The sequence below is a fragment of the Bos taurus genome, chromosome 29 (assembly GCF_002263795.3).
Source record: "Bos taurus isolate L1 Dominette 01449 registration number 42190680 breed Hereford chromosome 29, ARS-UCD2.0, whole genome shotgun sequence".
NCBI classification, from domain to species: domain Eukaryota; kingdom Metazoa; phylum Chordata; class Mammalia; order Artiodactyla; family Bovidae; genus Bos; species Bos taurus.
This window is the reverse complement of record NC_037356.1, coordinates 25,767,246-25,872,211: the sequence shown is the minus strand read 5'-3', so window position 1 is coordinate 25,872,211 and position 104,966 is coordinate 25,767,246. Positions and strand designations below refer to the sequence as shown.

At 41.8% G+C, this 104,966-nt stretch overlaps 1 protein-coding gene across 4 annotated transcripts; it reads left to right on the top strand.

The window, feature by feature from the left end:
- Positions 1–47,086: 47,086 nt before the first annotated feature.
- Positions 47,087–98,163, top strand: ZDHHC13 (zinc finger DHHC-type palmitoyltransferase 13). 4 transcript variants are annotated; one of them, XM_059882895.1, is made up of 18 exons: positions 47,118–47,170; positions 53,330–53,397; positions 61,698–61,843; positions 64,050–64,172; positions 66,381–66,458; positions 67,628–67,772; positions 69,177–69,241; positions 70,597–70,759; positions 71,158–71,283; positions 74,564–74,697; positions 78,006–78,108; positions 83,517–83,639; positions 84,703–84,765; positions 85,473–85,566; positions 87,325–87,408; positions 91,856–92,013; positions 95,172–95,269; positions 97,548–98,161. In XM_059882895.1, exons 2-18 carry the CDS (start codon positions 53,344–53,346, stop codon positions 97,684–97,686), a joined length of 1,896 nt encoding a protein of 631 aa, XP_059738878.1. In that variant the 5' UTR covers positions 47,118–47,170; positions 53,330–53,343; the 3' UTR covers positions 97,687–98,161. The 4 variants fall into 4 exon arrangements, with proteins under 4 accessions (NP_001193070.1, XP_059738878.1, XP_059738880.1 ...); NM_001206141.2 differs by lacking the exon at positions 53,330–53,397 and having other exon boundaries at positions 47,087–47,170; positions 78,006–78,106; positions 83,515–83,639; positions 97,548–98,163; XM_059882897.1 differs by lacking the exon at positions 53,330–53,397 and having other exon boundaries at positions 61,703–61,843.
- Positions 98,164–104,966: the final 6,803 nt, after the last annotated feature.

Sequence of the window (104,966 nt, the reverse complement as noted above, 5' to 3'; positions counted from 1 at the left end):
CTTAGCATAGTGTTCAGCACATGCTAGGTGCTCATTAAATGCAGATTGAAGATACCAATATAAAGCAAGGACCGTCGGTCAAACCCTGGCACTGCCAGGCTCATTCTTGGAGCATGTCTTCCAGCAGCATTGACTGAACACATGCTCCATGCCAGGCACTTCTGTGTGCATTGCTCACTGGCTCCTTTAACACCTCTGTGAAGCAGGCATTGTTATTCCCATTTTATGCATCAGGAAACTGAGGCTTACTTGCCAGCTACTGTCTTTCATATGTGTCAGAGCTAAGATTTGTACTCAGCTCTCTCTGACTCATTCCACGACTCTTCTGTGCAATAGAAAGTGATCAGTATACAGAGACGAGAAAAGGTGATTTATTGATTAGGAGTAGGGTGACAGGAATCCCCTAATCGGGGTATACAGGGACTGGACCTCCTGCGCTGTGGCTCTTGCACTCGGTGTGCAACTTTGAGGTGGTCACCTTGCCACCCTGGGCCTCCCCGTCTTCATCTGCATACCAAAGGGGTGGGACAGATCATCTCAAAGATACTTTCCAGCTCTGGATGGCTACGATGTGCCTCAGATTTCAGAAAAATTCTAGTCTATGATCCTAGAATGGAGGAAGCATAACAATGGCCCCTGAAATCTCAGATCAGTTTAGCCTTGTGAACCCGTGTATTTCTGCATGAATTCAGAATCTGCCCGAGGAAAACTGTCTAATTATCCCACAGGGACTAGGCCAGCTGGTAATTACCCCTATTATTTTTAATTGTATTTTAGAAGGTGCCTTTCATCCAAGATCTCAAAGGGTTTCTCAAACATTCATTAGTGGAGCCCCACCCTCTTCTCTGTGGATATGAAAGGCAGAGACAGATTTTAATGTCAGAAAGAAGAGGTGGAGGAGAAAGAAGCAGACTGGGATCCCAGGATTAATTTCACCTCTGAGTTCAAAGGAGACAAGAGCAGAAATTTGCCAGAGAAAGTCCCACCTTCAGAAGTTCAAGAGATACTCAGTGAAGAGCAGATGGATCAGGAAATATTCCTTATTTTTAAAAAATCAGTTCCTGTGTGCCTAGAAGAGATCATTCCATTTGGCTCTGTTCAGTTTGGCTGCTTCATTTCAGTGTAGACTTGTCCACCAGTTGTCCTTTGAGCTGGTCTCCAGCAGTCAGGCCTGTGCTGATGTGAAAGATAGAAGGGAAGCATGGGTTTCTGAGTGTGTCCACTGCAGACAAGGGCACGTTGGAGTAAGCAGTAGGCACAGGAACCTCCCAGGAAAGTTCCGATGGATGCTTTAAACAAATGGCTAAGGCCAAAGCCAAGATGCCCCAGCATGTGGCCAGTGGCTGCTCCAACACCTCTTGGGCAGCAGGTGAGGGAGAAAGGAGTTTGGGTCCATATGCTGAGTCCAGGGACCTGATTGACAAATGATGGATGACCATTGTGAGTAGCGCATAGTGAGGCCACTCTGTCCGTTTCTTCCCCACTCCCCTGTCCCATAACCGAGCCACTCCTGTGCTTGTACCAAGTTTATCCCCATCCCATTGACTGGATAGAAGGGAACACGAGGGAGCATGAAAAACTATCCCAGGGTTGGGGGAGGGGCCAATGGGCTTTCCTGCTGGTGTGAGAGCTCCTGGAGGACAGACTGCCCGGACTGCAGTTCACCACCTTCCCCAGTACTTGTTCTGTGCACCGAGTGGCGGGTGGTCAGACCATATCTGTTGACCACAGGCATAGATCATGAAGCTGCCACTCTGTTTCTGGCCTTGCAAGATGGTCCGATACAAAACAGAGAAGGAGCCTTCCTCTCCTTGTCTTGGAAATGGTTGGATCCAAGGGACAGCCGGGGTCACATGGTTCCAGTGACTTCAGAATGAAAGATGTAAATCACCGATAAGCTAGGGCTGAAGGTGCATGTGATGTGGTGACCAAGGGCCCAGGGTGAGGTGTGTGGGAAGCAGCGCCCGCAGTGTGAAGTGACAAAGAGGAGGGCTGTCCTGCCTGCTGGGAGCTTGTGCATCCTTTAGCAAGAAGCCTGGGACCTGTGGGGTAAGGCTGCCAATACTTCTGCTGATGGGGGCTCCCAGGCCCCGAGACTGGTCCACTGGATACAGTGCAGCTTGGAAGGATGCAGAGATGGGGGAAAGGATGAGGCCTGGCCTTGCCTAAGGGAACCGGTAGTTCTTTTTTGGAGATTAGACTTACACACAGAGAAATTCAGAGAATAATGCAGTGCCAGGGTCCAGCCCCAGCTGATCCAGGGTATTCAAAGGAGAGATGGCATCGGCGACCTATTTATTTAAATATTCATCAAAGATATAAAGAGTAATAGAATGAGGATAGCTCAGTGAAGAAATTCAGTGGAGAAAAGCAGCTGAAATAAGGATAGCTCAGTGAGGAAATTCAGTGGAGAAAAGAGGCTGAAATAAGGATAGCTCAGTAGGAAAATTCAGTGAAGAAAAGAGGCTGAATAATTCAGCCAGAAGGTAAGAGAAAGAATGACATGGGGAGACCAAGTTTCGATGAACAAGGCCCGCACTTTATTTTCCAAAGTAGTTTTTATACCTTAAGTTATGTATAGAGGATAATGGGGGAAGGGGTAGAGTCATGCAGTAAGCCAGGCTTTCTTCCTGCAAACTTATCATATGCAAAAGTTTAGGTGATTTACATCATCTTCTGGCCTGGAGGCCTGTTAACATTTTAAGAAACTTATTTTTCTCTAAAGGTGATTATTCTAAAGTCAGGCGCCAGCCTCCAAAAAGCATTGGATAGAGTTGCATTCCTATAGGGCAAAGGTGAGGTGGGCTCAATCAAGAAAAGAATTAACTCAAGGGTCCAAGGTTACAAACATTGAGGCTACTACTTACATTTCTATAAACCCATTATATCAATCAATACACTGCCAAGGACACAGTAGGTAAGGGGTATGGAGACTTAGCAGCAAACATTGGCCCAATAAGTGAAAAACCCTTCACCAATACAATTTCTAATCAATCTTTTAACTACTCAAAGGACTCTGTGTTTAGACAGTTTAAAACATCTCCCGCCTCTCACAGTTGGGAGGCTCTGAACAATCACATGCGGCTGGAAAAACCTATTCAGGCAGGCTAGAGGATTTCCAAAGGAGTTTGTAGGTTGAAACACTGTCATACCCAGGAATTATTAACTGGAGCTGTAAGCTAACTCTTTTTTCAGAGAGAGGTAGTGGGAGACATAAAGTCAGAGGTGTAGGTGAAAGCACAAAGCAGAAAGTAGGCAGACTCTGGTTTGGGGGGTAGATGCTCGAGAATTTCCAGGGGGACTCCTGAGGCTCGATCCCACCTTTGCGTATGCTGAGCCTCCTTCCTCATGACCTTTGCCACAGGCGGAGTTCCTCACGCTGGCTCCCGGCAGTGATAGAATTCCAGTTGAGCTATTCCAGATCCTGAAAAATGATGCTGTGGAAAGTGCTGCACTCAATATGCAATATGCCGGCTCCCGGCAATGCAGGTTCGTCACTGACTAAATTGCGAGTTTCCTGTGTGGGAAGAAAGGGTCTTACTCAGGACAGTCTTTCCTGTTGGGCCAGACAAAGGTCTAGGTACTCTTTCTGCTCCAGATACACCTAATGATTGGGTGTCACGTCGGATGGCAGGAATGTTATGTGGCCGAGGTCAGAAACAGGGAGGAGTCTGGAGGCCAGGATGCTGGGAAAAGCTTCAAGAGGGAGGAGGAGCCGTGGTGGTTACTATTAAGTGACCAGTGAAAAGAATTACTGCCCCCCGCACCACCTTGTTAGAGGGCTAAGTCTGTGGTGGGGGTGATGGGGAGAAAAATGAGAGGTTCTAAGAGGCAGAGGCACTGCCTTAGAGCTCCCCAAAAGTGAAGTCACTCAGTCATGTCTGACCCTTTGCGACCCCATGGACTGTAGCCTACCAGGCTCCTCCATCCATGGGATTCTCCAGGCGAGAGTACTGGAGTGGGTTGCCATTCCCTTCTCCAGGGGATCTTCCTGACCCAGGGATCGAACCCCAGTCTCCCGCATTGTAGGCAGACGCCTTACCGTCTGAGCCACCAGGGAAGTCACAGAGCTCCCAGTGAGAGGGCATTTGCAGACATGCCTGCTGGGGATCTGTTCCCTTTCTCCCTGTTCTCACTCTGTCCGTGGGGATTCTCTGGGGCTGACATCGCCTCTAGACTTTGTGGGTGGCCCAGAATCCAGACTCAGTGCTGGACCCTCCTGGCCAGAGGATCTGTCCAGGGATGGCATCTGACACCTGCTGAGCCAGTGAGAATCCCCTCAAGGACTTCTTCTAGAAGTCCTGGGGATAAGGCCCTCTCCTCGTTGGAGTTGCCAAGCTAGAAGAATGTAAGTCTGGAGCTGCTGGGTGGTGAGCCTGGTCACTGGATGTTGAAAGATGAAGCTAACACAGAAGAAACCAGGGATTCAAGATAAAGAGGGACTTTTTGCAAACTCTTGATAAGTTTTCAGATACAGAAATCAATGTACTTCTCTCTCTCTCTCTCAAGCTGTTAGATTTAAGTTTCTGTCACTTGTAAGAGAGAAAATCCTACCTCATATGCCCAGCTGATCAGTGAACCAGATCCTGGGTCTCCTGATCCATCCATCCATTCACACACGTACATTTAATAAGTAGGGCAGTTGCTCAATGCATGTTTTTGGATGAATTAACAAATGACTAATTTGTCATGATGTGTTTGATGACAGAGATACATCCAGCTCCCTTTAATCCTGGTGGAGATTTGTCAGCAAAGGGAAAACCTAGTTCTGAACTCAGAACTTGGAAATCAGTCAGGAATTCAGTCCTCCAGGGCAGTACTGACTTTCATCAGTATCTTCAGCAACACAGCTGGCCATGATCTTTCCTTTGCTAAACATGATTCGGTTGTGCTGGTGCCACAGCCCATGTGGGAGGGCCCAGGATGTTACTGACAAGCATGTGGATTTTCCTGTTGGAGCTGATGCCAGTACCATGAGCTCTGCGGTGACACGAGTGTGAATTTCCAGGGAGGACTTATTTGCTTTGCCTCATAGGACCTGTTTTGCTTGTTGTACATGATGATCACACCAAGGGCAGGATGGCCCAAGAACCTCAGAGATGGTGCCAACTCTCTCAGGATAACTCTGTTAAAAAAAACTCGAGTCAGACGATATAGAAGTAAACTGGTCACAGATCTCAAAACTCCTGTTTCTCCAAGGAAAACTATAACTTGCAGAGAAGAAGGGAAGTGGTCAAGGGCACTAAGAGGATAAGGAGAGACTAGATCTGGACTCCAGACTCCCAGTCTGCTGCTTTTCCTACTACACCACTTTCCTTCCTTGGGCCACAGCCCCAAGCAAGTCCCTGCTTTGATCAGTCTCCTGTTCTCCCTGTCCTCATCCCCCTAGGAAGGACTTCTGGAAAAATCACCTGAAGGGGAACCAAAACTAGGCCAGCCGGATGCTCCCCTGGGTTCCCTGGATGACCTCCTGGAAGGGTTTTCCCTCCCTAGACATCCTGGAGTCCTGTTCTCCTGGGCCACAGCAGGGCTCAGGATTCATCATTAGTTTTGCCAGACCCATTCCCCAAACACTCACCACTTTAATCATCTCCGTCTTTGGTTCAAGAGCCCTTGGCCCCTCCCTACCTGGAGGAGAGTCTAGCCTGATAGACTACCTTTAGAGCATTTTCTCTTGATGTTCACGTGCAGAGAGTCTCTGCTGTGACCACAGAGTCTTCTTTTCCTTCCCTGGGTCCACCTTCAGTACTCTGGAGTTCCGCATCTTTCTTTGCCCTCCTAATGCACAGCCTTACTCTTCTCACCGACAGACATTCCCCTACCCTTTGAGGTCTAGCTGTAGCCCTGACTCTTCCGTGAAGGCCCACCTCTGGCCACCCAGTCTATATCCTCTCTTCCAATAAGGCTACATGGGTTCTAAAGATGGAGCCAGAGTCACACCTCTATTTTCCACACCAAGCCACACACCCATCTTGGGCCAGTGAACAGCCCCTGGTGCCTGATTCTCACCAGAGGAGAAAAGGCAGGTCATCCATTTGCTGGTGAAGCTGGGTCACGTGCTCCCAGACACAGCTTGTTTGCGATTGGAGATGAGTCAGCGAGGGCCTCATCAAACCTGTTTCCCCAGCTGAGGCTCTGGCCCAGGCTTGTCTCCATTGCCCAGGGCACCCCAGATGCCACTGGGGGATGTTCCCTCAAATGTTCAGGGAAGAGAGACAGCTTTCTGGCAAGACAGAAGAGTATGGGCATGCTTGGAGTAGACTGTCAGGCTCCCGAAGGGGTTGCTACTGTCTTCTGGCTGATCAGACACTCTCCAGAGTTCAGGCATTGTGTGACTAAAGGTGGGAGGGGGCTTCTCTGGTGGTCCAGAGGTTAAGACTCTGAGCTCCCTCTGCAGAGTTCAATCCCTGGTTGGGGAAACTAAGATCCCACATGCTGCAAAGCAGAGCCAAAATATTTTCTTAAAAATTAAGTTAAAGGTGGGAGGTGGAGGGACTACCTGAAAGAAGAACCCATGCCAAGAGAGAAGTTGTTGTAGGAACTAGGGATGAGTAAATTGAAGAAAAAGCTTGAGAGAATGTGACCTGTGTCTTTAAAATGGTCAAAGGGCTACAGAGATCAGCAGAGGTGGACCCATCCAGTGTGGTCCCTCAGGACCGAAGTTGGACCGGGGCAGGGAAGTTACAGGGGAGCAGGGTTCTGCTCAGGCAATACTATCAATCATGGAAAGATCACAATGGGGAAGGAATAAGCAGGCTCCTCCTCAGCAGGAGTGTCCAAGCAAAGGCTCCAACCTCAGCTGACCCCTCAACTCACCTCTGTTTCTCTGTACAACTTCTCTCTCCATTTCTCAAAGCAATCTTTCAAACTTCATCTGCTCTCCTTGAGGGTGGGATGAATGGAGAGTAGCATGGTATATGTAAAATAGATAGCCAGTGGGAATTTTCTGTATGACACAGGGTGCTCAACCCAGTGCCCTGTGACAATCTAGAGGGATAGGATGGGGTGGGAGGGAGAGGGAGGGCCAAGAGGGAGGGGACATATGTATACCTATGGCTGATTCGTGTTGATGTATGGTGGAAACCAACACAGTATTGTAAAGCAGTTATCCTCCAATTAAATTAATGAAAACAAACAAACAAATGAACATCTCATCTTCTATCCTGAAGCCTCAGCACCCACTCTTGTGTAAATCTATCAGCCCATCTCCACTTCCCCCATTCTGGTTCCAACAGCTCTTGCAACAGTCTCGTAACTAGTGCCCCAGCCAGCTGCCTAGGTTCCCACCAACCTGCCTCCATGCTGCCAGAGTGAGATTTCTTAAAATACAGATGCAAACCTCTAGGCTCCTACCCAGAACCCTGCGGGGGATTCCTGGTGTCCTTATGAAATGGCTGAAATGTCGAGGTCCCTCTTGGTCTGATCTTGGTAGCCTCATCCCTCATTTTTTCCCTTAAGAACCAGAAGTTTGGGATGGTTAGATCCCTGCCCCACCACACTCACTCCCACCTCTGGGCCTTTGCACATGCTGTTCTTCCTCACCTGGAAGCATTTTCTTTCTTATTACTGTTCCTGCCTCACCCTCTCCACGCCACCTGGCTCTCTGCAACTCATCTACTAGGGCCTCAGGTTCAGTGTCACGTCTTCCAGGAAGCACTGCTTGCCTTCCGAAGTCTGGAAGTCTTAGATGTGCCTGCCATGTATTCCCTCAGCATCCTATTGGATCCTCAGCTTTTGGCACATGGTAATGCATGTGTGAGCACACGTGTGTGTGTGTGTGTGTGTGTGTGTGTGTGTACTCCACCCCCTCCCCCAGCAGAGGGCAGACACCATGTCTGTTTTTGTCTGTTTTGGATCAGAGACCAAGTTCCTACTCAGAATATATTGGTTGAATGAAAGAGTGTCCTTCTTTGCAAAGAGGCTGTAGAAGGGATTCTTGCTTTGGGCCCTTTCCACCTCTGGGACCATCTTTCCATAAAACACACCCTCTCCTACACTTAAGTGGTATGTTACCATATCAACAGAAATTTTCAACATTCAATTCCTGTTTCAAACAGAAATTCACTCTAGGTGATGGTGCAAGGGGCAACAGGAGACTCCTCAGAGATCCAACATGACCAGTATTGGGTTGCATAATATAATTGCAGAAGGAAGTCTCAGTGGTGAAGTATTTGTTTCCATAGCTTCAAGCTCATTCTTGGTAACCAGGAGAGGGTGATTAATTTTCTGGAGGGACTGTTTAGACAGCCTATCCCCCTGGATAGTATCTTACTTTTGTGGTGCTGTTATGTCACTTGGCAGAAACAAACAAACGGTACATTGATAGCCAACAAAATGCACCTTGATCTACACCTCACACCTTATACAAAAATAAACTAAAGATAGACCATGGAGCTAAGTGTAAAATGTAAAACCATAAAATGTTTAGAGGAAAACATAGGAGAAAAGCTTTGTGATCTAAAATTAGGAGAAGAATTCTTAGACATGGCACCAAAAGCACAACCTATGAAAGGAGAGACTAAACTATTTAGACTTCATTAAAACTGAAAACTTTTGCTCTGTGGGCGACTCAGTGAAAAAGATAAAATGATAAGTACCAGTTGGGAGAAGACATTTGCAAACTACTTGACAAAAGGCTTGTTTTCAAAATGAAGAACTCTATACTTAACAGTAAGACAAATAATGCAATGAGAAAATAGCGAAGAACCTGGACACTTTGCTAAAGGAGATACGCAGATGACAAATAAACACATGGAAAGTTGTTCGCCATTACTAGCTGTTAGGGTATCACAATGAGATACCACTACACACCTATTAGAATGGCTAAGACAAAAAATACTGATGAAACAAATGCTGGCAAGGAAGCAGAGAGTTGAAACTAGGTCTTACATCTGCTTTTGGTGGGCATGTGAAATGGTAACAGCCATTCTGGAAATCTGCCTAGGAATTTCTTAAAGCATTAAACATATACTTGCTGTGTGACCCATGAGTCACAATCTTGGGCACTTATTTCAGAGAAATGAAAACATGCTCACATAAAAATGATCATGGCACATGCTCATGTAAAGTGTCCTAGGTGCAAAAGTTCAGAGAAGCTTTATTTGTAGTAGCTCCAAACTGGGAAACAACTCAACTGTCCTTCAGTATGTGAAGGTCAAACAGACTGTAGTACATCCATCTCATGGAACACTACCCAGCAAGGAAAAGGAGTGAATTATTGATAAATGCAACAGCTGAGATGTATCATGAGGCTATTACGCTGAGTGAAAAAATGGCAGTCTTGAAAGCTTAAATACTGTATTATTTCATTTATAAAACATTCTCAAATTGACAAAGGGGAGATGGAGAAGAGAGAAGTGCTTGTGGGGGCTTGGGAAGGGGAGGGGGGTTTGATTATACAATGGCAGGACTATACAGCTGCCATTTGTGGTTCTGGGCAGTTCTGTCTTGATGTGGCAGTGATTATACAGATTAATACATATACAAGTTTTATAAAAAGAGTGAGTGCATGCAGACACTGGTCAGACTGTTGTGCGGATCAATCAGTAATGCACTGTAGGCGTGTAAAATGTCACAGCTGCAGGTGGCTAGATGACTGGTACATGGAACATTTCTGCATTATTTTTGCATCTCTCTGTGGCTCTGAATTATTTCAAAATTAGAAGTTAAAAAGTGGACTGGGAAAAAGGAGGCAAAGGAGCCTCTAACTTGTGCTAGGTGCCCTTTTGAAGGAGGTCACCATTATCTTTATTATCTCCACCATAGTTTGGCCTCAGACCAAGCAACAGGGAGGGAACACAGCCCTGCCCCTTAGAACAAAACCCGGTTTCCCCCTCAGTCAGTCTCTCCCATCAGGAAGCTTCCATAAGCCCCTTATCCTTATCCACCAGAAGGCAGACAGAATGAAAACCACAATCACAGAAAAGTAACCAAACTGATCACATGAGCCTTGTCTAGCTCACTGAAACTATGAGCCATGCTGTGTAGGGCCACCCAAGACGGACAGGTCATGGCAGAGAGTTCTGAAAAAACGTGGTCCACTGGAGAAGGGAATGGCAATCCACTTCAGTATTCTTGCCTTGAGGACCCCATGAACAGTATGAAAAGGCCAAAAGGTATAACACTCAAAGATGAACTCCCACAACATGCTCCTGGAGAAGAGTGGAGAACTAACTGCAGAAAGAATGAAGAGGTGGAGCCAAAGCAAAAACAACACCCAGTTGTGGATGTGACTGGTGATGGAAGTAAAGTCTGATGCTGTAAGAAGCAATATTGCATAGGAATGTTAGGTCCGTGAATCAAGGTAAATTGGAAGTGGGCAAACAGGAGATGGCATCAACATTTTAGGAATCAGCGAACAAAAATGGACTGGAGTGGGTGAATTTAACTCAGATGACCATAGTATCTACTACTGTGGGCAAGAATCCCTTAGAAGACATGGAGTAGCCATTGTAGTCAACAAAAGAGTCCAAAATTCAGTGCTTGGATGCAATCTCAAAAACGACAGAATGATCTCTGCTCGTTTCCAAGGCAAACCATTCAATATCACAGTAGTCCAAGTCTATGCCCCAACCAGTAATGCTGAAGAAGCTGAAGTTGAATGGTTCTATGAAGATCTTTTAGGACTAACACCCAAAAAAGATGTCCTCTTCACTATAGGGGACTGGAATGCAAAAGTAGGAAGTCAAGAGCTACCTGAAGTAACAGGCAAATTTGGCCTTGGAGTACAAAATGAAGCAGGTCAAAGGCAAACAGAATTTTGCCAAGAGAATGCACTGGTCATAGCTAACATCCTCTTCCGGCAACACAAGAGAGGACTCTACACATGGACATCACCAGATGGTCAATACCAAAATCAGATTATATTCTTTGCAGCCAAAGGTGGAGAAGCTCTATACAATGAGCAAAAACAAGACCAGGAGCTGACCGTGGCTCCGATCATGAACTCTTTATTGCCAAATTCAGACTTAAATTAAAGAAAGTAGGGAAAACCACTAGCCCATTCAGGTATGACCTAAATCAAATCCCTTATGATTATACAGAGGAAGTGACAAATAGATTCAAGGGATTAGATCTGATAGGGTGCCTGAAGAACTATGGACAAAGGTTCATGACATTGGATAGGAGGCAGTAATAAAGACCATCCCCAAGAAAAAGAAATGCAAAAAGGCAAAATGGTTGTCTGAGGAGGACTTACAAATATCTGAGAAAAGAAGAGAAGTTAAAGGCAGAGGAGAAAAGGTAAGATACACCTATCTGAATGCAGAGTTCCAAAGAATAGCATGGAGAGATAAGAAAGCCTTCCTCAGTGATCAATGCAAAGAAATAGAGGAAAACAATAGAATGGGAAAGACTAGAGATCTCTTGAAGAAAATTAGAGATATCAGGGGAACATTTCATGCAAAGATGAGCACAATAAAGGACAGAAGTGGTACGGACCTAACAGAAGTAGAAGATATTAAGAAGAGGTGGCAAGAATACACAAAAGATAGCAAAAATCAATAAAGCCAAAAGCTGGTTCTTTGAGAAGATAAATAAAATTGACAAACCATTAGCCAGACTAATCAAGAAACAAAGGGAGAAAAATTAAATCAACAAAATTAGAAATGAAAATGGAGAGATCACAACAGACAACAGAGAAATATAAAGGATCATAAGAGACTACTATCAGCAACTATATGGCAATAAAATGGACAACTTGGAAGAAATGAACAAATTCTTAGAAAAGTACAACTTTCCAAAATTGAACCAGGAAGAAATAGAAAATCTTAACAGACTCATCACAAGCACGGAAATTGAAACTGTAATCAGAAATCTTCCAGCAAACAAAAGCCCAGGTCCAGACGGCTTCACAGCTGAATTCTACCAAAAATTTAGAGAAGAGCTAACACCTATCCTACTCAAATTCTTCCAGAAAATTGCAGAGGAAGGTAAACTTGCAAACTCATTCTATAAGGCCACCATCACCCTAATACCAAAACCTGACAAAGATGCCACAAAAAAAGAAAACTACAGGGCAATATCACTGATGAACATAGATGCAAAAATCCTTAACAAAATTCTAGCAAACAGAATCCAACAACATATTAAAAAAACCATACACCATGACCAAGTGGGCTTTATCCCAGGGATGCAGGTCAATATCTGCAAATCAATCAACATAATACACTGCATTAACAAATGGAAAAATAAAAACCACATGATTATCTCAATAGATGCAGAGAAAGCCTTTGACAAAATTCAACATCCATTTATGATAAGAACTCTCCAGAAAGCAGGAATAGAAGGAACATACCTCAACATAATAAAAGCTATATATGACAAACCCACAGCAAACATTATCCTCAATGGTGAAAAATTGAAAGCATTTCCCCTAAAGTCAGGAACAAGACAAGGGTGCCCACTCTCACCACTACTATTCAACATAGTTTTGGAAGTTTTGGCCACAGCGATCAGAGCAGAAAAAGAAATAAAAAGAATCCAGATTGGAAAAGAAGTAAAACTCTCACTGTTTGCGGATCCATGATCCTCTACATAGAAAACCCTAAAGACTCCACCAGAAAATTACTAGAGCTAATCAATGAATATAGTAAAGTTGAAGGATATAAAATCAACACACAGAAATCCCTTGCATTCCTAACCACTAACAATGAGAAAACAGAAAGAGAAATTAAGGAAACAATTTAATTCACCATTGCAACGAAAAGAATAAAATACTTAGGAATATATCTACCTAAAGAAACAAAAGACCTATATATAGAAAACTATAAAACACTGGTGAAAGAAATCAAAGAGGATGCAAATAGATGGAGAAATATACTGTGTTCATGGATCGGAAGAATCAATATAGTGAAAATGAGTATATTACCCAAAGCAATCTATAGATTCAATGCAATCCCTCTCAAGCTACCAATGGTATTTTTCACAGAACTAGAACAAATAATTTCACAATTTGTATGGAAATACAAAAAACCTCAAGTAGCCAAAGCAATCTTGAGAAAGAAGAATGGAACTGGAGGAATCAACCTGCCTGACTTCAGGCTCTACTACAAAGCCACAGTTATCAAGACAGTATGGTACTGGCACAAAGACAGAAATACAGATCAGTGGAACAAAATAGAAAGCCCAGAGATAAATACATGCACCTATGGACACCTTATCTTCGACAAAGGAGGCAAGAATATACAATGGAGAAAGGACAACCTTTTTAGTAAGTGGCACTGGGAAAACTGGTCAACCACTTGTAAAAGAATGAAACTAGAACACTTTCTAACACCACACACAAAAATAAACTCAAAATGGATTAAAGATCTAAACGTAAGACCAGAAACTATAAAACTCCTAGAGGAAAACATAGGCAAAACACTCTCCGACATAAGTCAAGGTGGGATCCTCTATGACTCACCTCCCAGAATATTGGAAATAAAAGCAAAAATAGACAAATGCGGCCTAATTAAAATTAAGAGCATTTGCACAACAAAGGAAACTATAAGCAAGGTGAAAAAACAGCCTTCAGAATGGGAGAAAATAATAGCAAATGAAGCAACTGACAAAGAATTAATCTCAAAAATATACAAGCAACTCCTGCAGCTCAATTCCAGAAAAATAAATGACCAATCCAAAAATGGGCCAAAGAAATAAGAAGACATTTCTCCAAAGAAGACATACAGATGGCTAACAAACACATGAAAAGATGCTCAACATCACTCATTATCAGAGAAATGCAAATCAAAACCACAATGAGGTACCATTTCACACCAGTCAGATGGCTGCTATCCAAAAGTCTACAAGCAATAAATGCTGGAGAGGGTGTGGAGAAAAGGGAACCCTCTTACACTGTTGGTGGGAATGCAAACTAGTACAGCCACTATGGAGAACAATGTGGAGATTCCTCAAAAAACTGGAAATAAAACTGCCATATGACCCAGCAATCCCACTGGTGGGCATACACACCAAGGAAACCAGAATTGGAAGAGACATGTGTACCCCAATGTTCATTGCAGCACTGTTTATAATAGCCAGGACATGGAAGCAACCTAGATGTTCATCATCAGATGAATGGATAAGAAAGCCGTGGTACTTGTACACGATGGAATATTACTCAGCAATTACAAAGAATACATTTGAATCAATTCTAATGAGGTGGATGAAACTGGAGCCTCTTATACAGAGTGAAGTAAGCCAGAAAGAAAAACAGCAATAGTGTATACTAACGCATATATATGGAATTTAGAAAGATGGTAACAATAACCCTATATGCAAGACAGCAGAAAAGACACAGATGTATAGAACAGTCTTTTGGACTCTGTGCGAGAGGGCGAGGGTGGGATGGTTTGGGAGATCAGCATTGAAACATGTATATTATCATATGTGAAATGAATTGTCCGTCCAAGTTTGATGCATGATACAGGGTGCTTGGGGCTGGTGCACTGGGATCACCCAGAGGGATGGGATGGGGAAGAAGGTGAAAGGGGGGTTCAGGATGGGGAATACATGTACACCCGTGGCACATTCATGTCAATGTATGGCAAAACCAAGGGAAAAAAAAAAAAAAAGAATACACAGAAGAACTAGACAAAAAAGATCTTCAGGACCCAGATAATCATGATGGAGTGATCACTCACCTAGGATGAGTGATCACTTCCAGGATGATCAGACTTCCTGGAATTCGAAGTCAAGTGGGCCTTAGAAAACATCATTATGAACAAGGCTAGTGGAGGTGATGGAATTCCAGTTGAGCTATTTCAAATACTAAAAGATGATTCTGTAAAAGTGCTGCACTCAATATGCCAGCAAAGGTGGAAAACTCAGCAATGGCAACAGGACTGGAAAAGGTCAGTTTTCATTCCAATTCCAAAGAAAGTCAATGCCAAAGAATTCTCAAACTACTGCACAATTGCACTCATCTCACACGCTAGTAAAGGAATGCTCAAAATTCTCCAAGCCAGGCTTCAACAGTACACGAACCGTGAACTTCCAGATGTTCAAGCTGGTTTTAGAAAAGGCAGAGGAACCAGAGATCAAATTGCCAATGTCTGCTGGATCATCGAAAAAGCAAGAGCATTCCAGAAAAACATCTACTTTTGCTTTATTGACGATGCCAAAGCCTTTGACTGTGTGGATCACAAACTGTGGAAAATTCTGAAAGAGATGGGAATACCAGATCACCTGATCTGCCTCCTGAGAAATCTGTATGCAGGTCAAGAAGCAACAGTTAGAACTGGACATGGAACAACAAATCCATGTTTGCATTTCCACCAACAGTGTAAGAGGGTTCCCTTTTCTCCACACCCTCTCCAGCATTTATTGCTTGTAGACTTTTGGATAGCAGCCATTCTGACTGGTGTGAAATGGTACCTCATTGTGGTTTTGATTTGCATTTCTCTGATAATGAGTGATGTTGAGCATCTTTTCATGTGTTTGTTAGCCATCTGTATGTCTTCTTTGGAGAAATGTCTGTTTATTTCTTTGGCCCATTTTTGGATTGGTCACTTATTTTTCTGGAAAGGAGTACATCAAGGCTATATATTGTCATCACCCTGCTTATTTAACTTATATGCAGAATACATCATGCAAAATGCCAGGCTGAATAAAGCACAAGCTGGAATGAAGATTGCCCGGAGAAATATCAATAACTTCAGATATTCAGATGACACCACCCTATGGCAGAAAGCAAAGAACTAAAGAGCCTCTTGATGAAAGTGAAAGAGGAGAGTGAAAAAGCTGACTTAAAACTCAACGTTCAGAAAACTAAGATCGTAGCATCTGGTCCCATCACTTCATGGCAAATAGACAGGGAAACAGAGGAAACAGTGCCAGATTTTATTTTTTGGGGGCTCCAAAACCACTGCAGATAGTGACTGAAGCCATGAAATTAAAAGACACTTGCTCCTTGGAAGAAAAGCTATGACCAACCTAGACAGCATATTAAAAAGCAGAGACATTACTTTGTCAACAAAGGTCCATCTAGTCAAAGCTATGGTTTTTCCAGTAGTCATGTATGGATGTGAGAGTTGTCAGCTAAAGAAAGCTTAGCACCAAAGAATTGATGCTATTGAACTGTGGTGTTGGAGAAGACTTGTGAGTCTCTGGGACTGCAAGGAGATCAAACTAGTCAATCCTAAAGGAAATCAGTCCTGAATATTCATTGAAAGGACTGATGCTGAATCTGAGACTCCAATACTTTGCCCACCTGATGTGAAGAGCTGACTCATTGGAAAAGACCTTTATGCTGAGAAAGATTGAAGGTTAGGGGAGAAGGGGATGACAGAGGATGAGATGGTTGGACGGCATCACTGACGCGATGGACATGAATTTGAGTAGGCTCCAGTAGTTGGTGATGGACAGGGAAGCCTGGCGTGCTGCAGCCCATGGGGCCACAAAGAGTCAGACACAGCTTAGCGACTGAACTGAAGTGCCCTTAATTTGTCCATTCATTCAATATATTTATTGGATGCCTTCTGTATACCACACACTATGCCTGAAAATTAAAGTAAACTGCCTTTCTGATAATTACATTCTAGCTGAGAAAGATTAAATAAGTTGCCCAAGGTCACAAAATGGTAATAGATGGAATTGGATTCAAAGCCAAGGCTGCCTCTATAATTTTTTAAGTACCATGTGGCCATAATATACTTGTGCTATTGGTTTTGTCACTTAAAAAAAAAAAAAAAAACTATCTGCAAAGCAATTATATTGGGAGGTGATTTTTCATCAAATCTTTAGAGGGTTTTTTTTCTTTTACTCTACTAGAGGATTTACTACAGGGTTTCTTTATTTAAAAGACATTAAGTTTTTGGGAAATTAATCAATGTGTCATCCTTTTTTTAATTATGGACTCAAAAAACTCAGAGAAGAAAGGAAATGAAAAAAGGAAACTTTCTTCTCTCAGTGAGTTCACTTGGGTGTCCAGTTATTTTCTGGGATTCCCTGACCCGGATGGTTATGGGAGGATTGGCCTCTCCATTTCAGCTCCAAGATGGTATTGTGAAGCCCCTGTACCCACTTCTGCCCACTCCTCTGGAGGCAGCAGGATTTCCAAAGGGGCAGTAGGGCTGTGGGGCTGCCTGGGGACTAAGTACAAAGCACCATGCCTTTGGAGCCGTGTGAAGGCCCAAGGCATGTCTGGGGTGGCATGGGGGCCACCAGCAGAGCTGCCTCCTTAAAATGGATCACACATATGCTGGCCTGGCCAACAGCATCTGCGGGCTCCCTGAGGATCTGTATCTCTCCTCTGAGTTCCTGGATCACGGAAGATCCAAATTTATGTATCACAGCCGATGGGGAGCAGCCCTCAGAATGATCAAGATTGTATCTCCTGGCCTTGCCAACCAGGCAGATGGAAGCCAAGCAGGATTTGTGTCAATTTAGAAAAATGTAAAAAGTCTTCTTCCATTTGAGTCTTGTGGTTTACACTGACTTTATGTGTGTAAATATATGAGTGAGACAGAGAGAGAGAAAGGAAGGAATGTAGCCCTCATGCATTTAATCCAGCACTTGCTGTACATGTCACCTTGCTGGGACATATCAATTATGTAAAATGAGGGAACTATTGATTGGATTTAGCACAAGTGCCCTCCTTGTGCTAAATGCTAAAATCCATACCCTCTATTTTGAATCTGTTTTCTAATATCTGTGTTTGAGAACTTGTAGATGGTGAAGCCAGCATGTGCTTCAGGTCTGGCTGACCCCAAATCCCATCACTAAGCATTAGAGTGAAGTTAATTCTCGGGGCTCTAATCCCACACTGAGAGATGCCTGCCCTTGCTCCTGCTGGCAGACTGGAAGGGAAGATAGACTCTTCCTCAACCCTGCTCCATCGCACATGCCTGGGCTCCAGCCTGACTCTGTTCCTTAAGCCCAGGTGCCCTGTACCAGTCCCAGCTAGACTGAGTACAGTGGCTCCCATTTGCTTTCCTTCCTTTTTTCTTTTAAAGAAAGTCTTTGTTTTTATTTTACTTATTTATTTACCCTGGAGGCGGGCACAGCAATACCCATGCCCTGAGAAATCCCTTGGACAGAGGCTGCACTGGGTCTCCAGTGCTGCACACAGGCTTTTCTCCAGTTGCAGCAAGAGGCAGCTACTCTCTAGCTGTGGTGTGCACGCTTCTCTTTGGGGTGGCATCTCTTGTTGCGGAGCAGGGACCCTCGAGTTTAGGCTCAATAGTCGTGGTGCATGAACTTAGTTGCCCTCCAATGTGTGAAATCTTCCCAGACCAGGGATCGAAACTGTGATAAGGGATTCTTATCCACTGGACCACCAGGAAGTCCCCTATGCTTTCATACATGATCGCCACCCTTGACAATCATTTCATAAAGAGCCCTAAGTCTTTCTTTGCCCTTTGAACTGATGTTAAACTCCATCTCCCCAGAACATCCTGGCACAATTAATAATGCTATTGCCAAAGGCAGGACGTCAACACTGTCAGATTTGCCTTTTCTCTGACCAACTGTCCCAGCCTTTCTAGCACTGAAATAGAGTGTATTGTGGAAAGATGTTGGAATAAGAACAGATTTTTGTTTCCATTTCTTTATGCAGGACTTTGAACCACTTTATTATAATTTTAGAATTGTTATTGCAGTTGGAAGTTGGTTTTCAACAAATAGTCTGTAAGTCAAGAATGAATAATTATTTTACAGTTTCTATGAAAACAAGGTATTTATTTAAAAAATAAAGATTGTGGTTTTTTTGTTTTTTTTTTGTTTTTTTTTTAATGCAAGGATGTTACCCATCTTCATGCAAGTCTGTATCTGCTGGTGTGTGACCTTTAGCAACTTGCTGTAACCTATATGAATGAGAGTAACCCAAGGTGCTCAGCACTGCTTCCCTCTATTTGCATCCTGATCTGGCTTATTCATGGAGCCCTCAACTTGCATCATCTGGGAAGGTCCACTTCTCCTCCTGAGACCTGCCTGCCTGAGCCTTGAACCCCCTTCCCCTGATAATTAAGTGTGTTGAGATGTCTGAGTGCTGATGTCAACCTGACACTCAGGATGGGGCGAAACCAAGGTGGTAAACTCGTTAACACCATTAGGATTTACAACAAAATAACTCAAACAGTTCCAGTCATCAGGGGAGACAGAAAGGGTCTCCTGGGCCACCTGCCAGCATCAGCATGTTGTTTCCTTCATCCTGAAGTTTCTCTTTCCGTTTTCCTTTCCCAAGATGGTGATAGCTTTGTGGTATTTCCTGATTATAATACAATAAACATTCTTATTTTTAGAAGTGTAGAAAGGTACAAAGAAGAGATAAAAATCAACCATAATTTCACTATTGGAGGAGGAAATGGCAACCCACTCCAGTATTCTTGCCTGGAAAATTCCATGGACAGAGGAGCCTGGTGAGCTACAGTCCATAGTGTTGCAAAGTGTTTGACATGACTGAGCACACATGCACTCACTCTATCTTTCCTGATATTATCACTATATCCTTCCTTTTTCTAGACCTCTGTAGCAGAAGGCATTTTATCTGATAGTATTGGGACTGTGCTTAGTGAATTAAGGAAAAAAAGAGTTGAAATAAGAAATGATAACAATAACAGGGAGAACAAGATGGCAGAGAGTTGGTGGACGTGGAGTACATCTCTCTCCATGGATACATCAGGAATACACCTTCAGACACAGAAGTGCATGCAGAACACCAGCCGAGAGCAGAACAGAGTACCTGGCCAGCAGAAAAGAATATATAGACCCAGGCAAAACTCGGTAGGAGGAAGGAAATAGGCGGAAAAATAGGAGTGTTAGTAAGACTGGATCTGCCCTTGGCAGGTGGGGGAACTGAAGCAGGGGTCCGATCCCCACATTGGGGCAATTGTCCGAGTCAGAGGAGAAACATTTAAGGCTGAGAGTGAAACAGCTGATCTGTAGCAGCCTAAATGGAAAGAGAATCAGACAGTCCTTGCTGCAGCCATACATACCCTGGACAGGGATGCAAGTCCCGTGTAAGGTGCAGTGGCTGGGAGCTGGAGTTTAGGGATTGTGGAGCAATCCCAGGGCGAGGGCTGCTGTTGACTGTGGAGAGATGGATCGAGGTTGTGTGAGGGAGGAGATTGTCATGAGAAATGCCTGTGGAGGAAAGCAGGGCAGCCATGGAAGCAAGGCGATACTGATGAGTCATGCATAGGGGGTGGAGCCATCACCATAGCCTCTCTCCCTCTACATGCCAACACTGGCAGCTGAACAATAGAGAGGCTGGCCCATCAAATATCTGATGCACTTAATTAAAGAACAGGACCCCACCCAGGGTGCCCCTTTAAGTGCCAAATGCACTGATTTACAGAGTAGAACCCCAGGCATGGGGGCCCCTCTATGTGCCTGACCCACCGAGCAACAGAGAAGGACCCTAGGCAAGGGAGCTCTCTAAGTGCCCGAATGGGTGAAGCTACAGAGAAAGACTGGCCAAAATAGCTTTCTGATTGCCAGCTACAAGAGGGTCGGAAAAAGACTCTGATACGGCCATAACTCTTGCAGCGGAAGCAGTCCACGGACACTTGGCACCACCGGGGTCCCTGCAACCCAAGCAGCTGCGCCATCTTCATGCTCAACTCTCACTGGGGCAGAGCTGCCGCAGGCAATAAAGTCTTGCATCTATGTGTGCAGGGTCGCTTTGGTAGTGTCCAACTCTGTGATCCTGTAGACTGTGGCCAGAAATGGTATGGACCTAACAGAAGCAGAAGATATTAAAAAGAGGTGGCAAGAATACACAGAACTATACAAAAAAGATCTTCACGACCCAGATAATCATGATGGAGTGATCACTCACCTAGAGCCAGACATCCTGGAATATGAAGTCAAATGGGCCTTAGGAAGCATCACTATGAAGAAAGCTGCTGGAAGTGATGGAATTCCAGTTGAGCTATTTCAAATCCTGAAAGATGATGCTATGAAAGTGTTGCACTCAATGTGCCAGCAAATTTGGAAAACTCAGCAGTGGCCACAGGACTGGAAAAGGTCAGTTTTCATATCCAGTCCCAAAGAAAGGCAATGCCAAAGACTGCTCAAACTACCACACAGTGGCACTCATCTCTCATGCTAGTAAAGGAATGCTCAAAATTCTCCATGCCAGGTTTCAACAGTATGTGAACCGTGAACTTCCAGATGTTCAAGTTGGATTTTAAAAGGCAGAGGAATCAGAGGTCAAATTGTCAACATCTGCTGGATCATACAAAAAGCAAGCGAGTTCCAGAAAAACATCTACTTCTGCTTTATTGATTACTCCAAATCCTTTGACTGTGTGGGTCACAGCAAACTGTGGAAAATTCTTCAAGTGATGGGAATACCAGACCACCTGACCTTCCTCTTGAGAAATCTGTATGCAGGTCAGAAAGCAACAGTTAGAACTGGACATGGAACAACAGACTGGTTCCAAATCACTTGCATTTCTATATACTAACAATGAAAAATCAGAAAAAGAAATTAAGGAATCAATCCCATTCACCATTGCGACAATAAGAATTAAATATCTAGGGATAAACTTACCTAAGGAGACAAAAGAACTGTACTGCCAGGGTCCAGCCCCAGTGGATCCAGGGAATTCGAAGCAGGGACGGCATCAGCGAGGATAAGAAAACAATTTCTTAATTAAATATTAATTAGAGATATAAAGAGTAATAGAATAAGGATAGCTCAGTAGGAAAATTCAGTGGAGAAAAGAGGCTGAATAACTTGGTTTGCGTGGAAAGCTAATAAAATTCCAAAATAAGGAATTTGCATCACCACGTAGGCCGCAGGTGTCCTCCCATTCTCCTGAAGGAGAGGAGACACTAAGGCCTCCCTGGTCAGATCTTAGAAGCCCAGGCAAAATTAGTAGGCTTGACGAGCCTCCCCGCCCCAGATGGGAATTCAGCCAGAAGGTGAGAGAAAGAATGACATGGGGAGACCAAGTTTTGGTGAACAAAGCCCACACTTTATTTTCCAAAGTAGTTTTTATACCTTAAGTTGTGCATAGGGGATAATGGGGGAAGGGGTAGAGTCAGCAGTAAGCCAGGCTTTCTTCCTGCAAACTTATCATATGCAAAAGTTTAGGTGATTTACATCATCTTCTGGCCCGGAGGCCTATTAACATTTTAAGACCCTTTCTTCAGAAAACTTATTTTTCTCTAAAGGTGATTAGTCAGGCGCCACCCTCCAAAAGCATTAGATAAAGTTGCATTCCTATAGGGCAAAGGTGTGGTGGGCTATAACAAGAAAAAGAATTAACTCAAGGGTCCAAGATTACAAACATTAAAGCTACTACTTACATTCCTATATACCAATTATATTTATCAATACACTGCCAGGGACACAGTAGGTAAGAGATATGGAAACTTAGCAGCAAACATTGGCCCAACAAGTGAAAAACCCTTCACCAATACAATTTCTAATCAATCTTTTAACTGCTCAAAGGAATCTGTATTTAGACAGTTTAGAACATCTCATGCCTCTCATGGTTGGGAGGCTCTGAACAATCACATGTGGCCTGAAGAACCTATTCAGGCAGGCTAGAGGACTTCCAAAGGAGTTTGTAGGTTGAAACACTCTTGTCACGCCCAGGAACTTTATTAACTAGAGCTGTAAGTTAATTCTTTTTTCAGAGAGAGGTGGTGGGGGACAGCCCCCTGTAAAGTCAGAGGTGTAGGTGAGAGCACAAAGCAGTAAAGTAGGCAGACTCTGGTTTTGGGGGTAGGTGCTCTAGAATTTCCAGGGGGACTCCTGAGGCTCGATCCTGCCTTTGCATATGCCGAGTCTCCTTCCTCATGACCTTTGCCACGGGCGGAGTTCCTCACGCTGGCTCCCGGCACTGTACACAAAAGATTATATGACACTGATAAAAGAAATCAAAGATGACATAAACAGATGGAGAGATATTCCATGTTCCTGGGTAGGAAGAATAAATATTGTGAAAATGACTATAATACCAAATGCAATCTACAGATTCAGTGTGATCTCTATCAAAGTACCAATAGCATTTTTCACAGAACTAGAACAAAAAATTTCACAAGTCATATGGAAACACAAAAGGCCCTGAATAGCCAAAGAAGTCTTGAGAAAGAAGAATGGAGCTGGAGGAATTAACCTTCCTGACTTCAGATTATACTACAAAGCTATAGTCATCAAGACAGTATGGCAATGGCACAAAAACAGAAATATGGACCAATGGAACAAGATAGAAAGCCCAGAAATATACCCATGCACCTATGGGTACCTTATTTTTGACAAAGGAGGCAAGAATATACCATGGAGCAAAGACAGCCTCTTTAGTAAATGGTGCTGGGGAAACTGGACAGCAATGTGTAAAATAATGAAATTAGAACTCTTCCTAACACCATACACAAAGACAAACTCAAAATGGTAAAGACCAAAATGTAAGACCAGAAACTATAAAACTCTTAGAGGGAAAACCTAGGCAGAACACTCAGTGACATAAATCAAAGCAAGATCCTCTATGACCCACCTCCTAGAGTAACGGAAATAAAAACAAAAGTAAACAAGTGGGACCTGATTAAACTTAAAAGCTTTTGGACAGCAAAGGAATCTGTAAGCAAGCTGAAAAGATAACCTTCAGAATGGGAGAAAATAATAACAAATGAAAAAACAAAAACGGACAAAGAATTAAGTTCCAAAACATACAAGCAGTTCATACAACTCAATACCAGAAAAACAAACAACCCAATCAGAAAGTGTGGAAAAGACCTAAACAGACGTTGCTCCAAAGAAGACATACAGATGGCTAACAAACACACGAATAGATGCTCAACATCGCTTATTATTAGAGAAATGGAAATCAAAACCACAATGAGATATCACCTCACACCAGACAGAATGGCCATCATCAAAAAGTCTACAAACAATAAATGCTGGAAAGGGTGTGGAGAAAAGGGAACATTCTTGCACTGTTGGTAGGAATGTAAATTGATACAGCTACTCTGGAAGACGGTATGGAGATTCCTTAAAGAACTAGGAATAAAACCACCATATGACCCAGCAATCCCACTCCTAGGCATATACTCTGAAGAAACCAAAATTTAAAAAGACACATGTATCCCATTGTTTGTTGTAGCACTATTTACAGTAGCTAGAACATGGAAGCAACCTAGATGACCATGGACAGATAAATGGATAAAGAAGCTGTGGTACATATACACAATGGAATATTCCTCCGCCATAAAAAGGAACCCATTTGAGTCAGTTCTGATGAGGTGGATGGACCTAGAACCTATTACACAGAGTGTAGTGAGTCAGAAAGAGATAAATATCATATTCTAATGCACATACACAGAATCTAGAAAAATGGCACTGAAGAATTCATTTACAGGGCAGCAGTGGAGAAACATAGAGAATAGACTTATGGACATGGGGAGAGGGGAGGAGGGGTGAGATGTATGGAAAGAGTAACATGGAAACTTACATTGCCATATGTAAAATAGATAGCCAACGGGAATTTGCTGTATGGCTCAGGAAACTCAAGCAGGGGCTCTGTATCAACCTAGAGGAGTGGAATGGGAGGGAGATGGGAGGGAGGTTCAAAAGGGAGGGGATATATGTATGCCTATGGCTGATTCATGCTGAGGTTTGACAGAAAACAACACAATTCTATAAAGCAGTTATCCTTCAATAAAAAAATTTAAAAAATAACAATAACAAATGATGTATATTCTTTAACTTTTCTATTTCACTTAAAATACATCAATGTTTTAGTATAGCTTTTTATGTTACTGTTACTCTGCTAAAGGGAGTTCACCTTTGCCTTTCTTATATAGACACCAAAATATTTTACTTCCTAATTCTTGTTTTGGCTTCTTTGAAGAAGAAAGAAAACTTAAAAAAGTATTTGGAAGCATTCTGAGAGCAGACTCTTGAACCTTGACCATTATCCCTCTCCCCTAACCCATTATAGCTACCTCACTACAATAACACTTGTGTTCTTCAAAACTCTCAACTTAATTTTTAAAATACATTTCTCTGTGTTCACTCATTTTTCCCACTTATGTAACATTTAACTATTAATAGACTAACAAGTAAATTGGAATAAAGAGGCTAGAGAACTATAAAACTGACTCCTGCTGAACACATGAGCTGTCTGGTAGGAACACAAGTGGGTGGGCACAAAGGCACACAGCCTTCCATCCAGAACCTTCAGTGGGCCTGAGCACCAGTCCTGGACGTTTTCCAGGTAGAAGGGGTGTATTGACTCAACTGATGAGTCAGCTAGATGGTTGGATATCAATTAGGAGAGTTGACACTGTCAGGAAATACACATAAACACACAATACACATTAATATAATATGTTTAAAAAATTTGAAATAATACTGTCCATATGGCCCTTTTTTGTTGTTTTGTTTTTTGGTTCACCATGTTGTTTATTTAGATGGTAATAAATATAGTCTGACATTATCACTTTGGGTGATTGCATAGTACTCCATTGTATGAATATGCATCTTTACCTAATCCCTTACTAAGACCTTTTAGACTTTTTCTTTTTCCTTTTCTTTTGCACTTGTTTGTATTTTTATACACTCATTTGATTATTCCCCCAGGATAAATTTCCAGGAATGAAACTGCTGTATCAAAGCATATCCATATTATTAAGATTTTGATACATGTTGCTACCAACACTCCAGAAAATGTATACCAACGTACATACCTCCAGTAATATCACCCCCAGGTTTTCCTCTTGGCCCCATCGCTGCTCCCCTCTTCACCCAGCCTCTCAGTGAGCAATGAGGACTCTCAGGAAGAAAGGTTTGACAGATGTGAGATGGGGCTTCCCCAAAGAGATGCCCAGTGGGCTGAACAGTGGTACCAAAGTGGTGAATCCATCAGAGACAGAAAATGCTCAAGGAGGGGAGGAAGTGGTGTGTGGGACTACCGCTTCCTTTCATGGAATCTCAGGACAGCATCGTGTAGCAGAGAGCACCAAGGACAAGACCCCACCCCCACCCCGCCCCAAGGACCTGGTCCTGATGGATACCTCTGTCACTTACAGGTTGTGAGACCTTTAGGCAAGTCATTTAACCTCTCTGAGCCTCAGTTTCTTCATCTGTACAATAGCATTGTCCTTGATTAGAGCATTTATCTCAGTCTGCCTTGCCTTACATATGGCTGGACAGGATGCAGTCTCACTCTCACCAGGGAATTGCTGCCTTAGTGCAAGGAAGGAGATGATCTTGGACTTCCGTACTTACAACCTGGGTTTTATTTAGCTTCTAAGAACAAGTCCTTGCTTGCTACCATGGTGAGGGTCTTCGCCTTGAACTTGATAACCACATTGCCCATATTCTTGATTCCTGTGAAGCTGGGTCCAGAAACAGCTGGAGACTGAAATGGGGGTGAGGGGAACAGGAAGAGGGATACAAAGGACAGTTTCATCCTGTGTGTTGATGATTACCATTAGGTTTATTTCAACACAACCTGCCTAATCTTGAACCTCAGACTGCAAGATCACCCTTCCTGAACCTGCCTGCTCTTGGACTCCCCATCTGGTCTCATCTGTCTCTGTCCTGCCTAACGCACCTCATTGGACAATCCCATTTCTTTCAACTAAAGAAGTTCCTTTAAAATAACAACTCCCACTGATGTGTTGTGAGCACATATTAGATGTCAGGTACTGTGCTAACAATTGTACATGTATTATCCCTACTTATAGTCCCAGAAGGTAGGCATTCCCATTTTACAGGTGAAAAAACCATCTCAGCAAATTTAGCAGCTTTACCACAATCACACAGCTAGACTGTGAATGAGCTGAGATCTAAACCCATTCATATGGTAACCAAGCCTGTGTTAGTCATTGCCAACAACCAGGAGAGGCGGGGAGGACAGTGTTCCACTCTCTTCCCATTTTATAGGGGAGCAAGTTGAGTCTCAGAGCATGTCAGAATCACACAGCTGGTCTCTAGCAGAGCCAAGCCTAAAGCCAGATCCCAGTAAAGGCACCCTGGATGGAGCTGTTACTCAGAGAGGTCACTGAAATATTGAGGGATGGTCTTCTGGTTCCTAAAGTAGGAGAAAACAGGAGATACTTCGAAATCTTGCAGAGGGTTTTAAAATATTCACTTAAAGGCTTTTTGGCAGAACCTAAGAAGCATCTGTGGAGACAAGGATGAGTTGTTCCTGTCCCTGTCTACAGGAACCTTGAAATGCAAATACAGCATGACAGAGTTGCAGATGGAGTTGGCAAGGAGCACTTCCTGTTGTATCAGGGAAGACTTCCTAGAGGGATGCATTTTCATTAGTCCTTGAAGTGTTGATATAATTGGAACAGAGTCGGTGGTGTCCGCATACCTGGGGAGCATATAGTCCTGACTTCAGACTGACACATACCAGATGGCTCTTGTGAGCCAAGCAAACAGTAGAGCAAACTTTATATGCTTTGTGATGTTATTTTTAAAGTTATCCTTACTAATGGGTAGGCTGTGTTTGCTTGTTATGTTGCTGGATGAAATAAAGAGAAGAATGATCTATGTTGCAGACCTATGCTCATTACCCTGAGCTTAAGTTTCACTGTCTCCTCGCTTTAGGAGCCATCTGCATAGCTTTTTAGGCAGAGGTCTCTTGAACAGTCTTCCCATGAGTTCCTGTTGAGAATATATCTTCTTTAGTCACCTGCGTTAAGTGTTCATTAGTGCTTTCCCATCCATTATGTCATTTAATCCTCACACTGTCCTCAGGAGGAAGACGTGCAGAAAGTATTTCCATTTCACAGACGAGGAAATTGAGGACTCAACATAGGGGTGACAAGTAGGCTTCAATTCACATTGACTTCCTGGACTGCTGTATTGAGGGTTCTGAGGGGAGATCTAGGGGTTCACTGAAAACTAATGCTGTGATCAGTTAGTGATAGCTTACAGTGAATGGTGTCAGATTCCTGATCTCTGAAGAAGAAGATTTAACTTCGGGACCAGGGACCAGGCTTGATCACTCAAGAGCTTTTGTATAGCAGAGTTTTATTAAAGTATAAAAAGGGACAGAGAAAGCTTCTGACAGAGAGTGCCCCCCTAGTGTTAGCAAGGGAGTTATATACTCTTTTAATTAGTTATTACAATAAATCAAAAGAATGTCTCAAGGTTGTAAAGATCTTACTAGACCCACTCCCATAATTTACATTTTAAGGTAACAGGATTAGCCAGAAGGTTTTCAGGAAGGAGAAACTGTCCTTAAGCAGGATACATTGTTGTTATATAATCCTTAGTACAGAGTTTAAACTGTGTCGTTTGTTGTGTAATCATTAGTTCTAGGCTTAAAGGAGAAAACATTTTATGAGACTAAGACTAAGGAATGTAGAGAAAAAAAAAAGGTGTTTGTCCTTTGCTCCTCCTTGAGAATTCCAGACCCCTATTTCCTCCTTGAGAGCCCCAAACCCCTTTCTCCTCTTCTGGGACCCCGGACTTCTTATCAACTTGCCTAGGAATTGACTCTCTTATTAGCAACGTCTGCCCTGGACACAGATAAGGAGACAGGCACCTATGCTGATGAGTAAAAGGTCTTAGATTTCATAATTCCCAACTGGGGGTTTTTCCCACCACATGTTCATCATAGAGGGCTTGTGGGAGGAGGTTCAGGTATATAGATACAAGTAGGAAATGGTACGGAGTAAATGCTCAATGTGGTAGACTAAAAATGGTCTTCCAAAAGATATCCATGTCCTAATCCCTGGAATCTGTGTTACCTTATCTAGCAAAAAAAAAAAAAAGTGTGTGCTGGGGTTCCTTTGTGGATATGATTAAGGATCTTGAGGTAGGGAGAGTATTCTGGATTATCCAAGTGTGCCCTAAATGCAATCATGTGTATATTCATAAGAGGGGGTCAGAAAGAGATTTCACAGAAGAGAAGGCGTAGATAAGGCAAAGAGAGTTTTAGATGTTTCCACAAGCCAGGGATTGCTGATGAGAAGTTGGAAGTGACAAAGAATGGATTCTTCCTTAGGGCCTTTAGAGGATGTGCAGCCCTGACAACACCTTGATTCGGGCCCAGTGGTGCTGACTTCAGATTTCTGGCCTCCAGAACTGTGAGAGAATGTATTTCTGTTTTTTAAAGCCACCAATTTTGTGGCATATTGTTACAGCAGCCACAGAAAATGGATATACTCAGTTATATATTTTTATTGAGGTATAGTTGATATGGGAGAAGGCAATGGCACCCCACTCCAGTACTGTTCCCCGGAAAATCCCGGGGTTGGAGGAGCCTGGTAGGCTGCAGTCCATGGGGTCGCTAAGAGTCGGACAAGACTGAGCGACTTCACTTTCACTTTCCACTTTCATGCATTGGAGAAGGAAATGGCAACCCACTCCAGTGTTCTTGCCTGGAGAATCCCATGGACGGAGAAGCCTGGTGGGCTGCAGTCCATGGGGTCGCACAGAGTCGGACATGACTGAAGTGACTTAGCAGCAGCAGCAGCAGCAGCAGTTGATATGCAATACTATGTTTCAGGTATGCAACAGTGAGTTACCATTTTTAAAGGTTATACTCTGTTTATAATCATAATAAAACATTGGCTATATTACCTGTGATGGGTAATATACCCTTGCAACTTACAAACATAGGCGTTTGTACCTCTTAATTCCCTACCCCTCTCCTGCTCCTCCCCTACTCTCTCCCGTCTGGTGACCGCTGGTTTATTCTCTATATCTGTAAGTCTGTTTCTTTTTTGTTATATTCACTAGTTTTAGTTTTCAGATTCCACATATAAGTGATATCGTACCATATTTGTCTTTGACTTATTTCACTAAGCATAACACCCTCCAGGTCTATCTATGATGTTGCAATGGTAAAATTTCATTCTTTTTTTTTTTTTTTTACAGCTGAGTAATATTCCATTGTGTGTGTGTGTACCCTACATTTTCTTTATCTACTAATCCACTCATGAGCACTTAGGTTCCTCCATATTTTGCCTTTTGTAAATAATGCTGCTATGAACTTTGTATACTCAAAGCAGTATAATTTTCCCACTCTGCAATTTTCCTGAGCTCTGGAAAATAAAGTGCACATATATTGTGCAGCAAATAATATATATTTCCATAAAAATCTCATTGTCAATAGAAGAGACCTCCACTATGAGTAGATATGTTTAAAGCAGAATCTCATGTCTATAAAGATCATGCTTAGATGTTTACTGTGTAAGGATATTTACTCTACATGGGTACTAATTAAAAATTAACCAGTCTGCTCCATTTTCTACCAGAACAATTATTTGTCTGATGTTTTCTGCAGTTTATCTTCAATAACCCATGGTTTGGATGATAGCTTTGTGAACAAGTGTGAGCCTTTCATTCTAAGGAAAAGGTTTGCCTCTGTATTTTAAGGGTGTTTTTTTATTGTTTTGAAGGTGTTAGGGATTTTCCTCCTTCAGGAAGAGCCTGGTAAAGAAGCAAAAATTCGGCCTGCCATGAAATTAGCACACAGGCAGGCTGAATGTCCAAGGTCAGCAAACTGGAGGCAATAAATCATGTTATCTCAGCACATAGCCCATGGAGCCTAAATTAGAAAAAAACATCCATTATGAGAAATGAAATTCTTAATAATGAAATCCTATTCATGAATGGATGTATGTTGGGGAGGCTATGAAATGTGACTTGGAAGAGATTTGGAATGTTAATATCTGAGAATTCAGAAGATGACTGTCATAGATAATTGCAATGCAAATAATGAATTGTGAGTCACACACCACTTTTTTTTTTTTTTTAATATTCTACTCATGTCACACTCAGGAGAAAACATCTGCTACAGGAAGGTGCAGAAGACATGGAGTATCAGGAAAATCACTGTCAAAAGAGCCTCAGTGAAGATTTCCCCCAGGCTGGACATCCTGGATGGGTTCTGGGTGCTTCACTGGGCTGATGGTATTTAATCCCATCTCCTTTCAGAGGAGCCTGAGGCACTGAGTCCTTGTGCAGTAAAACCCTTGCTCCTTGTCCTCTGCCCTTTCTTAGTGACCACACTCTTCCTGGGACACACCGCTGCCTTGTCAAAGCCCAGCATGGGCCTCATCTTCAGCCTCCCTTAGGCACGTGCTGAATTAAGTTAATCTATAACTGGTATTTATTGAGTGGAATTAGGAAACGGGCTGCTTTTCCCTTGGCTGGGTAAGAAAAAAGCTGTGTTTAGCATGTGTTGATCTGGTTTCTTAGGCCCTACCTGAGTTACCCCAGGGAAACCAGTTTCAAGTTGCCTTGGGACCAGATCAGACTGGACTGAGCAGGATTTCAGCAGCCTTTTAGTTAAGCCAAATCTTCTCTGGCCTAGAATAACCTCAAATCACTGTTGTCTTTATTTACAGAAAGCCTGGAGGAGTCCCACATGAGCTAATGTATCACATCACACACTTTCATTACTATCCAGCACCACTGAACTCTATCCTAAATAAGTGCAGTATTTAATCCCATAAACAAACCAGGTGGGTTTCCTGTTTTTGCGTCTGGGTAATTTATTTTAGTAGCTGCAAAGTCCTGGAAAAAAAAAAAAGATTCCTTTCTCAGTATGGCTCTGAGAAGCCCCGTGGAGGTATAGCTGGTAAAATCCCTGCCTGCCAGCACAGGTAGTGCTTCTGGTCAAGAGCCCGCCTGCCAAAGAAGGAGACGTGAGAGACACGGGTTCGATCCCTGGGTCAGGAAGATCCCCTGCAGGAGGGCATGGCAACCCACTCCAGTATTCTTGTCTGGAGAATCCCATGGACAGAGGAGCCTGACGGGCTACAGTCCATGCAGTGGCACAGAGTCAGGCATGACTCAAGTGACTTTAGCATACGCAGGCAGACTAAAACCTACAGAGCTTCCATGTCTCATCAGAGGCAATTCAGCTAGTAATTGGCCGAGTAAAGACTTGAAAGCTGTACCTCTTGACTCTTCACTCAGCTCCTCACACTGTCCCACATGTCCCCTTCAAGGCCGCCCAGCATCAGGGCTGGTGGAGGAGGAAGCTGAAACAGGGAGAGATGGGGCTCTTGCCTCAGACCCTCTGTGGGGCTGATCACAGCTGGAGGCCTGGCCTCTAGTGCCCTGGATTCAGTCACAGGTCTTGATTCTCTCTGAATGTGCCCCACCCTGGGGGTATCCCAGTCCTGTGGGCAGTTCCTGGTTGGTTATGTGCAGCTTCCTTGGCCTGAGATAGCTGTCAGGGCCCGTGCCACGGGCTTCACCACTGTTCACAGCAAAGGCGACCTGGATGCTGTGCTCCTAAACCCGTCCTGAGGGAGGCAGGGCACCTGTGGAACGTGGACACGAGTCCTGTGACTAGCTGAAATTAGGAACCGTGATGGCCCGGGTTAACCTCCGAAGTATCGCCTTTTCTCCTCGGTTCCTCCTCAAACTTGTCAGCCCAGGCCTTAGGCTGGGGCTCCTGACAAGTCTTTCCTCCCTCACTTGCATGGAAGCATCAAGCGGAATTACGCGCCCGCGTGTTATATGTTCTGTGCTGGCTCCGGGGTTGTAGTAGTGAACAGAAAGGACACGGCCCCTTTGCTCAGAGAGTCACAAACTGGAGGCACGGGCAGTTACAATTCAGTGAGGGAAGCGCCGAGCTGTAAAGCTGTGGGGTGTGGGCAAGGACAGTCCCTTCAGCCTCGGGGTCGGGGGGTGGGGGTGCTGGGAGACTTTGCAGGACTCATTCCCATCTTGCTCCTCCCATCCCCCCACCTCCTCGCTCACTGAAATCCCCTGAGTGCCTGTTATTTAAGAGATGTTGTCCCGGGTGTTATGGGGAGTTGGCTCCAGATTTCTGTGACCCTCGGTTCTGGACTACTTTTTAAAACAAGTAAATCTTATCTTCTCCCATTTCCTGATGCATTTGTTTCCTCACCATCCAGGAACCCAGTTCCCTTCACTGCCTCCAGGTTGTCCAAAGTCCCTTATCATTCCACCTACCTGGCCTCTCGCTCCAAGAAGTTCCCCAGATCTCAGCATTTCCTCCAGCTCATGTCTGCCTGTTCGCAAACCCAAACTGCTGTTTTCTCAGACAGAGGCACGTGGATTAGATGAATTCTCTTTATTTTCCCTCTGTTGTGGGTTGAATGTGTCCCCCTATAAGGTATGTTGAAGTCTGAACTCCTGGCACCTATGAATGTGACCTTATTTGGAAATGCGGTCTTTGTAGATACAATCAAGTTAAGATGACCTCATACAAAATCAGGGTAAAACCTAATTCAGTGTCTTTATAAGAAGAGGAATGTTTGGACACTCAGAGAGACACAGGGAGAGGATACCATGAAGAGGCTGAGATTGATGTGTTCACAAACCAAGGAATAAGAATTGCCAGCAACCACCAAAAGCTAGGAGGAGGCAAGGAAGAATCCTCCTAGAATGCTCAGGGAGAGCATGGCCCTGCGTACACCTTGATTTAGGACTTCCTCAAAGTCCTAAATTAGGACCAGTCCTGATTTAAGACTTGCCTTTAGAATGAAATTAGACAGAGGATGAGATGGTTGGATGGCATCACCGACTCAATGGACATAAATTTAAGCAAACTCCTGGAGATGGTGAAGGGCAGGGAAGTCTGGCGTGCTGCAATCCCTGGTGTCGCAGAGAGTCAATGACCAAGCAACTGAACAGCAACAACTAGAATTAAGTCACCCAGTTTAGTGTTTTGTTGTGGCAGCCCTAGGAAACCAATACATCCTGCTGAATGTGTTTACTTGTGGGGACAAAGGCATCTCTAATTCGTGGAATTTCAGGAGGTGTATGTCCCCTTCTCTGTGAATTGTCCCCACACACAGTCCTTGCTAAATCCCTTAGTGCTCATGGCAAAAACAAGCTACTCCATCACCGCCAACTGGTCAGGGTAGATAAGCAACCCAGAGCCATCTAAGCCCTTGAACAAGAACAACCAAATGGATTCTTTTTTTCAAAATTCTGAATGAAGAGGCACAGAGACAATGATAAGCAGGTAGTGGGGGGCTGGGGTCAGTGTCACATGCAAGCAGAAGTAGTGGGGAAGCAGGAACCATGAGAAAGCAGAGGGCCCTGCTCTACAGAAAGAAGAGGACCAATGTCCAGAGGCACAAACACGAGAGAGAAAATAGTGACCATGGTTACCTTAGTTTTTGAGAGTATCTCAGTGCTTAACTCTAGTCCCACAAAAGACTTTGCAGCAGGCAGTAGGAGCCACAGAAGATTCAAGGGAGTGGCAGGGTTTCTGTCTATCATTTTATTTGGTGTTCTGCCTCTTCTACCATCTCACCCACTACTGCCCTAGCCAACTATCATCTCTACTGGTCAGATTCATCAGAAAATCAGTGGCCTTGGGAATGAACTCAGTCCCTACTGTTTAGGAAATCCAGATTTTGTCTGGATTCACCACCCAATCAAAGCACAGTGTGGAATTTTTTCATTTAGAGACTGAGATGACAACCAATTCAGCCTCTTACGGTCCCTCCTTCTATATTCTTGAACAACTTGCACTGGAGCAAGCCAGCTTAGCCAGTTACCATGGACACCACTCTGTCACTATAATCAGAGCCCACAGGCAGCAGCTAACAGCAGATTTGACTAGTGTCTTGTCCTCTAGGGAAGGCACAGCTGAGGGAAAGGTAGCTTTTCTCACTAACATAAATAGTTTAGTGTGCAGAACAGGGAGGTGAAGGAAAGAGGAGGACAGTTCCAGCAAATGTCACAACCCATGTTCTTTTTGAAACAAGGAGTAAATACTGGCTGGGGGAACCTTGATCCTATTTGCTATAAAGTCAGGAATATTCCAGAGTTGGGTCATGATCATTGTTTAGGCTGAGTTTTCCCTAAGATTTCAGGTTTTCTCAGTTTCTTCTGTACCTAGTAACATCCAACATTTATACAGCACTTATTATATGCACATTACGTACATTCGTTCATTTAATCTCTACAACTACTCTGTGGAGGAGTAGGTTTTATTACTAGCTCCATTTTGCAGATGAGAGTGGTAAGGTCTCTTCCACAAGCTCTAGCCTGATGCTCCTGGGGTCAATTGGCTTTCCTCAGGAAGTGATGTTTCAGTGTATTCCAGGAGCACAGAGACTAGGGGAGGTGGATATGTAAACCAACAAATACAGAGCTCTGATAGATGGATATAGAAGGTAGAGAAGGGGTTCTTGCTACACTAGAGTCAAGGTAGATGGATTACCTAATCCTGAATGTTGCTGTCATGATTTGGATACAACCAGAACATTTTCCTTAATAGCAGGTATTTAAATGTGGGACTGCAATCAGGTGACTAAGAGTCAAAACAGCAACCGGCAAAATATACTTCCTGCTTCACCTTCTTTCTCTTCCTCTCTCTACCCCTCCCCAACACACACTCCCATATGAATCTGGTTAATCTGGCAAGTAAAATATAAGATGTGTGCCATGCCCTCCTAACCCAGATCATATTAGCTGAGGTTTTTAGAGTAGCTCATCACCAGATCTTGATAAATAGTATATAAAAGGAAGTGAAAGACTCACTTTCCATTTTTAACTGCGAAGGTTCTTCACAGAGAGAAGACACGTAATCTAGCAAGACGTCTAAGCAATCCTTGTCCTGTCCCTCAACCCCTAGTGCTGAAAATCTGTGAGATTTGTGGTATTTAGAAAGCTGAGACTGCCGAGGGCTGGTGAGATACCTGTGATGGGTCAGGAGACCTGCCCTAATCCTATCTTCATCAGTAACTTGCAGGGTGATCTTGTGTAAGTCACTTCCCTCCCCGAGCCTCCCCATTTACTAACAGAGGAAATTAGAAAAGTCCTTTGAGCTGGTTTATGAATTATGAAAACAACCCTCTACTCTACCCTATCCCCATCCCCCCCCCACCCCCCCACCCAGGCTAAAGCAGGTCCCTAGCTTATATTCTTGGTACTTTTCCTTGTTAGCACTTATCATTTTACTTCTTCTTCTTCTTTTTTTTTTTATAAATCAATTTATTTGTCTCTATCAGTATTTGCCCTCTCCAAAATACTTGAACTCCAGAGGAACAGCGTTTGTATTGTTCACCACTATACTCATGTATTGATATTTCTCCCAGCAATGTTGATTCCAGCTTGTGCTTCTTCCAGCCCAGCATTTCTCATAATATACTCTGCATATAAGTTAAATAAGCAGGGTGACAATATACAGCCTTGACATACTCCTTTTCCTATTTGGAACCAGTCTGTTGTTCCATGTCCAGTTCTAACTGTTGCTTCCTGACCTGCATACAGATTTCTCAAGAGGCAGGTCAGGTGGTCTGATATTCCCATCTCTTTCAGAATTTTCCACAGTTTATTGTGATCCACACAGTCAAAGGCATTTGCATAGTCAATAAAGCAGAAATAGATGCTTTTCTGGAACTCTCTTGCTTTTTCCATGATCCAGCAGATGTTGGCAATTTGATCTCTGGTTCCTCTGCCTTTTCTAAAACCAGCTTGAACATCAGGAAGTTCACGGTTCACGTATTGCTGAAGCCTGGCTTGGAGAATTTTGAGCATTCCTTTACTAGCATGTGAGATGAGTGCAATTGTGCAGTAGTTTGAGCATTCTTTGGCATTGCCTTTCTTTGGGATTGGAATGAAAACTGACCTTTTCCAGCCCTGTGGCCACTGCTGAGTTTTCCAAATTTGCTGGCATATTGAGTGCAGCACTTTCACAGCATCATCTTTCAGGATTTAAATAGCTCAACTGGAATTCCACCACCTCCACTAGCTTTGTTTGTAGTGATGCTTTTTAAGGCCCACTTGACTTCACATTCCAGGATGTCTGGCTCTAGGTCAGTGTTCACACCATCGTGATTATCTGGGTCATGAAGATCTTTTTTGTACAGTTCTTCTGTGTATTCTTGCAGAACACCACCCTTATGGCAGAAAGTGAAGAGGAACTAAAAAGCCTCTTGATAAAAGTGAAAGTGGAGAGTGAAAAAGTTGGCTTAAAGCTCAACATTCTGAAAATGAAGATCATGACATCTGGTCCCATCACTTCATGGGAAATAGACAGGGAAACAGTGGAAACAGTGTCAGACTTCATTTTTCTGGGCTCCAAAATCACTGCAGATGGTGACTGCAGCCATGAAATTAAAAGACACTTACTCCTTGAAAGGAAAGTTATGACCAACCTAGATAGCATATTGAAAAGCAGAGACGTTACTTTGCCAAAAAAGGTCCATCTAGTCAAGGCTATGGTTTTTCCTGTGGTCATGTATGGATGTGAGAGTTGGACTGTGAAGAAAGCTGAGCGCTGAAGAATTGATGCTTTTGAACTGTGGTGTTGGAGAAAACTCTTGAGAGTCCCTTGGACTGCAAGGAGATCCAACCAGTCCATTCTGAAGGAGATCAGCCCTGGGATTTCTTTGGAAGGAATGATGCTAAAGCTGAAACTCCAGTTCTTTGGCCACCTCATGCGAAGAGATGACTCATTGGAAAAGACTCTGATGCTGGGAGGGATTGGGGGCAGGAAGAGAAGGGGGCAACAGAGGATGAGATGGCTGGATGGCATCACTGACTTGATGGACGTGAGTCTGGGTGAACTCCGGGAGATGGTGATGGACAGGGAGGCCTGGTGTGCTGCGATTCATGGGGTCGCAAAGAGTCGGACACGACTGATCGACTGAACTGAACTGAACTGATACTCATGTATCAGAGAAGGCAATGGCACCCCACTCCAGTACTCTTGCCTGTAAAATCCTATGGACGGAGGAGCCTGGTAGGCTGCAGTCCATGGGGTCGCAAAGCGTCGGACACGACTGAGTGACTTCACTTTCACTTTCATGCACTAGAGAAGGAAATGGCAACCTACTCCAGTGTTCTTGCCTCGAGAATCCCAGGAATGGGGGAGCCTGGTGGGCTGCCGTCCATGGGGTCGCACAGAGTCAGACACGACTGAAGCGACTTAGCAGCAGCAGCAGCATACTCATGTATTTTAGCCTGTGTCTGGCACATATTAGGAACTCAATAAACATTTGTTGCCTGAAGCGTTCCTAGCAAATACTCCTCCTCACCCCAGCCCTGCTGGCCTGGTACCAGAGAGCACTGGGGATTCCTAGCTGGTGTCTGTGGGAATCTCTGTGCTAACAAACTTGTGGGTTTTTCCTTTTCTTTTTCCTGTTGTTATTGACATTGCAAAGGGTCACTTTGGTGCCAACACTGAAACGACTACAATGAGCCCGTTTCAAAAAAATTGCCCCTGTCCTTCACAGGGCTATGGAAGAAACGAGGAGGCCAGATTCAAAAGTTGAGTCAGAACGAAGTCAGTTGCTGCCCATAGTGTAACAGTGACGATTAGCAAACCATAATGTGGAAATTTTTTTCAAAGCCAAGAATTGTTAAGCATTGTGCAGTCAGCACTTCTTAGAGTGATTTATGAAGTTGAACAACTTTTGATTTCCTTTTGAAAACCATCACTTGAGCTGTATTCATTCATCAGTTCATTTGTTTGGACAGCACTTCTTTTTTAGGCTTTAGCACATGCCAGACCTGGTGCAAAGCATGGTAAGGGACATAAAGATGATGTGTGCCAGAAGCCCATGGCCAAGTAGAGAGTCTACCCAAGGACTGCAAGGCTGACTCTAAGAGGGCAGTGTTTGTGAATCCATTTGATTAAAGTCTGTCTCTTGCTGCTAGACAGTAAAGCCCCAGGAAGCCAGGGGATAGCATTTTGGTCTTGCTCCATACTGAATCCCCAGTTCTAAATGGTGCCTAGTTTGTAGTTGTTGTTGTTCAGTCGCTTAGTCGTGTCCGACTCTGCAATCCCATGGACTGCTGCACGCCAGGCTTCCCTGTCCTTCACTATCTCCCTGAGTTTGCTCAAACTCATGTCCACTGAGTTGGTGATGCCATTCAACCATCTCATCCTCTGTCGCTCCTTCTCCTCCTTCCTTCAATCTTTCCCAGCACCAGGGTCTTTTCCACTGAGTCAGTTCTTTGCATCAGATGGCCAAAGTATTGGAGTTTCAGCTTCAGCATCAGTCCTTCCAATGAACACCCAGGACTGACCTTCTTTAGGATGGACTTGTTGGATCTCCTTGCAGTCCAAGGGACTCTCAAGAGTCTTCTCCAACACCACAGTTCAAAAGCATCAATTCTTCGGCACTCAGCTTTCTTTATAGTCCAACTCTCACATCCATACAATACTACTGGAAAGATCATAGCTTTGACTAGATGGACCTTTGTCAGCAAAGTGATGTCTCTGCTTTTAATATGCTGTCTAGGTTTGTCATAGGTTTTCTTCCAAGGAGCAAGTGTCTTTTAATTTTATGACTGTAATTACTATCTGTAGTGATTTTGGAGCCCAAGAAAATAAAGTCTGTCACTGTTTCCATTGTTTCCCTATTTGCCATGAAGTGATGGGACCAGATGCCATGATCTTAGTTTTTTGAATGTTGAGTTTTGAGTCAGCTTTTTCACTTTCCTCTTTTACTTTCATCATGCGGCTTTTTAGTTCCTCTTCACTTTCTGCCATAAGGGTGGTGTTATCTGCATATCTGAGGTTGTTGATAATTCTCCTGTCAATCTTGATTCCTGCTTGTGCTTCATCCAGCCCTGGCATTTCCCATGACGCACTCTGCATAGGAGTTAAATAAGAAGGGTGACAATATACAGCTTTGATGTACTCCTTTCCCAATGTTGAACCAGTTTGTTGTTGCATGTCTGGTTCTAACTGTTGCTCCTTGACCTGCAACAGGTTTCTTAGGAGGTAAGTAAAGTGGTCTAGTATTCTCATTTCTTTACGAATTTTCCACAGTTTTTTGTCATCCACAGGGTCAAAGGGTTTAGTGTAGTCAATAAAGCAGAAGTAGATGTTTTTCTGGAATTCCCTTGCTTTTTCTATGATCCAACGAATGGTGGCAATTTGATCTCTGGTTCCTCTGCCTTTTCTAAATCTAGCTTATACATCTAGAAGTTCTCAGTTCATGTACTGCTAAAGCCTAGCTTGAAGGATTTTGAGCATTACCTTGCTAGTATGTGAAATGGGTGCAATTGTACTGTAGTTTGAACATTCTTTGGCATTGCCCTTCTTTGGGATTGGAATGAAAACTGACCTTTTCCAGTCCTGTGGCCACTGCTGAGTTTTCTAAATTTGCTGGTCTGTAGTAGGCACCCAATATATATTTGCAGAATGAGAGAAGGAGTGTCATCTAAAAGAGATTAAAGGGACCTCCCTGGTGCTCCAATGGTTAAGAATCCACCTTCCAATGTAGGGGACACTGGTTTGATCCCTGGTCAGGGAACTAAAATTCCACATGCTCTGGGGCAACTAAGCCGATAGGCTGCAACTAGAGAGAAGCTGTTGCCTACCACAATGAAGATCTGGTATGCTGCAACAAAAAACCAACACAGCCAAAAAAAGAGAGAAAGTATCTGGCCCAGAAGGTCCCATAAGGAAATTCTACCATATACTTAAAGGAGTATATTTTAAAAATGAAAGAGATTCTAAAAACATGTTATGGGGATTAGAGAGGTAGAGCTTAGTCTCAGCTGGAGACATCACCTGATCAAAACTGGCAGGGGGACTGTCAAAACTAAGGTTAGTGTTCCCACTGTTGCTCTCAGACCCATTTTACAGATGAGGAAACTGTCACAGAGAGGGAGAGGGATTTACCTTGGGTCACACAGTGTTATTCTCTCTGCCCTCTGACTGATAAGGACAAGAGGCTTCTGGAAGCTTCCTGATGGGAGATACTGACTGTGAGGGAAACTGGGTCTTGTTCTGATGGGTGGGGCCATGCTCAGTAAATCTTTAATCCAATTTTCTGTTGATGATGGGCAGGGCTGTGTTCCTTTCCTGTTGTTTGACTGGAGACCAAACTATGGTGGAGGTAATGAAGGTAATGGCGACCTCCTTCAAAAGGTCCCATGCCTGAGTTCTCCTGAGCCTGAGGCAGGCCAGCGCTGACCCACGCCTCTGCCAGAGCCTCCTGGACACTCACAGGCATGCCTGGGTCAGTCTCTTGTGGGCTCACTGCACCTTTCTCCTGGGTCCTGGTGCGCACAAGGTTTTCTTTGTGCCTTCCAAGTCTGTTTCCCCAGTCCTGTGTTCTGGCGGCTCTATGGTGGGGTTAATGGCGACCTCCTCCTAGAGGGTTTATGCCACACCCAGCTCTGCTGCACCCAGAGCCCCTGCCCCTGCAGCAGGCCACTGCTGACCTGTACCTCCACAGGAGACACTCAAACCCTCAAAGGCAGGTCTGGTTCAGTCTCTGTGGGGTCTCCTGGTGCACACAAGATTTTGTTTGAGTCCTCTGAGCATCTCTGGTGGGTACGGGGTTTGATTCTAAATCTGATTTTGCCCCTTCTACCATCTTGCTGGGGCATCTCCTTTGTCCTTGGATGTGGGGTATCTTTTTTTGGTGGGATCCAACATTTTCCTGTCGATGGTTGTTCAGCAGTGAGTTGTAATTTTGGACTTCTTGCAGGAGAAATTGCCTTGTCTAATTCAATGAACCCATGAGCCATGCTGCGTAGGGTCACCCAAGATGGACGGATCATGGTGGATAGTTCTGACAAAATGTGGTCCACTGGAGAAGGCACTGGAAAACCGCTTCAGTATTCTTGCCTTGAGAACCCCATGAACAGTATGAAAAGGCAAAAAGATATGAAAGTTCACTGAAAGGTGAACTCCACAGATCAGTGGGTGCCCAATATGCTACTGGAGAAGAGTGGAGAAATAACACCAGAAAGAATGAAGAGATGGAGCCAAAGCGAAAACAATGCCCAGCTGTGGATGTGACTGGTGATGGAAGCAAGGTCCAATGCTGTAAAGAACAATACTGCATAGGAATCTGGAATGTTAGGTTCATGAATCAAGGTAAATTGGAAGTGGTCAAACAGGAGATGGCAAGGGTGAACATCAATATTTTAGGAATCACCAAACTAAAATGGACTGGAATGGGTGAATTTAACTCAGAAGACCATTGTATCTACTGCTGTGGGTAAGTATCCCTTAGAAGAAATGGAATATCCATCATAGTCAACAAAAGAGTCTGAAATGCAGTACTTGGATGCAATCTCAAAAACAACAGAATGATCTCTGTTCGTTTCCAAGGCAAACCATTCAATATCACAGTAATCCAAATCTATGCCTCAACCAGTAATGCTGAAGAAGCTGAGGTTTAATGGTTCTCTGAAGACCTACAAGACCTTCTAGAACTAACACCTAAAAAAGATGTCCTTTTCATCATAGGGGACTCAAATGCAAAAGTAGGACGTCAAGAGATACCTGGAGTAACAGGCAAATTTGGCCTTGGAGTACAAAATGAAGCAGGGTAAAGGCTAACAGAGTTTTGCCAAGAGAATGTACTGGTCATAGCAAACACCCTCTTCCAACAACACAAGAGACAACTCTACACATGGACATCACCAGATGGTCAATACTAAAATCAGATTGATTATATTCTTTGATTAGATTCCCTGTAGATGGGAAAGGATTCAATTCAGTTCAGTTCAGTTCAGTTCAGTTGCTCAGTCGTGTCCAGCTCTTTGTGACCCCATGAACTGCAGCATGCCAGGCCTCCCTGTCCATCACCAACTCCCGGAGTTCACCCAGACTCATGTCCATCGAGTCAGTGATGCCATCCAGCCATCTCATCCTCTGTCATCCCCTTCTCCTCCTGCCCCAAATCCCTCCCAGCATCAGAGTCTTTTCCAATGAGTCAACTCTTCGCATGAGGGGCCACTGAAGATGGGCGGGCATGGTGGAGAGGTCTGACACAATATGGTCCACTGCAGAAGGGAATCACAAACCACTTCAGTACTGTTGCCTTGAGAACCCCATGAACAGTATGAAAAGGCAAAATGATAGGATACTGAAAGAGGAACTACCCAGGTCAGTAGGTGCCCAATATGCTACCGGAGATCAGTGAAGAAATAACTCCAGAAATAATGAAGGGAAAGGATTACCCACTCCATTATTCTGGCCTGGAGAATTCCATGGACTGTGGAGTCCATGTGGTCACAAAGAGTTGGACACAACTGAGCTACTTTCACAACATATTCTTTGCAGCCAAAGATGGAGAAGCTCTATATAGTCAGCAAAAACAAGACCGGGAGCTGACTGTGGCTCAGATCATGAACCTCTTATTGCCAAATGCAGACTTAAATTGAAGAAAGTAGGGAAAACCACTAGACCATTCAGGTGTGACCTAAATCAAATCCCTTATTATTATACAGTGGAAGTGACAAACAGATTCAAAGGATTAGATCTGATAGACAAGAGTGCCTGATGAACTATGGACAGAGGTTCTAACATTGTACAGGAGGCAGTGATCAAGACCATCCCCAAGAAAAATAAATACAAAAAGGCAAAATGGTTGTCTGAGGAGGCCTTACAAATAGCTGAAAAAAGAAGAGAAGTTAAAGGGAAAGGAGAAAAGAAAAGATATACCCATTTGAATGCAGAGTTCCAAAGAATAGCAAGGAGAGATAAGAAAGCCTTCCTCAGGGATCAATGCAAAGAAATAGAGGAAAATAATAGAATGGGAAAGACTAGAGATCTCTTCAAGAAAATTAGTGATATCAAGGGAATATTTCATTCAAGGATGGGCACAATAAAGGACAGAAATGGTGTAGACCTAACAGAAGCAGAAAATATTAAGAAGAGGTGGCAAGAATACAGAGGAACAATACAAAATAGATCTTCAAGACCCAGATAACCAGGGTGGTGTGATCACTCACCTAGAGCCAGGCATCCTGGAATGCGAAGTCAAGTGGGCCTTAGCAAGCATCACTACGAACAAAGCTAGTAGAGGTGATGGAATTCCAGTTGAGCTATTTCAAATCCTAAAAGATGATGCTGTGAAAGTACTGCACTCAATATGCCAGCAAATTTGGAAAACTCAGCATCATCCGGTCCCATCAATCATGGCAAATAGATGGGGAAACAATGGAAACAGTGACAGACTTTATTTTGGGGGGGCTCCAAAATCACTGCAGATGGTGACTGCAGCCATGAAATTAAAAGATGCTTGTTCCTTGGAAGAAAAGGTATGACCAACCTAGACAGCATAGTGAAAAATCAGAGACATTACTTTGCCAACAAAGGTCCATCTAGTCAAAGCTATGGTTTTTCCAGTAGTCATGTGTGGATGTGAGAGTTGGACTATAAAGAAAGCTGAGCACTGAAGAATTGATGCTTTTGAACTGTGGTGTTGGAGAAAACTCTTGAGAGTTCCTTGGACTGCAAGGAGATCAAACCAGTCCATCATAAAGGAGATCAGTCCTGAGTATTCACTGGAAGGACTGATGCTGAAGCTGAAACTCTAATACTTTGGCCATATGATGCGAAGAACTGACTCATTGGAAAAGACCCTGATGCTGGGAAAGACTGAATGCAGAAAGAGAAGGGGATGACAGAGGATGGGATGATTGGATGGCATCACTGACTCGATGGACATGAGTTTGAGCAAGCTCTGGGAGTTGGTGATGGACAGGGAGGCCTGGTATGCTGCAGTCCAAGGAGTCACAAAGAGTCGGACATGACTGAGCAACTGAACTGAAAAGAACTGAACTGAACTGAACACAGTGTTATGGGCTGCATTTTGCCCCTCCTCCCCATTCATATATTGGAGTCTTAACTCCTAGTACCTTAGAATGTGACTGAATTTGGAAGTAGAGTCTTTAAAGAGAGAAGTTCAAATGAGGTCATTTTAGGGCCCTAATCCATTATGACTAGTGTCCTTATAAGAAGAGGAGATAAGGTGCAGATAACACACAGAGAGGGAATGTGAAGACACAGGAATAAGATAGCCATCTGAATCCAAGCAGAGAGGCCTTCGAAGAAACAACCCTACTGACACCATAATCTTGGATTCTGGCCTCTAGAATTGTGAGAAAAATAAATTTCTGCTGTTTAAACCAGCCAGCCTGTGGCACTTTGTCATGGCAGCTCCAAGCCAACTAATGTACATGGTAAATAATGACAAAGTTTGGACTAGAAGCCAGGTCTGCTGAGTGTGTGTCTTCAGCCCTTTACATGACCACCTCCAGCTGGTCCATTTGGTACTCTTTCCACCACCCACTGCTGAGGAGGACGATGACAATGACAATGGCAGCTAACCCATATACAGTGCCTATTAGGTTCCATGCACTCCTCTAAGTACTTTACGTACAACGGCTCATGTAATTCTCCCAACAGCCCTGTGAAGTAAGTACTATCATTTCCCCATTTTTATATTTTACAGATTAGGAAACTGAAGCACAAAGAGATTGAGCAACTTGCCCAAGATTATATGACAACTCAGTGCTGGCACTGGGATTCAGGCCCAGATGGTCTGCTCTAGGAACATGCCCCCTACCACTGGGCTATTCTCCAGTGCTATGTCAACACGCTAAGCCAGAGGCATTTTCAAAGATGAGAAGTAAGGGTGGCATTTCAAGGCCTCACTGGGTTTGCTTTCCTTCAGCCACCAGCTACGGATATACCCATCCCAATCTGAAGAAGCTCAATAGAGGCATTAAAAAAAAAGGGGGGGAGGGGACTTGAAAGTGAAACAACCAAACCACTTCTGCTGAAGCACTTTGTGGTAAGAGACACAGGGTAGACTCCTTTCTCCACCACTTACCAGCTGAGTGATTTGGGGTTTATGGAATCAGTCTGAAACACAGTTTCTCCTTCTGGAAACATAGTAAGCGATCAATAAACAAACAGAGCTCTTGTTAAGCAAAATGACCATGCCCAAAGGCTCTCTCCTCTGTGAAACCTTGCCCAGTGTCTCATCCTGGGGTGTTCAAATTGATTGCTTGCTCCACTGGCTTTCAAGGGACGTTGCTTGCACTTCTATTTGCCACTTAATTTGTCCTACCTTATATCATAGAAGTTGATGACACACCTATCCATTCACCCATCCACTCAGTAAAATTGTACCAAGCATTTTCCATGTACCAATGCTGTGCCAGGCACCAGGAGTTCACAGGTGGATACAATAAGGCCCCAGCCTCGAAGACCTTGGGCTTTTGGGGCAACTCAGGACTGCTGCTGCTGCTGCTCAGTCGCTTCAGTCGTGTTCGACTCTGTGCGACCCCATAGACAGCAGCCCACCAGGCTCCTCCGTCCATGGGATCTTCCAGGCAACAGTACTGGAGTGGAGTGCCATTGCCTTCTCTGAACTCAGGACTGGATGTTCCCAATAGGTAGCAGCACTATAATAATAATAATAACAGTCAAACTTTACAATTATACTGTATTATAGTATTTATCACAGGAAAACCCAGCACTTTGTTTCCTTTCTAGACATTTATTTTATGGTTTAGAACTATTATAGTAGAATAGAGGAGACATCATTCTTTCAATCTTTTTCCAGTTTAACTTTCCAAAGGTTTGGTTTGGCAACAGATACATTAAGGAACAATTGCAAAGACCGTATTAAGTGCTGGGCTAGAAGAAGCCCTAGTGTTTTCTGGAGGCTGAGGCAGGAGAACCCATTTCCCCAGTGGACTCCCAAGGGCAGAAGCTAAGTCTTCACCTAGCTTCATGTCTGTCCTTCAGGATGGATAGAGGTTAGGTGTCAGCTACTTCAGTGCAGTTCACAAAAGGGCGTGGGGAGCGCAGATGGCGGCTCTTCCCAATCCACCTGAGCGATGGAACTCACATGTTTTTTTCTTTTGCTGAGGATGCAGAGCCCCAGAGGTGAAAGAGACTTGCCCAAGATGACAGGAACAGAGTGGCAAATGTTTTAATAGTTACCATTTATTGGTTCCTTCTTATGTCAAACATTGGCTAGGGGGCTTTACATGCTTAATCTCGTTCAACCCTTCTGACAATTCTGTGAAATAAGTACCCTCGTTTTCTCCATTTCACAGATGTGAAAATTGAGGTAAAGTTAAGAGACGGTTTCACAAGGCCATCTAGCTATTAAACAGCCAAGTCCCGATTTGCACTCTGCAGATGGTGGCTGACGTTGGAATAACCGCCAGATCCTGGACGTACACTAGCGGCAGAATGAGGCATGGGGACAGGTGGACACCTACCTGGGCAAGCAGTGCGCAGCCTTGGCCAGCGGCTCTTAGCACCCGGCGTGGGCGGGGCGTGGGCGGGGCCTCCGACTCGCAGTTCTCCACTAGCCTCCCTGGCGGCGTGAGAGTCCCGCCCCCAGCCGAAAGGAGGCCATGGATTGGCTCTTTCGAGGCCGATTGACGGCGCAGCGCTCGAGCCAGGGACGCGGTGGAGGCGGAGTCACAGGAGGAAGTGGGAGTAGAGACGGCTCGAGGCGGGCTGGCCAGCGGGCCGCCGCCGCCGCCACTTTGTCGAGTCGCCGCTGCCACTGGGGAGATGGAGGGGCCGGGACTGGGCTCGCAGGTGAGTGCGGATGGGCGCAAACGTCTCAGGGGCCCGGCGGGTGGCCGAGGCGATGAAGAGACGGAGAGTTTGGGTGTGAGGTAGCTCCCAGAGGGGCCTCAGGGAGCGGAGGGGCAGGATCCAGGGAGGGGGAAACCTGGAAACGCCGAGAATGATGCAGGGAATTCTCTCCGAGGCGACCGGGAAGAAAAGGCGAAGACATAGGGTGAGTGCCATACCGGCTCTCCCGAATTCGCCTTAGGGCTGGGACTGCTGTGGGGCCTGGGAGGGGAGGGAAGCCGTTCCTGGGAGAGGTGTCAGCTGACACACCTGAGTTGGACCAGCCCTTCGTGACCTTGGCCTGAAGTCTGTGAGGTTCTGTTCATTTCTTTTCCGGCCGAGGCGCCTGGGAACCTGTCTTCGCCCCACCCAGCCCCTTACTAGCTCCCTGTTGCCATATCCTTGCTTATTCCTTGAAAGATCTGAGGCTGTTTGTTTAGGCCAGAGAAAGCGGGGTGGAGAGGGAGATGCGTGATGGCTATCTGCAAAATCCCAAAGGACTCTGTGTGTGTGGCGGAGGTCGTGCTGGAAGCCAGATGTAGTTTCAGAAAACAGAAGGGGCCAATGGCTAGTGACAGGAGGTACATGTTAGCTCCAGGAGAACTAGATTTTTGTCCTTTTTGTTTATGGTCCTGACTGGCATATTATAGCTGTTTACTTAGTATTTGTTGAATATATGAAAAATACTCAGGTTCGGCCAGGGTCTAGTGAGTTCTTAGCATATATATGCCAAATGCTTTTGTGTGCATTATTTAGTTACAGAATTGAAGCATCCTTAAGAAGGTAATAGAATCCCCATTTACAGATGAGAAAACTGAAGCTGTCTCCAGCTGGAGTGAGTTGGGTAGTAGATTTTTTCTGTCCCTAAGTGGGATTCAAGCAGTTTGAGATTGATTGGCTTAGCTGGCCTCTCTAAGAAACGTCTTTGCCATCTTGAGAATGTTCCTCATTTTTCCCTTTTCCCTCCATTCTTTCAGCAAGCTGATGTAAGATTAAGTGAGGAACAAAACAGGAGGGAAGTTGTCAAATGTTCTTGCATTTTGATAGAATAAAAAAGGTTTGCAAGCAGACCAGATATTACAAAACAGTGTAGAACCTTCACGTGGAAACTGTCTCCTTTGTTTGTTTTCTTCCCCCTTAGAGTTTCAAGGAAAAGATAGTAGGAATAATTATCATATCTTAATTACTACCACTCATTTACAGAAGCCTTTAAGTGCTTAAACTTCATTACCTGGTGCTTCAGGAAAGATTGCCCTGCTTGAATTCCCTGCCACATGGAGGGAGAGCATGATTCAGAGGTTGGGATTAAATGGGACAAGGTAGAAATCATTGTTGTTGTTAATAATAATTGCTATTAACTTTTTCAATAATAACGTAAAGATCTTACCTATATACGATGCTCTGCAGCTTGCAAAATACTTCTGTATTCTTAACCCTCACTGTGACTCTGTGAGGTGGGGAGGGATTGTTGCTACAGTTTTAAAGATTAGAATTGAGGCTCAAAAAGTTGAGAGTCATGGAATTTCCCTGGAGGTCCAGTGGTTAGGACTCAGTGCTTTCACTCCCATGGCTCAGGTTCACTCCCTGGTTGGGGAACTGAGGATCCTGTAAGCTTTGTGGTGAGGCCAAAAAAAAAAAAAAAGAGGAGTCATTTGTTAAAAGTCAAATAGCTGGTAAGTGACAGAGCCAAGACCTCATTCCTTCTACCAGGGGTTAAGCATTGTTACAGGTGCTGGAGATTAATTGGTGAACAAAACAAACAAGAACATTCCTGCTCTGGTTGAATTTGGTTCCTCTGATTCCAGATGAAAGGTTTTTACCAGATTTGCCTTTACTCTCTGGCCCCCAGTTTCCTCTCCGACCTCATTTTTTATTAATACTGCTTTCTTGCTCAATCAACCAAAGCCACACTGGCCCCAAGGCCTTTGTACTTACTATTTGCTCTATCTGGAAAACTCTTTTCTCATGTATTCACATGGCTTACTCCCTCCACTTTTGTAAGGTCTGGACACAAATGTCATGGCGATGTTGGCAGGCCCTCCCCATCATAACCACTATCTGCAACATTCCCTAACCCCCTTCCTTCCTTTGTGTTTCTTCTCAGCATTTAATGTCATTAACATACTCTGTAAATAATTTCCCAGTGAATAAACTTGGATACTTAACTCTGTTAATACAGAGTACTTGTTAATGCCATGAGAAATTTTAAAGGTTATCTGTCCAATCTCTCTTTCTGTCTTTGTTTTATTTGATAATCGTCAGGATTTTGAGCCTCATGAGAGTTTAAATACGGTTTTCTAGATCTTGGTTTTCTCTTTAGTTAATTAACTTTAATGGTACTTATATACTATTTAGAAAAAATAATTGGATTCAAGATATCTCCATGTGAGAAATACCTGTTATATGTTAACTGTGTTCCAGTCATCTACTGCTGCTGCTAAGTCACTTCGGTCGTGTCCGACTCTGTGCGACCCCATAGATGGCAGCCCACCAGACTCCCCCGTCCCTGGGATTCTCCAGACAAGAAAACTGGAGTGGGTTGCCATTTCCTTCTCCAGTGCGTGAAAGTGAAGTCACTCAGTCATGTCTGACTCTTAGCGATCCCATGGACTGCAGCCTACCAGGCTCCTCCATCCTTGGGAGTTTCCAGGCAAGAGTACTGGAGTGGGTTGCCAGTGCTTTCTCCGAATCATCTACTACTGTGTAACAAATCATCCCTAATCATAGCAGTCAGGATTTTGGCCAGGACAAAGCAGGGATGGTTTGTTTCTGTTCCATCATGTCCGGCGCCTCTGCTGGAAAGACTTGTCCCCTGGGATGACTCAGGCTGGTATCATTTGGTGGTACCCTCAGTCACATGTCATGATGATTTTGAGCAGGGACACCTGCACATGCCCTGGGCCTCTGGACAGCATGGCGGCTGGGCTCCAAGAGTGAACATTTCAAGAGACAGAAAGAGGAAGCTGCCGGTTTCTGAGGCCTGAGCCTGCCGAGTATCACTGACCGAGTGTCACTTCTGTGGTATTTTATTATTGAAGTAGTCAGAGAGCTCAGATTTGAGAGGGAGGGACATAGATTCTTTCCTTTTGATGGAGAAGTATCAAAGAACTTGGGGACTTTGTTATAATAATCACCACACATGTATTCATAGCTGTCTTATAGAATTTTGTAATATCTTGTTCTGCTTTTTCTGTTCCTTGTGGAGGAGAGTATTCAGCTAGCTACAAGTCTTTTTTTTTTTGGTATCCCTGCCCCTCCTTTCGGAGAAGGCAATGGCAACCCACTCCGATACTCTTGCCCGGAAAATCCCATGGACGGAGGAGCCTGGTAGGCTGCAGTCCATGGGGTCGCCAAGAGTCGGGCACGACTGATCGAGTTCACTTTCACTTTTCACTTTCATGCATTGGAGAAGGAAATGGCAACCCACTCCAGTGTTCTTGCCTGGAGAATCCCAGGGACGGCAGAGCCTGGTGGGCTGCCATCTATGGGGCTGCACAGAGTCACACGACTGAAGCGACTTAGCAGTAGCAGCAGCCCCTCCTTTTCTTTTTCTTATTTTGGACTGTGTTTGTTGTGTTCAGGGCCATATCAAGGTATTTCTCCAACAGTGACTGACACATTGAGTAGGCATTCAAGAAACACCTGGTGAATGAATGAATGGATTGTAGCAAGAATTTTGTTTTATTCATCCTTTATCCCTAAGTACCTAATACCCTGATTGGTATATAGTAGGTGTTCTTTACATTTCCCTGAGTGAATGATTAATGAAAACTCATATGAGTTTGCTGGTGTCTATTGCTCAGTCTATTCTGTTACCTTAATATTGTAGGTAGCCATATTATCAGTTAGGCTTCCACTGCCACGAAGGGTGTTTGTTTATGCAGTGATGCCTTTACCAGTACACATGTCAATAATAACTACTGTAACAGCTCTTCTTAGAACCGTAAACATGGATTTGGAAGTAACTTTATAGCTACATTGATCTCCTCCTTTCATTTTACAAATGTAGAAACTGAAGCCCTAAATCAGGTAGATGATTAGCTACCATCATACAGCCAACCTGAAATCTGAGACTTGGACCTTGTTCTCAAGAAGATTTTTCCTTTCAACATGGTAAAAAGGAAACAACTAGAGAAAACTTAAAAAAACATTTTGTAAGCTAACCAGCAAGTAATTTCTAAGAAGGATGTGGGATCGCGACAAACTTTGCTTTAACCTTTGCACTGGGACTCCATGGTTGTTTTCTGTAAACATTTTATGTGACTGTCCCTGAAGTTAACCTCCTCCCAAAGCAGGTCATTTCCTTTCTCACCCGTAGCTCTTACCGCAGAATTTTGAGAGGGAGTGATATCTAGAGCAAAGAACATAACTTACAGCTGTGTCCTCTAAGCTTTTTTGATAAAAAAAAAAAAAGAACTTGGGGACTTTTCACTTTCATGCATTGGAGAAGGAAATGGCAACCCACTCCAGTGTTCTTGCCTGGAGAATCCCAGGGACGGGGGAGCCTGGTGGGCTGCCATCTATGGGGTCGCACAGGGTCAGACACGACTGAAGTAACTTAGCAAGTTATTTTGTAAACAGACTATGAGGAGTGACCTGCTTGATATACAGATTGCATGAGTCTTCCAGGACTAAAAACTCATAAAGATTAAAGAAGACAAATTTATAAACTTTTGTGGCTTTCCCTCCCCCCTTTCTAAAAAATACAGAAATTATTATAATAGCAGCTTCAACATTTTCTTCTGTTACTGAGTGCTTGGCCTTGAGTGCGCTTCCTCACTTTGGAGACCGTTGGCTCTGAAACCAGGCTTTGAGTTTATGTAATCATCTTTAGCTTTTACTCTGATTTGGATTTAGGCAAAAACAGCATGAACACAAGGTGCCTCCTGTTGTCTACTCTTGGCCACCAATTTTTGCCGTTGCATCATATACTGCTTCAGTTATCACTTGAAGTATCTCTTTGTCTCTGACTTAGCTTCCCCATTAGACTTAAGCTCCTAAAGGATATACACTGATGTCTTGTGTTCCTAGCATAATGCTTTGCATGTCATAAAAACACAGGAATTAATTGCTGAATAAACTTCATAATAAATAAATGCTCTTTATATTGAAATGTGTAATCCTCCTCAATTTTCTGCATAAAAAATGAAACTGATGTCCTTAAAGCCCTGAGGCATAATGAGAAGTAATACATTTTTATCTATATAATATACATTTATTTGTGATGAAAAATCTGTATATAAAGAAAGGCTTAATCTTCTTAATGTATAAGTGGAAAAAAGATACATAATCCATTAGAAGAACAGACTATGAAAAGGCAACCCACAAAAGAGAAAATATGAGACAATAAATGATAAAAAGCATTTTTTTATGTGTTTTAGCCATCAGATTGGAAAGATTGTAAAAAGATTGATAATAATCAGTTATGGGGAGGTTTTTGGGGAAAAGAACACTTATACTTGTTGCTGGGAATGTGAATTAGGGAAGATAATTGGTCAGTATCTGTTTATGTTTAAAATACGTATATATTTTTTTGACCCAGCAGTCCTGTGTTGGTGAATCAATGTTAGAGAATGTATGCGATGTTAATTACAGGGTTGTTTAGAGAGTGAATGCTGAAATCAGCTTTCATGTCTAATGTCTAATTATGCTAGGTCTTTACAATGGAATAAGATTCAACTATTGTTTACTGACTCCAGGGCTGTACATGATATATTGTTAGGTGAGACAGGCAAGTTGATGAATAATTATATAATCAAATCCCATGTTTGAAGATGTTTTGTTAAATATAAGAAAATCATAAAAACCTGTGTATGCTCTATGATGTTATATATATTAAAGTATATACCGATAGTGAGGAAAGATATATACCAAACTGTTAATAATAGTATCTCTACTGGTACAAGATTGGGAGGGAAAGAGTCCAGAATATCAGCTAAAGTCTTCATGTCTGTATTGCTGGAGCTTTAAAATTAGTGTGAATTACTTTATGATTTAAAAAAATTTAAGTTTTATATAAGAAGCAGATGATTTCTCTGTCATCTACATCTGCTGTTTATTGAGACTGTAGAAATTCTGAGTAGAGTTTAACTGTTTCCTTGGTCCTTTGTCTTCTCTCAGTTGGAGGTAGTTACATGCGATATGGTGAAGAGAATCCTGATGTCCTTTTGATGTTTTCATCTCACTACGTATGTGTTTATTTTTATCTGTGTGAGTGTGTGCATGTAAAATTAGAGTTTCATGCAGTGAGGTTGAATTTACCAGAGAAGTCAGAACTTGTGTATTCAAAAAAACATTTGTGATTCTAGCTCTGGCTAAGAAGGAGCAAAAAACACTCCACCCTGTCTGTCCCCTTGAATGGACTGGATAAAATAGAATGCTCTTTAAGGATTCTCGAAAGAAAATTGTAGCAGGCAGAGCAGGGGGAAAGACCGGAATTCGAAAAACCACTGAACCAGGAGCTAATTTACTGTTTTCCCATCTGAGTCCCCTCCTCTCCATCCCCCACCCTGGGACTTGAACCCTGGCAGTGAGCATCCCTGCAGACAGGAGTGCTCCTGGAGAAGCCCTCTAGTTCAGGTTCAAGGAACAGGAAAGCGGTCTCCTGGCAGCACAAGCACCTGAAAGCCTGAGGGAGGAGAACTTCCTCTCTGAGCAGAGGAGTTGCAGTCCCAAGGCAGTGGTTGTTAGAAGTGACAGCAGAAGCATGATCCATGAAAGAAAAAAAAATCGCTACATTATACTTTATTAAATTGAAAATCTTTGCTGTATGAAAGAGACGTAAGAAATTGGAAGGTAAGCTACAGATGGGGAAAATAAATTTACAAATCACATATCTGACAAAGGACTTACTTATGTCTAGCATGTGTAGTATGGAGAAGGCAATGGCACCCCACTCCAGCACTCTTGCCTGGAAAATCCCATGGATGGAGGAGCCTGGTAGGCTGCAGTCCATGGGGTCACACAGAATTGGACACGACTGAGCGACTACCTTTTCACTTTTCACTTTCATGCACTGGAGAAGGAAATGGCAACCCACTCTAGTGTTCTTGCCTGGAGAATCCCAGGGACGGGGGAGCCTGGTGGGCTGCCGTCAATGGGGTCGCACAGAGTCAGACACGACTGAAGCGACTTAGCAGCTGCAGCAGCAGCATGTGTAGTATAAGGAACTCTGAAAACTTAGCAGTGAGAAAATAACCCAATTAAAAAATGAGTAAAAAGACAGTTCACCCAAGAAGATACACAGATAGCAGATAGCACATGAAATGACACTCAGCCCCCATTAGCCATCAGGGATGTGCATCTCTTGCACTGACAAGAGAGAGTCAGTGCCAGAGGATGCAGAGCAAGTGGAACGCTCATAATTTGCTAATGGCAATGCAAAGTGGTCCAGCCACCCTGGAAAACGATTTGGCAACTCCTTATAAATTTAACATCTACTTACCAGATGGTCAAGCAAATTTCACTGTTAGAGAAGCAAAACATACGTTCACACAAAATGTATGTTTATAGCAGCTCCATTTATAATTGCCAGAAGCTGGAAACAACCCAGGTGGGTTGTTTAAATGGATAAACTGTGATACATTCATGTAATGGAATACTATATAGCAAGAAAGGAACTATTACTAACATACAGTAACTTGGATGAGTCTCAGCATTATGCTGAGTGCCAGAAGCCAGTCTTAGAAGATTATATTCTGCATTATTCCATTGTTTGACAGTCTGGGAAAGAAAAAAATAAGTAATGAAGAACATATCCGTGGTTGCCAGGAGCTGAGGTAGTTGAGTTAGAGATGTGGCTTAAAAGGAATATTCCAAGGGAGTCTTTTGAGGTGTTGAAACTGTTCTGGATCCTGATTTTGGTAGTGGTTACAAGACTCCACATGTGTTAAAATACACAGAACTATACACCAAAAGGTCAATTTAACTGTAAGATAACTTAGAACAAAAGTACTGATCCCTTATGAGTAACCCTTTGAGGGATTATGAACTTCTTTCAGTAAACCTATCATTTCTTGAATCTTTTTTGGAACTCCTGGAGAATTGATGTGAGCACATTTCACGTATCTTCAATTTTCTATTCTTGATGTGTATTCATCCTTTCAGAGTTGTTTTTAAACAATGAGAAGTTGTTCAGAGACAGGTCTGGTGAATAAGGTGGATAAAGGTCTGGTAACAACTTTATGGTATCTTAACCATAGATGGGATTAGAAAATAACAAGCCAGTTTGGATTTCTAGGCATGATTTGCTAGATATTTGATGTGAACCTCTCCCTTAAATGCAACTAAACATGCTGGATACAGTAGAAAATCTTTTTAAGTATTTTATATTGTATGCTACTGCTGCTGCTGCTAAGTCACGTCAGTTGTGTCCGACTATGTGCGACCCCATAGACAGCAGCCCACCAGGCTCCTCCATCCCTGGGATTCTCCAGGCAAGAACACTGGAGTGGGCTGCCATTTCCTTCTCCAATGCATTTAAGTGGAAAGTGAAAGCCGCTCAGTCGTGTCCGACTCCTATTGTAAATTTTAAAAAAGATCTCTTTGGGTTTTCTGTGTATATGATCATATTGTCTGTATATAAAGGTGAATTTGCTTCTTTTCTAATCTCTATGCATTTTTTCTTTCCTTTACTCTTATTCTGTCCAGGACTTCATTACATTGTTGATTACAAGTGGTGATAATGGGCATTCTTGTTTTGTCTCAGTCTTTACAGTTAAAGCATTCATTCTTTTACTGTTAAGTGTGTGGTAGCTATAGATTTTTAAAAATAATTTATTTATTTTTGGCCGTTCTAGGTCTTTGTTGCTGTGTGGGCTTTTCTCTAGTTGCGGGGGGCAGGGAACGACTCTGTTGCAGTGCATGGGCTTCTCGTTACGGTGACTCCTCTTGTGTTTAGGCTTCGGTAGTTGGGGTGCATGGGCTCAGGAGTTGTGGTTCCTGGACTCTAGAGCACAGGTTCAGTAGCTGTGGTGCATGGGCTTAGCTGCTGGCAGCATGTGGGATCTTCCCAGACCAGGGCTCATACCCGTGTCTCCTGCATTGACATGTGGATTCTTTACCATTGAGCTACCAGGGAAGCCCTGTAGATTTCTTATAAATGATCTTTATCAGGTTGAGGAAGTCCCCTTCTTTCCCTAGTGTCCAAAGAGTGTCATGCATGGGTGTTGAATTCTGTCAAATGCTTTTGTTCTGCTGAATTGAATATATTTATTTTGTGAAGACGATGGATTGTACTGATTCCTTTTGAAATGTTTAAGCTTGGTTGTAATGTATATTACCCTTTTTATATTTGAATCACTGAATACAATTTTGCTGACATTTCATTGGGATCTTTACATGTGTGTTCATGAAGGGTATTAAGTCTGTAGTTTTGTTACTGCGAATGTCTGTTGGTTTTATTTTGGGGATCATGCTGCTTCCTAAAATGAGCTAGGAAGCAATTCCTCTGTATTCTGAAGGAGTTGGTATCGTTTCTTCCCTGAATGTTTTCATAGTGTTTGCCGGTTAAAAGTTATGTGGGCCTGGAGTTGTTTTGCTTTTGTTTGATGGGAAGTTTTTGTTTGTTTAATATTTTTATTTATTTACTTGACCACACCAGGTCTTCACTGTGGGGTGTGAACTCCGGTGTGGGATGTGGGGTCTAGTTCCAGGGATCAGACCTGGGCCCCCTGCATTGGGAGCACAGTCTTAGCCACTGGACTATGAGGAAGTCCCTATTGGGAAGTTTTAAAATTATGAACTCAATTTCCTTAATAGATAGAGTGCTACTCATTTCTTTTTAATTCCATTTTGATAACTTGTGTGTTCCAAGAAAATGTTTTGCATTTCATCTAGGTCATTGAATTCAATGGCATAAACATGATCACAGAAGTCCCTTATTATCCTTCTGGTGTTTCCAGAATCTTGTAATAGTGTCCTCTTTTTTAAACCTGCTATATGTCATTGACATCTTTATTTTTGATCAGTCTGGAGGTTTATCAATTTTATTGATTTATTATTTCCAAAGAACCAGCTATTTAAAGAAAAACTTTACACTCTGTTTTTGTTTTTAGTAATTTTTATTTATTTTGGTTGCCCTGAGTCTTCATTGCTTTGGCGGGCTTCTGAATTTCAGCAGTCAGGGGCTACTCTTCGTTGCGATGCGTGGGCTTCTCATTGCAGTGGCTTCTCTTGTTGTGGAACACAGGCTCTAGGCACGGGGGCTTTAGTAGCTGTGGCTCGTGGGCTCAGTAGTTGTGTCACATGGGCCCAGCTGCCCTATGGCCCGTGTAATCTCGCGACCAGGGATGGAACCACGGGCAGATTCCCATCTGCTGCACCACCAGGGAAGGCCCAAGAACAGCTGTTGGTTTCAGTGGTTCTGCATTTGTTTTCTTTTTTATATTTCGTGGATTTCCATATCTTTATTGTTTCATTCATTCTATTTTGGGTTTATTTTCCTTCTCTAGGTTCTTAAGGCAAAAGCTTAGGTCATTTATATTAGTTCCTTCTTTTTTCCCATTTAGCCACTCAGTCGTGTCCAACTCTTTGCAACCCCATGGACTACAGTACGCCAGGCCTCCCTGTCCATCACCAACTCCCGAAGTTTACTCAAACTCATGTTCATTGAGTTGGTGATGCCATCTAACCATCTCATCCTCTGTCGTCCCCTTCTCCTCCCGCCTTCAATCTTTCCCAGCATCAGGGTCTTTACCAATGAGTCAGTCCTTCATATCAGGTGGCTAAAGTATTGAAGTTTAAGCTTCAGCATCAGTCCTTCCAATGAATATTCAGGACTGATTTCCTTTAGGATGGACTGGTTTGATCTCCTTGCCATCCAAGGGACTCTCAAGAGTCTTTTTCCGATTATAAGCGTTTAAAGCTAAAAATTCACTGTATTTACAACTATGTTGTTTAGTTTCCAAATATTTGAGAATATTCTACATATCCTTTCATTATTGATTTTTAATCTAATTCCAGCTATGGCCAGAGAACATACTCTGTATGAATTCAACCCATATAAGTTTGTTGAGACTTGTTTTATGGCCCAGAATATTATCTGTCTTGATGAATATTCCATGTGTACTTGGAACACATATCTATTTTGTTGTTGGGTGGGATTTTATGAAAATGTCAGTTAGATCCAGTTGGTGGATAGTGTTAAGTCTTCTTGGTGGTGCAGTGGTCAAGTATTTGCCTGCCAGTGCAGGAGACAGGGTAGATGCGAGTTTGATCCCTGGGTCGGGAAGATCCTCTGGAGAAGGAAATGGCAACCCACTCCAGTATTCTTACCTGGAGAATCCTGTGGACAGAGGAGCCTGGCGGGCTACAGTCCACGGAGTCGCAAAGAGTCGGACACGACTGAGCGATTGAGCACGCACAAGTGCGTCTGTTTCTGATTTCTCTGTTTTTCTAGTAGCTGAAAGAAGTATTAAAATACTCGACTATAATAATGAATCTTCCTGTTTTTCTTTTTTGCTTTATGAATTTTGAAGTTCCTTTTGGGTACATGTGTATTTAAGGATGTTGTATCTTGATAAATTGCCTTCTTTAATATTTTGAGATGTGTCTCCTTATCTCTGGTAATATTTCTTGTGTTGATGTCTACTTTGTCTTATATTAATATAACCATTGAATTCCTTATGCTTATTTTTTTTTCCATGGCATATCTCTTTCTATCCTTTACCTTTAACCTATGTATATTTTTGTATTTAATGTGAGTTTCCTGTAGATGACATGTAGTTTTCTAGGTGTTTGCTTTTTAAAAAATCCAGTCTACCAAACTGTCTTTCATTTGGTTTTCTTTAGACCATTAGTATTTAACGTGATTATAAATATAGTTTAGTATAAATATATTACCTTATATGTTTTATTCCTTCTCTGTTCTTTGTTCATTTTCCCTCTACTTTTCCTGTAGTTTGAAAAATACTGAGTATGTTTTAAGTATTTTATTTCTGCTATTGGCTTATTGCAAGACTTTATTTATTTAGAAGTTGCTCTTGGGTTTACTTATAACTGTTTATCTGCAAATACTGTTTTAAGAATCTCCTGTAACAATATACTTCTGTTTTTTGTCATCAAGAAATTAAAAAAATGTGACAAAATCTGTTATGTTGACCCACATAATTATACATATTAACCATGTAGTTCTGTCACTCTCTGTTTCTTTGTATTGATTCAGATTTCTATCTGGTATTATTTTCCTTTAGCCTGAAAAACATCCTTTATTATTTCTTGTAAGATAGTGTCTGTTGGCAGTTTTCTAAGCTTTGATTTGTTTGAAAAAAGTGTTTCTTTCATTCCTATTTTTCAAGAATATTTTTGTTAGTGTTTGCAGGTTAAGTTTTTTCTTTTAGATTTTTAAAACTGTCTTGCTTTTGTCTTCTGGCTGGTACTTACTGATAAGAAGTCTGAGTTCATTCTTATCTTTGTTTTTTTGAACATAATGTGTCTTTTTACTTGGACCGCTATCTTTATCATTGGTTTTGAGTAGTTCGATTTTTATATGCCTTGGTGTAATATGAGCTTGGTGCCGCTTGGGTTTGTTGAGCTTGTAGGAGCTGTGGGTTTATAATTTTCACCAAATTTGGAAGATTTTTGGCTATTTTTTAGTCAAATTATTTAAAAGTATTTCCTCTTCCTCTTCTGGGATTTCATTTATACATTGGGATGTAGCCTTAGGGTGTATTTGCCATGACTTCCTGAAGCAGACGTGACCTTCCTGCTGTTAAGAGCCATGACCCTCGACCTATTACAAGTAACAGAATACTTTAGTGTCTTTTGCAGATGGCCTTTGTTTTATGACAGAACTATTTGGTTGGTGTAAATGTTATTGCGGTTTCAGACCATGAATGTTATATCATTATAACTAGGTTCAAGCACATCTTTATTAATAGGAACTATTACAATCAGCATGTTTTTGTCAACGAGAATAAGTGTGTGTATTCCTGTAGTGTAAAAATCTGTGCTTTGCAATTCAACACTCTTGAAAAGCATTTTCTGTCTCTTGTTGGTTTTGGAAGGATTTTCCCTGCAAAAAGTTGTCGAGATGCTTGAAGAAGTGGTAGTCATTTGGTGAAAGGTCAGGTGACAATGAGGGCTTCCCTGGTGGCTCAGATGGTAAAGAATCTGCCTGCAATGCAGGAGATCCAGGTTCGATCCCTGGTTTGGGAAGATCCCCTGGAGAAGAGAGTGGCTACCCATTCTAGTATTCTTGCCTAGAGAATTCCATGGACAGAGGAGCCTGCTGGGCTAGAGTCCATGGAGTTGCAAAGAGTCAGACACAACTGAGCAACTGACACTTTCACTTCAGGTGAGTATGGTGGATGAGGCAAAAGATTGTAGCCCACTTTGTTCAACTTTTGAAGTGTTGGTTGTGCGATGTGTGGTCGGGCATTGTCATGGAGAAGAATTGGGCCCTTCGTGTTGACCAGTGCCAGCTGCAGGGATTGCAGCTTTCTGTTCATCTTATCGATTTGCTGAGCATACTTCTCCGATGTAATGGTTTCACTGGGATTCAGAAAGCTGTAGTGGATCAGACTGGCAGCAGACCACCAGACTGACCATGACCTTTTATTTTGGTGTAAGTTTGGCTTTGGAAAGTGCTTTGGAACTTTTTTTCAGTCCAGCCACTGAGCTGATTGTTACCCGGGGTTGTATGGAATCCACTTTTTGTCGCACATCACAATCACAATCAATAAATGGTTTGTTGTTGTTGTGTAGAATAAGAGAAGATGACACCTCAAAACGATATTTTTGGTTTGCAGTCAGCTCATGAAGCACCCACTTACTGAGCTGTTTCAGCTTTCCAGTTTGCTTCAAATGCTGAATGACCATAGAATGGTTGATGTTGGGTTCTTCGGCACTTTCAGTAGCTGTAAGAGGATCAGCTTGATGATGGCTCTCCGTTGGTCATTGTCAACTTCTGACGGCTGCCACTGCGCTCTTCATCTTCGAGGCTCTCGTCTCCTTTGCAAAACTTCTTGAAGCACCACTGCACATACTGTTCATTAGCAGTTTCTGAGCCAAGTGCGCTGTTGATGTTGCGAGTTGTCTCTGCTGCTTTGTGATCCATTTTGAACTTGAATTAAAAAATCACTGGAATTTAGTTTTTGTCTAACATCATTTCCACAGTCTAAGATAAATATAAACAGTAGGTAATAAGTCATTAGCAAAAATACATAGTGAGAAGTATGCATTAAAGTGATATATAAGATAACCACATTTATTTAAGAATGTATTCCAGTGTTGAATGGCAGAGTTCAACAGTGCAAAACTTCAATTACTTTTGCACCAACCTAATACATAGTTTGGACTTTTCTAATAGTAAGCATCTAATCCTAGTGAATAGAATTAAAATGAAAATTTTCTGTAGGATGTACCTCTAAGAATGAAAAAAAATCATTTAATTGATGGATATTGTTGATAGTACCAAATGCTTTATGATGTAGTTGAATGTGACATTGATTCTTTTACCGTGCATTGTCAAATTACTCTTACTCTTCAGTGCAGGAATCACAGCCATGGCCCCTACCCTCCAGGATTTGGTCGACATGGAGTCTGTGCACACGAAAACAAAGAACTTGCCAAGGCGAGAGAGGCTCTTCCTCTTATAGAGGATTCTAGTAACTGTGACATTGTAAAAGCTACTCAGTAAGTCTTCCTAATGCTTTGTTTTATCCTTCATTTCTGTTGAGTTGTAATAATCTATGTGCAGTCCGTGGCACTCCTGTGCACACCTTCTCCCTTCATACTCCAGTGATAGTATGTGTGCTTGTCAGACCAGCATCAGAACAGCTGATACAGTGCAGCTTAGTTTTTTATTAATGGTCTCTTCCATCAGATTGTGAACTTCTGAGCAAAAGCATGTCTTTTTCATCTTTGTAAGCCCAGTGCTTTTGCACAGTTTGTCTTGTATTAGGTGCTCAGTAAATGTTCATTGAGTGAGCAGATGGTTTTAAATGACACTCATGCTAGACTCTGAATTTGAAACACACAATCTTAGGCTTTTAAAATGTACTACAACCTAAATATGAAGATGAGATAGAAGAATATAACTCACACATTAATGAGTATTTTAAACATTTATTGATTACTTTCTGTGTAGCTATTATCTTGGGTGCACTAGAAGAAAGTCAGCAAAATAGAAACAGGTTTTCTGACCACTTGAAACTATAGTCGGTTGTTTTGCTTTCACTGAAAATGAAATATGTTTCGAGTTTCTCCTTAAGATTTCCACCTGTGGGTATTTGCATAAAATCATTTCCAACATTATCACCCTCATGGATCTCACTGATTGTTAACATCTACCACATCTCTTGCCATTGAATATGTTTTGAAATATTTTACCTGTCAGATTATGTTAATTAGTAGGCCACTTTATTAGTAATCAAATATTAGCCTGCCTGTCAGAGCTTCTAATCTGCATGAAAGAAACTGATGTTACTGCACAAACTTGATATATATCATTTCTGTCAAAAGTGAAGATGTTTGGTGATTAGTTAACCTGTTTGGCTTTAATGTAGACTAACATATTGCTTATATTTGTTAAAGAGTGATTGACAATTATTTGAATATTATAATTACTAATTTACATTAACTCTGGAGGCCCTGGGAACCACTACTTTGAGTTCAGTTCAGTCGCTAAGTTGTGTCCGACTCTTTGCGACCCCATGAATCGCTGCATGCCAGGCCTCCCTGTCCATCACCAACTCCCAGAGTTCACTCAGACTCACGTCCATTGAATTGGTGATGCCATCCAGCCATCTCATCCTCTGTCATCCCCTTCTCCTGCCCCCAATCCCTCCCAGCATGGTTTAGTAGGACTTAATAGTTTCTATTGAAAAGAAATAGAGCTAATGAATGATTTTGAAAATTATTTTAGCATTAAAAAGAGATAAATTCTCTCCTACTTATCATTCTGATAGTTAAACAACTCTCTTAAATATCCCTTCAATCTTTCCCTCCTTTTCCATTCCTTTTACCTGAGGCTCCCTTTGCTGATCACCTGTCTCTAATACAAGAGCCTCTAAACTGGTCTCTCAGTCTTCACCTAAAATTAGCTTCCATACTGCACCAATGTGATCTTTCTTACAGCCCAAAGCCTGAGTGCTTTCTTCTTTAAAACCTGCGCTGGCTTCCCCTTGAGCCGTAAAGACTAAATTTCAAAGCGTGGCAGAGAAGGATCATGCAGGCTTTGCCTGCCTCTCCTAGCCTCATCTCCTGCCATTGCCTTTCTTATGCTTTATGCTTTTGCGGTGCTAAATTGCTTATTATTTCTCCAGGTATCCGTGTAGTTTCATATCTCTGGTTTTCATACATGCTATTCCCTCTGCCTGAAATGTCTTCCCTTCGTAGCTTGTATATCGTGTTCCATCTACTTCAGGAAGGGCTAATCATTCCTTCCTTTTCTGTACCTACACCGTGTCCATGTTTTATTGTTGAATTTACCCTGTTCCAGTTTGCTTTTAGTCTCGCTCCCTTATTGTGAAATCATTGGTTGGGCTTTGTTTGATTTGGGGATACGATTATTGTCCCGAATCAGCACCATGCATTCCTGGTGCATAGTGAAAGATCCAGTGAAACTTATTGAAAGAGGGAAACTGTGAATGTTAAAAATTTATTTCAGAAAATCAGGTAAGTCCAAATAGATTCATCTATCTCATCAGCTAGTAGCCAAGTTTACTTCTGTTGTTTGGCTTTACATTCCATCCACTTTGTGAATACCTTTGCTAATTATTATATTTCTGCATTGACCAAAAGACACACTGGATAAAGACATGGTAAAAGAAAGAAATCTTGACAGCTGAAATTATTTTAATAGTATCATTTATGCCTTTTATTTTCCATCTTATTGCAGATACGGAATTTTTGAACGATGTAAAGAGTTGGTAGAAGCAGGATATGATGTCAGGCAACCAGACAAAGAAAATGTGTCTCTTCTTCATTGGGCTGCTATTAATAACAGGCTGGATCTTGTAAAGTAAGATGGGATATATGTGTGTTAATTAAGTATGTGTTTTATAATTCTAAACCTTTCCTTCATTTGTCTTTTCTCTTTTCAAGTGCAAGTATGTATGTTGAGCCATCTCTAATCCTTTATTATAAATGAATGCTTGAACTTTGTACCATGCACAATGGTTATTATAGTATTGAAAAGGACCTCAGAGATCATCTGGACCAGGACTCACTGGCCCAAAAAGAAAAATTAAAAATGAAGTCACAGTTCAGGCAATGAATGTGAACATTTTTGGACATGGAACAACAGGCTGATTCAAAACTGGGAAAGAAGTACATCAAAGCTGTATATTGTCACTCTGCTTATTTAACTTACATGCAGAGTACATCATGCAAAAAGCTGGGCTGGATAAAGCACAAGCTGGAGTCAGCATTGCTGGTAGAAATATCAATAACCTCAGATATGCAGATGATACCACCCTTATGGCAGAAAGCGAAGAGGAACTGAAGAGCCTCTTGATGAAGGTGAAAGAGGAGAGTGAAAAAGCTGACTTAAAACTCAACATTCAAAAAACTAAGATCGTAGCATCTGTTTCCATCACTTCCTGGCAAATAGATGGGGAAACGATGGAAACAGTGACAGACTCTTTTTTCATAGGCTCCAAAATCACTGCGGATGGTGACTGCAACCTTGAAAGTTTTAAAAGACACTTGCTCCTTGGAAGAAAAGCTATGACAAACGTAGACAGCGTATTAAAAAGTAAGAGACAACTTGGCCGACAAAGGTCTGTATAGTCCAAGCTGTGTTTTTTGTAGTAGTCATGTATGAATGTGAGAGTTGGATCATAAAGAAGGCTGAGCGCCCAAGAACTGATGCTTTTGAACTGTGGTGCTGGAGAAGACTCTTGAGAGTCCCTTGGAGTGCAAGGAGATCCAACCAGTCCATTTTTAAGGAAATCAACCCTGAATATTCATTGGAAGGACTGGTGCTGAAGCTGAAACTCCAGTACTTTGGCCACCTGATTTGAAGAACTGACTCAGTGGAAAAGACCCTGATGCTGGTTAAGATTGAAGGCAGGAGGAGAATGGGATGACAGAGGATGAGATGTTTGGATGGTATCACTGACTCAATGGACATGAGTTTGAATAAGCTCCAGGAGCTGGTGAAGGACAAGGAAACCTGGTGTGCTGCAGTCCATGGGGTCACACAGAGTAGGACATGATTGAGTGACAGCATAACAACATGTTTTTCACAATAGAACAGATAGTTTCACCAAGTTTAAAAGAATCACTGAAATTGTTACATTGTAATAATGCTAGGAGGAATGGATGGGTAGGGGAATAATTTAACAGCAAAATTAAATATGGAATACATTTCAGATTAGGCATGTATTAGATTGTATAAAATTATTCCCCTACATAAAGCACTACTGTGGGTTTTTTTTTAATATCTTAGCATGTAAAATGTGTATGTATACATGAATGTGTATATGTTTTGTATTATACACATTTAAAATCCTGTGGTTTAGGAAAGTAAAAATATACTAAAGGTTAGAATAAGGAGATATACTCACAGCCATACTCCTTTTCTGTGGAAATAAACTGGTGTATTGTTTAGATAATGTATATGAAGCACAACTTTGAAATAATGAGACTAATTCCTGTAAGCCACAGAAGAAAATAAGTCTCTTTACCTTATAGTTTCACTTTATACAATGTATCCCATCAATACCTCCAAAATAGAGAGTGAAATGCTCAAAATGTCTAACTTTTCTGGAAGAATTTTGAGTTATTTTTTTGCTACCTACTTTTAGCATCATTATTTCCACATAGTAACTCTAACTTTAAGCTGTTAGTTGTGACATGGTTTCACCTTTCTTCTTGCAAGTTAAGTAGAACATCTGTAATAGAAACCTTTTAAATATAAACCATTTCAAGAGTTTTGTGGTTAGAATAAGCAGAGAGTAGTTATTATGTGTTCAGTGTATAGTTGTAAAGGAATACTCATGACAGCAGGAGTAATCACTTACATGATGAGAATATTTCACCAGGGATCTGTTTGATGCTTTTATGTGAATCTTTCCGACTTCTGCAGATCTGAGTGTTTTAGAGAGGGGCATTATTATAATTTCTGTTTTCGAATACTTTTATTACTAAGAAAAATGGATATTTTCTTTCTTAGTATGAATTTTAAATTTTAAACCTTATTTTCACTTATGTCTGCTCTTAACAGGTTTTATATTTCAAAAGGCGCTGTGGTAGATCAGTTGGGTGGTGATTTAAATTCAACTCCTCTTCACTGGGCCATCAGGTAAAGGTTTCTTTAAATACTGAAATTGCTGTTCAGAATCAAAACTGACATATGTATTTTCTGAACATTAAAGACCAGCACTTTGCAATAGAATTTTCTGTGAAGATGGAAGTGTTTGTGCTGTCCAGTAAAGGAGCACCACTAGCCACATGTGAAATGTAAAGTGTGGCTAATGCCACTAAGGAATTGGGTTTTTAATTTTAGTAAATTTTAGCTAATTTGCATTTAAATAACTATATATGTCTAGTAGTTCATATTGGAATTGCAGTTACAGACTACTTGAAAGACTTTCTTTTGTTTTTACCCCTTCATTGAAAAAAAAATACAGTTTTAAAGAGTTTCCATAGATGATGTTTTTGTGTTTAATTGAGGCCCAAACTAAATCAAAGTAAATATTTTTAATATTTGATCACATGGACAAATGTGGTAGTTTAGTGAGTGTAAACTCCATCAGTTCTTTTCCCTGGTATGTACTGGCACCTGAAGCTGAAGTTAGTAAGTGTCTATTTGGATACTTAGCAACTTCTTCATCTTTCATTTTAACTCCATGCTCTCTGATCAGTGAAATTGATACGAACCTGAAAGTGAAGTGGATAATTGTTCATTTAAGGCAAGAAGTTGAATCTTTTCTCTGGAGTCGAGAATTTTGAAGAATCTGGGGTTAGCTCATCCCCTTAAGCTACAGTGCTTTACATAGAAATGAGCTGTATTCAAAGAGAAATATGTAGTTCCTAAGAACAGTATTATCACCTGTGGTCTGGGAATTGTTACCCTTCATTCAGCATACCTGTTTCATGATTGTTTTTTGTTTTTAAAATAACAATGGCAAAGTCCAAGTGATTTTTAATTTCCATTTTTATTGTTAGTTATGTAAAATTATTTATACATGGTAGTAGTCTTACACATAAGATTTAAGGTAGATTGGGAGGTTATTATTAATAAGCTTATTACCTGCACTTAAGAAGAACTGTCCAGATAGTTCTGAGTTTCGAATGTCTACGTAAAAGATATTTAGAGAAGCTCCAGTGTTTTAAAAATCTGTGCACTGTTAAGAAATACTCTTTATATCTAACCACAGTCCCTCATGTCTTAGAAATATTAGTTTCTCCCTGAATTTTTCTCTTTTGCACTATAGAGTACAGTATAATTTTTGTTCTCTCTTTTTCCAGACAAGGTCATTTACCTATGGTCATATTATTACTGCAGTATGGTGCAGACCCCGCTCTCATTGATGGAGAGGGATTCTGCGGCATCCACCTGGCAGTGTTATTTCAGCACATGCCCATTATAGCATATCTCATCTCTAAAGGACAGGTATGTTTTGAGACGTATTTTGTATTGCAGCTGTTGTAAATCTGAAAGGACTCAGAGGATCGTTAGTAATAGTCCTCATTTTTAAGGTATAAAAATCATTTTTACAGATACCTGAATGTTCAAATACTAGCCTCAGTAAGTCTAGCTATTGAATACTTCTTTTCCAGCTTCATTGGAGCAAAAAGGATAGGTCATTTAGCTCAGTAACATATAATAGTTGTTTCTGAAACTTGTAAGCTTATAATAGTTTTTCATGTAATCCCAGTAATTTGCAGAGTTTTTCAAAAACATGACTTTAAAGCCTGTATTTTTCTTTTGGTTGAATGTGGAAATGGTAGTCAGATCACTAAATTAACCCATCATTTGCTTTCATTGAGTCCAAGTGGAGACCAGTTTGAATGTGTGTTTCTTATTGTTCCCTGAAGTAATCCCATGAAAAATGACTTGCCTTAAGAGACATTCATTTGTGGCACTGGTTAAATTATGGGTTGTTGGCAGTGGGAGTTTCACTGTCAGTTCTGCTTGCCTGGGATATGCTTTCTGATAACAACTAGTTTAGATATCAGTAGTTTCGTGTAGCAGGCATGGAAACATGTTTGCACAAATGCTGTTGGAATGACAGTATTCTCTTTAAATAAGCACTTTCTGTTAGACTTAGCAATTCAAGTAGAATAATTATAACCTCTTGGTTCTCATTTTGGAAACTATATGAAGAGTCATCTTTTCTACTTCACTTTGGGTTTCTTCCTCCAAGGCCTGTAAGAATATTCAGTCACTGACTTTTTTGGGGGGTTGGGGGCCCTTGGTTGAGGTATTATATACCTCAACTCTGGACCCATTTTTTTTTTAAGTGGACCGTATCTTCTTGGACTATGATTTCCTTTTTATTTCCTGTATTCTCAAAAATAGAAAAGAATTTTTCATGTTTTACTCTTTGAAACATAGTAAATCCAAAAATACAATATACTTTGTATTCTTGCTTCAGAAGGTAGAGTTCACTCTTACTGAAAGTGTTTAAGTAGAGACTGGATGATTTTGTCCAAGAGGTGATAGTTTGAATTAATGTGTCAGTTAAAGTCTAAACTAGATAACTTCTAAGGTCTCTACTGTCTCATATTTGATGGTGATTATCAACATTTTTTTGTCCCTTAGTCTTCTTCCATTCACAACATACAACACTTGAAATCATATATTCAGATTTTTCCCTTTAAAAATATTTTGTAGCAATCAGTGGATTTTTACCCTATTGATGTAAAACAGAACACTAGTTTATTCAAGTGATATTTGAACACTTGTAGACACACTGGTGGTGTTGAATGTATTAAAGGGATACTTCTACTAAGAGAGAAAACAGTAACTTACCTGTGTTTACAGTTAGGCTGATCAACTCTTCTTTTTTAACAGAGTGTGAATACGATAGATGTAAATGGGCAGACACCACTCATGTTATCAGCTAACAAAGTACTTGGGTAAGTAAGTTTAATTGAATTGCCTTATTCTGACTCTTGATTCCAGCAGTTTAAGTATCTTATTCTATGTGAGGTGACAAAACATTCTGAAGAAAGTAAGATTTTCCGTCTTGTGACTGTGACATGCTCTTTTAATGTAGTTGTAGTTAGAAAAGCAGCATTGAAATAAGTTTTCTCTTTTCTGATAGCTTTGGGGAAAAATTTGAAAGCTACTAATAAGAAAAGAATTTCCTTACAGAACACCTGGAGATTCCAGAGCATATACTTATTAACAGAATTTGCATTTCTTAGTTTACGTTTCTCGAGAACGGCTACAGGTTTAAATGCTCCCATAATTTGAAATCCATATGATAAATATGCATTTCAAAAAACAATAAGTTTGGGGTTCTCTGATATTGTTGACAACTCTGAAAATATTAATTGCAGTTGATGAAAATTGCACTTAAGAAAATAGCACGTTTGTTAGGTTCATATCAGTTACTTACGTATTTAAGTTTTTGTGTGTTTTATCATTACTGCTTGTGATTATTGGTCACCACGTTGTCCAACTTCTGTTATTCTTCTGTTCAAATCCGTGCTACGCTTGGTCCTTTGTCAGTTTTGTTTCCAGTGTTGTACTTAGTTTCTGAGTCTGCTTTTACTCAGGATGTTGCTCCTAGGAACTGAGTTAGTTCTGATGCTATTTCCTTTTAGTTCCTAGAGTGATAGGGCTCAAATTTGGGGTAGAATTTTGTCAAAAAGCATTTTGTCATCTTTGCTAGTAACTCTCAGGTCATGTATAATGTTTAAAAATCTTGAATAGAATGAGTAAAATAGATTATTATTTTATTAAAGGAATCTTTTGAGTAGTCATGAATGAAGTAAAGGTCTTGAAGATGAAGTAAAAAATATTTCATTAAATTCTGCTTTCAAGTCCATAACTTTCTATGGTAAATAATTTAGGGCATTTTTATACCACTTTATGTAATAAGTGGTTGGAGGGAGAATGTGAAGTTAGCTTTTGGTTTATCTACATAGCATTTAACGTTGGCCAAAGTTAAAAAAAAAAAAAAAAAACGTTAACCATTAAATCAGCAGCATGAAAATAAAAATTTGAAAAACAAAAGCAATTATTCCATTGTATTGATATTAAAATTACATTATGTAGCAGACAATTAATACATTTCTCTTGGGGCAGCAACTTGGGCCTCACCAGTATTAGCACCTAGAATAAAACTCTGCACAGAGAACTTCTGCAGTTTTCAGAATACTTACTGATTGGTTCATTGATACATTATCAAACAGGTTCATTATTTACATTTACCCTTCAAATCATTCTAATAAATGATCCTTGGTGTTTTATTGTTTTGAGACAGGCCAGAACCAACTGGATTTCTTTTAAAGTTTAATCCTTCTCTCAATATAGTTGATAAAATACATCAAAACACTCCACTCCACTGGGCGGTTGCAGCAGGAAATGTTAATGCTGTTGATAAGCTCTTGGAAGCTGGTTCTAGCCTGGATGTCCGAAATGTTAAGGTATGGCCAGGTGTTTATCTCTCTTAGTTTATTATGTCTTCAGTTACCACAAGATACATAGAAACAATAATAGTTGGCTACCCTTGGAATAAATACATTGAATCTATGATTCTTGTGAGTTTGTAAAACTTGTTTAGCATTGGGACTTCCCTGGTGGCTCAGTGGCTAAGATTCCACGCTCCCAATGCAGGGAGCCTGGGTTCAATCCCTGGTCAGGGAACTAGGCCCCACATACCCCAACTAAGAGTTCACATACCACAGCTATAAAAGATCCTGCATGTGCAACTAAAGATCACACGTGCCGCAACCAAGACTCAGCCAAATAAATAAATATTAAAAAAAAGTTTAGTACCTATGCTGTATCAAAAATGAAATTGAACTGTTTCTTTCTTTTTTAGGGAGAAACCCCTCTTGACATGGCCCTGCAGAACAAAAATCGGCTCATTATTCACATGCTAAAAACGGAGGCCAAAACTCGAGCCAACAAAAATTTCAGACTTTGGAGATGGCTGCAGAAATGCGAGGTATTTTCATACAGGGCCTATCCTGTGGGCTCTTTGTCCATTTGTTTTCATGTTTGAAGTCATCAGGGAGAACCAAAGAGTTGGCCTACTGCTGCATTGTATCTGCCAATTGTATCTTTCCCATACATCCTGTAACCCAAAGTTGGAAATTTGGCACTTTTACTGGCAATTTATTGTTGGTTCTCAGCTAGATGGCTCAACAGCTCCATGTTACCTTTTGAATACCATAGCATACTTCACTTTTCACTTTCATGCATTGGAGAAGGAAATGGCAGCCCACTCCAGTGTTCTTGCCTGGAGAATCCCAGGGATGGCGGAGCCTGGTGGGCTGCCGTCTATGAGGTCGCTCAGAGTCGGACACGACTGAAGCGACTTAGCAGCAGCAGCATACTTCCACGTTTATTTCATGAGTGAATTGAAACACAAATAGTTTAGATTCTTAGAGACGCAAAAGGAAGAATCCTTGTTGCAAGGAATTTTATAGGGAGTTATTCTTAAAGAACTTGTTCCTATTAAAATTTTTTTCAAAGGGGAAATAACATTCAAAACATTTTCTTAGAATCAGGAGGAGTTAAACTTAAAAAATGACAATGTTGCAAGCTTCAGGCGTATGATGTCACTTCATAAAATTAAAAGCATCCAGAATTTTGAGAGATGAAACCCAACCTTTATTCTTTTTTTTTTTTAACTTGGCAGTTCTTCTGAGTGGTGGTCTTCTAAAGTTAAAAGTGAACAACAACAACAAAAAAGTGAATGGAATGATAGAAAAAATGAGAACGGTCAGCTTGCTCTTAGGTCCAGCAAAATCTAAGTTGTAATAGAGAATGTATTATTAAAATGGATATTGGATTGATTTTACTGTTTAACATCTTCACATACAATAGCGTTGTCTTCAGACTGTGTGGAATACCTTCGGATTCTAGATTAACAGGCATGAGATTTCTATGCAGAGGATCCCCACGAAATCTACACCAATTTTGCATTTAAGTATGGGAAGGGAGAAAAAAAGAAATAACAGTTACTTCTAGTCTCCTTTGCCATCTCCTCTGCTCCCTCCCCTGCTTTATTAGTAGAGTGTCCCAGGGTTTTGTCCTTGGGCCTCTATTCTATCTATTCATTCCCTTGGTAGTTTCCCTTCCATGGCTTTAAATGCTGTCTATATGTTGACAACACCCAAATGTATCTCTAGTTCAGACCTATCCAGTTACCTACTTGATTTATCCATTCACCATCCAAAAGGCATTGTCAGTATAACATCCAAAACTGAGCTCCTGATCTCTCCTACCCCTTGCTCCCAACTATTCTGTCCAGAGCTTCCCCATCTCAGCAGGTGGCAACTTACTCTCCAGTTACCTTTGCTTCTTTGTCATACTGCATATCCAGTCCATCAGAAAAACATATTGGCTAGTTCTGCCCTCAGTGTATATCCGGCATCTGACCTTTCTCACCACTTTACCATGACACTGGGGTCCAGCAAGATGAATTCCTGCAGCTCTCTGACATTTTCCTGCCTCCACTCACCTCTAGTCTCTTCTCAGTAGAGCAGTCAGATGAATCTTACAATGTAAGTCAAATCCTATCATTTATCTGCTCAGAATCCTGTGATGTTTCCCTCTTTCTCCCAGAATAAAAGCCAAAAACCTTAGAACAGACAAGTGTACTAAGTGAATATTAGAGTATAGAGAAAGCTTCCATTTAGCTTTCTCTATACTCTAAAATTCACTTAGTATGTTTGTCTGTCTTCCCCTGCTAGAATTTAGGCTTCGTGAGAGGAAGACTTTAAATTCATTGATGTGTTCCCAAGTGCCTAGAACAGTGCCTAGCATATGATGTACACTGGAATATTTGTTGAACAAGGAAATAGTGTGGCTCATCCATGAGTGTTGTATCTGCGATTAAAAGTGTGAGATTCACATTTAATTATTATTTCTGTTCTGAAATTATATTGCATGTAGATTCTAAGTTTACCTTTTAAAAAAACAACCCTAGACTTGCTCATTTTGTGTTATCATGCAAATTAGAATTGGAAGCATATTAAAGATTTCCTGTCATTTGAAATTGACTTCCCTGGTAGCTCAGAGATTAAAGCGTCTGCCCGCAATGTGGGAGACCTGGGTTCGATCCCTGGGTCTGGAAGATCCCCTAGAGAAGGAAATGGCAACCCACTCCAGTATTCTTGCCTGGAGAATCCCATGGATGGAAGAGTCTGGTGGGCTACAGTCCACAGTGTCGCAAAGAATCAGACAATCATTTGAAGTTAGCCATTCTCAGAATGTGGTTTAGAGGTATAAAGATTGTAGAAGATAGAGCAGAATATAAAGGTCATGCATACTGGAGTTAAGGGACCACACTGCACAGATGTGGCGTCCGGCTTTAATACAGACAGCCACAGTGTTGCTTCCTTCTTTTAACTTTGTGGAATAAACTCATATTATTAGCATCCTGAGGATGTGTTTCAGACTTTGACCTCCATGTGACATATGACACTGAGAATCTACTCTTCTTGAAAGTCCCTTCCCTTGCTTGACTGGAACATTTCTTCTGGTTCTCATCCTGCCTTTCTGGTATTACCGGTCATACTTCCTTACTCACATTTTGGGACTTAGCTTTTTTCCCCTTGAGTGTTTCTGTTGGCCAAGCTTCTGCCCTATTCACCTGCACACAGTCCTCAGGATGCTTTTCATTCCTGTCTTTCCAGTCGGTGTACTGATTAAAGACTAAGTTTTGACCTGTATGGTAGATCTGCTTTTCTGACTGACCCTGGCTATCTCCTAGATGTCTGTAATTCCACATGCCCTAAATGAAAGTCATCTTTTCTGCAGACTTGTTCCTTCTGACCTTCTTTATAAGGGCATGGCACCATGCAGTGCCCAGATTAGAACTCTTGTACTTTCTTCGTTGAGTCTTGGGTATACTGATTTTTGTGTGGTCTTTTTGTCCTGCTTTATGCCTTCTGGCATATAATACTGTTTGAAAGAAATCATTTTTTAAATGTCAGCTATCACTAACATGTTTCTAGAACATCAACATTTCTTGAAGTGGAATACAGCAAAACTAAACATGTTTAAGCAACATTTTATTAATGCAAGATTTAAAAGATTGCTTTCAAGATTTGTAATTTCTTAAAGTTCAGATTTATCTATCAGCAATTTTGAAGAAAAACTGTTGTGCTGTTATATTAACTTGCTATATATTTAGGAAATAGTTTTGCTTTTGAACTATTATTAGGTGCTTAGGAGGTAAAATCCATTAAGTTCTAAAATTCTGAATCTCTTAATAGGTCTTCCTGCTGCTGCTCCTTTCTGTGATTACCATGTGGGCTGTTGGATACATATTGGACTTCGATTCAGATTCTTGGCTTTTAAAAGGATTTCTTTTAATAATATTGTTTTTTCTGACATCTTTGTTTCCAAGGTGTGTATTAGTTTTTGCAAAGCCGGTTATTGCCCTTCCAATTTGAGTACTCGTTTTTTACTGTTATTAGTTGGAGCCACAGATTTTTATTGAGCTATGAATGTTACTTATCACATAGAATGATCCTCAAGGTGGGAGGGCAGGGCTTTGGTGGTATATGATTTGACTGAAAGCAAATCGGTCAATCCAATAATTTAATTATATTGACAATTGGTAGAAAATAAATATCCTAGCTCACTTTTTTTCCCTGGGTCACTTTTTGAATTGTTAATGAATAATGGGAAGATTTTTGTGACTATTTTGCATCTTGAAGCATTTTTCCCATTTTTTGGAAATTGTTTTTTTTCCTATTCTAAATCTAAATTCATTTTAGGCTAGTTTTTAGCTCATAATGTTTTTTAGGTAAGAAACAACCTAAGTAAATCATAGGAAATTATAAAATAGTAACTATGGTATAGTTCTATTTTTAATAATATATTCATACATTTTATATATATATACATATATACATTTTATATATTTACATATTTATATGTAATACACATAGGTATGTATATACATTGTATACAATGTATGTATATACATTTTATATATTTACATTTATATATGTGTATATATTTACATTATACATCTGTATACATTATATATATATGTATATATACGTCTATATATATACACATACACACACGTATATATATGTAGTGGCTAGTTAAGAGTCAGATTGCCCGGGTTCAAGTCACGCTTTACCACATGACAGTCTGACCTTGAGCAAGTTGGTTTACCTTGCTGTGCCTCGATTTCTTCATCTCTAACATGAGGATGATGTTTATGACCTGCCTTGTGGTTAATACAAATGTAAAGGTTAAAACCATTACTGATGCCCAGTACTCAGTACCCCAGCGCTGCTTTTCGTCTCCCTTTCCCAGCAGAGCGGCATGCAGTTTCTACATGAAGAATGGGTCCCGTCCTCAGATTACTGCCCCCGCTGTTCTTCGCTGCTCCTCACCCCCACACCCAGTGCCCTCCCAGGCCCTCTCTGCCCTGTCCCACTTGGTCTGCTCACACCCTCTCCTCCACTGGCTCCTTAGGCCAGGCCACCTCACTGATCTTCTGACTCCAGCTCTTATCCCACTGTAGTTCCTCCTCACTCAGCAATCAAGGGTGGGCTTTTAAAAAAGCAAACCAGTTTCTGTCTTCTCTCCCTGCATAAAGCCCTCCCGTGGCTTCTCCTTGTCCTCAGAATGACATCCAGACTCCTTACCTGTGAGGTGCTATGTAGTCACCCCTTCCCCTCTGGCATTATCGCTTACTTTCACTGCCCTCCAGCCTTCTTTCTGTTTCTAGAACATAGGAAGCTCATACCCACCTGGGGCCTTGGCTCTTGCTTGTGTGTCTGTCTGCAGGGCTCTGCTCTGTACCACATTGTTACGTAGCGGGAGACGTCTCATGGACCTCAGCTCCCAGCATCCCCTCCTCAGCCAAGCCGTGTCTGACTGGCTCTGCTGTATCCTCCCCCATGGCACTTAATTACTATTTCCTGGAATGTAAGGCCCATACAAGCAGGACACTTGTCTCTCTTCAGTGTTTTCAATCACTGAAGGAAAGGAAAATGTAACGATGATGATCTATAAGAGAGAATCTAAAAGAAAGTGTGTGTTGCTGTCTTCAGGGTGTGATTATGAGTGTTCCTATGTCCTTTGTCTGCTTACCAGCATTTTGTGGAATAAGCATGAGTTGCTTTTGTTATTTAAAAAAAAAAAAAAGCATTAGCGGAATTTTACCACTTAGTCATTCAAGAACAGGACAGTAGGCTGGAAATGAATTTTAAAGCTTTTAAAGCTCAAATTTCTGAAAAATAGTAAAATGCCTGAAATTGCCTGCTATGCAGAAAATTTGTAAGTTAGAGATATTCATTCATTTTCCACTAATTGGATTGACTTGGTTTTCAAATAAATTTTAAGCCAAATTGCAGTCACATTTTTTCTTTTTTCCAGAGAGAAAGCAAAGGCTGGCACAATATCTACTCACCTAGGATAGGGGCATTTGAGACTTTGTTTTAATAGAAACTCATGTTATAAAATTTTTATATGGAAACTTTGTGAGTTGAGGGCTTCATGTGCTTATGAAGTCCATAGGCTTAGCATACGGACACTGTTCAAATGGGAGACAAATGCATATGGCAGCTTTGTCCGTTCTACTTTTATTTCTTCCACTTTTCAGAGTCCCAGTTTCACGGAGTAAGCAGCTATAAACTTCCACTATTACTGGCTCCACAAGAGGTTGTTTGTTGATCCAGGCTGCTGTGTGATACCTGTCAGTAGACAGGTCGTGGTAGCAGGCTGTTACAAATAAGATAGTTCACTGCACCACTTAATTAGGTCAAACAAATTTTGCTGCAGACAAGCCATGCCGTGAAGGATGTGTGGGCTTCAGTTGGCCTATTCTGGCAGCATACTGGGGGCCTGAGGTTTGGGATCTTTACTTGTTGCCAAGTGTTATTTTATCATAGTTGAGCTTAGGATCTTGATAGCTTTTTAAAAACCCTTTAATATGTGTGTTCAATCATTGTTGTTTTATGATATAAATTTTAAAATAGATCTAGGTAAACTATATTCATGCATACATTTACTGTATTGAGTATTTAATGTAAAAGATTTTTTTTCTTTTGAAACTATAATAATAAACATTTGAGTAAGTTTTATGTGGACTGCCATGTTGCTTGTGATCCAAGCAAGATGGTTGGGGTTTGATGACGAGAGCCACCGATAACCTGTATGTACCTTTTTATGTTATGTGTCTGCTTCGCAAGCTGATTGTAGGATAAAAATGCTCAAGGTTGTGTGCCTCCGTGTGTTTCAAAAATACACTGCTTGCTTCACATTTAGCTTGTTAAATGTAAAGATGAGTCTCCAGGGATTTAAATTTTTGCATTTTGAAAATAGAACGTGTATTTGAAAATACAACATGCCAAAAATACAAATATGTATTTCAATAGAAATGAAAAAGATTAATTGAAAATATAATGTTATTGGGAGTAAAATAACGTGCAAGTTAGTTACAGGAACTAGAACATTCACTTTTTGAGAGTCCCAGTGTTTCCGTTTTCTCACATGTAAAATGAAGCGATGATGGTGCGTGGCTCTTACCACGTGGAAAGTGGCACATGGCGCTTAGTGAAAGCTGTTGTTGTTATCTGAGGTCGTCTTTACTTTCACTGTTATTATTATTTAAGGGAATTTAGAAATGAGATGAATATGATTCATACTTACTTTCACTAATACCTTATGTTTATACTTTTTTTCTTTTAGGTTCTTGCTCGGGTACAAGAGCCTTATATACTTACCAACAGTCTTTCTGCTGAGTTCCATTTTTTGGATGTTTATGACTTGGTTCATCTTATTCTTTCCTGATATCCTTCAAGTTTACATTTAAATGCATATCTTGTTTAGCTTTTAAAAATGACTAAAATTTAGATACTAGATGAGATCCAGGGAATGCAAATCAAATTTATATTAGTTTAATGGTCCTGATTGAAGGTGTTTAATGTTGGAAATCTACTGAATTCTGGACATGCTCTCAGGGTACACTATGGAAGCAGCAGGTGTTTAGTATTAATTACACATAGGAAGGAAACAGTTTAACAATATATTAAAACAGTGAATGAATTATTTAGATCCATAAAAATTACTGTATTGCCTTGAGGTTCTCTTTAAGGTCAGATGGTTCTCTTAACTTGGTCAGCAGTTATAGTCGTTTAATAAATCTGGATACCAAGATTACCTGTATAGGTGGAATACTGAAGGAAATGTGTCCTCCTCAGCAGTGGTCAGTGCAGTGTTATTATCCAAGGCAGTGATTTTCAGTGCACAGTAAAAATAAATTTGTGTTGCCACCCAAAATATATGTGAGACAAAAGCACATCCTAATACTTGCTTTACTCTAATAGTTTTGTTTTTTATTCTATTTCCTTTTTAAAAAATGCGAGTCATAGGCCACTTAAATCTTTCATGACCTACTAGTGGATGGCAACTCATAGTTTAAAAAAATAACAACTCATCCAAGGGATTGGTTTATCACTTGAGGAGCAGGGCCCAGGCCAAATCCAGTCACCTGAAAGTGAGGATAGGGGTTGCTGCTGCTGCTGCCAAGTCGCTTCAGTTGTGTCCGACTCTGTGCGACCCCATAGATGGCAGCCCACCAGGCTCCCCCATCCCTGGGATTCTCCAGGCAAGAACACTGGAGTGGGTTGCCATTTCCTTCTCCAGTGCATGAAAGTGAAAAGTGAAAGTGAAGTCGCTCAGTCGGGTCTGACTCCTAGCGACCCCATGGACTGCAGCCTACCAGGCTCCTCTGTCCATGGGATTTGCCAGGCAAGAGTATTGGAGTGGGTTTCCACTTTCATGCATTGGAGAAGGAAATGGCAACCCACTCCAGTGTTCTTGCCTGGAGAATCCCAGGGACGGGGGAGCCTGATTGCCTGCTGTCTATGGGGTCGCACAGAGTCGAACACAACTGAAGCGACTTAGCAGCAGCCATTGCCTTGGATAGGGGTTGCTGCTGCTGCTGCTGCTAAGTCGTTTCAGTTGTGTCCAACTTAGTTAATAGCTATTTATAGCTCCCATTAGGAAGGAAGCGTTTTCTCCAGTTTTCAGAGTTCCCACCTCTTTCTAGGCTCCTTTCTCTTCCTCAAAGGGCCCTAGGAAGCTACTAAAAGCCTTGCTTTCCTTCCAGGCCAGGAAAAGGGATGTGGTGAATAGACGTGTACCTTTAAGCATATTCCTTTAACTCTGTTATTTCTCTTTCTGGGAGTGATACACTTGAAAAGAAAGAATACTGCTTATAAGAGAGATGCGTTCACTCAGTGTATTTTTTCATTGGAATAAATGTAAAGTGAGAGAGGCATATGAGTTCTGAGTGCATTTATCACCCTTCATTATAGCATGTTTTTACTTTAGTGATGCTCTTTATTTCTGAGCGTTATCTCTAGTACTTTTCAGATTCCTTTAAATAAATGGCATAGTATACCATGGGGGTCATTTTGACTTTTCAAAAGATCTTAGTGCATTAATTTTCATCTCAATTATTGATTTGAGGGCAGCTTTTTAAGCACTGGCCTTATGACCACCATTTAATAAAGGCTTGGGTGATATTATGTGATACAAAAATACTTTTATCACTTATAGAAGTCCCAAGGCTAGTAAATGTTTTGGTAATTGACGTGGTACTGAAAGGGCTGACTGATATTTTCATACACAGTGGAGTAAACATAGTTTAAAAATTGTGTTTCTTGATGACTTTTTAAAATGTGGGTAACTCATGCTCTTTCAGATTTTGCATCAAAAAAGTGTGGTAGTTTTTACATTGAATTATTTCAAATTTGCAGTGTCAGTATTAACAAAAATGTTACTCCATCATAGTTTGAAAACCTCAATTACAGAGGTATTTAGTTAGTACTCAGCTGAGTTTACTGCTGTTCAGTATTTGTGAAGATGTCATAACATGAGAAGGACTGATTTGATTTCCATAGCTGGACAGAATCTTAAAAGATGTTGGAGTTGACAGGAAGGTATTTTACTGACATGTACAGCATGAAGCCAGTTGTTCTAATAAGCACCCAGGCTGCTGCTGGTGGGTCCAGGTCAGTCAGTAGGTGGCGCCATCAGATCAGTGTTTTCCAAGCTGAATGCTAAATGCTATCTGAACTGCCTTCGGTGTGCACTGAGGTGCTGCCCTGAAAAGACCCATCCTGAAGGTGTGGACTAGTGTTGCCGTGTCTGGATTGCATGGGGCCTCCACTCCCACAGCCGCTTTGCCCATCATGGGAAGAGGGCCTGGAAACATTGTGGAAGGAGTGTGGTCTTTGGAATCAGACAGAATGAACTGGAGTTCTGGCTTTTTTTTTTTTTTTTTTATTCTTACTAGTTATTATGTGAAGTGAAGTGAAAGTCATTCAGTTATGTCTGACTCTGGGACGCCATAGACTGTAGCCCACCAGGCTCCTCTATCCATAAAATTCTCCAGGCCAGAATACTGGAGTGTGTTACCATTCCCTTCTCCAGGGGATCTTCCCAACCCAGGGATCGAACCCAAGTCTTCCACACTGCAGGCTGATTCTTTGCCTGCTGAGCCACGGTACCATTGGGCAAATAATTTCACTGAATATCAGTTATCCTATAAATTAGGGATAACAGTACCAAGTTCATCAGGTGGTTACAAGTATTACTATGTTAGGATATCTGTAAAATGCTGACCATAGTCCCCATTCTGTAAATAATACCTATTATTTTATTATTATCAATTACTCTTAAGAACAAAATTGGTGTGGAAGATTATATGTTGGAATTTTAAGAGCAGCTCTAGGTTAGCTCTTGAGATGAACACTTTCTTTTAGTGCCTTTTGTGTGTACAGCGAGTGATATGTGGTGCCAGGTTTGAGAGGAGAGAAGGCGTTACTGCTGAGTTTGAAGGTAAGATTAAGATTCAGCAAAGAGATGGTGAACCACTGAACATGACGTTTGGGATTCCAGCTATAGCTGAGTTAAATTTAAGAGGGATAAATATGTGAAGTCCTAATACTGAGTTTCAGACAGTCAGCGTGATACGAGTGCACATCGTGATGAGAATGACACAGCTTCAGATCAAATGAAAAAGAGCCAGGAGCTTTGACTAGAAGCTGGGTATGTGTAGTGATGCGGCTTTCAAGGAAACCAGTGTATCGTCTAGTAGTATTAGGACGTGAGTGTCCAGGCAAAAGACATCAGCATCTCATGGTCCACTGCGCTAGTCAGGACACACCTGAGATGTGTTTGCTCTGTTTCACATTCTGTTCTTTCGAAAAGAGACAGTGGCAAACAGAGGAACACATGCAGGAAAGCGTGTTGTACGAGCAGTGATACTGCTGCTTATCCTGGAGGTGTAAGCTCTGCCTTCCAATTTCAAGTGCCTGAGAGTCTGTCATTTGGAAGCCAGTGCATTGTACAGAATGAGCACTCAATAAAAATGTTGGAAGCAGCCCCTGTAGCATCTGCCTGTAGGGCAACTGTAGTGTAGATCTACAGTGTAGATATAAAGGAGCTAAAGAACGAAAACCAGTTAATCCAAGTTATAGAACGGCAGATCTCAGATCCATGTTGAGAAATATTTTAGCTACAAAAGGGTCACAGGCTAACTGGGGAGGTTAAATTGTCTACAGCTAACTATAATCCAGGGCTGAGTGCCATAGAATTAACATTTCTTGGGTTTAGGGAAGGGAGAGAATCCTTTTCCACAGGGAAAGACCTCAAGTGAAAGGAAGGCTATAAAGTCTTGAAGGCAGTTAGGACTTGGACATCCTAAAAGTATGATTTTAGAAGTAAATGGGCAAAGTGGGGAGCACTTGAGAGCAGTGAGCCATACAGAGCAAGCGCATGGGAACAAGGAATGCTTGGCTTTTATGTGAGGGAATATAGTGAAGGGATCTGTTTATTTGGAAGGAGAGAATCCATCAATTTCTGCAGGATTTGTTTTAAAGATTATTCGGAACAGGAGCCCAAATTTGTTCCACTCAGTACGTGAGATTATCCTGTGATTCAGTTGGAGGTTTTTGAGACTGTGTCATGTATGTTGATCAGGATTTTAGGGGAATGCAATTTCAGTTTCACACAGCTTTTTTTTTTTTTGGATCCTGGCTCTTTCATAAAGCCAGGCCCATCTACAGATAAACCAATAAGCTAAACCAACCATTCCTGCTTACCAGAACCAGATGTGGTTGTGCTGGTTTTTTGTGGGTAAGAGCAGTGCTTCTCAAACTATAATGTGTGTGTGCCTCCCCTAGGGATCTTGGTGAACTCCAGAGTCTGCTTCTGCAGGTCTGGGGTGAGGTCTGGAGCTCTACCCTTCTAATAAGCTCCCAGGTAAAGCCATTGCTGTGGGTCCACGGACCACACTTTGAATAGCCAAGAGTTTAGAGTTTGTTCTATGGCTACGTGTTTCCATTCTGAAGTTTAGCACCAGGCAGCTTGGTAACACCTCCAAAGGCAGATACAGTTACTGTGTCAATATAATGATTTTAATTGGACAAGGAGAACTGGTTTACTGCTGGCTTATTGGTTCATTATTGCACGTTCATTTGTCCTTCCCTGGAGCAAAATTTTCCCTTTTGGTACAAAGGATTTGAACTACTTTAAAAGCACTTCAAAGTGGATAATGTCTATCTTTGAAACACTTTATCTTAACTTGTCCATAATATCTGCCTTTCCAAATAGTATCTAATTCGTAACCACTTTGCAAGGAGAGCAATTTCTTTGTTTCTGAATTAACTCAGCCTAATACAACTACAAGAATTATGTTATTAAACTTCCTTGTAAGAAATATTTGCTAGCATTAATCTAATATATAGGGAAATATTTTTAATTAGAATCTCTGAATTCAGTGATTTGTTTCTTTGAATAGTTTTGTTAAAATTTATTAGGTGACCAGAAAATACTATTTTAGATGCGCACAAGAGAGGCACAATTACCCCATTAGATATTAATTTGTTTGGATCTGGAAGGTTTTTCAGTATTTAGGAGGTTCTTCATATACCACAACTATTCCTCTCAGTCTTTTATATGAGTTTCAGCTGATGAGGAGAGATAATTATTAGCCAACTGTGAGCAAATTCCTGTGGGAGTAGACCATAGGGTGGGACCAGGTTTCAGGGTTAGTCCACGTAGTGGTGTGTGTATGTGGGAAAGGCAAGGGTAGAGTGCAGAGTAAGCGCCAGTGATGAAATGTGCCTACATCACAATTAGGGTGTTCTTACTGGAAGTCTGATATGTTCCTTAACTTGGCTTTCACATGTAGCAGGCACCCCTTTGTATTTCGTTTTCATTATCAGCATAGCAGCCTTCCTCTATTTTTTCTACAAGACTTGGACAACTGATCCAGGGTTCACTAAGGCTTCAGAAGAAGAAAAGAAAATGGTGAGCTTTCTCTGTACCGTTACTGGTTTGTTTTATAGAAGGGCACGGAAACGATGTCGGTTTTCATTGTGACTGCATCTCCAGTGCCTGCGGCTAATCAGTCTGTTAGTCGCTTCAGTCGTGACAAACTCTTTGTGACCCCATGGACTGTCGCCCGCTAGGCTCCTCTGCCCATGGGATTCTCCAAGCAAGAATACTGGAGTGAATTGCCATTCCTTTCCCCAGGGGGTCTTCCCAACCCAGGGATTGAACCCGAGTCTCCTCATTACAGCCGAATTCTTCTGAGCCGCAGGGAAACCTGGCATATAATAGGTGCAGCGTAAATGTGGAATAATTAAATCAGCAAGCAGATTTCTTCACTGTCATTTATTTATATGAACATTTAAAAAATGTTTTTATTTTCCATTACAGTAATATACCACCAAGACTTTTTCAGATATAATTTCTGTCAGTAGGTATAAGCTCCTGCTTCTTTATAATAATACTTAGGTAATCATCATACAGCTTAAATTCCCCTATTAAATATATGGAGAGTATCTAGGACGAGACCACGGGGAGTCCTCCTCCTTACTGGCTGAGGAGATGCCCTTTTTGTCCTCAGACTGAAATTGTCTGCAGTCACGGTGTGTCTCCCATTGCTCGTGAATGTTAGAAGTTGGGGAGATTGTCGTTTTCTCTGTTATCTAAAGCCAGTATTCCTGAAAGCCTGCCTTTGGAATTTATAACCATCAATTCTGATGTATAGGTGGGTTTTGTTCCTTTTTTATGAGTGTATAATGTATGTGTTTATTTTTCTTTAGCATATTATAACTAAGAGATCATTGCCATTCATGGAATACAGGGAGGGGGAGCAATCTGTGCATTCTAATTTATTGACTGTGGTTGAAAATGCAGCCTTGAAAAGTCACATATTTCAGGCACAGAATGATATGGTGGCAGGTCTTCTAAATTGCTTTTCTAGCTATTGCAGTTTGGAGAGAGAACTGTGAGAATGGTATATAACCATGCATCATCCATTCCCCCAGTAAAAAGCAAATGTAAGGTCAAACTTAATGTCTTTCAGAGTATCATCACCCTTGCAGAGACCGGCTGTCTGGACTTCAGAACATTTTGTACATCCTGTCTTGTGAGTGAGTCTTTTCCTCTATAATTCTTTTCCCATAGTAAAAGCAAATTCTTTGTTACAATGCTCATGTAAGCATTTTTCACATCTTCCTGGTATATTTATACACCTTTCTTTTTACCAGGTATAAAATTGGTTTCTTTTAAATTTTGCATTGCTGTCAGAACAATTTTCTGCCTTGAACATATAAGAGAATGATGTTTATAATCTCTTGAAGTTGCCTATGGTTGAATCTCTTTGTGTGTGTGGTTTGCCTTTTCCTGCCATGAAGCATATGTTAGAACTAACTTGGAGTCTCAGGATCACGGTAACCCTAGAAACCACCTAGTGAAACCTTTGATTTAGCAACTGAGGATTCATGGCCTAAAGAGAGGAAGTAACTTTCCCCAAATTACTGACAGAGCCAGAAATGTAACTCGTGTTCGATTTCTCTTAGTCCGGTACTCACCCTGCTGTGTGGTGCTGCCTCATTTCCCCTTCATCGGTGTCAGTAGGCTCTGGACTCCATATCCTCTTATTGATGGCCCAATTAAAGTAGACACCCAGAAGCAAGAGCAACAAGGCCTTCCAGAGCCTGAGTGAAGTGATGATCACTATAGGATTATTTGTGCCAGTATGTCTTTATAATTTAGAAGCAAGATTTTGCTTTTGATTTGTTACCACTTTGGGATTCTGATATCTGCTTTTCGCTCTCTTAATTGTCGCCTTAGATAAGGAAGCCATTAAGGTCACTCCATTGCCATGTGTGCAACTCCTGTGTGGCTCGGTACGATCAACACTGCATGTGGACTGGACGGTGCATAGGTGAGAGTGTCAAGTTTCCATCTGAAGTTCAGCTCTCTTTTCATTAATGCGTGTGACTCAGAAAAAGCAGTAAGCATCAAAGGATCTAAGCATCTGTAGCTCTTGCTTGTCAGAGGATCAGCTCTGTGGTCTTAATACTTTTGGAACACTGATTTTTGAGGTTGATAATAATTTTAAAGCACCTTTATAGATAGTATCCTATTTGATCATGAGAGGTTGGTATTACTATCTTCATTTTAGAGTTGGAAAAAATACTAAAGGTCAAATTATTTGCTCGAGTTCACTTTAGTAGTATCAGTTTTCCACTCCAGATAGCATGTTCTTTCCATAATTTGTATCTTATCCCTTTTAGTCACCTTTTCTCCTTGCCTCCCAGGCTCAGGTAGGCACCAGAGCCAGAGATGGCAGAGGTCTGGGGCCTGCCTTCCATGGGAGTATTCATTGTCCTGATCTGCAAGCCCTGGGTTTCCTCTGAGCCTTCACAGTAAAAGGCAGGGCTTTATTATGAAGAACTTCAGAGTCTCATGAGTCTTCAAGGGAAGGTTATGCTTGTAGAATCTTGATGAACAAAAGGACCTTTCCGTGGTGCATTTTGATGTTTTCTACTATCGGGAAGATCCCCTGGAGAAGGAAATGGCAACCTACTCCATTTCTACTCCTATTCTTACCCGGGAATCCCATGGACAGAGCCTGGTGGGGTACAGTCCATGGGGTCACAAAGAGTCGGACATGACTGAGTGACTTAACACTTCTGTGAGCTTTTGTGTTTATAGAACAGGTGAAGAGATCATTCCTGTGTTCCCAGGCTTTGTGGACCCCATCCCACCATAGGGATGAGATGAATAGCATTGATGACAGGCAGCTTTGAATGGCAGTGGGAAAACAATAATATAAGCCCACATATTTTTATCACACCGTGTTTGCATAGTATTTGCATTTATATCATCCTCTTTGGTTGCCACAGGCTTGTGAAGTAGACAGAAGAGATATTTTCCTCATGTTACAAGAACACTGAATCAGAAGTTAAATGACCTACCTGTAGTCACACAAAGTGTCATTTGTAAATCAGGGTCTCCTGATTCCAGTGGGTGTTGTTCCTTCTGCTGGGCTTTGAGAAGCTGGGAACATGATGGTGGCTAAGGAGCTTTGTGTCATTAGCGTCAAAATGCTGCCATTTCCAGCATGGGGAGGGGGCAGCACATGCAACAGTGGGGCTTGGATACCTGGCACCCTCACCCTTCCCTTGCTTCTGTAGACCTTTCTCAGGCATTGCAGGTTGCCCCTCTTCTGCTGTATCCAGTTCCCTCCAAGATATCTCTTGCCCCTGTTTGTTTTCTGGGTTCCCCTGGTTGAGTCAGTCCTTAATGTCCAGAAGTCATACTTGTATAAACTCATTCCATGGAAGGAAGGAAGAGACAGGGTATGATTCGCCTCAGCTCCTGCCCACTCATCTCCCTCCAGCACTGTAGAGGCCATCCTAGGGCTGCATAGGATTTACTTAGTAAGCTTTGTTCTCTGCAAAAAAAATGTCTTCTTTTAGTAAGTAATGAATAAATATTAGTTCAGTTGATGTGGACATTTGAACAGGACATATCAAAGCTGTTTGGTTTGGGTTTAATGGCATTTAAAAGCAAAACAACAGCTTAGTTCTTTTTTACTTTAGTGAAAGCTTTTGACAGGAAATTGTTTAATAAGACCTTGTTCTAGAAAATCATTGTAAGAAAGTGTTAAATATGTTGTTTTTCTTTTTTGATGTAGGTTTTGGCAACCATCACTATTACATATTCTTCTTATTTTTCCTTTCCATCGTGTGTGACTGGTTTATATATGAATCTTTCATCTGTAAGTATACATTTTTCTTATAGCAGATTTACACACCCACACTCGATACACTGTTTCTTGTAAACTTTTATATCACATTGTGGCTGGATGACTATAAACCATGCCCTAATAAAAGTGAAATGAATGCCCTTAAGACTCTCTCAGCATTGGGAAGCTGTAAGAAATGCTAGAAGAGGTTAGTTGTCAGTAGTTTGGAAGAGATTGAACTCTGAAGTGACCTTGATAAGTTTGAGAAGTGGTCAAAAATAGACTCATATAAGTGCAGATTTATCCCTCAGTGAGATGAGTAAAAATCAGTTGCTCAAGTACAAAGCAAGGGGAAGTGATAAGTAAATAAAATAGGGGGGAAAAGTTGGTGGTAGAGAGGTTGAGGGAGTGAGGTGGAGGTGGTCATAGTACTTAAGGCACGGAACTCTGAAAGCTCGTGCCATTTGATAAATATCAAGTCAGGACTTAGAACTGATGGGAAAACAGTGACAGTGATTGAAAGGTTGGAAATAATAACTTGGAAGAAACAGCAGATCACTTATTCTGCTTCTCTGAGAAAGGAAAACAACTTTTCAGTAGCCGTGCAGAAGGTTGTCAGTGGCTGGCGGGGGTGAGGGGGCTCATGTAGGGAGTGACGTCCAGCTGTTCCGAGGTGATCGAATAAGAACAGGGTTTAAATTGAAGCAAGGAGGATTTTGGTTAGCTCTTAAGAATTGTATGCCTGTGCTTTTCAGACCTAGGAATAGGCTATCTAACTGGAAAAACTTACAGAGCTTATAGTTTATTTTGATTTTATTGGTTTAAGTGAAAGTGAAGTCGCTCAGTCATGCCTGACTCTTAGCGACCCCATGGACTGCAGCCCACCAGGCTCCTCTGTCCATGGGATTTTCCAGGCAAGAGTACTTGAGTGGGTTGCCATTGCCTAACTGTTTATTGTTTATTTATTCTGAAAGTTTTAGGGGCATTTGGTTCTAGAGGCACAGGCTTTACTGCTGATCTGTTTCCATCCACATTCCCATTATATTCATGCTAAAGTCTTAGATTTTGCCAGTAGAATACAAGTCTATTGCTTGAGCTAAAATGTGGAATGATTCTAACAGATGTGGAAAATTTATTCCTACATTTTTTTCTTTTCCTCTTTAGCATCCCAAGTCCCATCACTCCTTACTCCCCCAACCCCACTCACCAGCTGGCTTTCTCTAGGTTAAATTTTGTTTAGATTTTGAAAGGTAATTTTTCCCATGCTGTCCGCAGCCTCTCACATCTCCTTCCAGAAACATCCAGTATTACAAGTTGTTTGCTGTTGTTCAGTCACTCAGTCATGTCAGTTGTTTGTGGCCCCATGAACTGCAGCACACTAGGCTTCCCTGTCCTTCACTATCTCCTGGAGTTTGCTCAAATTCATGTCTGTTGAGTCAGTGATGTTATCTAATGATCTGATCCTCGGCAACCCCCTTATCCTTTTGCCTTCAGTCTTTCCCAGCATCAGGGTCTTTTCCAGTGAGTCAGTTCTTCACATCATGTGGCCAGAGTATTGGAGCTTCCTCTTCAGCATCAGTCCTTCAAATGAATATTTAGGGTTTATTTCCTTTAGGATGGACTGGTTTGATCTCCTTGCAGTCCAAAGGACTCTCAAGAGTCCCTTTTGTTTTGTTTAGAGATTGTTAATTGATATTCATGAAATGGTCTGGTTTTAGCCCTGCCATAGGCATGGAGAGGACCTCAGTTACCTTGACAGCCCTGTTTCTACCAGACACCTTTGGTGTCTCTGATCACTAGGGAATGCTTTTGGAGCTTAGCGTAACCGTCACCATCGCAAATGGAGCTGAGTCAGAAGGTTGTGATCCCTGATCTCAGTTCTTGTCAAAGACCATCAGTAATCCTGAGCACTGAAATTTTAAAACTGCTTCGATTATTATGTCCTGTGGTATAATAAATTAAAGATTTTTTAAAAAAAAATGCTTCTTTCTGTTGAAAGAGCTGCCCTTTTAAAGGCCTGAAAATAAAGCATATTCCTGGAAAACCTTTTGAAGCTGGGCCCCTGGACCAGCTTGTCCCTTGGACTTGATCCTCAGGGAGAGGAGCCAGATTTTACGCCACTCTTGTCTCTCCGCACTCTCTCTCGTCACTAAAAATAGTCACCCTGTGCGGTGGCTGTGTCCAGCATAAGACTGTTGATAAGGACAGAAGCAATTTTCCATCACATTCATTCTTCCCAAGTCGCTTTCTTGTTACATGCATTGGCTCTTCCCTCCTCTTTGTCTTTATTCTCTGGCTCCAAAGCAATTTTTGTGTTACGTTTTTTGTTTCTTAGAAACAGTTCCACCTTACATTCACTAACAACTGTGTAAACTAGCTGAACATGTTTTGTTACTTTAATTTATCGTTTTGCTATTTTGTGACGGTCACAATATTTCTTTACACTGAACAAGAGCATCATGTCCGTTTATCATTACTTCACAGAAGTCAAAAGTGAATTTTCACTCCATTTTTCTAACAAGGCCTCATTGTCATCCCACCTTCTTTATTATCAACACTGATGCTAGAACACTGCTGTGTACCCTCCTCCTCTTGGGATCCAGTTCTAGCTACTCTGGCTTTGAGCAGCCTCTGTGCATTTCCCCTTTTGTGGGGTCTGTTTTCAGGGTGGACAGAGTGTCAACATCCTATGAGCTACAGGCACAAAGATTTTTAGATCATTGTTAGAACACCATAACTGTCAAAGCTATTTAAAGATGAAAATGATTGATCTGGAGCACAAGTTCCCTGTTATTAGCCAGTGGCCACCTGAAAAAATGTATTATTAGTACACATTAAAGTGTTGTATTGCATAACATAATGTATGTGGCCATTGGCAGCCATATCTTCGATAAACATGAAATCAGTCCCGTGAAAATTCCTGTTCGAAGTCATGCAGTGTTATCAAAAAAATTCCCAGAAGGGAACAGTAGCCATTCAGAAGCAGAAAGAAAGTAGGTATTCTTTCCCGCTCAGCAGCTGTTTCCTAAGCCTGCTGTTGGAAATTATACATGTATATTTTGTCTATCAGGTGTGTATGTGGAATGCATCTTTGTTTGCTGTCCTGATGAGCAGCTTTAAAGAGAGTATAATTTGCCTTAAAGTTTTTTTTACCTTGATTGTTGCTCTGTGAAGATTGCCCTTAGAATGCTTCTGGCATATATTCATGAAAGATTGTTGGAAATCAAATGGGACTCCAAAAAAAAAAAGATTTTCAGGACTAAAATGGTCAGACAGATGATAGTAAAGCCATGGACTCATTTCCTTTCTGTCCCAGGAGCTCTTAAGTGCTGCTTTGGGAAAATGTCTGAACTACTTATCGAATTGTCAGAGGCATTTATAAAACCTCAAGGTGCACATCTATACAATTCTTATTTCCTTGTCCTTTATGAATGCTCATGATGCCTGTTTGATGTCACTGATTTTTACCTTGGGCTTCCCTGGTGGCTCAGATGGTAAAGAATTCGCCTGCAATGTGGGAGACCTGGGTTTGATCCCAGGGTTGGGAAGATCCCCTGGAGAAGGGAACGGCTACCCACTCCAGTGTTCCTGCCTGGAGAATCCCATGGACAGAGGAGCCTGGCAGGCTACAGTCCATGGGGTTGCAGAGTCGGACGTGACTGACTTTCGCTTTTACTACCTGGAAGCTCTGTTCCTTTTTTTCTGCCTATTCCTGCCTGTGTTCTCACTACCGATGTTCTTGGCTTCCTGGGTTAGGGGGTCAGTATCATGAAGACCTCACTTTTGACTGACATATGAATAGATATTCCTGCAGAGAAACTGAGCTGCGACCATATGAATCTTGTTCTTTTTTTTCTTAGGGGTGTCTGACTCATGAGTTCTCTCACCTGGCTTTTCTCCCTCTGTGGGATTAATTATGGTCCCATTGCACAAGTACAGTCAGTAACTGCCTGCTATAGGTTGTGTTACAGTGACACCCAGGTGCTTATAGGATTTCTTGTGTCCTCGACGATGGCCTCTTGAGCTGAGCCCTTAATAAGAATTTATGTTCAATTCTGTAATAGACCCTTATCTTGGCTGTAACATGGATAAGATAGAGAATTTTCTCAGACAAATATTTATTGAATATATAATCATTTTCAGTTATCAAGTCCTTGAATAACTAACTTCTGGCCAGTCTATTTTATGCAGAATATACTGATTTTAGTGATGGTTTTATAAAGGTTTTGGCTTTTATTCCTTCACTGCCAACTACCAATGCAGTATTGTCATAGCCTTAACAGTACCATTTTTAAAAAAATCTTTGTTGAGGTGACATTTATTTGGAAGATAAAGTCTTTAAGTTGAGTTCTGATCTGTGCTATTATGTGTTACTTTCTCTTCTCCCTAAATAGAACTGCAGCGATTTTTATCTTCTTGAAGAATGACCACTAGCTTGTTACCTTTTTAAATAATGGATCCCTCTTTTGTGAATTCACAGATTGGTCAAATCATTGTACCACAACATTCAAAGAAGATGGACTGTGGACCTACCTCAATCAGGCTGTGACCTGTTCCCCTTGGGTCATGTATATCTTCGTGTTAGCAAGTTTTCATTTCTCATGGTCAGCGTTTTTATTAATAAATCAACTTTTTCAGGTATTTATTTATTTTCTTGTAGTGCATATACAGTAATGCTTACTGAGGTAGAAGGACTTAGATTTGAGCGCTACCTCTGTCACTTACTCTGTGGGTCTGGGCATGTCATTTGACCCCTGAATTGCAGTTTCCTGTAAAATGGCGGCAGGGGCGGGGGTAGTAATTGCTGTCAACTCTAACAGATGGTTTAAAGGTTAGAGTAATAAGATGTTAGTATAGTCGTAAGAGTTATTTAAGCTGACCTCTTTAACAGATAGAGGTCAGGGAGGTGAATTGAACTGCTCAAGATCACCCACTGAATGGCAAAAATCAGAACTGGTAAGTTAGGTCTTCTGACAATTCCATTCAAGGGCTTTTTCCATCATATAATTAAACTATATGGTGTGTAAAAGCACGGTATAAACTGTAAAGCATTGGGCAGACGTGAGATGATTATGTTCCCTCCCTTTTCCTAGCCCTGTTTGTTATCCTTATTATTATGTGGTACTTAAGGGCATGGAAGTGGAGAAGAAATGAAAGATGCATCGCTAACCAATGGACATGGTAATTACCCTTGCAGAGAAGGTCATGACCATTAGAAAGGTCACGCTCCAGGGCAGTAGCCACCACCTTCAGCTTTCTGTGAAGCTTCTGTTCCTTCCCTGCTGCGTGCCTGCCTTTAAGAGCATAACCTAATTCCCATTGTTGCTATGGCCTCCTTCATGGAGTGGACAGCCATGATCAGTCTGAGCCAATTACTGCCAGACCTCAGATAATTAGAGCATTACTCAACAAAAGCAAAATGTATTCCTTTTTTATGAAGAAGTAACCAATTTTGCAATAATAATAAAAAGTAAAGAAAGGAAAAGGGGGAAAATGCTGAAGAAAGGAATTAAGCTGATAATACTGACTGAATTGAGGTTTCTGAATATTTGTCCTAATCTCCTATCTGACATCTATAGACTCGGGCAGTAGGAATGGGTATTAGCAGGACTTCCCTGTTGGTCCAGTGGTTAGGACTCCTTGCTTCCACTACACAAGGTGTGGGTTTGATCCCTGGTATGGGAACTAAGATCCCACATGCCATGTGGTGTGGCCAAAAAATAATTTAAAAAAAGAATGAATATTAGCATCAATGATTATTAATATTATAATAATCATTTATGTGTGTGTGCTCAGTTGTGTCCAACTCTTTGTGGCCCCATGGACTGTAGCCTACCAGGTTCCTCTGTCCATGGAATTTTCTAGGCAAGAATACTTGAGTGGGTTGTCATTTCCTACTCCAGGGGCTCTTCATGACCCAGGGATCAAACCCTTGTCTTTTGTGCAGGTGGATTCTTTACCACTCGCATCACCTGGAAAGCCATAATCATTTATAAGTTTGTTCTAAGAGTCCAGGAAAGGAGGAAGAAAATTAGAACTGATGTCTCAAATCCTAGGTTCTGGCTCTAACTCCACCTCTGACTAAGTAAATGTGTTAGTCACTCAGTCGTGTCTGACTCTTTGCGACCCCATGGACTGTAGCCTGCCAGGCTCCTCTGTCCATGGGATTCTCCAGGCAAGAGTAGTGGAGTGGGTTGCCATGCCTTTCTCCAGGGGCTCTTCCCAACCCAGAGATTGAACCTGGGTCTCCTGCATTACAGGCAGATTCTTTAACATCTGAGCCACCAGGGAAGCCCAGCCATAAGCAAGGCACTCAACATCTCTTAGGCTTAGCTTTCTCATCCGTAAAATGGACACACGAATTTGGCACAGTCTCCATCTCAAATGTTGGGGAGCCCACTGCTGGGAAGGTGCTTTGGAATATGTAAAGCATATATAAATAATATATGTATATAATATATATATAAGATATTAGTAATGCAAATGATTATTTATATATGTTTTATGTATTCCAAAGCACTTTTGCATCAGTGGCCTCACAAATATTTGAGATGGAGACTGTGCCAAAGTCGTGTGTCCATTTTACGGATGAGAAAGCTAAGCCTAAGAGATGCTGAGTGCCTTGCTTATGGCCATAGGGCTCAGTTAGAGGCAGAACCTAAGATCTGAGACATCAGTTCTAAATTTTTCTTTCTTCTTTCTGGACTCTTTAAAGAAGTACAAGTATTTGAGGATATAATATCTTTGCTTTTTAAAAGAAAGTTTGTTTATACTCTCTAAGGCAGGAAAGTGGGCTCAAAGTTTTGGATAATGTTCGAATATGAGAATTCAGAGTAAAGTTGTTTTCTTAATAAACAAAATAGTCCAATTATTTGAAGTCTTTCATTTCCTAAGTGTTCTGATGAGTCATGGTTTTGACTGTAGCAAGTCAAACGAAGAGTGTAGACTGCTGACAGGGACCATGGACTTTCCCATGCTGACATGGTAGGGACAGTGTCAGTGCTCGGACGTTCCCATGCTGACCGAGGTGTCCATCCCAGTTCTGTCATTTTCTAAGCTGTGTGGCCTTGGACCAGTTGCTTCACCTCTATCAACCTCTGCACTAGATCATTTTAAACATACTATCGCAAGTCCTTAGACAAGCTGAAGAGGGTGCTGTGATAATCTGTGTTTTACAGATAAGGAACTTGATGTTTGAGTTGTTAGAGAATTGGATGAGATATCTCAGTGAATAATATTGGTTTTAATGATTCTAGAATTTTTTAAGTTTCTTTAATTCTTACCCTTCCCCAAATTTAGGGCTGTCCTTATAAAGGATAGTTTTCAAATGTCCTTCACGTCAGATTAACTTTATTTGACCCTTCTCAAAGAGATACTAAGAAGCATATAGAGGTTGAGATAATTGTATTAATATTGACATTATGTTGCTTGATTCATCTGAAATTTGAATGTGTTGAGAATCTAAACACTGCCATAAGCCACGGCCTGAATTGCTAAAGCAATCTTTTCATGATTATCAGTCAATGCCCTCTGCTTTCTTGAAGGTTAATAAAAAGCAGACAATCCAAAAAAAAAAAAAAAAAAAGCCCAGCTACTAGATTTATATAGGAGAGTCTGGTTTTGAGCTATCAAGTCCTTTCCCTTAGCACCATCTGTGGTTAGAAGGCTTGGTGATATTGTCTTTGGCGAAGAGCTGATTGTTTATCAGTGTCCCGTGGTGCTCTGCCAAGAGTGATGAGCCTCAGTGTGGTGGTGTGGTTTCTTTTTTTTGCATACCTTCCAGTATTCTTTTTCAGATTGCTTTTCTGGGCCTGACCTCCTATGAGAGAACCAGCCTGCTGAAGCAGAGCAAGCACATGAAACAGACATTGTCCCTCAGGAGGACCCCCTACAAGTAAGTGAGACCTGTTCCTCCTGCTGGGCCTATGGAAGGTGCTGGCCTCGCCGTCACCACCCATGGCCCTGCTGCCATCCTCCTGACTGGCTTCCTGGTGGAGTTGAACCTCTTCTTTCTTGGAAGCCTCAGTGACAGCAGATGAGTGGTAAGGTCATGAGCCCCAAGGTGGTAAGAATTTGGGATTTAGTCTACTGGACTGAGCACAAACAGTAAGTGACTTTGAAGTTTTGCCAAGCCGGGGGATCTTTTCAGTCAAGCCACATGGTCACAAGGTTGCATATTGCTGGCATGAAGTCAGTGTGAGATAACTGAGCACGTGGCTGAGAAAGTCAGCCACAGGGCTCTCTGCAGAAAGCGTTAGATTGTGAGCTTTGCCAGGATTTTCAACCTGACTTTCTATCACCAGTAATTCTTTTAGCCCTATGGTTTAATGAGCCCACCTGTGTCAAAGCTACTTTTTCAGGTTTGGGATATGTTCTCCTCAGAGCACCAGCTGTATAAAACCCGTCCTCTGTTAAAAATGAGTGTGTCTGTAGGAAGGCCATCCTCTTATGATGTGAACGATCAGGCTTTGAAGCTTATCTCCCTGTCACATATATCGGGATCTGGAGGCTGGGAGCACTGCAGAGGTGACCCAGGGCCCTCCAGGGATTTGAACGCTTACTGCATATCTCATGAGCAGTCTATTTTAAAGCACACTCATGGTACAAGATGAAACTGTTAGGCTGTTAGACAGGGAAATCATAGCCTGTAATATGACTGTGATGTGTGTTTAGAGAAGAGAAATTGACTTAATTGGGAAGAGGGGACCAAAGTGATGGAGAATAGAGAGTGGTGTTAAGCTTGTGTTGATTGCTTGAGACTGGCAGTGGTGGTAATAAGTCCCTTTCTCAGGGATGTAACCAGAGGAATAAATATTTAGTCCATTGAAGTATGGACCTCTTTGTGATAGAGGTGGAATTTTAAGCTGAGCTTTGAAAGACATGGGGTTGGGGAGAAGGAAGGAAGGGCATTCTAAGCCCTGGAGAAGAGTCTGAATAAAGGGCCAGAGGTGAGCGAGCTGGGGCATGACAAGTAACGGCAGCATCCCTGGAGGAACTAAAGGTAAAGCCTTGGAGCCACTTTGAATCTGGCTTCCAAATGCTGCTCAGCCCAAAGGTTTGTCTTATATGTCCTCCCTAAGTTACTTTTACTCATAGCCAGCTCTTGAGCTGGGCCCTGTCAATCTCCAGCATGCCTTCCCACTTCTACGTGGTCAGTTCCACGTGGGCAGCCCTCTGCCTGGGAAGCTGCCTTCTGAGCAGCCTTGGAACTCTTTCTGATGGCTCTTGCCAACCAGCAGCAGCACACACTCATCCTCACTCACAGATGTGTTCTCGCGTAAGATGGGGCACATGCATAAAAATGAATATTCATGGTAACTGGAACAGATAGTAGCATTCAGGAATTTAATGGAGGAAAATAAAGATGGTGAAGATATATGCAGTCAGGATGGCTCCAGAGGCGAAGTGGGCCTTGCCCTGGGCCTTGAGAACTGGTAGGACTTAAGAGGATGAGAGTGTTACCTGATACAAAATTAGTGAAATGTGGGTTCCAGGGTAGTAGAATGGCCCATGCAGTTGTGATCACGGGGAAAGTAAAGCCAGGGTAGCTATCACAAAAGGTATGTTTGGAGCGTTGAAACCCAAGGAGTCTTGGGGCTTTTATTGTGTAAGGCTGTGAGTACAAAGATGAGGAATTTGGATTTGAGCCTCTGGGCAGAGGAATGTCTTTAAAGGGTTTTGATTGGGAGGTGAGGAGTTGTGATGTATCATGTTTTTGGAGGCCCAGTCTCCAGTATGTAAGATGAATTAGAAGGAATTGAGACAGAAGCATCATTTAGAGAGTTTCTTAGAAGAATCCCATCTTATTGATTGTGTGTGTGCGTGTGTGTTTCTGGCCTGTCTGGCCTTCGAGATGGTCCAGGTCTGAATTAGAGCAGTGGGAATGAAAAGACAAAACTTAATAGTGGTGGTGACCCTTCCAGTAAGTGAGGATCCAAAATGAACTTAAGTTGCCAGGAATCTCAAAATAGGGATTCATGTTCAGAAATGGAGCCAGGCTTCAGTTTTAAGGGTCCCAGATTCAAGGAACTGTCTGATTCACCTCTGGATTTCTGTGGGATCTTAGAAGGATGTGTATTGTAAATTCTCAGTGCACATTTAGGGTTTGAGTGAATGTTTATCACGTGCTAACAGGAAATGTAGTAAGACGTGCTCTGTTCCTTTCTTGGCAGCCTTGGGTTCACACAGAACCTCGCAGATTTCTTCCAGTGCGGCTGCTTTGGCTTGGTCAAGCCCTGTGCAGTAGACTGGACTTCCCAGTACACCATGGTCTTTCACCCGGCTAAAGAGAAAGTTCTTCGCTCAGTATGAAGAAAAGCAACCCGTAACTCTCACTTTGATTTGTTTGTACTTACGTCGATGCTCTGTGGTCTGCAAGTGAAATGAAGATTTAGAGTTCACCTAAGCGCGAAGGAAAGCACAGGTGGCTTTTAAAGCCATCTGGTAAAAACAGAAGTTCTCAAGAAAGCATTTACACTTTTTCAGGTTTAGTAAGACGGACTGTTCCTGAACAATCTTAGCCAACGTCTAAAAAGAACTTTTATATTTTTCATGAGAAAATGCAAGTTCCTTTTTTTTTTTTTGGCGATAATATTCACCAATTATGGAGAGAGTGTGGTATTTTCAGATACTTTATTGGCTGTTTCAAAGTAGTACTATTCTTTAAACTTGTAATTTTTGATAAATTATTTGTCTTTGTTTTATCTATAAATATGTAAAAAAAAGTATTTAAATAGATGTACCTGTTTTGCTTTCACATGTAATAAAACAATTTTTTTGTAGCTGAGATTTAGTTTCTGAAACTTGACACTTCTTGAATCTTAAATTAAGAAAAGGTGTATTTAGGACTGAAGAAACATTCCCAGTTCCAGGAATGAGGTGAGATCATTGTTAATACAAATAAGCAAGTTTTTATTTCTTTTCCTGTTTTACTTAGAAAATTGAACATAGGAAGTATTAAAGACTAATTAGAATTTTTACTTAGTACCTTCAAAATAATAAATGGATGTGATTGTAAATGCTAATTTCCCCCTTCTGGAGGAAATGCTAGTTCAACTTTAACTCTTGGTATTATTTATATGCACACGCACGCGCGCACACACACACACACACACACACACATATACACACACATACACACACACACACACAGATATATACACATCCCTGGACATGGCGCCTACCTGCTGAAAACCCTGCCTTCGCTTCCCATTGTCCTGGGGCAAAAGCTAAAATTCCCATCACGTCCTGCTGGCCCTGTCCTGTTGCTGTTTAGTCACTAAGTCATGTCCAACCGCTTTGCAACCCCATGGACTGTAGCCCGCCAGTCTGCTCCACCTGTGGGATTTCCCAGGCAAGAGTACTGGAGTGGGCTGCCATTTCCTTCTCAAGATAGCCTTGCATGATAGAGCCTTATTTTGTTTACCATCTTACTTTGGACCACACTTTGTCCTCTGACCACATAGACCTTTCAGTTCCTCAGTAATCTGTTCTCATTTTTTCTACAGAGCCTTTGAGATAAGGAAAGTAAAGCCTAAAGACGTTTGCATGCTCTGCAAGGTCACATGGATACTAAGTGGGCTACCCACTCTAGAGTGCCGGCCTCCTAGAATACCGCCTGACATGTATGTGTTCAGTAAATATTTGAGTGAACTTGTTAAATGTGTGGTTTTAAAGCAAGAAATGATGTGACTAGAATTGTGCTTGAAGGCTGATTCTCGTTTGAGAGGCAGAACGACTTTTTCAGGCTATATCCTCTCTCCATTCCTTTCCTATCAACTCCTGCCAAGTAAATATTCTCAAATTGTGATCCATAGACCATTTAGATCAGAACCACAGGGATAGGGCAGGGACCTGGAGCTCACTTGTTTATAATTCAGATTCCCAGAGCCACTGTATTCTACCATATCTAATTGATATGTAACATGGAAAGCACATTTCATTCATTTTAAAATTACCCCACAAATATTCATGGAGCACCATGTTAGGTATTGTAGGCCAGAAAACATTTAGTTGGGCATACTAACCTTGGCATTTACAGTCTAGAGGGGAAGCTAAGATAAATGTAGAAGATGATTCTACATTTAGAAGAATATATATTTAGAATGTAGAAGAAAAAATGTAAGATAATATAGAAACTACTAAACGCCATAAGAGGGATCCAAATAAAATATTGTTAGAGTTTAGAGGTTGGGGAGACCCTCAGTGGTGTGATCAGGGAAGTGTTTATGGATGACAGGGCATTAGAAAGTATCATAGTCTTCTGTGATACTGAGTTTGAAAGTAGATAGTTGGAATTGAGAGGCATTCTCATGGAGAGAACTTTGAGTAAAGACAACAGAAAACTCTGTAGTCAGAACGATGACACCCTGGGCCCATAGAGTACTGGAAGTGGGGAGCTTGGTTAATAAGTTGGAAAGGTGGATGAGAGCTATTAGTAGATCACCAGGAGTCTTGAATGTTAATTTAGGGAGCTATAAGATTAAAGTGAGCAATAAGGAGCTATTTCTTTAACATATGTATGTATATATATGTGTGTGTGTGTGTGTGTGTTTGTATATTTGTCTGCACAGGTCTTAGTTGTGACATGTGAGATGTTTAGTTGCAGCATCGGGGATCTAGTTCCCTGACTAGGTATTGAACACAGGCCCCCTGCATTGGGAGCTTCGAGTTTTAGACACTGGGCCACTAGGGAATTCCCAAGGAGCTATTTCTTTACTCTCATGTCAGTAGAAGTTCTTGAAAACCTTGTCAGTATCTCCAGGTTCTCTCTCCCATCCTCCTCATAACCCATCTGCAGTCAGGCTTTGACCTCCAGCACTTCATGGAAGCTGCTCTTGTCAAGTACTCTGTGTTGTTAATTCAGCGTTAGCTCCAAGTCCATCTTACAGAACCTACAGCAGCATCTGACAGTTGCTCACCCAGCCTCCAGAAGTGAGCACTCCTGAGTTTCCTCCTCATCTCACTGGTTGCTCTTGAGAGCCTGACATCTCCTTGCTGTTTTTCTACCCCTACCATTTTGTGCTGGAATGTCCCAGAGGCTAGTCCTTGATCTCCTTGCTCCTTATCTAAACTCACTTCCTCTTTGTTGATAATCTCATCTGATTTCGTGGTGACATACACCCCAGGTTATTAACTCCAGTTCAGACTTCCTTCTCAAACTCCAGACTGTGTACCTGACGTGTCCACTTCAACATCTAATAGTAGACATATTAAAATTTACTTGTCCAAATTGAAACTAAACTCTGATTTCTATCCTAGCTCTACCCGCACAACAGATTTTTAAAAATAGATAAAAATAAAACATACATTTAAAAATAAGTGAATAAAAAGTAAACAACCTTATTCCCTACCCTCAGTGTTCTTTGCATCCATTGATCAGAAATTTAATCCTTTCCATTACTGAGGCCAAAACTTCACAGTTTTTCTTGATCACTTTTTCCCATAATACTGCATATTCATTTCTTTGAGAAATCCTACTGGCTCCGCCTTCAGAATATATCCAGAAGTGACTCGTGGCCACCGTTGTTGCTGTGGCCCCGAGTTACATCACTTCTTGCCTGCATGACTACAGCCCTCTGATTTGGTCTCCTTGCTTCCACCCTCACCCAGTTACAAGCCTTGGAGTAAGCCCTGTACAAGGCAGATTGAATCACGGCACTCCTGGGCTCAGGAGTCCTCCAGTGGCTCAGCATGTCACCAGGGAAAGAGGTGAAGCCCTGACTGGCCTGCAGGGTTGGGCTGGCCGCTTGCCCTACTTCCCCCTTGATCATCCCACACACCCTGCACACTTCTGCCTCAGGCCTTTCCCTGCCTGTTCTCTCTGCCGAGACTGCTGTAACCCCAGAAATCCACAGTGCCTTTCCTCCCAGCTTTCTTTGAAATGTCCACTTCTCAATGAGGCCTGCCTTCATCCACATTTTGAAAGTTGTAACATCCTTTTCTTGCCCCTTTCCTCCTCTTTGCCCTACACTACATTTTTCCCCATAACACTTCCCGCCTTCTAACATACTGTGTTCTTTATTCATTGTGTCTACTGCATACTGCCTCCCTCTCCGCCCCGTTAGAATATAAGGTCCATGAGGGCTCTGTGTTCTGTTCACTGATGTATCCTAAGCACCTAGAATACTGTCTAGCACGTAGTATATATTCAATAAGTATTTGAATGAATCTGTTGAGTGGAATTGAAGGGATTTTGAGCAGAGCATGATGTGATCTGAGGTGTTTGAAGTCTGATTCTCAGTTTGGGGGCAGGTGGACTTTGTCAGGTTATATCCTCTCTGCTTCACTCACCAATCCCTGCCAAGTTCGTGTTCTACAGGCTGCTCACATCAAATAAGGGGCTGGGGTGGGAAGAAAGGGTGGTGTTCAGGGATAGCGTGTTCAAAATTCCGATTTCTCATCTCAGACCTTTTAAGTCAGTCTCTGAGATCTAAGAGAGTCCTGGAATCTGAATTTTTGTCAGGTTCCCCCGGCGATTCTCACATAGACCTGCTACAGTTTGAGAATCATTTGCTTAAGGAATCTTACCCCATTATTCTATTTTGGCATCTCCCTCAGGTATATGTGGGTGTGAAAGTTACAAAAAGCCTGGGCATCTGTTTCATACTGGGCACCCTGGGTTTGCATCCTGAGTATGTCGGTTATAAGTTACTTTCGCCTCTTTGGGCACATGTGTTCCTAGTGCCTCAGTTTCCTTGTTTGTATTCTGATTAGTTGTAGTACAGTGCATACCTCCAAGTGTTATTATGAACACCTCCAAGTGTTATGATGGGGATTAGCGGAGTTAACCATATAAAGTGCTTAGAATTGTAATTGACACATAGTAAGGGCTCAATCAATGCTAGCTATTCAGAAATCCTTGTAAGGAGAGAAGCTATTGGTAGGGAAATGTGCCCAGTCTACCTCTCTCCTCTACATTGTGTGTCCACGTTAGGACTCTGAAAATGATAATCTCTTTGCCAGCCGACTTTGTGTTAAGTTCTGCCAGTAGGCTGGAAAGAGGAGGGGAGAAGGGACTGACTCCATCCTGCTCACCAGCTGTTCCCCTCAGTGTTGTTAAACAATGGCCTTTCACCCCCAGGATGACAGCTGGAGTCAGTGTCTAACTTTAGCTCCATGGTGCCCCTTGGAAGCGACAACCGTCTGCAGACCGAGCACTCTCCTCAGAGATCTGACTCCATGCCCCTGGGAGAGCTGTCCCTGAGGCATGTAGATGAGGGTACCACCATCTCTTCTCTTTGTTTCCGAGCCCCAGGGATAGTGGAGCTGTGTCCTGTATCTCTGTGTTAAGTCAGTGTGTGCCTTGTTAATTTTTCAAAAGTTTAAGCACTCGTTTAGCCAATTTCTGCTATTATTTTCTCTCTTTTTGAAAAAAATAGTGTGATTTGTTTTTCTGACTGGACCCTGGCGGATAAAAATTGTTAGAGATAAACTTTTAATTGTGGTCTAGGTAACAAATAATGAAGGAGCAGGAGAGATCCAGCCAGCTCCATTACTGATTAAATGTGGGCAGAAGAGAGGGAGCCAAAGATGGCTTTGCAGTGTTGAATCCAGTGAATGAGGAGGGTGGGGTGCAATTTTGAGAAGTAAGGAAAACAGTGGAAAGACTGGGGGGTGAGTTTGGTAGTTGGGTCTGCTTGAGGTACTTGCAGACTGTCCACTGGAAGAAGTTAAGACGGCTGGAAAGAGGCCAGGACATGCCTGTGAGTCACCTGCACAGATGGTGAGCTAGTCACAGGAGAGAGGCGGAGAAATGAGATGAAAATAAAAAGGGAGTTGCCCTCCCAAAATGGGAAGGTCAGTTCTAAAAATGGACCAAAGATGAAAACCAATGAAAACGAAAAGAGAGAGGAGAAGGACAGGAACATGACCTTAGGGAATATGGATCTAGGGAGCTGGAGAAGAAGGGGATGGGCTGAGAGGAGGTTGGGTAGGAGGGTAATCAGGAGGCAGCCATAGCATTCAAGGAGGGGAACCTTCAAAGAGAGAGCAGTGGTCAGGAGCTAAGGCGAAGCTGAGAAGAACCACTGAGGCAAGACCAGAGAGTTTGTGATCAGTGCTGAGGGGGTATTGGAAACCAAATACCAAGATGCTAAGGAATAAATGAGTCTTAGTCTTAACAGTTTGGCTCTGAACGAGAGGAGAAGGCTGTAGGTGAATAGCAAGGTTTTGTTTTTGTTTGGTTTTAACACCAACGCAAGCCCAATCATGTGACTCTTATTCTATCTTCCCATAGCTTCATTTCTTTTCCCAAATGCCTGTATAGTCACATTGGAGATGACACATCTGAATCATTTTCACAAATATTAGGCAAAATCCTGGTGATGCTCCCTGTGACTTGAATGGACGAGATGGACACTGACAGTGAATGTCTTGGATGCAGCACACCCAGTATTTCAGGTGCGTTTTAGTCAAGGGGGTTAACAAAGTAATAAACGTCCCCCAAATCTCAGCGGCCTAATACAACATGAGGTTTATGTCTCCCTCTTGTCACAGTCCATTTAGAATTAGCAGGTGTTCTATGCTGGGACCCAAGCTGCTTCCCAGCTAATGGCTCCACCATTTCCTAGGGCCTCAGTGTCCACCAGACTTTCTGTATCCACAGATGTGCCAAAAGAGAGCGGAGACCTTCCTGGGGGTCTTGGGGGCTGGGCCTCCATTGGCCAACTCCGTCATGTGGCCTAGTCGCTGACTGGGAGCCTGGGAAATTCAGTAGAACCATGTGCCCAGGAAGCAGAGGAGAAACACAAACCCTGCCAAACCACAATAAAGTTCTTGCCTTTTTTTTTTTTTTTTTTTCATTTCCAAGCTCCTTTGCTCCCATGTATAGTATCTTCTAAATTTTAGCAGAATTTGCTTTTAGTTCAGCCTACAATCTCTCACACATCACTCACTCCACACGTTTATTAAATGCCTGCTATTTTTTAAGCACAGTGAATGCAAATGTGTCACAGTCTAACAAGGAGGCAGATCGAAGTTTAAAAATTCAATGCAGTGAGACAAGTGCTATGTTCATTACATACCAGCTGTGGGAACACAGAGGTGGATTAATTGGCGTTTGATCTGTGACTTGATTTCTAGGAGTTCACCAGGCTAAGGAGTTGGGAGTGGGTTCCATGTTCTTGGCATTCCAGGCAGGAAGAATAACATTTGCAGAAGCATGATGGGATGGGGGAATTCGTGTATTCGGAAAGCTTTGCATCTTTGAGTGTAGTTGGGCTCACATGGAGGAGATGGTCTGAAGCTAAGTTGAATGAGTTAAGTCTGAGGCAGTTTGTGTCCTTTATATGACACACTGTTACAAACAGAACTGTGCTGCCCACCCTGCCCCCCAAATTCTGTGTTCAGGTCCTAACCCCCAGTATCTCAGAATGCGATGTATTTGCAGGTGGGATCTTTACAGAAATAAGTTTAAATGAGATCATTCAGGTGGTCCCTAATTCGAAATGACTTGTGTCGTTATAAGAAGAGGTAGTTATGATAATTACAAAACAGACACTCATAAAACGAAGGCCATGTGAAGACACAGGGAGAAGACAGCCATCTACAAGCCAGGGAGAGAGACTTCAGAAGACAGCAACTCTGCCGAC

Bases quoted from the DNA above. Each gene is read 5' to 3' on its own strand.
- ZDHHC13 (XM_059882895.1), top strand. From the start codon at position 53,344: ATGCGATATGGTGAAGAGAATCCTGATGTCCTTTTGATGTTTTCATCT. The intron at 66,459-67,627 runs GTAAAGGTTTCT...CTCTTTTTCCAG, and splicing joins CCTCTTCACTGGGCCATCAG to ACAAGGTCATTTACCTATGG. The intron at 74,698-78,005 runs GTGTGTATTAGT...TTTTTCTTTTAG, and splicing joins CTGACATCTTTGTTTCCAAG to GTTCTTGCTCGGGTACAAGA.